This window comes from Malus sylvestris, chromosome 8, assembly GCF_916048215.2.
Source record: "Malus sylvestris chromosome 8, drMalSylv7.2, whole genome shotgun sequence".
NCBI classification, from domain to species: Eukaryota; Viridiplantae; Streptophyta; class Magnoliopsida; order Rosales; family Rosaceae; genus Malus; species Malus sylvestris.
The window spans coordinates 11,985,695-12,114,299 of NC_062267.1; the positions used below are offsets into that span (position 1 = coordinate 11,985,695).

Genomic DNA, 128,605 nt, shown 5'->3' on the forward strand with positions numbered 1-128,605 from the left:
ACTGAAATTTCTATGAAAGATTATGTGAAATATACAAAAGATTGTGTTATAAAAGAATTAAGGGTAAAGTACAAAAAACTACATCAACTATTGGTGTCACGACACTTTCATAGCTCATCTTTTAAAATTGACAATGTCATACCTCATCTTACGAATTTGTGCCAATGTCATACATCCGTCAGTTTTTCTATTAATTTCTCAGTTAATTGCTGACGTGGCTTGATCGGGGACCTATTTTCTATTAAAAAATTATTAAAAAATAAAAAAATCATTTAATATTTTTTAAATATTAAAATAATAAAGAAAAGTTAAAAACAAAAAAACAAAAAAAAAAAACCCAACATCAATTCGTCCCCTTCCCCCTTCTCTCTCTTCTCCCTATCTTCTTCTACTTCAACCTTCCTGCAACTTCAACCCAGAAAAAAAAAAAATTCAATTTGTCTTCCCCACTCCCCACCCCCTCTTCTCCCCGCACCCACTATCCGCACCCAACCTACCCACCTTCCCACCCACCCTCTGCACCCAACCTTGCACCCAATACCTGCAACCCAAAAAATAAAAAATAAAAAAACCCATATCTCGTTGAGAACTTGGGCGCAGAGAAAATGGGGGGAATGGATGTGGAAGGAAAAGGGTGGGCACGCGGGGGGATGGACGAACTGGGTATCCTTCCTTTTTTTTTTTTTTCCTTCTCTCTCTTTTTCTTCTTCTTCTGCAGGTTGGGTGGGGGGGGGGGCAGGGACCTTTTTTTTTCTTTTCCTTCTCTCTCTTCTTCTTTTGCAGGTTGGGGGGGGGGAGTTTTGTTTTGTTTTTTTTTTCTTTTTTCTGGGTTGCAGCAAGGGACCTTTTTTTTTTTTCCTTCTCTCTCATCTTCTTCTGCAAGTTGGGCGGGGGGGGGGGAGTTTGTTTGTTTGTTTTTTTTTTCTTTTTTCTGGGTTGCAGCAAATAGGGGGAAGAAGAGGAAAGAAGATGAAGAAGGGAGAGAAGAGAGAGGGTGCCGGGGGGGAAGGGAGTTTTGTTTGTTTGTTTTTTTTTTTTTCTGTCTGGGTTGCAGCAAATAGGGGGAAGAAAAGGAAAGAAGATGAAGATGGGGGAGAAGAGAGAGGGCACCTGGGGGGTAAGGGACAAATTTTGTTTTGTTTTTTTTTTCTTTTTTATGGGTTGCAGTAGGTAGGAAGAAGATGAAGGGAGATGAAGATGGGGGAGAAGAGAGAGGACGCAGGGGGAAATTTTGTTTGGTTTTTTTTTTTTTAATAACCTTCTTTATTATTTTAATATTTAAAAAATATTAAATGATTTTTTTTAGTTTTTAATAATTTTTTAATAGAAAATGGGTCCCGAATCAAGCCAAGTCAGCAATTAACTGAAAAATTAACAGAAAAATTGACAGAGGTATGACATTGTCACAAATTCGTAAGATGAGGTATGACATTGTCAATTTTAAAAGATGAAATATGAAAGTGTCGTGACACCAATAGTTGAGGTAATTTTTTGTACTTTACCCAAGAATTAATGTTATTTACATTGAAAACGTTGGGTAGATATTTATATACTAAAGATTTAACCAGAGGCAATCCATGTGACTTTGGATTGTTCTGCAGTGTCCTGATTTCGGTGCCAAGTCCATGGTATCGTTTGGTATGCAGATGAGATAGGATGGAACAGAATGGGACAGGACAGGACGGGACGGAACAGAGAGAGAGCAAAGATGCCCTCAGATGGAAACAAGGAGGAAGAAGAAGGAGACAGAGATGTTATAATTTTGTATTCCACGGATGTGGAACGAGTTGTTCCAGGGGGTGAGGTGAAACGAAAATTCACCCAAAATTCGTCTCGTGGAACAGCGCGTTCCACCCGTTTTAGGCACACCAAACGTGGGACGAAACGCCTCGTCTCACTCTGTTCCGTCCCGTCCCACGTACCAAACGGTACCTAAAGTACGAGTCTTATTTTTCACCTGCAAGTCGCATAGGAATTCGAATTTAATTAATGAACTTTAGAAATGAGGTCGTGTTAGGACACATTCAACTATAATCTAACTGATAATGTTACTCAAATCACAACATATATAGGTGCATTACTAATGATTAGTGTTTAAATTTTTTTTGATACGGTCAATATTTTCATAGAAATAACCAAAAAAATTAGAGGAAAATATGAAAATGGAGGTGACTTCACCTCATATCGGAGAAACTCTTAAAAAGTTTTGTCTAAAATCGACATATATAATCGATATTTCTGACACATCTGTTATATTTTCATGTAAACACATTCATCACTAGGGCTCTCTTCAAAATCATATGATGAAACCAATGTTTGACAACACTCAAAGTTTCATTTTAAATTTTCATCATTTCCATCGAAAACAACCATATCGATATCGACATTCACATTCGATATACCCGTCGATATTTTCACAAATTTGCATACCAATATTTCCACCAATATCGATATTTTAGGCATTGCTACTAGGTACGATGCAAGAATTCTAAGAACTTCATTAACTCTATGACTAATGAATGTAGATTTAATAGTTTAATTCTAATGGTACAAAATTGTTCTCTATGCCAAGAGAAATTTTCAAAAGCATAAAAATAGACAATTAAGAAGTAGCTGTAAACACGAAAATTCTACGACAAACGAGAAAAGAACACGTGTACAAAATAAATTTGTTGTTAATGAATTTGTAGGTTACAATCTCTTTACAACTTGATCCTCTGATTTGATCTCCATAAGGTGTAGATGTGTGATGTTGTTGATCTAAGGGTCACGATGACTTGATCTTGGATGAATAGTTGCCTCAAGGGTTTAGCTTGCGGCGAAGGAAGAACCAACCCGTGTAGCGGTGCTTGTTGATTCTTCAAAGGTTGTTGATCCAAGAATTGCGATGACTTGATCTTGGACGAATGGTTGCCTCAAGGATTTGGCTTGCAACGAAGGAAGAATTGACACGTGTGGTGGTGCTTGTTGATTCTTCAAAGGTGTTGGCGAAGAACAAAGAGTGCATTCTCGATTCTTCGGAAATCTTGGGAATTTGGGAGGTTGGATGCTTGAGAGCTTTAGAGTTTCCAAGCTTTAAGGTTTTTGGGTGTGTGGAGTGAATTCTTTTCCAATTTGGGTGTGGAGACAATGAACGAGTGAATTGGTCCCCTAAAATGAATGCCTCCCCCTTCTATTTATAAACTTTCCAAGTCTTGATCTTGGATTTAATTAAAATCAAATCAAATAAATCCTTTCTGCCAAGTGTTGACACGTGTCCTTCTTGATGACTCGTCCGATTTTATTGAGTCACACACCATATTTACAATTTATGCTACACGTGGCGCATGCCATGTGCCCTAACACATCGAAACTTTAATGCATTGGTCCACATTTATTTCACCGAAATTTCGATGCTTACAAATGCCCCCACTTCAAGGCGCGTCGTATACATGTGTTTGTCACGTGTAGAAGATGTGTTTTGAAGTCCCTTGCTTATTGAATGCATTTGACCACAATGCTTTGAAGTCCCTTAACGTAAATGCTGATTCAAGGGCCGTCGAGGCTTGATTCTTGAATTGGGCTGAAAGTTTCTTCAAGGGCCATAGAGGCTTGGTCTTGAATTGGGCTGGAAGTTTCTTCAAGAGCCATAGAGACTTGGTCTTGAATTGGGCTAGCATTTTTTTCAAGGGCCTTTAAGGCTTAATTTGGAATGAAATGGGACCACGAGGAGCTTCACGTGGTGAGTGGTCTTCGATTTTGTTGGGGACGAATTGGCACGTGTATTTGTTATGCTTGTTAATTCTCCGTGAGCTTGGTGAAGAACATGAGTGTTTTCTTTGGCCATAGAGCTTTCTTGTTTCCTCCAAAGGTTTGGATTTACTTCATTTCTTTGGATTTTAATTTGATCCAAGGGTGGTTGACACTTAATCTTAAATCAAACTTATCATTTCTTCAAAGGTCGTCGATGCTTGATCTTGAATGAAATGGGACCATGAGCGGTTTCACTTGGTGGGTGATCTTCGGCTTTGTTGGGGACGAATCGGCATGTGTATTTGTTATTCTTGTTGATTCTCCACGAGCTTGATGAAGAATACGATTGTTTGGATGTTTGAGAAAGTTTTGGATGTCCGGAGTTTCGACTTGCTTTCTTTTGCTCCTCCCCTTGATTATCCTTTAGGCTGATACGTGTCAACGCAATACTTGAATTTTTTGTGGGCTCATCATTGATCCTTCTGCTTCAGTGTTTTGCATAGCAGAAGTGGTGATGTTCCTTTACTCTTGTCGGTAATAATGGTGTAGTTGGAACTACAAAATTCACACGTTTCAACTTTGTCAGAGATCTTTGACAAAGTTACCCTTGATATCCCAAAAGCTGAGATTGCATCTGAAAAGTGCCAACAAACTTTATTCAGGAAAGGCTTTTGAAATTCAAAGAGCGGTGCCTCTTTGATTTCTAAATAAGTGGTCATGTTGCATCTTCTTTTATAGAGGCATCAATTGTGTTCAGAAAACACACTGAGACAATTGCTGTGTGTAGAAATTTTTTTTTTTTTTTTTCTTGCACTTCTGAGATTTATCTGACCTATTTTTTTCTTTATTATTTCTGAAAATGACTTGCCCATCTGACCGTCGTTTTGATTTGAATGTTGTGGAAGATGCAAACATGTCTCCTCAAGACAACATATGGCACCCATGTCAAAGCAGTTTAATCAAATTTGCCAATTTAAAAAAGGACAAATGTTTAGCCTAAAAGATATAAAAAAAATTGTAAAGGATTCTAATTTCCTCAAAAAAAAAAAAAAAAAAAAAAAAAGAAAAAAAAAAAGCAAATTACCACAAGCGTCAGCGTGCAAGTTAATGATAAGCGTAGGGATCAAAAGAAATTTATCCACTAACGTTAGAACTTCTAACTTAGAAGTTTATTAGACCGGGTTTAACATTGTAATGCAAAAGATTGAACCGGTCCGTTATGTGTCTTTCCCCTACATAATTATCTTCTCCTCCGCTCCGTTACACGAAGACAATAAGAGAGAGCGACGGCGGTGACCAATCCAGATTTCCGTTTGTTTCCCCCCAAAAAACAATCGCTCGCAATTCTTCTTCAGGAAACACCTTCTTCCTCGTCTGTTTTTGTTTCTCCTCGATTTAGATCCGTTAATTTTCGGATCTAGGGTTTCGAAGGGGGGCGAGATGTACAACGGAATAGGGTTACAGACTCCGAGGGGGTCGGGGACCAATGGCTACATCCAGACCAACAAGTTCTTCATCAAATCGAGGACCGGGAAGGTCGCCGACTCCTCCCGTGGCTTCGACGACGACCAGGGTACCGGCGGCGTCACCAAGAAGCCCAACAGAGACATCCTCGAGCACGATCGAAAGCGCCAGATTGAACTCAAGCTCGTCGTCCTAGAAGATAAGCTCATCGATCAGGGTTTCACCGATGCTGAGATCGCCGAGAAGCTCGATGAGGCTCGGAAGACTCTCGAAGCCGCCGCCGCGGCTTCGGAAGAGGGTGGCGGACCCGGCGCCGTTGTGGTTTCCGATAAGAAGTAAGTTTGCTATCTCCTTTTTTTGGTTAAAAGTATGAAAACTTGAGACAAAGATTTCAATTTTGAATAATATTTAGTCTCTTATATTTATGATTAGTGTCATTTGGATGCGAATGCGACTTTGCTATGTAACAGTGTGATTAAAAGTTGATTAACCCGAAGAATATTGAACAACTTTGTATTTTGTTACTTAAATAGGGTTTCAGATACACAGACCCACCAAATTGCTGCTAGGAAGGAGAAGCAAATGGAAACATTAAGAGCTGCTCTTGGGCTAGCTGCGCCCGAATCAGCTGACAAGAATACTGATGAGATCGAAGAGGGACAGATAAGTAGTCGAAAGAAAGGTCCAGAAGATGATGGCAAGTTTCAAGAGAGAAGTGAGCATGCATTTTTGGACAGGGACTACGTGCGGAACAAACATGGGGAGGAAAAGCAGAAATCTGAAAAGGATGATAAGAAAAAGAGTGTTAAAGAATCTAGGCGGAACAAGAAGGAGGAAAGCAGGAAGAGAAGGCATAAGTATGATTCTTCCGATACCGAAAGCAGCGGTAGTCCTCCTCCCAAGGCTGATAAAAAGAAGAGTCGTGGAAGTAGCAGCAGTGGCGAAGATGATTCTGAAGTTGAACTTGACAAGAAGCACAAGGTTGCGAAGAAGCATGAGAAGAGAAGAAGTAAGAGCTCTGATGATTCTGATTCTGCTTCAAGTGATGATGATGCTAGGAGGAACGGTGCAAGAAAGAAAGTTGAAAATTTCAAAAAGCCTCAAAGGAGGCAAGATTTAGATGAAGATGATTCTGAAGCTGATGTTGGAAAGAGGCAGAAGGTTGTTAAGAAACATAGTAGGAGCAGAAGGGATGGCACTGATGATTCTGATTCTGCTTCGAGTGACGATGATGCCAGGAGCGGCGGTGCAAGAAAGAAAGTTGAGAAATTCAAAAAACCTCAAAGGAGGCACGATTCAGGTGAAGATGATTCTGAAGCTGATGTTGGCAGGAAGCAGAAGGTCGTTAAGAAACATAGTAGGACCAGAAAGGATGACACTGATGATTCTGATTCTGCTACCAGCGATGAGGATGCTAGGAGGGACAGTTCGAGAAAGCAAGTAGAGATATTTAAAAAACCTCAAAGGAGGCATGACGCAGATGAAGATGATTCTGAAGCTGATGTTGGCAAAAAGCAGAAGGTTGATAAGAAGCATATTAAAAGTAGAAGGTATGAGACTGATGATTCTGATTCTGCTAGCAGTGATGATGGTGCCAAGGACAGATCCAGAAGGGAAGTAGAGAAATCCAAACTATCTCGTAGGAGGCATGATTCAGATGAAGATTCTGATTCTGAAGAGAAGGGGTTAAGATCTAATGCAGTTGAAGGTTATGAAATAAGTCGTCAAATTGATGATGACAGGTATTGTCCAAACAGGGATGATCAGAAATATTCAGGATTGGAAAGACCTAGAGGAGGGCGCGAGGACAAAATTTACAGCAAAGATGTTGAACCAGAAGGGGGTAGTACAAGAGTCAATCAGGATTATGAAGAGAGAGGAGTTAAAACCTACACCAAGGATGATCAGGAACACAAAGCGAGAAAGCATGGAAGGTATGAAGAGGATGATGTAGGGCATGGAAGGCACAGCAAGGATGAAGAGCACAGGGGAAGGAAGCATGGAAGAGACGAAGAGGATCGTGGAGGGCGTGGAAGGCACAACAAGGATGAAGAATACAAGCGAAGGAAGCATGGGATAAATGAAGAGGAAACTGAGTACAGAAAGGTGGAGGATAACAAAGAGGAGCTTGGAAATAGAAAACCTAGAAAAATGGAGGAAGAACGGGGAAATAAGGATATGGATAGAGACATGGATTACATGAGAGCAAAATATGATGATTCTCGATCAATTGAGAGGAGGCGCGAAAGTGAAAAACGTAATGGAAGAGATGGAGAGGATCGTGGAGGGCGTGGAGGGCGTGGAAGGCATGATAAGGATGAAGAGTATAAGGGAAGGAAGCATGGAAGAGATGAAGAGGAAAACGAGTACAGAAAGGTGGAGGATAACAAGGAGGAGCTTGGAAATAGAAAACCTGGAAAAATGGAGGAAGAACAGGGAAATAAGGATGTGGATAGAGACATGGATTACAGGAGAGCGAAGTATGATGATTCTAAATCAATTGAGAGGAGGAATGGAGAGGATGTTGAAGAGGAGCGTGGGAATAGAAGGCCGGGAAAAGTAGAAGAAAGAGGAAGTAAAGAGACTGAAAGGGATAGACACCTTGATTACAAGAGAGCAAGATATGATGATTCTAGATCAAGCGAGAGAAGGAGATATGGAAGTGACAAACATAATGATGGTCGTTCCAGGCATCGAGACTGATATGGTGGTAAGGTATATACTATCCTCTATTGAACTTTACATTCACTGATATTGTGGCATCGGGAGTACATTTGGTTGTCATTCTCTGCGAAATCTGGAAAACCATTTGTTTTGTTACTGAAAAACCTACTGTGCATAGATTGCCATGCTTTTATCTCCACGTTTATACTGTTTTAATAGCTGTGTTGTACGCTAGCTTCCTTTTTGCAAAGCAGAGAATCCTGTAATGAGAGTAGTAAACCTCTGATCAAACGTACTGGTTTATAACTTTATCTGCAAGAAAGTATGCCTTTATATATTATGGCAGCGGCACGCTCGTAGTGTCCACATGGTATTTCTATTAAGTCAGTTTTGGCTCTTTGCAACTCATCTTCTACCCATGGTTTTCCGAATCAAGTGTTTAACGTTAGCAATATACGTTTCTAATATTGGTGGTTCTAATCCTGACATTAGTTATGTTGCAGGTTTTTATCGTGCCTAAGGCCTGTCAATGCTTGCTAAGACAATGGAGTCATTGACTACTGGGAGCTGAATGGAGATGGAATATTAGCTTGATAAGTTCACTGCATCGCACTTTGAGTTGTAATGTTTTGGTTGGATCTGTATGAAGATCGTGCAACTTATTTGTAGTATGGTTTAGTAACGCAGTTTATGTTATGCGGCAACATTTTAGCATTTTTGTTGGCCATCAGATCGAATGGTGTGATTTTATTTTGATATTTTCGCGAGTCTTATACTCGCCTCATTACAGGCATGCACGGAATACTTGGAGTTTGTTATCTGTAAGAAAATGAAATCTGGTGGTGTTGGCCTTATTAGCATCTGGATGCCATGGAAAAATGGAACCGTTGTGACCGTTGTTGACGAAAAGCTAGCCTCGCTTAATCCTTTTCTGTTTCTTTTGTAACAAGCATCATATGCATAATTGGTAAAACCTTGAGCATGTCAACCGTACAATCTTCACTTGTAGGGATGGGTCACCATTAAGTCCATAATTATTAGGGATTTGATGCAAATATGAGGTGTCACAAAATATAAGCCAACTATATTCGGAATTGGCTACAATGCTTACACGTATTTAATACGATCACCATCTGATTGTTGGACCTCCGCGAAAATTTCCTGAAGAGCGTGTAGGTTACTCTCAAGTCCAGCACCGGGCATCTAAACATAATTTCAGACATGAAAATGGTCCGAAGAATAGAAGTTTGACTTTTGTATGCACAAAATGTACACTTCCTTCCACCCTCCTTCCTTCTTCCCAGTAAGCTGGGGACCTTTGTTAGGCTCCGGCGGTCGTCCATTTCTAAGGAAGAAAGGCAGGGCATTATTCTTCCCTTCCCTTCCCTTTTCCTTATGATGCACTTGAATAAGTAGTTTGGCTTCAAATTGATAGGGACTTGATTCGAGCAATTCAAACTAGATGAATGAAATTGAGTTCAAAGTATAACTACACGAGCAAAATTGTCGTTTCATCTTCTTTTCAAAACGCAGTTGAAATATGGTCATGTACAGATCCCTGGAATCCCTTGGTGAACTGATACACTTGAGATATCTTGATTTATCTTGTAATCCCTTGGAGGGTTTGCTGAACAATGTGCCCAGGTTACGCAATCTGCAAACACGTGCCCTCGCTCGTTGCAATCGGCTTTAAATTAGATGGCAAGGTCACCTACTGAAAAAAGGGGAATACGAACTGTCAAGCACAGATAAGGCTGCATTATCAGTTGTGATTTTTAACATAATTTCGGACACGAAAAATGGTCGGAGGGATAGAAAATCTACCTCTCTCTATGCATGAATGGACCACTTTTTGAGACATCCTGTAACTGTTCATCAATCCATTTTCCATAATCTTGTAGTAGTTGCTGCAGAAGCAATGGCACCAGCCGATCTACCAACGCTTGCATCATTCTGCATTGTCATCACACTTCCACAGTTAGCAACAAAGATGCATTCTCAACATATAAATACCTAATTTGCAAGTATTTTCTCTATTTTCGGTTATTAAATCGGTGTCTAAACCTTGAATCTCTACCCTCACCACGCAAGTTGCATATGCCATGCTATTTGAGATAAGGCTTGTGGGTTGGGACAAGGAAATTCTCATTCGCAACAAAATGGCACGAAGAACCCTAAGTGCTAACCAAGGAACCATCAAAATGTCTCTTCCGGAAAGCTCAACTGAGCCACAGGGCCTTGTATATCTGAATGAAGTTTATTTAATGAAGTGCTTACAGATTTCCAGGACGCTCAACAGCTGATACCGGCATCATATTAAAAGGGCGTGTATATATCTGCACAAAAAACATGATGATGTTTTTAACCATCGGCTATTGAGCGAAAAGAAAAAAAAAATCAAAGGGAAAATTAACAACCTCAAGTGTGAGTTGCAACTTCACATCAACCTCCAAAAACGATTCAGAGTTGTTCGTGTCCCACGACATGTGATTAGTCATGAATGCTGTACAAAGAAACCACAGATTAAAAGAAAATTTTATACTGAGAAGTTAACAGTTTTCTTGTAAAATTCTCTATTCCCATGGATTAAATCCTAGTCCTCCAGAAGTTACGAGATTCTCACCGAATTATTATTCACCTGAAAAATGGCTGTTTTGGCGTTCCAAAGCTTCCGAACCCTCAAACTGCAAACCATGATAGGTAAATACTTCAGTGAATAACTTGATACAAAAATTAGTTCTCCAAAGGAGCTTCTGCAACAAACGGATGATATGAAACTTACCCTGCAAGAAAGCATCTCAACTATACAATCTTCATTTGTTGGGGTTACTCTCAAGTCCAGAACTGGAGCAGCTTCATAATTCAAAAGCTTAAGTTTTGGCAGAGTGCACCTGCACAAACAACCACGGACATGCATTTTATGAAACAGAAACTTGGCTCGCGTACTTTCACTTTGATTTCAACTTCATCCATGTAGTTTCAATTGTCCAAATCAAGCCCTCCATAACTAACAGTGAGTCGCTCGCAATCTTGTCCAAAATTACAGTTAATCAATTTGAAACAAGCAAAAGAACTTACTTCGTCCAAGTTTTTCAAATGAACACAACAAATAAAGGCTCCTTGAAAACAAAAATTAATGCATATGGAGGAAGTCAAGCATGCGAAAACTAGAAACTAAAAACGATATGGTTATCAAACGGGTCCTAAACAAGCAAGAGGAAGAGAATGCTGACCTATAAGTATCAGCATCAAGGGATTGAAAACTTTCCAAGGCTCTGGTGTTGAGCATGGCTTCAATGCCTGATTGGTGGCTCAAAAACTCACTGATGTGAAAACTCTTGCTTCCGACATCGTAACTTGGCAGCTTAATTCTTTCCTTCTTTGTAGCACACAAATTTGCTACTTTATTTCCATTTGACTCTGAACTTATAAACTTCGTTGCTTTTGAAGTTGGCTTTATCACCTCAATTTTCTTCCTGCAACAAAATTAACAACTTTCTCAAATTATAAGCAAATACTATACTTCCTACACTCCCTGGTTACTTTCATACAAAACAATGCAAGGAGCTTGTAGCTCAAAGCGGTTAAGAGCATTTACCCCGCATTCGGGATTCTGGGTTCGAATTTCCCCTCCCAATATCACTTGTATCAAAACTAATGATTGAAAGAAATAGCGGACTTTGACTCGGCCAAGTTGGCTACAACAACATGCGCTCTCCCTCTTTTTACCAAAGTTCGGATCTCCCTCCCCGTATTTTAAATTAATTAAGTGTAGATTATGGCTAGAATTAGAAAAGGGAAAAATTGAAGAGCATAAGAACCTGGTGTTGAAGATAGGAATAGCAGAGGATGGGAATGAGGCACAGCCATGCAGTACTCCTTCATGCCACTTGATTGTTTGTGTCATCATATACTCAGAAGAATAAAAGAAATTGTAGCAAAATTATTATTATTATTTTAATTTCTGTTTGGTTGACGAGAAAAAATGGAGAGAAAGCTCGCCAGTTTGTAAGCTGGAAGAAGGAAGAGCTAAGCAGTGCATTCTTGTGTTGTGTTGAAAATTACGGAAATGCCACTGGAGTGCATGAGGCCATTCAGATTTCAGATAAGGTAGGAGCAGTGGGAGTAGGATGATGAAAAGGAAAGCCATTGACAACTCAGCGCAAAATAATTCATACGCTACAGAACTTTACAATTTTGCTAGTGAAAAAAAAATTGAAGTTTTACCGTAAATTAATTAACAATATGAAGAGTAGTTTAACTTCTTCTAAGTATTGCTCTAAAAATCTCAGCTAGCTCCACCTAGGCGTTAGGTAGGCTGGCCACTGCTCTGATGATTCCCTAAGGTATCATTTGGTACATGGAATGGGATGGAACTGAGTGGGACGAGGCATTTCATCCCACGTTTGGTGCGCCTAAAATGAGTGGAACGCGTTGTTCCATGGGACGAATTTTGAGTGAATTTTTGTTCCGCCTCACCCCTTGGAACCATGGAAGAAAATATCAATAATATCGGCGAAATATCGTCGATATTATCGGTTTTTCAGGTAATGGATATTTAAATAGGTATCCAAATGGTTTTCGGCAAAATATCGCGATATTTTTTTAACCGTGCTACTCGGAGAAGAACGCCGGAGCTTCTACAGCTCCGGCCGACCACAAACAAGGGTTCTAGACCCCGATCTAGGTATCAAACAAAAGCACGAGACGAGAGGAGTGCGTTTATACCTTCCATTTGCCGTGAAACGACCCGTGGTGGTCGGAAAACCTCTCGACACCCACGGTCTCGCCGGAGATGGGTGTGCCTATTCCCGGGCTGATTCCGTGCTAAATCCTTGGTAAAAAGGACAGAATAACCTCAATAATCACATCCAAGCAACAAACCAACACGGAAAGAGAGGTTCGAGGCTTACCTAACCATAACCCATGAAGAACTCGCCGGAGGTTCTTGGGGTTTCGTCGAGTTGCGCAGCGACGGGAGAGAGAGAAAGAGAGAGAGAGAGACGACGGCGTGTAGAAGGTGATGACGATGCCGTCGACGGAGTACCACGAAGGGTGTGCGTGGGTGCTCTCGGGTGTGGGTCAAAGGGTGAAAGAGTGAGGGTCTTCGAGAGAGGGAGAGTGAGTGCAGAGAAGAAAGAAGGAGAAAGAGGTCACGGGGTGGGGAGAGAGAGAGATACGTGAGGGTGCTAGGGTGCTGCCATGTGGTAGCTTGAGAGAATTTGGAAATCAAGATGAATGGTCCAGATTTGGTTAAGATATGGGACTAAAACGATAATTTCATAATTATTTGGGGAACCACGAAAATATATAAAAATTTGGGGTTGGGTTGTTACAGTGTGTCTGTGCGTGTGTGTGTAGAAGTGGGGTGCACTTTGAAGTGTCTGTGTGTAGAAGTGGGGTGTGTGTGTGTGTTATCCGAGAGAAGAAAAAAAAAATCCAAACCTGCTTTCAAAATATCCAGGCTATGTGTCAGTCTGTGTGTGTTATCTGAGAGAAAAAAATGCAATATATAAAGTGTAAAATATTGTACTAATTCATTATATATAATAATTGTGGTGTCTTTAAACTTTTTTCATTAATTACTACATATTTTTTACACTCACAATGTTTGCCAGCTCGCTATATAATCAATTTAAATCAGTTAAATCCATCATGCAATGCATTTCTATCCAATTTTTTGTGATAAACTAATAGATAATTGACTAAATAAACATCTTGCAAAGTTTCAATTAAAATTTCCAAGTTTTTCTTACAATTTTCGTGGTTTCCATGTAATTTTTATCGATATCGATATTTTACCGATATTTCCATCGATATTTCCGTGTTTTCAGACTACCGATATTTCCGATATTACCGATATTTAATACCTTGCCTGGAACTACTCGTTCCACATCCGTATAACACAAAATTATAACATCTCTGTCTCCTTCTTCCTCCTTGTTTCCATCCGAGAGCATCTTTGCTCCCTCTCCGTTCCGTCCCATCCCGTCCCGTCCCATTATGTTCCGTCCCGTCTCGTCTGCATACCAAACGATACCTAAGTATTAGGTGGCTTGTAGAATTTGGTCCCTCCCTGATGTAGGTCTCACATATTATTCACCATTTTGCAATCTTCTCGTTAGTTATATCAATGTATGAATAGTGGTGTTAGGTCAATTAACTAAAACAATATGCTTGCTCTCTTGCACCTATGTTCGAATATTCCTTTTTTAAGTTAAAATAATTTAGAAAGTCAATGGATCGCTATTTCTTGGGCATTCACTTAATTAACACGATGAGAACTCCTTTTTTTTCGGAGTTTTAATGAAAAGGGTCTGGCACTGTTTATTCTTAATCAAAAGGACATTTTGTGTATAAAAAGTGTATAATGGATCAGGCTCTTTTCTTTATTTACTCTTATGCCATTACAGCGGGGTCCACAATAATGTTGACATTTCTGTCTGGGAATACATTATTTTACATTATGTTATTAAACTTATGCTAATTTACAGCCAGCTCTTCATGTTTCCATCATGTTGTCGATGTTATGTAGCTCTTCTTCTGTCAAATTATTCCAGTACTATTCATCACCTTCTACTAGCTCTGCATCTCTTTCTCTATCTTCTTTCACCTTGTAGTACATTTCTACTGTTTCTTCTTTGAAATTTTAAGGCTTCCAATAAGGCTGATGACTGATTCTTAACTTGCTGTAAATATACATCTCTTCTTCCTCTACTACTAATACCATATCATACCTAAAGTCTTCAAACTCATCTAAGGCAAACATTTGGATCCCTCTAAATTTTAAAATATCTTTGTATGAAGGAGCCTATGTGAGGAGATAGGGAATAGTCTAAAAGACTCTTCACTAATCATGGTTATATGACTAGCTTTCTCCTTATGCATATGTACATACCAATATGGAGGACTACTAATAAAGCTTATGCAAATTTCTTTCCACCTTTCCAGATAATCTTCTGCTACTTTTATAAGTTTTTCAGGAAATGATTCTACTTGAGAAATACGGTTAATGAATATTTTATCAAGATAACCAAACTCTAATAGTAAGGCAGGGGTAACTTCTATCACATTATGCTTTTTCTGATGCTCATAACTAAAATGTCATGGTTTAAAATCTCTCATGTTAATCCTGACCACAGTTATGCTAACCTCTAGTTTACAAATACAATTATATGTACTATCACAAAGATATGGTAGATACATCTTTGTAATAATATTCATCCCTAATTTTGGATCAAAGATGGACTGATACAAGGCACATTGTAATTGTAATTGTAATTCTTTCATTGACTGTGATGCTCTGCTCAGGATCTCATTTTGCATATCTGTTGATATTATTCTTAATTTTTCTTTTGAAATTTCTTCTGATAAAATATCATCTAATATTAATTCTGTTGATGCACAAAATCAGCGAAGACTTTGGTACAACAGAAAGTGTCAGGTTTTGTGACCTTCGCTTGGTTGCTTCGGTCACTAGTGAGGATAAGTACGTAAATGAATAGAGACAGAGAAGCAAACACAGGATGTACGTGGTTCACCCAGATTGGCTACGTCCACGGAGTAGAGGAGTTCTTATTAGTAGTGAAGGGCTTACACAAGTACAAAGGATCAAGCTCTCAATTTAGTGAGTTCTTGTGAATGATTTAATCCAAAATGGCATTAGGCAATATTGTGGGGGAATGACCCCTATTTATAGAAAAACTTGTAGCTTTGTCACATTGACATGTGTCATGTTATGATTGGTTCTTGATGTTGACACGTGCTGCGCTCTGATTGGCTTCTAATCTTGACACGTGTCGAGTAGTGATTGGCCTCCTGGTCGGAGGGGAACTCTTCTGGGTCCTTGACAGTATAGCGTTGGCCGGTGCTCGGTAGTTTCGGGATTGGTCAAGTATGGTACAAACAGTGCTCCCCTAAGTTCCCGAGTGAGGGAAACTCCTCGGTTGGGGACTTGCAAGATCCAATCCCTTGAGTAATCACGAAACTTCTAAGTACCGAAGTGTGGTCTGATCTTCATCTGCCCTTCTCTGGAAGTACCTTTCCTCCATCCGGAAATGGTGTATTTAGCTGATGTTGACGCACAAGGTAATGTATCAATTTCACTTGAAGCTTAGTTGTAGTTTCGGGCTTAGTCAAGTGTGATTCAAACCCTATAGTAGGAGTCCCCCAAGTCGCCGAGCTAGGAGATCTGCCGAAAGAGGTGACAGACAAGGTAAGCAGTCAAACTTCCAAGTAAGCAACCCAGGATCAGAGGTTTGACTTCGGCTTCCGGTTGATTGTTCTCCTTCTCCTTGTCTCTCATTCAACTGCCAGGATAAGGAGAAGCAAATGGATAAAAGATGATATGAGATACTTTTGCTTTTGAAGAAGTAACTTTCCACAGGCTTATTCATGAACTGTGCTGGAGGGTTTTCTGGTGCCCTTCAGAGTATAAGGCCGATTCAAAAATTTGAGGGTCAAAACAAGTCCATCAAATCTAGAGTACGTTCGACCTTGATGATATGGGATACTTTTGCTGTTGACGGAATAATGAATGTGGTATGGAAAGGTGTCGTGCTGTAGTGATCTGTTTCAGCTCACCGTTGAACCTTCTGCTTCAATCTTTTGCATGGCAGAAGTGGTGTGCAACCTTTGCATTTAAATGGTCCTTCAGAACATTCCTTCATAGTGACTCATCCACGCTTGGCAGCTTCAGTGTAAAGAGCCAATATCTGATCAACTGTCATGAGGTATTTGCCGGTGGAATTCGTGACCTTGACAGCAGTTGAGGATGAGTACTCGAGAGCAATGCTAAGTAAGCAACCAGGCAAAGGCTCCAGGCAGTCAGTTCCAAATTGGAGGTTTGATTTCAGGTTCCGACTGACTGCTCTCTTTCTCCTTGTCCTGCAGGTGTGGACAAGGACAAAGACAAAGACAGGGAGAAAGCATGATATGGGATACTCTTGCTTTCGATCCTGATGATATGAGATACTCTTGTTCTTGGTGTGGCTTATTTGCTGAGGTATTATAGGGGGGAAATAAAGCTGAGTATTTCGAGAGGTTATGTTGAGGGTGCCTTTTCGAATGCGAGAAAGGGTTGAGCATTTTTGCAGGTTTGCCTGTCCGTTGAGGAGGGAGGTTAATGTATATAGGGATTTCCCAATAACAAGTAGTAATGCTATTCCTTTACCCTTCTTGGTCACAGCAATGTAATGGAAGCTGCCAGCTTCACGTGTTTTAATTTTGTCAGAGCACTTTGAAAAAGTGGTATGTGGTATCTGGAAAGCTGATGTTACGTGTGAAGATTACAGACAAGCTTTATCTAAGGAAATCTGGCTCTCGAAGTTCTGAGAGTTGTGCCTCTTCAGTTTTCGAACAAGCAATCCCGTCGAGGATCTGACTCTCGAGATTCGGAAAGCGGTGCTACTCCGGTTTTTTAGAAAGTAATTATGTTGGGAGTCTTTTCTCGAATGTGAGTAAAGGTTGGACGTTCTTGCCAACCTGTCTTGCCGCAAAACACGGAGGTCGACACACATAGGGACTTTCCAGTTGTCAAGTAGTGGTGCTGTTCCTTTACCCTTATGGGTAATAGTAGGGTAGCTGGAACTTCGAAATTCTCGTGCCTAAACTTTGTCAGAGATCTTTGACAAAGTTATATGTGGTACCCGAGGAGTTGATGGTGCATATGGAGAGCGGTGATTGAACAGTAAGATTCACGTGCTTTCTACTTCACCAGAAATCTTCGACAGAGTGCCCGTAATTTCCGCAAAGCTGATTGTGCATGTGATAGGTGCTGACGAGGCTGAAAAAGCAGGTGCTTCTTCGATTTCTGAGATCGGCCCTCGTGGTCTCTGAGCAGCCCAGCTTTTGAGAAAGCAAACGCCTCTTCGATTTCTGAGATCGGCCCTCGTGGTCTCTGAGCAGCCCAGCTTTTGAGAAAGCAAACGCCTCTTCGATTTCTGAAGCTCCGTCGAGTGCAGATTTTTATAGAGGCTGGCATTAAGTTCCACAGCACACTTGAATCTCTACCAGTAGAAGCTCATTTCTTGCACTTCTAAGATCTTGATTTGTCTGACCTCTTCCTTCTTCAACATATTTGAAAATGTCTGGACCCTCCGACCGTCGCTTTGACTTGAACCTTGGAGAAGAGACAGCCACGCCTTCTCCAGACAACATATGGCGCCCATCCTTCATATCCCCTACTGGTCCTCTTACCGTTGGGGATTCTATGATGAAGAATGATATGACCGCTGCAGTGGTGGCCAGGAACCTTCTCACTCCCAAAGATAACAGACTACTTTTCAAACGGTCTGATGAGTTGGCTGTTAAGGACTCTCTGGCTCTTAGTGTTCAATGTGCAGGTTCTGTGTCTAATATGGCCCAACGCCTATTTGCTAGAACCCGCCAAGTTGAATCATTGGCTGCTGAAGTGATGAGTCTCAAACAGGAGATTAGAGAGCTCAAGCATGAGAATAAGCAGTTGCACCGGCTCGCCCATGACTATGCTACAAACATGAAGAGGAAGCTTGACCAGATGAAGGAATCTGATGGTAAGGTTTTACTTGATCATCAGCGGTTTGTGGGTTTGTTCCAAAGGCATTTATTGCCTTCGTCCTCTGGGGCTGTACCTGGTAATGAAGCTTCAAATGATGAACCTCCAATGCCTCCTCCTTCTGGGGTTTTGTCAAGTACTGAGGCTCCGGATAACCACCCTCCGGTGCTTTCTCTTTCTGGGGCTCTACCGACTGCTGAGACTTCCCCTAAGCAACCTTTGTGAAGGCTCCCTTTTGTTTGTTTATTTTGACTCATGTATATGTACATATTTGTGGCTTATCGAAAATATTAATAAATAAGCTTTGCTTCATTTCAACATATTGTGTTAAATACACCAAAGCCTTCTTCATAAAGTTCTTTGAATTTTTGCTTTTGTTGAAACCTGTATTGTTGAAGCTTTGTGAGTGAAGCATGTAGTTTGAGGTAGTGTTCCCTTAATTTCCCGAGTGAGGAAAACTTCTCGGTTGGAGACTTGAAAAATCCAAGTCACTGAGTGGTTGTGAGACTGCCGAGTATCAAGGTGCAGTAGCATATGGTGGGAGTCCCCCAAGTCTTCAGGCGAAGAGAGTTGCCGAATGAGGTGTCTCGCGTGTTACTAATTTGTCAAAGTAACGAATCCTTGTTTCGATGTCACACATTCGTATATGCTTTATCTAAAAATATTTCCAACTTTTGTGTGTTTGATGCTGCATGCTATTGACTAGACAAGATCAAGTGCAATTAGTAGCTTTTCTCTCTTTTTCATCTTTTCTTTGGTGGAATTGCTTTTCGTTTCCACTAATCAGCCTGAGTGGATGCAAGATAACACCTTTCTCTATAGCTCAGATTGCAAAGTCGTCTTCATGAAAGTTTTTCCTTATCTTGTGAACTACAACATATCCAAATTTGAGATCCATCGGAGTAGTACAACTTCAGAAATTCAAGTATGATGAGTAACTGTTCATCAATGTTCTGTTAATCCGTCAGACTTGTTGTGAGCTTCGAAACTCCATTTTCTCTTTTTCAGATCAACATACTTTATTCATAGAAGTTGTTCCTCAGCTTGTGAACTACAACATATCCAAATTTGAGATCCATCGGAGCAGTATAACTCCAGAAATCCAGGTATGATGAATGACTGCTTATTATTTTTCTGTCAACCCGTCAGATTTGTTGTGAGCTTCGAAACTCCATTTTCTCTTGTTCAGATCGGTATGCTTTCTTCATTGAAGTTGTTCCTCAGCTCGTGAACTACAACATATCCAAATTTGAGATCTCTCGGAGCAGTATAACTCCAGAAATCCAGGTATGATGAATGACTGGTTATTATTTTTCTGTCAACCCGTCAGATTTGTTGTGAGCTTCGAAACTCCATTTTCTCTTGTTCAGATCGGTATGCTTTCTTCATTGAAGTTGTTCCTCAGCTCGTGAACTACAACATATCCAAATTTGAGATCCCTCGGAGCAGTATAACCCCAGAAATCCAGGTATGATGAATGACTGGTTATTATTTTTCTGTCAACCCGTCAGATTTGTTGTGAGCTTCGAAACTCCATTTTCTATTGTTCAGATCGGCATGCTTTCTTCATTGAAGTTGTTCCTCAGCTCGTGAACTACAACATATCCAAATTTGAGATCCCTCGGAGCAGTATAACTCCAGAAATCCAGGTATGATGAATGACTGGTTATTATTTTTCTGTCAACCCGTCAGATTTGTTGTGAGCTTCGAAACTCCATTTTCTATTGTTCAGATCGGCATGCTTTCTTCATTGAAGTTGTTCCTCAGCTCGTGAACTACAACATATCCAAATTTGAGATCCCTCGGAGCAGTATAACTCCAGAAATCCAGGTATGATGAATGACTGGTTATTATTTTTCTGTCAACCCGTCAGATTTGTTGTGAGCTTCGAAACTCCATTTTCTATTGTTCAGATCGGCATGCTTTCTTCATTGAAGTTGTTCCTCATCGTCTCTTTCATAACATATCAAAAATTCAGAATGAACTAATGGTTAAATATTTCCAGATCTTCGAAACATCACAGCAGCTTCGAAATCTGCAAGAATCCGACTGTCATGTTTGGAGCTTCAACACTTTAATTTCCGTCGCTCAAACAGAAATGGTTCCTTCTTGAAAGTTGTTCATATGCTCAAGAACTATAGGGTGTCCAAAATTCAGCTCCATTGGAGAAGAGCAGAGGTTGCAGAAATTTGATAGATGAAAGGAGGCGGAAGAGGGAGAGAGAGAAAAAGTCTCTTGGGTTGGATTTCTATTTTGGGGCAGATTCCAATTTTTGTAGCACCTTCATTATTGATGAATTGCTTGTACTTTTGTCCATTATGAAACTTGGGACTTTGGCTTGTTGTTGGATCTATTATAATATGTTTGGGAATATATATAAGTGAATAAATAAGAAGGAAAATTTTGGGCCCTTGTGGGTGTAAAACAAAAAATGTTTATGTTTACCCAAGTGTTTTTGTACAAGTTCAAGGACATCTTGGGTTTTGTGAACAAAATTTGTTTATTTGGAGCAAGGTTTTGTGTTGAAGCTTTGTAGGTGAAGCTTTGGTGTTGAAGCTTTCTAGGTGAAGCTTTGATGGTGAAGCTTTGTAGATGAAGCTTTGTAGATGAAGCTTTCTAGGTGAAGCTTTTTTAGGTGAAGCTTTGTAGGTGAAGCTTTTTTAAGTGAAGCTTTTCGGGTGAAGTTTTTTTTTTTTGGGTGAAGCTTTGTGGGTGAAGCTTTTTAGGTGAAGCTTTGTGGGTGAAGCTTTGTGGGTGAAGCTTTGGAGGTGAAGCTTTTCGGGTGAAGCTTTTTGGGTGAAGCTTTTTAGGTGAAGCTTTGTGGGTGAAGCTTTGGAGGTGAAGCTTTTCGGGTGAAGCTTTTTGGATGAAGCTGTTTTTTTTTTTTTTTTTTTTTTTTTTTTTGGCGCTTGACACGGTCTTCATTTGCTTGTTTTGTAGTGACTGTGGAAGACGGATTGCTTTCTGATTGAGAAGGGTTCCGGCATCGCTTGCTATGAATGTAAAAGAGTGAGGGCTGAGTTGGCTAAATTACCTCTTTATTGAATTCATTGCCAAATGGCCTTCATTACATAGGATGCCGAACGGCTATAGCTCAACACTTGTACATCGTGAGTCTATTTGTAGTAGTACTTCAAGTGATCAGCGTTCCATGGATGGCCAAGGGTCTTGCCATCGGAGCTTCTAAGTGTGTAAGAGCCAGGGCGACTGATGCCAATGACTTCATACGGTCCATCCCAGTTTGGACTAAGTGTGCCTTCACTCGGGACTCTGTCGCAGAGTAATCTTTTCTTTAAGACCCAGTCTCCTATTTTGAAAGAACGAGGCTTGACCCTAGAGTCATAATAGTTGGAGATGCGCTGCTTGTAGGCGACATTCCTCAAGTGAGCTTGGTTTCTGTGTTCCTCGACTAAATCCAAGTTGAGGGTGAGTTGTTTGTCATTTTCACTTTGAATGTAGTTCTGGACTCGGAATGTTGCTTGCTCGAGCTCAACAGGGACAACCGCCTCTGTGCCAAAGGCAAGTGAGAATGGAGTTTCTCCTGTTGAAGTCCGATATGAAGTGCGATATGACCAAAGAACTTGGGGTACAAATTCTGGCCAACAGCCTTTAGCTTTGTCCAAGCTGGTTTTCAAAGTGCGCTTGATTATTTTGTTGATGGCCTCAACTTGTCCATTAGACTGGGGATGAGCTGGAGAGGCAAAGCATAAGTTGATGTTGAACTTAGAGCAGAACAACCTGAACTTCTTGTTGTCAAACTGTCGCCCATTGTCAGTGACTATCGCATTGGGAATGCCGAATCTACAAAGGATGTTCTTCCACACGAAGTCTTCTATCTTTGCCTCAGTAATGGTTGCCAAGGGTTCTACTTCGGCCCACTTTGTGAAGTAGTCCACTGCAACGACTGCGTAACAGACTTTGCCCTTCCCTGCCGGCATTGGGCCGATCAAATCAAGTCCCCACTGGGCGAAGGGCCAAGGGCTGATCATAGGAGTAAGAGGCTCTGGAGGGGAATGAGGAATAGTTGCATATCGTTGACATTTGTCACATGAGCGGGATACTTTGATGGCATCCTGGTGGAGTGTTGGCCAGTAATATCCTTGGCGAAAAGTCTTGTGTGCTAGGGACCGAGATCCAGCATGATCTCCACAGACTCCCTCATGTATTTCCCGAAGGACGATTTCCGCCTCGGCAGGCGTAAGACACTTTAAGTATGGCAGGCTAAAACCTCGCTTATAGAGTTGATCATTGATGATCAGGTAACGGGTAGACTTGTATCGAATTTGCTTAGCCTGGACTTTATCATTTGGGAGGGTGCCATGAGCAAGGAAATTATAGATCGGGGTGATCCAACTATCCCCCTGTTGTAAGTTGCATACTTCTGCGGCCATGGTGCTTGGTGTTGCCAACAGTTCGACATGAATTTTTCTTCCAATCTTGTCTTCCACAGCTGAGGCGAGGCGAGCCAGGGCGTCTGCATGACTGTTTGCCGCTCGAGGAACTTGGGTGATCTGGTAGTGGAAGTGCTTGAGCAAAAGTTGTGTTTGCGCAAGATATGCTGCCATGGAGCTGTCCTTAGCATCAAAGTTGTTGGTAACCTGGTTGACCACTAATTGGGAGTCACTGAAAATATCAATTTGTTTAACCCCGAGGTGTTTGGCCAAACGTAATCCTGCTAGAAGGGCTTCATACTCGGCCTCATTGTTTGATGCCTTGAATTTGAAACGAAGAGCATACTCCATTGCTACTTTGTCGGGCGTAGTCAAGACTAGTCCCACTCCACAGCCCTGTTGGTTGGATGAGCCATCAACATACAGACTCCATGCTGAGGTCGTTGATTCTACTTTCTGAGCTTCCGATGGTAATGAAGCTACTGCTTCAGGTGTAGAAGCAATGTCAACAGGATATGTGAAGTCGGCGATGAAATCTGCTACTGCTTGACCTTTTTCGGCTGGTTTTGGTTGGTAGGAGATGTCAAACTCACCCAATGCTATCGCCCATTTGATCATTCGCCCTGAAGTGTCAGGACTTTGGAGTATCTGTCGAAGAGGATAATTGGTAAGCACGATGATGGAGTGCGCTTGGAAGTAAGGGCGGAGTTTTCGAGCAGACATAACCAATGCCAGAGCCAATTTCTCAATGTTAGAGTACCGTGTCTCCGCATCTTGTAAGGCTTTGCTAGCGTAGTAGACAGGTCGCTCAATATTCCCATCCTTTCGAATGAGAACGGAACTTACGGCTGAAGCTGATACCGATAGGTAGATAATGAGAATGTCTCCTACCTCGGGCTTGGAGAGTAGAGGGGCTTTACTCATGTACTCCTTGAGGTTTTTGAATGCCTCGGCACATTCATCAGTCCATGTAATGTACTTCCTACTTCCCTTAAGTGCTTTAAAAAAGGGAGCACATTTGTCTGTGGCCTTAGAAATGAACCTGGTTAAGGCTGCCACCTTGCCAGTAAGGCTCTGGATGTCCTTTGAAGTTACCGGTTCCTTCATGTCGAGGATTGCTTTGATCTTCTCGGGATTAGCTTCAATGCCTCGTTGGCTAATCATGAAACCTAAGAATTTGCCAGAGCCTACGCCGAAGGCACATTTGTTGGGGTTTAACCTCATTCGATACCTCTTCAAAATAGTGAAAGTTTCAGATAGGTTGGTGATGTGTTGGTCAGCATGTTTGCTCTTGACTAACATATCATCAACGTAAACTTCCATGTTCTTCCTAATCTGCTCGGCGAACATTGAGTTGACTAGTCTCTGATAAGTCGCTCCTGCATTCTTTAGGCCGAAAGGCATGACTTTATAGCAGTATAGTCCTCTGTCGGTAGTGAAGGCTGTGTGTTCTTGATCCGAAGGGTTCATGAGGATTTGGTTGTATCCTGAGTAAGCATCCATGAAGCTCAGGAGTTCACACCCGGCCGTAGAGTCTATAAGTCTGTCAATAAGAGGAAGAGGGAAGCTATCTTTCGGACACCCTTTGTTTAGGTCGGTGTAGTCAACACACATTCTCCACAAGACCTTTTGAAGCAAAAGACTTTCTTTGGTCGGATTTTTCTTAACAAGGACCACATTTGCTACCCATGTCGGGTAATTGACTTCGCGGACAAAGCCTATGCCTTTGAGTTTTTCAACTTCTGCTTTCATTGCCTCGTATCGTTCAGCGTCATAAGATCTTCGCTTCTGTCTCACCGGCTTGATCTTGGGGTCAATACTCAAACGATGACAGATGACATCGGGAGAAATGCCTGGCATGTCCTCGTATGACCAGGCGAAGACTTCAGTATTCTCTTTCAAAAAAGATATCAATGCTAACCGAATGGGTGGTGACAATGTGGTGCCAATCTTCACCATGCGATCTGGATAATCTCTTGAGATAGGTACCTTCTCCAACTCTTCAGCAGGTTGGGCTTGCTGGGTGAAAGAGTCATCTCGAGGATCATCGGGTTGATTGTTGCTATCAGGAAGATCCAAGTTCGCTTCATCTAGGCTGGTCTTTGTGACTTGGTCATGTACAGACAGGGTTTCCTTGGGTCCGGGCAAGTGTTGTTGCTTAACTGAAGTGTTGTAACATGATCGTGCACTAAGCTGATCTCCTCTGATGTAGCCGTTGCCATGGGGGGTTGGAAATTTCATCAACAGCATATGCGTGGATACCATAGCCTTGAGATCATTGATGCTTGTGCGCCCAAAGATGACATTGTATGCCGTTGGGCAGTCAACCACTAGGAAGTTAGTGGTAATGGTAGCCGTGTAAGGGCCTGTACCAATAGTAAAGGGTAAATGTATGCTCCCTAAGGGTTGCACGATATCACCGGAGAAGCTTATCAGAGGAGAAATCGAGCGATCGAGCAAGTGTTCAGCTACACTGAGTGCCCTGAAAGCTTCGGCAAACATGATATTGACCGAAGCCCCTGTGTCTACGAGGATTCGTCGAACATCAAAGTTGGCTATGTGAGCCTCCACGATCAATGGGTCGTTATGAGGGTAGATGATGCCTCTTTCTTCCTCAGGGTAGAAACATATCGGATCCCAGTTAGGCTTTTGATACTTCCCTCCCCTGATGTCTTCCACGTGAAACACTTGGTGACCAGGCCTCAGAATTCGTTCACTGTTTTTCATGGCCCTATTGGAAGATTCAGATATGGGTGTGCCGCCGCTTATGGAATATATGACATTCACCTGGCGTTGGTTACGGTTATCCCTTTGAGGGTGAAGGAGGAATTGATCAATTTTTCCTTCTCGTGCCAAAGCTTCAATACGATCACGGAGGATGATACATTTCTCGCTATCATGGCCGTTATGCTCATGGTAGCAACAAAACATGCCCGCGTTATTCGGGGGCGTGTAATCTGGGTGCCTCGGCTTTGGCTTTGGTATCAGGTGAGCTATGCTGGGGTAAATGGCCGCGCATGTGGCATTCAAGGGCGTGTATGTCTCATATCTTGGGGTAGGGGGTATCTTGACGCGGGTTTGACCCACTGCATTGACTGCCTGGGGGCGAGCGTTATTGTGGCGATACCCTTGGTTATCGGGATAGTGTCCCTTACTCTTTTTACTGAAATGAGAGTGGTGAGGATGGAAATCCTTCCTCTTGCCTTGAAATTGATATGTCTGTTGATTCGGCGAAGCATTATGCAAGGCATGGGGAGGTGCCACTGCTGTTTGGAAAGTCGAGGTCTTCTCATTTAGGTGAGTCTGGCTTCCACCTCCCACTTGTTGATAAAGGATGGTTGTAGGGGGTTTCTCCTGATATGTCTTTGCCTCGGCGGAGGCATGGTTATAAGCCTGCGCCATCACCTCAGAGTAAGTCTTCCAAGTATTGGCATTGATCATGTATTTAAAGAAACAATCACGTAGGCCTGCCGTGAAGGCTTTGAGGGCAGTCTTGTCGTCTGCCTCGGCACATCGGGAGTATTCATGGCTGAAGCGGCCAGCATACATACGTAATGACTCGTCTGGCTTCTGGCGGATAGTGTACAAGTCATCTGCAGAGTGCAAGCGATCGGTTTGGAAAATGTGTTGGGAAACAAATAGTTTCCTCAATTCCTCAAATGAGTCTACCGTCTCAGGTGTAAGACGACAATACCAATTTAGAGCTCCACCAGAGAGGGTGGAGGGGAAGAGAAGACATCGCTCTTCGTCGGTGTGCATCCGGTATGCCATGGTGGACTCAAAGAGGTTAAGGTGCTCAATCGGGTCCTCTTTTCCAGTATAAAGTTGCAAGCCAAGCTTTTGCTTTGTCTTTGCTTGAAGGGGGGTGTTGAGGATCCTCCTTGTAAGAGGGCCAGGCCTGGGTTGGTTCCAGTCAGGTATTTCAGCCTGACGTTCAGCCTTCAACTTGTTTACTTCCTCAAGAAGTTGTAGGACAAGGGGGTCCTGAGCGGAGTTATGTGCCACTGGAGCTTTCTTTCGTAAATCTCCATCTCCTCTTGGAATTAGGAAGGTTTGATCAAGGGCATGTGATTTTTCCCTGGACTCGCTGTACTGGCTTCCAGGGTATGTCTGTCGGAACACCTCTGAGTCCCCTGTACCCTCATGTTTCTCTAGGACTTGTTGCCCCTTCCCCAAATTGGTGGCCGGCTCGGGCCGTGGCAGGGGACCGAGTCTCTCAGAAATCCTTGGGGTCATTGATCTTTGAGCTTATATGGATGGAATTCTCTCGACGTTGCTTCAGGAAATCCCGACAATCGCGAAAGACGGCTTTCGATCCTTCTGCCCCTTCAGCAAAGAGGTGTCTCCCTCCACTTCTCATGGTTCGGGTCGAAGCAACTGGGTTAAGAGAAGCCTCATGTTGATTATCAAGTCGATGGGTAATCTGTTCCCTATCAGGGATATCTATGTCGAATGCATGTGACCCTCCATGTTGGAGGGCACCCAGTTGATGGTTGACTTCCACGGGGGCAACAAGCTCGCGTGTCTGAGCTTGCCTAGCTTCGTGGAGTGTCTCGAAGAGCTTCTCATATTGCTCCTAGAGGACCTCATTCCTCATTGCTATCTTGTTGTTCTGAGCTTCCAACTCATCGACTTTAGCTTGAAGAAGAACTCGTTTTCCTTCCTTCTTTCGTTGTTTCGCACTATGTGCAAGGGGGTGTCATTCTGTGTGCTGTGGCTTCCTTCGCTTCCCATGTTGGAGAGGGATGCCTGATCAAAAGAAAGTGTACGAATGATAGAAACCAGCTTGACACAGCTGAAGAGAGTAGGAATAAGTGTCGTTTCCCACAGACGGCGCCAAATGTTGATGCACAAAATCAGCGAAGACTTTGGTACAACAGAAAGTGTCAGGTTTTGTGACCTTCGCTTGGTTGCTTCGATCACTAGTGAGGATAAGTACGTAAATGAATAGAGACAGAGAAGCAAACACAGGATGTACGTGGTTCACCCAGATTGGCTACGTCCACGGAGTAGAGGAGTTCTTATTAGTAGTGAAGGGCTTACACAAGTACAAAGGATCAAGCTTTCAATTTAGTGAGTTCTTGTGAATGATTTAATCCAAAATGGCATTAGGCAATATTGTGGGGGAATGACCCCTATTTATAGAAAAACTTGTAGCTTTGTCACATTGACATGTGTCATGTTATGATTGGTTCTTGATGTTGACACGTGCTGCGCTCTGATTGGCTTCTAATCTTGACACGTGTCGAGTAGTGATTGGCCTCCTGGTCGGAGGGGAACTCTTCTGGGTCCTTGACAGTATAGCGTTGGCCGGTGCTCGGTAGTTTCGGGATTGGTCAAGTATGGTACAAACAAATTCTAAATATATATTCCTAAGAAAACTTTCATATTTTTCTTTTTTTGTATTTGTCACTCAGATGCTGATGCTGCTCATTATTTTAATGCTGCTCCATTTCAAAGTCTTCTTCTAAGAGCTTAATCTTAATCTCTTCTATGGGCTCATTAGCCTATTATTCTATGGGTTCAATAATCTCTTTTCCTTTATTCTTATGCTGATCAATTTCTAAACCTATCTTCAATTCTCTTTTTAGGGTGTCACTTGCCTTCTGCTGCATTCTAAGAGCTTGGAGTTCTTGGTTCATTTTGGTAAACTTACTAAATAAAGACTTGTGTTCTCTAGAGATGACTTGAATGTTGTGCTCAAGAGAATGAATATGATGCTGGCTTTGATGGAAATTAAAACTAAAACTATCAAACTCTTGTTCCAAGGCTCTAATTAATTTTTCATGACCTAACCTCATGTTTGGCTACTTGATTTGGATATTCCAAAAATTATCTAAGAGAACATGTTGCCTATCAAAAAGTCCTGGTACTCTTGGCCTATATCTTAGAGTTGGATTTCTGATTCCTTCAACAATATTGCCATTAAAGTTGAAAGTGGGTGCTGGTGGTGATGTTGGTCTGCTTATGCTATTTTGAAATCCACTGAATGGTGGAGGTTGATGGTGCATCATTATGCTATTGAAAAAAGTTCTTCTGCCTTGTGGCCTTGTGCTATTTGCTGATGATGGTCCATGATATTCCATACATGTTCAACAAATTAATCTTGATAAGATATTGACTAATGTATTGTCATTACCTTTTATATGTTCAAAAATTGGTTTAAAACCATTTCCTGTAATTGAATCAACAAAATTAACTCATCTTCGGGTTGCCTGTTTATTAGCATGTATCTTATTATAATGAGAAACTATGTTTTGACAATCTGTTCTAATTGTAAATACTTCATTATGTAAAAATAAATAAAATGCTTCAAGTGAATTAATTATCCCTAAAATTTCTAAATCTGTTGATGGTAATCTTGATTGTACATCACTAAATTTTCCTGATGAATATCTACAAACTTGTTCATCAGATTTTGGTGACTCCTTATGCTTTTTCTGGTATAATATATCTGCACATCCTAATGATGAAGCATCTGTTTCAACTATTTTGTAACTATCATCTAATGGTAAGGTTAATGGCTTAAGTTTAGTAATTTCTTCCTTTATATTTTGTACTAATTTTATATCTTCACTATTAAAATATTTTTGTCCTGTTTTGCTAGTTTTACTATGTAATACTGTTATTTTCCTTCCTAAATCAGGGATAAAATTTCTTACATAATTTAACAATCCTAAAAATACTTGTAATTGTTTTTTGTCTTCTAACTTATCTAGAAATTCTAAGACCTTTTTAGCTATATAATTTTGTAATTGTATTGTACCTGACTTGATATACATTCTTAAAAATTATATATCTTGTTTTTCTAATGCTATTTTATTTTTGCTAATCACAATTCCATTATAATAAATTCTTGTAAAACTATCTTTAAATGTTTCATATGTTCATTTCTATTTTTACTATGTACTAAGCTATCGTCTACATAAACAATACAAAAATTATCATATTTCTTGAAAATTTGGTCCATCTTTCTTTGAAAGATCGATGGAGTATTTTTAAGTCTAAATGGTATAACAAGCCACTCATAATGTTCTTCTGGACAAGTAAAAATTGTCCACTCAATTGATTCTTCTGCTAATCGTATTTGCCAAAAACCTGATTTACAATCAAATTTACTAAAATATTTACTCTCTTGAATTTTATTTATAAGCTCATCCTCATTTGGTAACTTATAACTATCTTCATATGTATTATCATTTAATCTCTTGTAATGATAAACTATTCTAGCCTTACCTCTCTTTAGTTCTGAATGTTTTCTTACAATAAATGCTGCTGATCGATGTCTAGACTTAGAGGGTCTAATTACTTTTAAATTTAAACTTTTATTTGTTGCTCAAACTCTTGTTTATCTATTAAACTACAAGGCATATCAGCCGTCTTAATGGTTAAATATGGGTTAATTATATCTCATTTTGCTAGTATTTTATTTTTACTCCAATGTAACTGTGGGTCTTCACCTATAATTCTAGTTTGTTCTACTAATTGTAATAATTCTTCTAAACGTCTTGGTTTACTTAATTGTAATATTTATATATGGTTTCCTTCTTTTAAAATCGGATATTCATGTTCAAATATGTCTTCATCAAACTCTTTTACGTTATTATGCTCATCATTTTCTTTTGAGTTTTCTAAATGATAACTATCTTGGCCACTAGACTCTTCTATACTTATGCTTTTGTATGCTTCTACAACATTACTTTGGTCAGTTATTATAATGCCTCTTTTGAAAAATGTTATGTTAGGGTTCATAAATAAAAAACCTTGTAAACTTTTCAAAAAGTTTAAACCTAAAATGAATGGATATGATCCTACTGGTGAAACAAATGTTAATGGTAAATTAAATTGTTGTTTTTCTACTTTAATAAACTCATTATTTATACAATGTGTTAAGTAAACTGATCTATCATCAAATTGTGTTATTCTCACTAGTTTTGCTAATTTTTGTCTATATTTTTCTGGTAGTAACTCTTCTCTTATGACACTCTTTGTACTCCTTGTATCTATCATAGCTGTTGTTTGTATCTTATGTTTTTTTGCTAATTCTATTTCACAATTTATGGTAATAAAAGAATTATTTTTTGGTTTTTTTATACTATGAACAATATTTCCTAATATTTCAGTATTTTCTTGTGATTCTACTGAATTAACTTCTAATAACCTATTACTATAACACTTTTCACACTTTTTCTGGTCAACCTAAATTAATGTATTTATATTATTCTTCATGTTGCCCTTCTATGAATGCACACATATACTCTTCTAGATCACTATTTGTGCTACTTGAATCTTCCGAGTTTGAATCTATCATGTTAATACTCTCTATACTCTCTATACTATAAATACTCTCATTATCACTTAAATCATCTAAATTGTATATTGACTGAATATCCTCATCTTCTTCTAACTTAAACAACTTCATCAAATGTATTTTTTCTTTCGACTGTTTACCTTATTTTGGACATTTAGGTCTAATATGTCCAGCTTCTCCACATGAATAACATTTACAACTACTCTTATCTTTTGGTGTTTTATATTTTCTAATCCAAGGTTTGCCACTTCTTTTTCTAAATTGTTTTGGAATATATTTTCTCTTCCTATATGTTCTTGAAGGTTTTATACAGAAATTCTTATGTTGTTTGTAGAGTTTATACAACTTATATTTCTTTTTGTATATTTTCTTATGCTTATTTTTCTTATGGCAACCATACTGTTGTGGTAAATCTATATTTTTACAACTCATGTAAAATTGTTTTCTAATTTGTCTCTTTGCTTTTATTTGACTACACTCTTGTCTAAGTATATCATATACATGTTGAATTCTAGGTCCTATTGCAATATCATTCTTCTTTGGATGCTTTTGCCATTCATTCCAAATCTTTTCACCTATTGGTCCTTTTATTTTTGTCATATAAGTATCTAATAAATTAATATTACTAATTCTAATTGTTCTAAATTTCTAATTGCTCTTATTTGTTCTTGTTCGCTTCTGCCATCAATTCTAACCTATTATGGTCTAAAAACTATTGTTTAATCAAAGTAACAAAATCATCAATATTAAAATGTGTTTTAGCTGCCTGATGCTGTTCTGGATTTGGGACTTTCCATGATTGGAACTAATAAAAAACTAAACCATCCAAAGTATGCTCAAAGTAATCTAACATATTTTGTGAATTACTAAAATCTAACATTAATGCTGCATGTACGCAGCCTTTTTCCCATCTCTCAATCGTTCTTTCCTAATCTTGTGGATCTACATTATCTAAATTTAATATAATATATTACCAGCTGTATTAATTTGTTCTAACCCTCTCAAATATGGAATCCTATTTTTTCTAGGTTTTATCATACTTTCTTCTATATAATCTACTTTTGCTTTTTCATTATATTGTTCATTTGTTGGTCTCAAAAATTGTTAATTAGTTCTACTTGCGTGTTCTGGATTTTCTACTCCTGATGTACTACTTTCTTCTGCTGGATTACATTCTGCTTTCAATTTTAATAAATTATTATATTATTTTGATCCTAAAATATGTTCTACACCTAATTCTAAGATTAATTTTTTAATCTCTTCGTCTGAAATTCTATGTAGTCCTAAATTATATGTCTTATATTTTTCCAAATATAGTTCTTTATCTAAATGATCAATATCTTCTATAAGCTTATTTACAAAATGATTAAAGTTTTGCTCAACTAAATTAATATCTAAATTATCAAAAGCCATATGTATACTCTCATTTTCGATTTCACTTTCATCTTCTTCTATTTTTTTTATAGTTGCTAATAATTACTAAACCTAATTGTTGCTTGAGCTATACTAGTTTCATATATTTGTACTTTATCTAGTTGTCTATTTGTTGCTACTTGTAAATTAGGAAATGTCCACTAAGTTCTTTTTAAAAAGCTATTATCTACGGGTTTTGCTTCTATCATATTTACATGTTTACTATCAAATGTTTGAACTAAATTTTGAAACTCTAAATTAAACTTATGATAATATCTATCAGACACTTTACCTATATACATTAAGCTAATACACAAATTTTTATACTCTCATTTCATATTATAATTTTTTGTTCTTATGCTCACTTTAATATATTTACTAAATTCATTAATCGTCATAACATAATTTGGAATACAACATATGACTGCTAAGTTTGAACTTAAGTCTACTTCAGCTGTTGCTATTGCTGCTTGTTGGTGATTATCCCATCTATTATCATATATGTATACTAATACTTTTGTGTCTACTTGTGCTCTGGTTAATCCTGCTATTCCAATTAATATTGTTCATATATGAATATGACTAAAATGTGATTTTCTCAAATGAGTAACTGCTTCTTTACTAATTAGATTAAGTGTGACTTCTTTATCAATACAGTTAACTTCATGTTGACTGATGCTATTACAATTCTACTTATGTTTTCAAATAAACCTAATTGATACAAGTTATATTTATTTTTCTGTGTTCTCTCAAAACCTCTTCTAATAAATTCTTGTGCTTCTTCTTCATTTGGATAGATATCTTCAGCTCTAACTACTTTTTTTCCTTCTTTTCCTAAAGAGTTCCATTTTCTATTATCAAAAGGATTTAGCTTAGGTCTTCTGATATGATTATTTGCACTTAAAGTTAAATTTTCTAATTTATCTAGTAAAGATGGTGGAAGTAATGAAGATGTGTTATGTAAAACTTGGTTTATTTCTGCTATTTGTTCTTCAACTTGATTTAATTTTTCAACTAAACTTAAGACTAATTGAATAATTAAATTATTTGCCTACTGGGAATATTACTACTGGATACTTGTGTTGAAAAATCTGTTAAACCTACTGGTTCTTTATCTAACTTACTAATTTCTTTCAAAACTTGGATATATTTTCTGCTAGTTCTAGAATCGGTCATTAAACTAATAATTTATGTATTTTATTATGCAACTTATCTATTTATTCACTCAACTCTTTTTGCACTAATTGAATTTTTTGAATTTCTAATTTTAACTGCTCAACTATTTCTAGTAATCTAAGTTCTGCTTGCTTCGGCTTACTATTTATGAGATCAACAAACTCTTTTATCTCTTTTTTGCTAGGAAACCTTTGAATATTTTTATTATTATCTTCTAACTAAGATGTAATATAATCTAAATTTTGTCTAATTATTTTTATGGAATTTTTCTGAACATGCTCTAACAACTGGTTTAACAAATGATTATGTTTATTATTTTCTAAGTTTATATTTTCTACTTGACTAATAATAAGATTTACAATACTATTGACTTGTGAATTTTCTTCACTATGCAAAATATGATTATGCTTTTTCAACGGAAAATAACAAACTAAACTATTTTGGTCTAAGGTTATTTTTCTTTTTTGAGGTTCACTAATTTCTAAATTAAGATAATCTATCATAAACTATAGTCTACCTTTTTCTAAAGTTACTGCTAACTGGTTTCTTAGAAACTCTCTTTCTTCTCTAAAGGTCTCTAAAACTTGATCTGTTGCTCTTTTTACTTCTATGTTATTATATTTATGAATAAATGAAGGATGTTCAAGATAACCAAGATAAAACTTTTGCTTCTTCAAAGTCCTGCTTATTCTTTTGGATATATATGCTAATCTTCTCTTTATGCTATTTATAGTTAAGTGTATGGGACAATATATATCTGGTGATTGTGGTTGACAAGGTCTACAAGGACAATAATATCTGTTGTTCATACAAAATAAACAAGTGTGATATCAGTTGTATCAATGACTTCCGTCCTCAAGGTACTTTACTATTATAATTATACTATTAAAATGCTAAACTTGACTCTGATACCAAATTCGCATAGCAAGGCCCAGTTAAATAGTCAGATGACCATTATAACAACTAGATATAGAACCTTGCACATGGAACTCGACATGTTTCAGCATGACGGCCACTCACAGTACAAGTATAAGGCCTTAACGGCTGAACTTAAATGTACGAAGAACTCAAAGGTACCCTGGTTAATGTCTAGTTATTTGTATGGCAAGCATTCAACTATAACAGAGTGCTCGAGCAAAGATGATCATCAGTTTAGCAGGTTAATAATATAACTATAATAGTGTTTTCCTGTTTTTGACTAAAAGTCTAATTAAACAAACACACTAAAGAAAGAAAAAAAAGCTTACTTAAGACTTAGAGATTGTTTGAATATGTACACTTGAACTTTTATTTATATATAGAATGTTTACAAAAAGAAGTGTTTACAAATGATGCTAGGAAAGTTTTGGATGCTTGAGTGTATGAGGATTGAAGGATGGTGTGTGTATGGTGTGTCTCTGCTATGTTGAGGTGTTGCGAGATGTTGAGCTAAAGGTGTATTCTGTATGGGAGGAAAAGCTTCATTATATACAAAATCAAATTCCTAAACGACAAACAACTTTTTGAATAGTGCACTGTTTCTGAAATTGTTGATACTGTTTTTGCATCTGCCACACTGTTTCTGAAATTGCTGATACTGTTTCTACATCTGCCAAACTTGTCTTTTCCTTTTGCTTTTTAATGAAGGCCATGTGAATTCACGTGAAACTTTCTGCATACTGTCCTAGCTACTGCATGTTTTGTCTCCTTATTCAATTGTGTCTGAAGGCTTTCAAGGGTAACCTTGGTATTTTCAAAATTGAATGTCCTTATGGTTAAACGAAACTTTTTTAGGATGTTTTGGATAGTTTTCCCTTTTTTTTTTCCTTAATTCAACGAGACATCAAACTAACGTTCATGAAATTTAAACTAAGGAAATCTCCTCAAATGTCCATTGGAAATGTTGCTAGATCAAATACTGAGAATCCATTAACCAGGAAGCGCTTTGCCAACTCCGCGAAAAGGAAACTTCCCTGAGAAATTATGTAAATAACCACGAGGAGACTTCGTGGCCGGAGATTCAAATGCAACAAATCAAATGAACTATCAAGGCCTTCAGATATATCATATTTGTGGAATGTTACGTTTCATAACAGCAACAATTGTAATTTGTATGTCAGCTCTAAGCTTCAACTTAAATAAAACGTGAATCAAAACATGGAAAAACACCAATGACGCCGATACATATGGGGAAACACTTGTACACGTCTAATCTAATCTCCAGCTGTTATCAAAGGATTAAAGCTTCTGAAGAACCCTGAGCTTGGCACTTCTAGCCCGGCTGTTCAGGCTCTCTTCCGCTTCAGACGGTGTAATTGGTCTCTTAGTGAGAATTATGCCTCTTAAGCCTTGTACCGTTTGTTTGATCCATGCTTCGTTCTCATCAATGTCACTCATGATCTTTCTCACTTCTTTCTTCCGTGGTTCTTCTTCATTCATGTCAACGTCACCATCTCTGTCTTTGACGTTGATGATGTCCAGAAATGTTTGTTTCACAATTCTGTCCTCCAAACTATGGAAAGAGATGACTGCCAACCTGCCACGAGGTGCAAGGCAGTCAAAGGAAGCATAAAGAGAATCCTCAAGAGTCTTCAGTTCATCGTTCACGGCTATCCTCAGAGCTTGAAACACCCTTGTAGCTGTCTTAATCCAACCTTGCCGTCCTTCTGTTGCAGTTGAATTCAACCTTAGTAATTAAAGCATTTTTGCATATCCATTAATACAACAATCAATTGAACTACGGTTCTGATAGAAATATACTATGCAAGTTCAAAGTACAAGAACAATAGAGAACATGAGGATGCCTACCTCGACTCAGCGGAGTTGCACTCTTTATAAGATCTACTAAATCACCAGTGGTATGCAATCCACCCTGTGAACGGGCTCTAACAATTCTATTTTGAAGAGAGTACCAGTTACTTTCTTCCCCATAGTCCCGCAGGATGCGCCCTACCTCATTATCTGGCCAAGAGTTCAAAATGTCTTCAGCTTTCAGACTTGCCTGTCAAAGCCCTACTCCAATCAATTATATGAAACAAACATTTACAATGATGATGCAGTCAGTAAATCATAGTAATCATGCATGTCATTTTTCTTAGAAAGTATTCATTCACCCTACAAACTATCACCTCGGACTTCCATGAATCACAGTCAGTACCGGCAGAGAACATTAGTTTGGAAAAGGAAAAATATAACTGAGCTTAGTTACAGAAGACGGGAATCATGAGTGCATATGACGAGGGGATCATAATTGGGTGATTCAGATCTTTACATCCCTACATGAGCTACACGATCCACACACTGCTGCAAGCACATATATGTAAAATGGTCACCACACCAATTTTCCACATGTGCACACATGTGGCGTAACTGTAACCTACCCATTAGTACACCATTCTTACACATGATAAAAGGGGCATTATTATAGGCATCCTATTTGAGCAATCACTCACATGAACACCCTCAAACTGGTCTTTGGACTTGGGAACACATGTAAAAATAAAATGGCATCAGAGCCTCCCCGATGAGTCTTCAGATAAAAATGTTTAACTATTACCATGAAAATTGCAAGAAAGCGATTGACTCAATCAGTTCATAACAACACTCCACCCGCTAAAAAACTCGAAATCACAAATGCGCTCTTAAGTTTCTTACATACATACTTGGAACATAAAAAAGCAAATAACTTTTTCCTAGTCTTTATCTCATTCAACTAAATTGGATACAAAAATGCCATAACAATTCTTACCTGAGGATCCATCCTCATATCAAGAGGTCCATTAGCAAGCACACTAAACCCTCTTTGTGGATCATTCACTTGCATCGACGACATTCCCAAATCCATCAACATCCCATCAATCCCAGTTTCAACCAGTGTCTCATCCACATCACAAAGCAGAGACTTCACATATCTGAAATTCTCCAAAAAGGTGTAAGCTTTGAGGCTCGAACTAGTCGGGTCATGCAAAACAGAGTTGATCCGAGCTCGAGCCTTCTCAAGCGCCGTAGGATCAACATCAAGCCCAACATACACTTCCATTTCCGGATGCCCTTCAATTATCTGCTAGTAATCAAACAATTAAGCCAAAACCCAACTCGTAATTACATCAAATTAAGGGTCTGTTCAGCATTGCTTCTTGTAGAGCAACCAAAAAGTTTCAAAGTGCACTTGGCAAACAAACTTAGTAGTGCTTCTAGCTCCTTGAAGCGCTTTTTCAAGAAGCACTTCTTCACGAAGCACTCGCAAGTGCTTCTTGCATAACTTGGATTGGATTAGACGTTTAATACAAAATTCAACTTGTTTATATTATCACTTCTATCAGAAGCAGAAGCAGAAGCGATTATGACCACAAGTGCTTTCTGTAGAAGCAAAGATAGAAGAGTGATTACTGACCGCAGAGGAATGCCCAGCAGCTCCGACAGTGCAGTCGACGAAGTACCGTAGCTGTTTGGACGCGGGGAAAACGTCCAGAACCTCGCCGAGCATGACGGGAATGTGGGTGGCGGTGCCTCCATAGCGCTTGATTGTTTCCAACTGGAATTCTCTGTCGGAACGCGTTCTCCTCTTCTCCTTTACCACCACTATCTGCCTCAGTTCCTGCTTCTCCTTCTTCTTCTTGGCGGCGCTGCAGTTGCTTCTGGCGCTGCGCGCGGTGGTTGTGAGGCTTCTCAGGCGGAGTGATAACGAGGAAAAAGAGAAGAGCTTTGAGGTTGATGACGATATTGTTGATGCTATTGCCATTCCTTTGTTCAAAAAAAAAATTGTAGCCACATTCACGTTGATGTCGTTTTAATTTTAAATCTTGTAACCCTAAGGTGCGATTGGGATTACGCTGGATTGGCCCAAATCCAAATTCCTAAAACCCCAATTAGAACTTCAATTTTCAGGGTTGGGTCGTTGGAGTTTGCATTTTTTTTGGGTTTAGGCTTTTGAGTAGGAGTCCGAATCCTTTTCGGATCCTCTTTGTGAGAAACTCGGGGATCCGTGAATCGTGTATGTTTATCATATATTGTACAGTCAGTTTTCGTTAGGTGCTGTGTGTATTCAATTTTAAATAAAAAATTAAAATGATTTCTAATCACACGATGTACAATGAACGGATACGATTCACAAATTCTCAAGATCCTCATTCTTTGACTAGGAGTCTAGGACTATGGACTTTGGTTAGTCTACGGTTTGGTTTGGTCGGTTTTCTGGAATTTCTAGTATTCGAGACATTTAGGCAGGACTTGGGTGTTTTGAAGTGTGCTATTTGGAGAATGCTTTAGATGGAACCATTTCATAGTTATATTGTCGTTCTTAACAACTAATATAAGACTAATAAATTGACTTTGTACTAATAGTCCGGAAAGTCACTGTGGCTTTGAAATTGTTTCATAAAAGGATTTTTATCATAAATGGTTCTTGAAATTTACCCTAACCATCAAGATGGTCCTTGAAATTGAAAATTAATCAATGTAGATTTGAAAATATGTGTCGCAAATCAACGTGGTCATTCCGTCATAATTATGTTAAAAAATTCATTAAGTGCTGATGTGGCACTTAATGGGTCCCATAGGATTTCAGGACCATTTGTGACACACCCCGTCCCGAAGGAGGGCATGCTGGCCGTCACGTGAGAGTGACGTAACCATTTGCACAGTACGGAAGCTTTAAGATACAATTTATAAGTTGATACACCCGAAGGTGAGTCCTAATTTTGTCCAATCTGTCAGAACACCGTCGAATTCCTCGTAGTCACCACACCTTTGTGATTCCTGAACCTGGAGGGGCGCAAAACCAAAATTGAGTGGGTCAGTAAAACAATTCTTTTTCCAAATCCAAACATTTCTCAAAACGTTGTAACCCCTCTCCGTAAAACCTGTATACTTTCCCAGAAATGTAAAATATAAATATACATATATATTCTCAAGACTTCAAGTCGTTAACTCAACATTTTCATAACAATTATGCCATGCCACATCATCTCAACATTTCTCATATTAATTATGCCATGCCACATCATCTCAACAGTAATAAGGTATGAATGCATCAACATAATCATATCAGGTGCAAGAAAGTAATCAACCGTAGGCCCTCTAATAGCCCTGTACGGTTGAACCTAGAGCTCAAAATCTATCATTATCACTCTACCGGAGTCACCTCTGTGACCCGTCCGGCCTTCTGCACGCAAGTTACGCTCTAGTGCTTCTCATAAATCATCTGTGCACATAATCTAAGGTCACCCACCAGTCGGAATCTCACTAACACTCTCGCGACTGGTCTGTCGTACCCACTCCGCGTGGACTGTACGACTAGCATCTACTTGGATCCAAGGCGAGCGTGCGATGCGGTGAATACTATAAGCACTAAACCATGGTGCAGGATTTGAGCTCAATATATATCATCATCATCATAACAGTAATTAAATACTCATCTGTGCGTCCACCGCACCATTTCATACATATGCATCATAAATCAATTCTTACCTGTGCGTCCACCGCACCAATTCATACATATGCATCATAAATCAATTCTTACATGTGCGTCCACCGCACCAATTCATACATATGCATCATATATTAATTCATGCATGGCATTTCAACTCACATTTCTATATACTTTTCATATCAATTCTATGCATGGTATTTCACTTCCCGTTTTTCCAAATAACTCATATGCATTTCATTTTAAACATATTTTCATTTCAATTCAATTTCTGGGAAACGTCAAGTATATATATATATACGGAAAACAAAACTGCCCACTCACCTGGAGTTCGTCCAACAACTCCCTAGCACCACACATCAAGGCGTCATGACGATCGCCGCCTAGAATAGTAATCAAATCCAGGCTCAGAATTCATATCGATAGAATACATAACTTATATAAAATACGTCACTACGTTGATCGATCCAGAAGATCTGCCACTCAGATTTTAAATCCATAACTTCCAGAGGTCCACATTATACCTCTAGGACAACATCCTAAAATTTCATTACCATCCAACGGTCGGATCTCCGTCAATTTCCAAAACTAAGTGACGGTTAACATTTTATATTATGGACTTACAATTCCAATTCCGGAAGATCCGTAACTCGGATTCCCAATCCGTAAGTTCCAATAATCCTCAAATATTACGTATTACAACGTATCAAATTTTGGTGACGATCCAACGGTCGGATCATCAATTCACATTTTCACCTAAATGTGAAAACTATAAAACGTTATTTGAACACCTAACCAACAATCCTCAATAACTTTCTCATACGGTGTTCAATTTAGGTATATGAATATACCACAGTGATCTACTCGACGTCACGGACGTCGACATATTTTTAAAATAATTTTATTTTTATTTTTTATTTTTACTGTAGCACCTTCTTCTTCCTTGGGTCGCCGGACTGGTTTTTCCGGCGGCCGTTTTCCGGGCAGTTTTTCAAATTGCCATAACTTTGTCATTTCTCAACGAAATCAAGTGATTCAAAAACGAAAGTTGTAGCCCTTGAAGAGACAAAGAGAATGGTACCTTGCACAACACCTAGTTCGCCGTGGTTTGGCCGGAAACGTCCTCGAAAGCCTCGGAGGTCGCCGGAAACTGGGTATTTTTCAAATGAGTATAACTTCTTCAATACTCAACGAAATTGAGTGAAACAAAAAGGAAAGTTGTATTACTTGACGAGACGAAGAGATTGATACCTACCTCGACTCCTAACTCGCCGGGGATTCGCCGGAAAACGCCTCGAAAGCTCCGGCCAAACTTTGAACTTGTCGATCTCCGTGTTCTTACGTCCAAAAACTTCCAACGAAGCACTCCGAGCTTCCTTGGGACCTTACTAAACTCGCTTTGATCTTGTTTTAGCCTAAAACGTAACCAATTCAAAGCTCATGAACAGTGTCATCTCACGGCAACTTTAGAACTAGGGTTTTCGAAGTGAAACTCACCTGAAATTGGTATCCCCGTGCTCGTGAAGTCCCCAGGATCACGATGGTGGTCTTAAATGGAACGTTGGTACAAGATTGTGGTGGTTCTTGGTGGTTGCCGTGAGTTCGAGAGTAAGAGAGAGAATGAGAGAGTTTTCAGAAAAGAATAAGAGAGAGAGAGAGTCTGGAATGAAAGAAGAAGAGAGAAGAAAGGTTACGGGTTTTAGGGAGGGAATTCAGGGTAGGAGGCCCTACCTAAGTCCAAGCACAAATTAACACATACAAATATAAATCTAACCCTAGTTTAGGATCTTAAAGTAAAACAAATGTCATACATTTACACACCTTAATCCCGTTTAAGGTCACATTGGTCATCTCACGTCCTCGGAATTAATAATTCCGGGACGGGCTGTGACAATCTCCCCTCCTTATAGAATTTCGTCCCCGAAATTCCAATCACCAACCAGAACATCAAAACTCATAAAATAGTCTCGGATACATAACTCTCATCCGTTCTTCTGTCTCCCATGTAATTTTCTACTGAATGATTTCCTTCACAAAGCTTTTACTACTTACTCTGTCTTAATTCTTAGGACCTTCTTTTTCCAATCCAAAGTCGACATTAGTTCCTCACCAATCAGATCCGGCTTAATTCTCAATAGTTGCACCAAAGTCCCATGTAACGACTCTGCCACTTAGTGACAACGCATCGAACACAAAATACATTATGTGCCTTAGCCAATTCTGAAGGCATCACAAACTTGTATGCAACTTTATTGATTCCTTTAGTAAAAAAAAAAAAAAAAAAAAAAAATGGTCTGATGTGTCTAAATCTTATCTTGTCTCTTTTCCAATTCTCGTCATTTCTGTTCGCGGTGAATTTTCCAAAAATATCAAACCATTTACCTTACACACTCGATTAGTGGCATATCCATCTGTTGATCTCTTTTGCCATTCCTGGTTACTTCAGGTTAACTTAATCACCTGAATACTTTGAGGAGACTCATCCATAGTCTCAGGGTCTACTAAAACTCTTTCTTGATCGAATCTTTCTCTACCCAGAAACATTCCATTCACAAGTCATCAAAAACCGACTCACATGACACATTTCATGATCCTTATGGCGTTACTTCGGAAACTGCACAACCAACATACTTAAGAAACTCAGCAGTTCCTTAAACCAATTCTCTTTTCCATAAAACAAATAAGTAATGTTGCACTGTCTGGGAAAGGTTGTTACTCAACACTGGAGTAAATGTACTAACTTGTTACTTAACAAGTATAACTTCTTCTCGATCTTCCATTCTTAACTTTACTTTAGTTGATTTCCAATCCACAAGAAGATAATCTTGGCAAACGTGCCAGACATTAATCTTACTGTAGTCTTCTCGCCAAGTGCTTGAGCTAGAACAAACTTTACGATCACCCTGATCGTACAATCATGTTCATTAAGCAATACAATTCACTTTCGCTGCCTCATATCAAAATCCTTCCAAGTAATGGATATTGAAGACTTTTTGGATTCGTAAAAATCTTGCATTCTTACCAAATATAATGCCTTCATAACTTCACAGCAAGAATGGTAATCATGACTTCCAAGTCACCCGTAGGGTAATTCATCTCATGAGGTTCCATTTATCGTGAAACGTATGCAATCACCCTAACATTTGCATCAACATGCATCCAATACCATTCAAGAAACATCACTAAAAATTTATGATTACCATTATTCTCTGGGATTACTAAAATACGTGCATGAGTGAGGAAATACTTCAGTTGTTGAATCCTTTGCTCACAATTTCCTTCCCACTCATACATAACCTCCTTTCTCAACAGTCTCATCAATGACAAAACAATGACTAAAAATTCTTTCACAACCATCCAAAATAGCCTGATAAGTTAAGAATTTCCGAATCTCAATTATGGCTTGTGGTTGTTCCAATTTCTCAATTCTGCTGCCTTTTAAGAATTCATTTGAATACCTTAAGCAGATATAACCAATCTCAGAATGCCACTTGATTCATCCAACATTCGCATTTGCTAAACTTAGCATACAACCAACGTTCTCTTAATCTTTGCTTCACCGACTTAATACGTTTACATGCTCTGCTCTAGGCTTAGAGTATACCAGAATATCTTCAATGAAAATGATATCTATTTATCAAGGCATTATTGGAATACTTCATCCAATAACTCATAAAACAGCATGAGTATCCATATAGCATCACCAAACTTCATAAAGACTATAACGAGTCCAGAAAACCATCTTATGATCAATGTCACTTATAATATTCAATTGGTAGTAACCAGATCTCAATTCAATCTTTGAATCTTCGCAATTACTTTTGAGCTGGTTAAATAAACATCAGTACATCACCATGGATAACGGTTCTCAATCGTTACCCGACTCCATTATCTATAATCAAGGAATAGTCTTTAAAGTCCATTTTCTTTCTCACCAACAAACTGGTGCTCCTCAACAGTGTTGTACTAGGTTGAATAAAACTTTTATCAACCAATTCTCTCAACTGAATTTCCAATTCCCTTAACTCATCCTGAACCAATCTCCAATATAAATTTATACCTGGCAACAAATCAATAATGAACCTCATATTTCTGCCTGAAGGCAATCCAGGTATACTTTCAAGGAAGACATCAAGAAAAGTCTAACTCTTTCGACATTATTCACACTACTCCAAACAACATCATTTAGCACCACATGAGCTAAGTATTTTTGACAGCCTTTCGAAAACAATCTCTTTGCTCTCACAGCATAAATAACAGCCTGACTCAATCCATTTTGCATACTTACAAAAGTAATCTCTGTTCATCCAGATCGATGGAAAGTACTGGTTTCCCATAACATTTCGTCTTGTCACAATTATAACCAACCAATCTAATGGAACAGAATTAACTGATACAATATATATTCTAGTATTATTAAGCATTCCAAATAAGTACAATACTAACATAAAATAATCTACCGGTTTGCTTGCTTAACGAATCCACGAATGAGTTATTAATATTACGGTCTGCAGCCCGCAATACTGATAAATCATCGTTGTCTCGATAAGTAGGCAACCACTCACAAAGATATAACATTACTATTTTGTCACTCAATGCAAAATACATACACTCGTCTCAACTACATTTATTTACTACTCTCTAGGTAATAACATACATAATAAGAAATATATCAGCCGAAGTCAACTAGAATGACCAATACGGTTGATTCAACTCTTATCTCAATAATACGTCGGCCGGATCCACTCCGCGTGGTCGGCACGGCCGAGCCTATAACTCACCAATTTCTCATGTGTCAGTCGAATCCACTTCTCATGGTCTGTACAGCTGAACATATAACTCATCAAATCTCTTTGTACTCACGGTCAATCCGACCAAACTACTAAGTCCATAACTCTGCTGAATCGACACTATGATATCATGGAAAATTGTTGAGTACAACTGATTCTAGGGACGATTCACAATTCTGTGTCCCCTCTGTTCACATAAACACATTCATTAATTTCACACTTCCCAAAGTGTTAATTTTGTACCTGCTGCACAAGGTACATTTCCTTTACTCGAGACACCTTGTCTCAAATATCGGGGATTACCAGTATATCCATCACTTTTATTCTGACCAGCGACATTAAAACCTCAGCTGGAAAAATTAACTCTAGCTTCACTTCTTTCGAAGCTCTGAATCTTTCTATATCCTTGATATGACGAATCATTAACTTTATCGTCTTCTTTTAATTCCTATTCTTTTCTTATTCTTCTTTATTCTCGTTGCTCATGTTCTCAGAGTCCTCAAGGCTCAACAACATCTTGTATACTCCTGGTAAGAAGTACAATGGATAGTGGTCACCCAAAATACCACTTCCCTTTTTGCCACCCAGCTTAAAACAACATAACACCTCCACCAAATTAACAACAATATCTGGATGGAACGAGGCAAGTCTGAAAACTTTCTATAATATCCCTCGATCATCACCTTCCTTGTCTCATATTTGTAAACTCTTGTTTACTACCATCAATAAATGCCGGAGGGATAAACTTTTCCTTAAAAAATTTTAAATCGGCTGATTCCTCTGGTGACAACAATTAACATTCCTGTTTCCACCAGGATGCAAATTCATACCCAAAACCAGGTAGTCGTCTCGACCCACCTGTCAGAAGGAAATTTCCTTTGACTTGCATAATCTGAAACATCTTTTCCAAATGGTTAAACCGTTACTTCGCTCCCTCAAGTTCATCATTTCATAAGGTGATTCAAATTCGACTCATATCCCGTCTTAAAATGTCCATTTTGATAATATACCGAATCACCATAATAATAGTTTCCCCCAACCCGCTAAATCGGGGAGACTAAGTTCCTCTAACTACGTGGTTTGCTACGAGGCGGTGTAGTTCTGACATAATTCACTAGAACTTCTCAAAATGTCCAAGATTGCAACCATGCTCTGATACCAACTGACACACCCCGTCCCGAAGGAGGGCATGCTGGCCGTCACGTGAGAGTGACGTAACCATTTGCACAGTACGGAAGCTTTAAGATACAATTTATAAGTTGATACACCCGAAGGTGAGTCCTAATTTTGTCCAATCTGTCAGAACACCGTCGAATTCCTCGTAGTCACCACACCTTTGTGATTCCTGAACCTGGAGGGGCGCAAAACCAAAATTGAGTGGGTCAGTAAAACAATTCTTTTTCCAAATCCAAACATTTCTCAAAACGTTGTAACCCCTCTCCGTAAAACCTGTATACTTTCCCAGAAATGTAAAATATAAATATACATATATATTCTCAAGACTTCAAGTCGTTAACTCAACATTTTCATAACAATTATGCCATGCCACATCATCTCAACATTTCTCATATTAATTATGCCATGCCACATCATCTCAACAGTAATAAGGTATGAATGCATCAACATAATCATATCAGGTGCAAGAAAGTAATCAACCGTAGGCCCTCTAATAGCCCTGTACGGTTGAACCTAGAGCTCAAAATCTATCATTATCACTCTACCGGAGTCACCTCTGTGACCCGTCCGGCCTTCTGCACGCAAGTTACGCTCTAGTGCTTCTCATAAATCATCTGTGCACATAATCTAAGGTCACCCACCAGTCGGAATCTCACTAACACTCTCGCGACTGGTCTGTCGTACCCACTCCGCGTGGACTGTACGACTAGCATCTACTTGGATCCAAGGCGAGCGTGCGATGCGGTGAATATTATAAGCACTAAACCATGGTGCAGGATTTGAGCTCAATATATATCATCATCATCATAACAGTAATTAAATACTCATCTGTGCGTCCACCGCACCATTTCATACATATGCATCATAAATCAATTCTTACCTGTGCGTCCACCGCACCAATTCATACATATGCATCATAAATCAATTCTTACCTGTGCGTCCACCGCACCAATTCATACATATGCATCATAAATCAATTCTTACATGTGCGTCCACCGCACCAATTCATACATATGCATCATATATTAATTCATGCATGGCATTTCAACTCACATTTCTATATACTTTTCATATCAATTCTATGCATGGTATTTCACTTCCCGTTTTTCCACATAACTCATATGCATTTCATTTTAAACATATTTTCATTTCAATTCAATTTCTGGGAAACGTCAAGTATATATATATACGGAAAACAAAACTGCCCACTCACCTGGAGTTCGTCCAACAACTCCCTAGCACCACACATCAAGGCGTCATGACGATCGCCGCCTAGAATAGTAATCAAATCCAGGCTCAGAATTCATATCGATAGAATACATAACTTATATAAAATACGTCACTACGTTGATCGATCCAGAAGATCTGCCACTCAGATTTTAAATCCATAACTTCCAGAGGTCCACATTATACCTCTAGGACAACATCCTAAAATTTCATTACCATCCAACGGTCGGATCTCCGTCAATTTCCAAAACTAAGTGACGGTTAACATTTTATATTATGGACTTACAATTCCAATTCCGGAAGATCCGTAACTCGGATTCCCAATCCGTAAGTTCCAATAATCCTCAAATATTACGTATTACAACGTATCAAATTTTGGTGACGATCCAACGGTCGGATCATCAATTCACATTTTCACCTAAATGTGAAAACTATAAAACGTTATTTGAACACCTAACCAACAATCCTCAATAACTTTCTCATACGGTGTTCAATTTAGGTATATGAATATACCACAGTGATCTACTCGACGTCACGGACGTCGACATATTTTTAAAATAATTTTATTTTTATTTTTTATTTTTACTGTAGCACCTTCTTCTTCCTTGGGTCGCCGGACTGGTTTTTCCGGCGGCCGTTTTCCGGGCAGTTTTTCAAATTGCCATAACTTTGTCATTTCTCAACGAAATCAAGTGATTCAAAAACGAAAGTTGTAGCCCTTGAAGAGACAAAGAGAATGGTACCTTGCACAACACCTAGTTCGCCGTGGTTTGGCCGGAAACTTCCTTGAAAGCCTCGGAGGTCGCCGGAAACTGGGTATTTTTCAAATGAGTATAACTTCTTCAATACTCAACGAAATTGAGTGAAACAAAAAGGAAAGTTGTATTACTTGACGAGACGAAGAGATTGATACCTACCTCGACTCCTAACTCGCCGGGGATTCGCCGGAAAACGCCTCGAAAGCTCCGGCCAAACTTTGAACTTGTCGATCTCCGTGTTCTTACGTCCAAAAACTTCCAACGAAGCACTCCGAGCTTCCTTGGGACCTTACTAAACTCGCTGTGATCTTGTTTTAGCCTAAAACGTAACCAATTCAAAGCTCATGAACAGTGTCATCTCACGGCAACTTTAGAACTAGGGTTTTCGAAGTGAAACTCACCTGAAATTGGTATCCCCGTGCTCGTGAAGTCCCCAGGATCACGATGGTGGTCTTAAATGGAACGTTGGTACAAGATTGTGGTGGTTCTTGGTGGTTGCCGTGAGTTCGAGAGTAAGAGAGAGAATGAGAGAGTTTTCAGAAAAGAATAAGAGAGAGAGAGAGTCTGGAATGAAAGAAGAAGAGAGAAGAAAGGTTACGGGTTTTAGGGAGGGAATTCAGGGTAGGAGGCCCTACCTAAGTCCAAGCACAAATTAACACATACAAATATAAATCTAACCCTAGTTTAGGATCTTAAAGTAAAACAAATGTCATACATTTACACACCTTAATCCCGTTTAAGGTCACATTGGTCATCTCACGTCCTCGGAATTAATAATTCCGGGACGGGCTGTGACAATTTGTGATAAAACCTTTCATAAAATTCTCTCAAGCATTTTGGGATTTTTGTTTTGAGTTTGAAATTTAGTTTTAGGCGTTTTCAAGTTGTCAATCTGAAAATTTTCTTTGGTAAACATATTGGAATTTCAAGTAGGAATGTTGGCCCTTGAAATTTTATATGCCCAAATTCATACTCCAAACTTGAAAATGTTTAAAATCAAAACTTGAAACTCTAAAATCGAAGAATGAACACCTAAACTCCAAAAGTGCACATCCCAAACTGAAAATCCAAAACGTCAAAATCCAAAATCCAAAAGCAAATATTAAAAAAGAATTCCGAGAGCCGTATTTTTCTTTCATTACAAGAAATCCCTCCGTTTTTTTTTTTTTTTTTAAAGCAACGATAGCAGATTTTATAAAAGAGAACGGTTACAAAACGAGAAAGAAGGCGAAGAAGCCCTTTCAATTACATTCAGCAGAAATTAAATGAACAATAAAATGTGGAGGCTTTTCAAACCAAAGAATGTCACAACCTTCATAGCACTCAAGGGTAGGGAAAGACTTAAAACTTTCAAACTTATTGCTGATAGAAATTGTTGAAAAATCCATCACAGTTTGAATGGGTCTGATCAAGCAGATATGTCAACTGTCAAACTAAACCGCCAAAAGTAGTTGTGTGTTTATTTTGACTTGTTGCTACCTTTGGCTTTGGGTATGTTACTCATTCGTCCCTTATTTTTTACCATACTCATTCAAAACAACGACAAAAATTTCATTAGTATTGTCTTATTTGAATTAGTTAATGCTGGATGGTACTAGAAAAGGAGATTATTTTCTTATGTTCTGTGAAGGATATCTTCCGAATCACGTGGTATGAGAGAGTCCCGCACAAGTTTTTCTCTAAAACTTTGTATAAATTAATTGATCAATAATTTGAGGATAGATGGATGGAGGGAAATATGTGGTCTAGTTGTTGGCATGTTGCCCTATCTGCTGCTCTGCTCATAATTCATGGTGTATTCACCATGGCAGTCCATTTTTTAGAGACCGAGAGATGCGCAAAAGCGTTTTAACGTCTCTCGAGTTATTATCGTGCGATTCATCAACGCCAATAATCAATTGTTAACTTAACTAAATAAGTTATAGAACGTGATCATTCACACCACATCCCCTTTCTATATTTCCCTAAATAAATTCATCACTTTTTATAATCTAATTGCTTTTTATTTATTTTTTGTTTATTCCATGTCCACTCCTCAGTGCTTTTTAATCATGAACAAAACATAGGTCCCCATTCTCTCTCTCTCTCTCTCTCTCTCTCTCTCTAAACAATATAATCAGTCTCTCTCTCTCTCTCTTTAAACAATATAATCAGTTCTAGGTGTAAAGACAGAGAGAGGCTTTGGTTGGAATTTGTGAATGGATAAGCAAGTAGAAGAAGCAAACCCATCATCTTCTCCGGCAAGAGGAAGAGAAGATGAAGGAGAAGGAGGTGGAGGAGGAGGAGGAGGAGGAATGGCTCTGCCACTTTATTTCGAAGACAGAGCAAGAGCTGGCCAATTTCCCACTTTCATTGGCAAGCATAAGCTCGCAGCTTCCATTTCCCATCTCCAAAACCAAATCGACATCATCCAGGTCCATCTTTTTCCCTCACAATTATCTCCATCATTTTTCTTTTATGATACGACATTCTAAACTAGTCTAACCTTTAGAGCGGAACTTTGACTTGGATGTGGGAGCGGACATACTGTCTTAGTTAACTGGCCTAACTCATATCTGCGCACAAGAAGAATTTATGAAAACTGAAAAAGGTTTTGTGATTCATATGCAGAAAGAGCTGGACCAACTTGAGACAATAGGTGAATCCTCCATTGTATGCAAAGAGTAAGCAAATAAAATCCCAACTGTTCATATGTTTTTGTTCACATTTCAATCCAACGGCTCCAACCCCCATCTTTCTTTCTTTTTTTTGGTAATATTGATCATATACAGCCTCATTGCAAGCGTTGAATCAACATCTGATCCATTGCTTCCATGGTAAGACATAATTCCAATTTCCAGCCCCTTTTTTTTAATATCGTTGTAGCTCAGTTAGTTAAGAGCATTCACCCTACACCCTAAGTCCGTTTTCAACGGGTGATCTAATTCGTGTACACAGGACTAAAGGACCAGGTGAAGTAGGGTGGGATAGGTGGTTCCGAGGAGCCAACAACTCCAGAAACCACAGCCGCTGGATCTAAAATTATAAACTTTTTCCATCCTCAAATGTTTTCCCTTCCTTTTTTTGTATGCATATTATGAGGCAGAGCAAAAACAGAGGAGGTTTCATTTCCTGCATTGTCTTTGAATAAATCACGGGGAAGAAGAAGAATAATGCATTGGCATGCAGGAACATGTGATATTTCCTCAAAACTCATGGGAGATGTGCCCTATGTCATGTATTTTATTACGAGAAATTAGCTGAAATAATCCTTTTTAAAATTCTAGACGATGCATTGTTTTAAAAATCACGACTCACTTAAACAGAAAATAAATAACTTTTATTTTGCATTTTATTTTTTAATAAATTGTAAAAAACTTGTTAAATGTTTCCAAGGCCAAGCCCTTGCCTAAACGCCGCCTAGGCTAAATAACTTTTATTTTGCATTTTATTTTTTAATAAATTGTAAAAAACTTGTTAAATGTTTCCAAGGCCAAGCCCTTGCCTAGGCGCCGCCTAGAAGCCTAGGCGTTAGATCTCTGCCCTGCCATCCAACTTAAATCTCGAATCGATGAAATGATCAGTTTTTAGTATGCATATCATCAACATAAAATTCTGATCAATTTAGCAAAGGGAATTTGATTAACCAATTCCCCTTTTATTATCACATCTTCTTTTGGATTTATTTATTGGAAATTTTATACAAACATAATTTCAATTCATTTTCTTGCTCCTCCAATCCGAGAATACGAACGCATGACTCATGATAGGAATGAACCCAGAAACTGAAACAGAGGAACTAACACATGAAACTCTTCTTAACTAATACACTTTATAAAACTTACTTGTACAGTGACCACCGGCGGAAGCTATTAGCTATGAGATAAAACGTCACCCCACACACCCGAAAAAAACATGTACATTCGACAATATACACCATTGTCATCAGCATCGTTCGACACATAAAAGTTGCGGTAACATCTTTATCAACAGAAAAATTACCACGGCAGTGGTTAGACCCAAAACATTCCGACCAGGAAACAGCGCATATCACATTTCCTTTTCACATGTGTCAGCGAGCAATGGCAGCATACTGTAATCTGTCTCCGCAGGCAAGGGATGGGTGACCTGAATTATACATGCACTGGACAACTGCTGCTGCCAAAGGAGCGAGAACGGTCAATAATCAAAACTGATGTCCCCAAAAATCCAGCAAACCACAAGGGAGCATTCATGCATTTTCGCAACTAACCTCAACAATGCAGGTCATCAAAACGCCCAGAAAACTTCAAGTCACCTCCCCTCTATCAATATCTACAAAAACATGGGTACTACATTCAAATATTAACCAGCAAAAAGCATGCTTCTAAACAACTTGGGACGAAACATTTGTTGTCAACAGCGTCCCGCGAAACCCCTCTTCAGTGTGCTGCGCATCCATTTTCTGGTCAGATAGCTCATCTGTGGAACAATTGTCAAAATGCATGTTTAAGGTTATTGAAGATAATCAATGCAGTAAAAGTTTTCAATCACATCAACTACAAACACTTCCTACGACTTTAAGCATTATATAACAGCATAAAATTACCAGCAATATCTCGGTTCTCATGGATTTCTGAATCATTCACCCAAAGTCTATCACCAGGGAAGATATTCATGTCCGCAAGAGTAGCAGATTCGTCCTCAATTATCCGAGTACCTTTGTGAAGTCCCTGGTTTTCCTTAACAATCTGCATAATTTAAAACAGTAATCAGATGCCACAGGAACAAAACAATTTGGACAAATAATTAACTCATGCATTGGTGAGTATGCTCGCATCTACGTGTTAGCTTCAAGAAGCATACCCCAAAAGATTCCCATATCATCATTTTCAACTGGTATATGGTTGTGGAACCAGAGACTTTTAAGCTTATTTGATCCCCAGTTTTTGTCCTCCGAGAGCGCTTGGAAACTCGGCGATCTGGATCGAAATTTGTTTGAGATGGTTTTAGAATCGACTTTGGAGCTTCCTTGCCATGTACAAAGTATACATATATGTCCTCGTTGCAATAATCAAGCTTCCGCATTAATTCCCTGCTTTCTCTTTCTCCAATGCAGTCCTCACATATCTAGGAAAATTGAGGCACCTAATCAGACGAACAACTTTAAAACTGCTTCTCGTAACTATGAATTCTAAATATATGACTCGAAATTTATACAATTTTTGTGCAAAATCGATGTTGCTGCCACTTTTTGAGGTTTTATACAAGTTAACTGGAGTCACTAATGATCTGCCAGAAGACTATGCAACCGAAAGGTTCCAGATATTGGAGCATCTACTCTAGCATAAGACATTCTTAAATTTAAAAAGAAGCAAGAGAAACATGATATATAACAAGTGTCCTCCACTATGCATGGCAAGAAAACACAACTTAAAATGGTAAGCCTTTACCTCAGGACAAGTCTTAATCATAAGTCGTCTACACTCAACTTCACCATTTACGTGATTTGGAGTACTGAGGTCCTCCTCGCCCATTGGCATCTCTTCGCAAGACCCTGCCAAATTATTTTCTTCAGTACTACTTAACTCTATTTCAGCAGATATTCCTTTCTCTTCAATACCGCCCCATTCCTCACAGAAGGACTTCCAGTCATTCTCAGTAATGAGTATTAACCCATCCACCTATAATCCACAAAGAGAGAGAAAAGAAGCAAGAGTTCCCACATTAGAGCATTCTCACAAGTACAAATTTGATCCGCACAATCCCGTGAAAATTAAAAGAACCAGAAAAGGTTTCTTTTATAAGAAACAATAATTTTACAAATGAGAAAAACAAAAACAAAAAAAGACAAGGGAAAGACAAAAAGGACCAACAAGTTCAATCAACAAATATACACAAACTCGCATTTATTCATATGCTTACAGGAGACTTCTGGGAAATCAGACCACGTTTCTGGACCAGATCAACAGGCCTTTCTAGAAGCTGTGAATGCTGAAACAAAGCATCAGGGAAGTTAGAATAATTGCATAACACTAATAACTGAAGAAAAATAAGGCAGACTGAACTGCATGGACCAGGATAGTTTTATTTTTAGAGAAGAGATGAACCAGAATAGTTCTTAAATGCACTACACAATTTCTAGTTCCAGTAAATAGTACATAACTTGATGCCGGGTTTACTCAGCTTATTGAATTTGGACCAATAGTAAGTGTTGTCCAGCCCAAAGTAAAACTACATATGCATTCAGCTTTCAATTACATAAAGACTGCATTTATGAGACTGATGAACATGATTAAGGTCAAAAGCGTGCAAACAAAAAATTACAGTCTACTAGAGGTGCCGGATTTCAATAGAAGCACATCCAGAAACGTTCTAAGTTACCTTTTCACACTTTAGCAAATCCATGATGCCGTCTAATGTTTCGGGTTTCTCCACTGAGGAAATATTCTTTCCATTTGCAGTAATGTAGTTTTTCCACTTTGAAAGCCAAGAATTGGGTATCAAGTAATACTTGCAATGCAGAGAAAGTGGCACACTTTTTCCCGTAAGTAGTTTCTCATGAGTCTGGCGCTGTTTGAGCCTCACCAATCTGCAGCAAAAATACCAGTCAACACAATTACACATGCTTAACAGCTCTCCGCTACAAGTAAAAGTTTAAATTACCTTAAAGAATCCTCCATGCATGCAACTTCAGATAGCTCATCACTGCATTGGGAACACTGTGCAGAGTCAGAAGGAAATGGAAAACAACCCAAATGATCATCAGGCTTCACTGTTAAAGCATCTTCATAAAGGAAGAGCCAGAGATTCTCAGGAACAAGCAATCTCTTAGCACCAGTGGCGTGTTCAGGCATAAGTTCCCCATGAGGACACCTAATTGAAGCTGTAGGTCCGGCATCGGCTTCAGCTGGAGCATCAAGAATTTTTCTTTTAAGCCACTGTTGTAACCTACAAATAAAAATGAATTAGAATCATTAGAGAAAACGAAATATAATGTAGCAGAAGCTATGAGAAGCACAAAAGTATTGAAAAAAAGCATAGTAGCTTTATCTTCTGTAATGCACTATAATTAATTAATTTATCCATCGATTGTGTGTTCGTATGAGAAAATCCCTAGTAAAAAAAGTCATAGCAAAGTCTCTAGCATAAGAATGAAGAGATCTGAAGGAAGGATAAAAAGCAACAAAACAGTTTGCAGTCATACCATGATTTAGAAACATAATATATTCCACCTGAACACTTCGCTGCAAGTGCATCCTCTGCAACTTGCTTCATTATTATTCTTCTATCCCTATAACTGTCAGCACAGACTACATTTCGAGCACCATCAATAAGGCAAACCATGCAGTAGTCATCATTGGCCAGTTCTGGCCCCCCTTTATACTGAAACAGCATTCAGTTAGACGAGAAAAATCATCAGTAACTAGTATACATTTCATCGGAAGTAAAACTAAAACATGGGAAAGAAAAGCCCAATAAAAAAACAAGAGAGGCAAAAGCGAAAAAAGAACATTTGATAATGCCATTATGCCAACACATGAAAAACCAGAAAAAGATGAGCCAAAGTACTAATCTGGAGTGAGAAGGTATGAAGTTGACAGTAAGTAGGGTTCATCACATAAGCATTATGATACAAATTGGTGTAAGTATTTATAAACAACAGATAGAGTTACACACAATATTAAGCAAGTCCAATAACACATACAAATACCTTAGAGAACAGTTTGGTCCATGCTTTGACTGACAACCTTTTCATGTGGCCAACCTTTGAAACTGGAACTTTTCCATGCGAACATTGGATGGATGTGTTGTCAAGAGCACTGCAAGTGATTACTATGTAAGCCCAAAAAGAAATTGGGAACCAAAAACCCTGACATTGTAGTTCCAGCAGAAATCAAGTTAAGAACTAAAGCAAAGACACCAAGCATATGCTTACGGTGAAATCATGTTATCAGCCCACTGACGAAGCCAGTCTGTTGATATCCAAAAAAAGGTTTCCTCAAGTTGTTGAACAGGAGCTTCCGACAGAATCGAGCGCACTTCCTGTCTTCGTTCTGTGATATTATTCATCTCTTCTTCTTTCTTAAATTTGTATTGCTCACAAGCATCAAGATATGATGCATTAAAACTTTCAATCTCATCACAAAGATGAGATGGAAGAGAACTACAAACAGTATCACCTTGTATCTTCCTATTATTGGCATTACATTCCACATGCACTTTCTCTTCACCCTTCCGGGAACGACTGAGACTATACATCAGCATATATGCATCAGCACATGAAAATGTCTCTACATGACTGGTAATAGATTCTGAAGGTTGTTGGTGAATGACATCCACATTATCACCATTTGAAATAGCATTCTTTTGTTCCATGCAAGATCGATCAACAGGTTCCGGTTTAACAGGCTTGGTATCGGAATTTGAAGTCCCTTCTCCAAACGGATGAGAACCCAAGTTTGAGACCTGCTCATCGTCAAATTCCCACCATTGCCCTGTCTTCTCATCCTTGACATGCGCTACATAGTGGCCACTGTTAACTGCAGTTCCCTTGTGAATCAGCACAGCTGACAAGTCATATACTGATTCACCCTGAGACGGGTCAGATAGCCTCTTCCTCATATCAAGTACTCCAGGAAAACTAAATGCAGAAGTAATTTTCTTCTTGGTTGTAGTCTATTGACACAAATCAATATAGAATAAAATATTAAAAAGAATAAAATAACTATTAACCACAAATCAATGACTATGTCAACAATAAACCATATAACAAACAAGAATACAACCTCTACTCTGCATCAATATCAAGCATGTGTGGTATATAAAAGAGAGCTTACATGACTTTTTTGTGATCATTCGCGATTTCAACAATTGATAATTATAACTACAAAATGAAAACTATGCATTACCAAGGATCTCATAACTACCTTTGGAAGAAAAACATATCGCTTAAGCTGAAAGTTCAGAACATCAGGCAAAGTGCGCAACTTGATGCTTCGAGTAGCATCGACTCTTGATTTACAAGACTCACAAAAATATTGATTCTCTCCATGGAGCTCTTCAACACTAAGGTAATCATCTAAACTCTCACCCAAACTTTTCAAACCCTTCACATTCAACTCCAACTCATAGAAGTCTTCCATGTTTGAAGAAGCTTCAGAGTCTTTTCCACATTGTGAGCACCTAAGTACATGCAAGTGGAAATAACATAAAGATAAGGAGAGATTTCAGAAACAATACAAGCACAAAGTAAAAGGCCATAATACGAAGAAGTATAATTCTACTCCAATCAGGTTCAGTCTTTACCTAGTAACATGTGATACACTTCCACGGAAAAGATCTTGAACAATAGATTTTGCCCTTGAAACTTTAGAGTTGCTCAGACAACGTTCAAGCAAAGAAAGAAGTAAGGTCAGAAACTCATGACTGTCCTGTTGAACTCCATTATCTAACTCCAGTGTTTTTACAAATGGAGATGAGTCTATAAAAGCCAATTTACTGGCATGCAACTGAGCAAAAAGCCGAGAAAGCTGATTCAACACTGGCTGCTGTTCCAAAACCTCAGGTTCAACCAAGAAGATACCTTCACGGAAGGACTTGTTCATGTACAAACATTGGAGTATGCTATTAGCATAGCATGTTGCACCCAGATTTGTGAGGCCTGCAGGAGAATCGGCAGAAGGACGAAGGTCCTGAGAAGGATCTGGGCCCAGAGTTTGCAGAATCTCTGATGTCTTCTGCCATAGGCCTGATTTCCTACTTCCATTCGGAGGTGGAATTAGCCCACAAAAGCAGTTTGGGTTATCTTTAGAATTCACACGGCAGCCTTGACAAACTGGCTTTGAAATTTGGTATAGCGTATATATATCCTCATTTGTAATTTCACCTGTTGCATGTATTTTCCTACACAATACCAACCATAATATGAGCCCCATAACAAGGGTGCATATCAAGCAACCGATAACTCTTCTTAACATAAAACGGCAAATGTTTCTACCTCAATATTTCGGAAGTGTTGTCAACATTATCTCCTTGTCTGTTTCGTTTATTTTTACTGCGCGTACTTGGTCGGCTCATTTTAACAACCGACCAACCCTGCAATGGACATGTGCTCAAAACATGAATTCTTAGGAATACTAAGAAGTAAACATGGGCTTGCACGCACACACTCCCACGCACGCACACACGCACACAATTGGAATGAAGATCACAAATTATACGCTCTATAATATTCGGCAATCATCTTTTATACAATAGGATGTAGTCAAAGTGTACAAAGAGTACCATTGCAAAACTGGCATTCACGAAAAGGGTGCCCAAAAACTCGCATACTAAACCAAACATGTTCGATATCTTCAATGTGGGATGTGGGATGTAGGAATCCTAACACGGTTTAAAGGCCACCCGAAAAAAACTAATTTTCAAGTGTTCCTAGCGTTATGTATATTTATTTTTATTTTTTTAAATTGAAGCTTTGAAATATACACTTTTCGATACTCCCAAATAAGAACATGTTCTTGTTTGCCACAAACATAAGCTTGCATTCTGATAAATTCCAGATGCAATGACTTCCACCATGCACTTTCAAAGCATATGAAAAATAAAACGAGTTCCTACGAATGATCTTCAAGCAGCAGTATCTATAAGAAATAAAAATAAAAATAACCCTAGAAACCACAAGAACGAGAAAAAAACAGGATGATCGAAACAAACAAACAAAAAAAAGCAATCAAATCAAAATTCAAGCATGTTAAAGCAACAGAAAATAGAAAGAAATTAAACCCAAAAAAATAGAGGGAAAAAGCTCAAAAGGGTACCTGGGTTCAGAGGCTGAGGAAGCAGAAGAAGAGGAAAGCTTGGACCTTTGGAGCTGAAACTTGACGAATTAATAATTTTTTAAATTAACAAAAAAATAAATTGAGAATTTGGGATTCTATTTAGGTCAGCGTGCGAGGGAGGGAGGAATGGCTTCGATTTTTGGTAAACCAAACAGCTCGGTTTTGTTTGTAATTTTGCTAATTTGTAAATTAAAATAAATATGGATGGAAAAGAAGGTCGAGAATCTTACTCCGGAAGAAACAGTGAGAGCTCTCGTCGGAGACAGAGGAACACAAGTTTTTCACTTTTCAGTTGTGAAATTTGGGAACTTTTGGTCAAAAGATCCAGTCAGAATCTATGGAGATTTTTTACAGTGGGTAGGGGACCGGTCTTTTACGTCTGTTAAATTAGCACTCGGTTGCCCCCATCAACTTTTGGTACAAGTCTCATCAAGGAATGCGTCGGAATTGGTTGGGATAAGATTTTATAGGTTAAAAAGTAAAAAATAATGAAAACTACAGTAATCGACTTTAAAATCTCTTAGTTACTAACTTACTAGCATAGATAAATAATTAATACATTTATATCGTAATACTAAATGACAGTGGTATGTACAATTTTTAGTATAATGCCTGTTTTAAGGAAGGATGGGTTGAGAAGGATTATGAGATTATTTTCTTCTTTTTTTGGGCAATATATGAGATTATATTTCTCCGCAAACTTTTTAGAATTAATGGTTGATTTGTAAGAACATGACTTGTGAATGAATTTAATATATTTCCAAGCTTGTTATATTCATATTATAGAAATACGTTAACTTTATACGAAAATGAGATAACCATGAAGAGCTAATTTGAAAACCTATATGCCCCTTTTCTTTTTTCAAACGATACATTATGTTAGATTAGATATTAGATTAACCACCAATGAGATTTGAACATACGTTATCATGCAAGAGCTCAACATTTTTTCATCATCGTTGCAAAAGGCCATTTGCAAAACCTATATGCCCGTTAGATTTGTCATTCACATTCAATGTATTAAAAGCGTGAGGCGTGGGCAAGGTGTCTGAGGGATAACCTAGCTTAGGCGTGAGGCGAAGTCTCACATGATCTAAATTTTTTAATATATACACTGAGCGTACACATATATTATAAATATATATACACACATATATTATATTATATTATATTATATTATATTATATATATATATAATAGAGGATGAAAAGCACAATGAGCACACATATAACAATGCATGAGACAGCACACACATCCATTATATAAAAAAACAAAAATCAGAAGAAGAAAAAAAGTCAGAGAAATGATAGTGCAAAGAAGAGGTATGAAATGGTTAAAACCCTACCCAAATTTTGGGTTTGGGATAAAAAAAAAAATAATAATTCCCAGAGGCACACCTAGGCGGCTACAATGACGCCTTCCATCCACTCCCTCAAAACAAAGGCGACAACCCTCAAGCCCAACCTCACATGGCACCTAGACGCGCCCTAAGGCAAGCCTTTTAAAACATTGTTCACATTTCCTGGAAATGCATTGATTATATGCACATTAAGTTGCACCAATATAAACACAGGACAATGAGACAATTACAAATCAAAATAATGTCGGTTAACACATAAATTTGGTAAGGCTAATAAGGAGGTGGATTGTCTGCCCTCCCATTTCCATACTCTTCTCATCCCCTCCTGTTTGTGTGGTCACGGTTAAGCCACGTCAATATTTTATATTCTTATTACTTTTTGTTTTATTATTTTTATAAAAAAAATCAATATAAAATATTGACGTAGCTTAACCGTGACCATACAAACAGAAATGAATGAGAAAAGTATGAAAATGGGAGGGAAGACAATCCAGCTATTAAAGGTTGTTCTTAGGGGATTTATGGTGCTTGCAGGGTATAAATACTAGAGAGTTTAGGGTTATAGCCTGGTATCTATTGGAGGCTTTTGACATAGACTGATAATAGAATAAACAAGAGAAAAGATAGTGGTTCATCCATGACTGAGCTACATCAACAATAGGATATGACAAGTTTTTTTAGATGAAATGGTCATTGAAAGTTGCATAATTCTTCATTTTGGTTTCCAAAATTTGAAATCAATAAAAGTAATCATTGAGTTTGTCTACCATCAATCATTTTGGTCATTCCATGAAAATTTTCTATTAAATAAGGCTCAAATGACAAAAATATCCTCAAACTTTATCAAATCATTTGGCCTATTATTTATTAAATTAAGAGTATTTTTGTCATTTTGGTTCTTATTTAATATAATTTTTCATGAAATGATCAAAATGATTTATAGTAGACAAACTCAGGGATCACTTTTAACGATTTCAAATCTCAATAATCAAAATGATAAGTTATACAAATTTTAAAGACTATTTTGACTAAAAAACATATATGATATATATGTTTGTATATGGATCTTACATACGAAGGAGAGAAGCCTTGGGCTTATTATGACATACACAGGAGAAATTGCGATCCTAGGGGTACTTTCTTTTTCTTCCTTTTCTTTTTCTTCCTTTTCTTTTTCTTTTCAGATTAACCTCCTTCCTTTATATAGAGGTCCTCGGATGGGGTGACGAACTCCCCCGGGTCATGTTGCTAAGTCATGTTCAGCAAGTAACTGTTTTACATCTTTGAGCGTGCATAAAGCCTTGGATTATGTCTCAGACAAAAATCTAATTGTTGTGAATAACGTATCAAAGCAACTTCGTTTATTTGTCAGTATTATTAGTTTCGTGTAAAGCCTGGGGTCTCACTCACTATAAATAAAACAGAAGCAGTGAATCTTATATGGTAAATTGAAAACTACTGTTTGAGCAAACAAAAAGGGGCAAGGCAAAGCAGTTTTATTTCTTAATGCTCAAACATCATATAATCCCCTTGTGACATTATATGCACACTCATCAGCCAGTGTATAAAGCATCAGATCTAACACTAGAAGGGGAAAATATGAATAAGGAAACAGTGTGTGAGCAATAGTATTCCATTATTAGCGTGAACTTGGATCACTTTGAACTCTTGAAAATTGTTATACTAATCAAATAAGATAGCAACCTGAATTCACATAATATTGTTATACGTGTTATGGGTACGAATCTCATATTATCAATTAATTTTATGATGAACTTTTACTCTCAATCATGAGGGTGACAAGTCTTTCAATAAGTAAGAAAGGTACAGACAAAATATATCTCGTTGCAGGGAAATTTATTTTTCCGTATAGATTATTTATGAAACTAATAGCTATATAATGAGTAACTCAATTATTTATAAACACATGTAAGACCTCTCACGTGCAGTGATAGAACTCATATTGTCAATTAGTTTTATGATGAACTTTTACGCTCAATCATGAGGGTGGTAAGTCTTTCAATAAGTAAGAAAGGTAGAGACAAAATATATCTCGTTGCAGGGAAATTTATTTTTCCGTATAAATTATTTATGAAACAACAATTGGTGATTGAAGAATTTAAGGTTTCACCATAAAACTAATAGCTATATAATGAGTAACTCAATTATTTATAAGCACATGTAAGACCTCTCACGTGCAGTGACAGAACTCATATTGTCAATTAGTTTTATGGTGAACTTTTACGCTCAATCATGAGGGTGGTAAGTCTTTCAATAAGTAAGAAAGGTAGAGACAAAATATATCTCGTTGCAGGAAAAATTTTCCGTATAGATTATTTATGAAACAACAATTGGTGATTGAAGAATTTAAGGTTTTACCATAAAACTAATTAGCTATATAATGAGTAACTCAATTATTTATAAGCACATATAAGACCTCTCACGTGCAGTGACGGAACTGCAGGCAATGAAGTCCCTTGACACCAACATCATGTTTCTTTGTTCCATTAAACTGCTAATTTGACCACATGATCTTAGTAAAGTGACCCCAATGTTAAGCAAAACAATGCTAGTTTAATCTAAAAAGCCAATCAATATTTAATTCTCCAATATCATGACCTCACAACGAAAATTTTCCAGCTCCACTGCTGCTCAAGTGTGGTGCTTTTTTTGAGTCTAGTGCGTAAACAACACAAATCTAGTGACTTGAAATATGTGCGGTCATTGAGCTTCACATATGGAACAACATGCTTTAATATCATGAAGAAGTTGAGGTTCCACCGTAAAACAATTGGTTATGTGAGGAGTAGATCAATACTTATAAGCACATGCAAGATCCCTTGTAACTCAGATGTAGGACTCATACAACAATATATTTTTTTTTCACTCTAGATCAATTTCTTTGGTCTCTTGAGCAATGTAACCAATTAGCACGTATATATCTTTTGTATTGTTTAATGAAATATCACTATATCACTTCTTGTCACTATTCTAAAATCTCAGCTTAACGTCGCCTAGGAGCTAGGCGGTTGACCACATCCCAGTTAATTCCTAAGCGTTTGAAAACTAATAAAGAGCGTTTAGACCTACTTAGGTGCTCGCCTATACTCACCTAGGTTGTGACTCTCATTTAGACAGAAAATCAATAACTTTCATTTTGCATTTTATTTTTTAGTTTTTCAATAAATTGTAAGAGACTTACTGAATACTTGAATGGACACTCATTATATGTTTGTTCCTCATGTTTTCAATACGTTCTAATGTTTTATAATCTATATGACATTTTATATGTATTTCAATACAATTATGTACTTTTTTAAATATAAGAATGCACTTATTTATACGATTTATAAATAAATTTACTTAAATCTACCCAGTCCGCCTTAAGCGCTAGGCCCCAGCCTGCCGCCCAACTAGCACCTAACGTCTTTTAAAACCTCGCTTCTTGTAAAAAGAAAAAAAAACATGTGATGAGGGAGAAAAAGAGATATAAGAATAAGATATATCCTAAGGCAATTATTTTCCTTTACAAATTTCATGTACAACACATTAACCAAATCAGAAGTTAATTAGTTATTCATTTTGTTTTGAGTTTTTATCACAAATGATCCTTGAGATTGATCAAACTCATCATTTTGGTCCCTTACTTTCAAAATCAATCAATATCGTCCCTTACATTCATTATCGCACATCAATTTAGTCATTCTATTAAGATTCCGTCAACTATTCTGTTAGTTTGTATGTAAGATTCACAAATCCAATGAAATGGTGACATGTGGATTACACAAAATAAGGGGTTTTTTATCGCAAATGATTCCTTACATTGATCCAACTCCTCATTTTGGTCATTAAGTTTCAAAAATCGATAAATTTAGTCCTTCACTTTCACTACTGCACATCAATTTAGTCTATTCGTTAAAATTTTATCAATATTTTTCATTTGTGTGTTGATGTGGTCCCACTAATCCAATCATATGGTTCCACATGAATCAACTATAAAAAAAATAAAAAATAAAACTTTGTTTTTTAAGAGTGAACCAACGGACTAGTATTTCGTGCTGACATTTTTCTCGCATCCCACAACCCCAATTGGAAAAAAAATTCAATCTAAATTCGATAAAATCACAATCCAAATTCAATTCAAACTTGATAGGATGATAACCAACTAGAGAGAAATGAGGAATGAGTTCAGGAGGTCAAGTATTTTAGTGGTGTCATGATGCCTTCCTTTTCTTTTTTAGCATACCTTGATGAAGCCGACGATGATTTTTTTTTTTTCTCTTAGTTTTGGGTTTTAGTTTCTTATTTTACTTTTAGTTTTAAATCTTAAAAAAAATAGTTTCTTGTAGTTAATCCACATGGCCCATATGATTGGATTAGTGAGACAAAAAATATTGACGAAACTTTAACGAAAAGATTAAATTGATGTGTGGTATTGAAAGTTAGGGACCAAATTTATCGATTTTTGAAACTTAGGGACCAAAATGAGGAGTTGGATCAATGTTAGATAGGGGTGGGCACGGTTTGGTTCGGTGTGGTTTTGAGTGAAATCGAAACCAAAACTGAAACTTTTTGAGGTTGGGTTCGATGCGGTTTTGAAGCCAAATCAAAATGAAACCAAACTGTTTGGTTTGGTTTGGTTCAGTTCGGTGCAGTTTCAGTTCGATTTTTAAGAAATAAATGTACATTTAAATATACACCTATCTACGCATAAGACAGTCTCATTTTCTACACAATACATGACACACCCCGATCCTAGAATCAAGGTGTGCTGGCCGTCACGTGGGCGTGACGTAACCAAAAGTGCGACGCGAAAGCAAAAAGGTAAAGGAAATACGAAGGAATAAAAACCAGCTACTAGCAATAATATCCTACTAACATGCTAGAGTGAGTTTAAGTGTGAAACACACATATTCAGAGCATAAGTACCAAGTGCAGTCAAGTAGGACCATTACTAAATTACAACACCCGAAGGTGAGTCCTACATTTAAGTAGTCTTTCAAAACACCGTGGGAATCCTCGTGAGCCACCAACACTGCTAACTAGAACCTGGAGGGGCGCAGAACAAGATTGAGTGGGTCAGTAAAACAAAGCTTTTTGAAAATAATTTCATTTAACAACACTTCTAACCCCTCACTGTAAAACCTGTATACTTTCCCAGAAAAATAGTATATATATAACCATATATAACATCAAATAACCCAAATCACAAGTCCTTAACACTTTTCAAGAAATATGCCATGCTATGCTTCAAACATAATAAGGATGCATCAATATAACAGGTGAAATAAGGAATCAACCGGAGACCCTGCAGCTGTCCTGTACGGTTAATTCTATAGCTCAATATCCAACCCAACCGGAGTCACCACTGTGACTTGTACGGCACTACTCTGCACATAAATCAGAACTACCTGAAGTAGTCTGTACGACAAGAATGGTGTAAGAATACGCTCTAGTGCTTCTCTCATCAACAACTGTATAATAATCTAAAGTCACCTACAAGTCGGAACCACCTCTAATGGTCTGTACGACATGTCAGAACCACCTCTAGTAATCTGTACAACATGCACATACTTGGATCCAAGGTAAGCGTGTGGTGCAGGATGAATAATATAAGCACTAACACCAGGGGTGCAGGTTATGAGCTCTCAACACAATTTACATCATCAATAAATCACATGAACAACATAAAACTCACCTGATACTCACATGTGCGTCCACAGCACCATTTCACATATATGCATCAAGTACTAACTCATATATTTCATATAATATGTATGCATGGCATTTTAAAACATACTATCATTTAAATTCAATTTCTGGGAAAAGTCAATAGTATATAGGTATATACAGAAAATAACTGCACACTCACTGGTATGTCGAAGGGTTGTAACCCCCGTGACGCCCTTGAATGCGCTCGTCCTCGTGATAGGTCTCACCTATATGCAAAACAACTATAAAAACGTTATTTTAAAGTACATAACCAACAATACGTAATAACTTCTCATACGATGCTCAATTTGGGTATATGAATATACCATAGTGACCTATTCGACGTCACAGACGTCGAGATATTTTTAGAAAAAAATTTCAACGCTCACGCGCCCCCACGCGCCAGGATAGGCACGATGCTACGCGCCCCCACATGCGTCATCCCCTACCTCCAGAGGCCGGAAAACTGGGCAGACCTTCAACTCCCCTTTTCTCGCTCGATTTCGCACCATTTTTCACAAAATTTTCACCAAAATGTCACAAATCACGAGAGGAAGAAGGCTATACCTTTTAAAACTTCCAAATCCTTCGAAAACTCGGTGGGATAATTTCACCAAAACCGGCCACCTTCGAGCTAGGGCTTCCCAACGTCCAAAACTTCCAAACGAACGTCCCCAAGCTTCGTGGGAACCTCTTTAAGCTCACTGTGAGCTTGGATTGTCCTAAAAACCAACCATTACAAAGTTCATGAACAGATATTAAACGGGGTTACGGTTTCGACGTGATTTCGAGGGTTTCCAGTTCTAAAAGTAGTACTAATCAACTCAGGAGGTTGTAAGGATGAAGGAACTCACATTTTTTACGTCGATCTGTGAACTTTTGAGGGGTTGGTTCCTTGTTCGTACAAGTTCGAAAGGGAGAGAGAGAGAGTGAACTGAGATGGAGGAGAGATACGGGATAGGAGAGAGAGAGTAGGGTTGGCTTTGTGTGTGTGTGTCCTCCTAAGTCCCTAGCCACACAATTGCAAACAATTTTAATCCACTTAATTTATTTTCCAAGAACTTAGGAGAGTATGCAATATTCAAATAAACATGTCACACATACCTTAGCAACCTTTAAGGGCAATTCCGTCATTTCACATCCACGATAAATGAAATTTTGGGACAGGCTGTGACAATACATTAATTAATGAACGTATGTTAACAATGAGTACATTGAGTGAGATGTTTTGATAATCTATTTTCGTCTAAAATTAGGACAATATATGCACAAACCAACTTGCAGCAACTATATAATAAGCAATCAAACATGCATCAAATGATGAATGATGATATTCTAGTGTGGTTGAGTAGATACTAAACGTATGGAACTCTAACAAACAACCAATTAAAACATGACATCTCATATGGACATCTAATTAAATGTTTATTAGTATTTGTGGTGCAGTTTTCAAAAGACAAAAACAAAACCAAACCGTTCCCTGCAATGCAGTTCGGTTTCAAAACTGAAACCGTTTCAAAACCGCAAAACCAAACTATTCAGTGTTGTAATACCTTGAAAAATTTAAATATATAAATATATGAATTGAATGTCAAAAGTATGATTATGTGAAAAAATTGAGAATTTATATTAATTCACTTGAGTTTAGTTTAAAATTAAACTAGTTACGAAGTTTAAAGTTTGGAAATTAATAAATTAAAAAACCATAGACCTTTTGAGGTCACAATTTATATATGTGGATAGAGCTCGATCTCACGAACTCATAAGTGCAAACCGTTCGTGAAACGGAGTTATACCAAAATAGTTATTAACGTTTAAAGTCAAGAACATTTTTGTAATTTTGGCTATAATAGAAGGCTCTAGATTTCTGAAGCCATTATTGTAATGCCACGTGTGTGGTTGAGATGAAAAGGAAAGGATAGAAAAGAAGGGAGATGGGCGAATCAGGGGGGAGGAGAAAAAAAGGAACGAATGGGGGAAAAGCATGAGGAGGGAAAGGAGAGAAAGAGAGAAGCATGGGGAAACCGGGGTTTTCCCCAACCTGTGACCCGACCCGGCCACCTTTTGAATTTCTGGCCACCTTTGACGCCAGAAAAGGTGCCAAAATGACCCTTATGCCATTTCCATTCGATCTCCCTCCTAATTTCTCTCTAAAACCGTTAAATTGGGGTTCGATTTTATGTAAAACCCTCAAAGAAGGGTGCGGCAATTTGGGTGGTGTTTCACCAATTATGAAGCTAGCTCCTCCAATTACTACTACCAAAACACTCTCCTCAAATCCAGGAACAAATCCCATGTATTGGTTGGGACGTCGGAGTTGGTTTGGAGTCGAATCAAGAACACCAAAAAATAAGGGTTTTCGGCAATTCGTGGCAAATTTGAGGTGTTTTCCTACCAAATTGGACTTGGCCGCAAGTATGAAACTTGCTTTACTCATTGAGATATACAACCCTGTAAAATTTGAGAATTTTTAAAAATAGTTGATTTTTCCAGCAAGTCGGGACGATCGACCGCCACCTGTGGCGGCGCGTGCGGCAGCGCATGGCCAGTGGACCGACATTGCCTTTTTCATTCAAATTTTTGTATTCTAAACCCATAATTGATAACTGTTTAATGTGAATTGATTGTGAAAAGTTAATGATGATTGTGGTGATTACTAGAATACCTTTGGAAATTCATAAAAGAACGAATTGTGAACTACGAGTGGCTTGATCCCTGTTAGGGTACGTAGGCAGTCTAACGAGATGTTAGATGCAGCCATATGATAAGTAAGGTTAAATAACTGTGAATTAACCTTTGGTTAAGAAGTGTTTTTAAAGTGAAGAGAATTTAGAGATTAAAAAAAAAATCTAAGCATATATGCCTTATAAATTAAAATTATGGTTATGTTTAGTTGAAGGAATTAAGGAATTTGAATAAAGTTTTTTAATTTGGGATTTGATAATTAAAGTAGAGTTTAATTTGGGCCTATCAATATTAATAATAATATTATTTCTCAAATTAAAGGATTAATTCGGGGCGGAGCGTTACAAATGGTATCAAAGCAAATGATCCTACTCAATGAGATGCACTATTCTTGAGTCTTGTTGGTGTGAATTATGACATGCATTGTGGTTGCATTAATTCACACTTTTAGGAAATAGGTGGCATACATGTGTTATATGTGAAATACATATATAAATCGTATTATGATTGTGGTGCAATTTCCTTGGTTAAAATGGAAGTTTCGTTAATGTGAATTGTGAGTTGCGTTTATAATGCATTATGTCTAAGTTCTTTGAGTAATGAGAAAGTATGTGAGATATATATATTGAGAATCATCATGAAGTGAAATGAATTGGATTGACATTATGTTTTGTATTATTGAGTAGTGAGTGGATTATGAATTGTATTGATATTGCATTATTTCATAAGTTCTGTGAGTATGACGGAAATTATGTGAAATGCATATGTTGTAAATTATGATGCTTTGAATGGAATTGAATGTTAAAATGATTGGGTAATGGTAACAAGTAGATGGAAGAATGGTATTATACTTGTGCCAGTGAGAAATATTGTTATGGGCAAAGATCCAGTGGATGTGTATTGGGCACAATGACCCGTGGATGTGAATCAGGCACAATGACCCGTGGATGTAAATTGGGCATAATGCCCATGGATGTGAATTGGACACAATGACATGTGAATGTGAAATTGGGCGAAAATGGCCCGTGGATGTGTGAATTGGGAAAAAAAAAAGGCCCGTGGATATGTAAATGGAAAAAAAAAAAAAGGAGAAAAGAAAAAGAAAGTGTGATGTGTATTGACCATGTATATTACAATCTTTTTCAGCCTACGAGTCACTGTTGTTGGAGATAAAAGAAAATGGTGGTGGAATCCTTGTGTTGACAATGATAATTGTGGTTGGAAATTTGGTATTCATGAAGTCATGACAATTTATCGAATGGAAATAAGATTATATGTTGTGGTCACGGATGAACATGAATGAAAATATGGAATGAGATCTTGAGTACATTTAATATAAACGTCTTTCAGTGAGTTTTTGAGCTTGGTGAGGGGAATTGACGTGGAAGGTTATAGATTCCAAATTTGATTGGTTTGGTTTGCCATTAATGAATTAGGGCGTGAAATTCTAGTATTTTGTTAGCCACGATAGTTATGGCTTGAAATTTGATATTTGATTGTGCCAACATCGTTTAGGGTCAAAATCTCTGGTATTTGCGTTGCCAAAAGTAATGGGAAGCGGGATTACCAATAATTACAATGTAAATTTCCAAATAGCTTAAATGGAATTTCGTATGAAAATTTATTGAGTGAGAATGGAATCATAAACTGAGGTTATGATTTGGTTATTATAAATTAAAATGGTGGAAAGACCATGAAGTTTTCTTCATTTATTATTGGTGGATATGAGTAAGATTATGAACTAAAATTGTGAGTTCGTTTAATATGAATAAATTGTCAGTTGTGTGAGACATGAAATTTTTATGAATTATGGAAAGAATTGATAGAGAAAGTGTATAATTATAAATGTGTTGTTTTGGCTGCTAAAAAAAAAGAGAGAGAGAGATTTAAAAGGGTTTAAATTTACTATGAACAACTTAGTAAATTGAGGAGGTAAAGGAAATCATAGAGTGAGATTTTGATTTCATTCCATGTTAACAGTACTGCGGAACTGGTTTTAAACTTATTTCTATTATCCGGTGAGTGTGATTGGAAATTTCCATGGTTTGTTTGGAATTCTTGATATGTGATTTGCCAATTCGTTTGGGTTGGTTTGAAATTTTGATGATTACTTAACCACTGATGATTTTGGCTTGAAAAGTCTTATGTTAATTTGGCTGAAATTTATTATATTGTGGACATGATGTTAATAATTATTTAGCCAATAGGAGATTTTGTTCAATAATTTAAGAATTATTTAGCCAATATTGGGTGGAGGCGTAATGCTTAATGTTTAATTTTCCAATGAGTATGGTTAAAATTTTGGATATTTTGTCCTACCAGTAAATGTTGCTGAGAAAATGTGTATATGGTGCGAATCATTATGATTTTGTCCCGTACAAATGGAACGATGGGATTAGTTCTAAATCCCTTTTCGTTATTCAATGGTTAAATCTCGGGGACGAGATTTATTCTAATGAGGGGGGTGAATGTAATACCCTGAAAAATTTAAATATATAAATATATGAATTGAATTTCAAAAGTATGATTATGTGAAAAATTTGAGAATTTATATTAATTCACTTGAGTTTAGTTTAAAATTAAACTAGTTACGAAGTTTAAAGTTTGGAAATTAATAAATTAAAAACCATAGACCTTTTGAGGTCACAATTTATATATGTGGATAGAGATCGATCTCACGAATGCGTAGGCGCAAACCGTTTGTGAAACGGCGTTATAACGAAAGAGTTATTAACGTTTAAAGTCAATGACATTTTTGTAATTTTGGCTATAATTAGAAGGCTCTAGATTTCTGAAGCCATTATTGTAATGCCACGTGTGTGGCTGAGATGAAAAGGAAAGGATAGAAAAGAAGGGAGATGGACGAATCAGGGGGGAGGAGAAAAAAAGGAACGAATGGGGGAAAAGAATGAGGAGGGAAAGGAGAGAAAGAGAGAAGCGTGGGGAAACCAGGTTTTTCCCCAACTCGTGACCCGACCTGGCCACCTTTTGAATTTCCGACCACCTTTGACGCTGGAAAAGGTGCCAAAATGACCCCCATGTCATTTCCATTCGATCTCCCTCCTAATTTCTCTCTAAAACCGTTAAATTGGGGTTCAATTTTATGTAAAACCCTCAAAGAAGGGTGCGGCGGTTTGGATGGTGTTTCACCAATTATGAAGCTAACTCCTCCAATTACAACTACCAAAACACTCTCCTTAAATCCAGGAACAAAGCCCATGCATTGGTTGGGGCGTTGGAGTTGGTTTGGAGTCGAATCAAGAACACCAAAAAACAAGGGTTTCCGGCAATTCGTGAAAAATTTGAGGTGTTTTCCGGCCAAATTGGACTTGGCTATAGGTATGAAACTTGCTCTACTGATTGAGATATACAACCCTGTAAAATTTGAGAATTTTTAAAAATAGTTGATTTTTCCAGCAAGTCGGGACGGCCGACCACCACCTGTGGCGGCGCGTGGCCAGTGGACAGACATTGCCTTTTTCATTCAAATTTTTGTATTCTGAACCCATAATTGATAACTGTCTAATGTGAATTGATTGTGAAAAGTTAATGATGATTGTGGTGGTTACTAGAATACCTTTGGAAATTCATAAAAGAACGAATTGTGAATTACGAGTGGCTTGATCCCTGTTAGAGTACGTAGGCAGTCTAACGAGACGTTAGATGCAGCCATACGATAAGTAAGGTTAAATAACTTTGAATTAACCTTTGGTTCAGAAGTATTTTAAGTGAAGAGAATTTAGAGATTAAAAAAAATCTAAGCATATGCCTTATAAATTAAAATTATGGTTATGTTTAGTTGAAGGAATTAAGGAATTTGAATAAAGTTTTGTAATTTGGGATTTGATAATTAAAGTAGAGTTTAGTTTGGGCCTATCGATAATAATAATAATATTATTTCTTGAATTAAATGATTAATTCGGGGTGGGGCGTTACAAGTGTGGTCTGAATTTGTGTTTCGATTTCGATTTTCGGTTCCAAGTGCTCATCCCTAATGCCAAAGACCATTTGCGATAAAAACTCTTATTTTGTATAATTCATGTGTCACTATTTCATTACATTTGTGGATCCCACATACAAACTAACAAAATAGTTGACGGAATCTTAACGAAATGGCCAAATTGATGTGCGGTAGTGAATATCAGGGACGGCATTGATTGATTTTGAAAGTGAGAGACCAAAATAATGAATTTGATCAATTTTAGAAACCATTTGTGATAAAAATCCTTTTGTTTTTGTCCACTATATTTATTTGTTAATTCCAACTCTATCATATCCCTCCCTTTTAAAGGATGCTATTTTTAACCCTCCTAGGAAAAAAAAACAGTAACATGCCTTTATAAATAAGACAAATCTCATATCCTATTTGTATCAACACCCATCAACCCTCTCAAGTCTCTATCCACAGTATCTAAGACCTTAAACAAAATAGGATACAACTGCAAACTGATGTTGTGCATTTGCTCCGTGGCATTAATCTTAGCTCGCGTCTCCTCAGCCACTTCTAGAAGAGATATCAGAGGCTTCATCGATGAACACAACAAAGCTCGAGCGGCGGTCGGTGTCGGTCCAATCAAATGTAACGAGGCCATAGCAAGGTATGCACTATGCCAATGTAAGATCTAGGGACTACGCAATAGAGCACTCGATGAAGCCTTATGGTGAGAGCATAACCTCAGGTGAAGGCATGACGGGTGCAGCTGCTGTCAAGTATTGGGTTACCGAGAATGAGTTCTATGACTACAACCAAAACAAATGTGTTATCGATGAATGTGGTCACTACCTTGCTGTGAATTGGAGCAAATCAACCTATGTTGGTTGTGCCACATCGTTGTGCACGAATGGACAAACCTTTGTCGTTTGCGATCAGTGGCGAAGCCAGGATTTCTCGGGGGGAAAGGCGAACTTAAAAGAATGCAAGGTTAAATAAAAATAGCAACAACTAAATCTTTTTATATAGTAATGTCTTCCATAATTAATCAATACAAACAAATTACAATTGTTGCCGGCAAGGTTTCATGTCATGAAAACGTCGCATAATAGGCTCATTATCAATAAAAGAAAATACATCTTTCTCAATGTAAACAAGCATGCTATCACTCAACCATTGATCTCCCATTTTGTTGCAATGGTGTTTTCACAATCTTCATAGCAGAAAAAGCTCTCCACCGAAGCGGTTGCAACCGGTAACACCAAAGCCAATGTAAAAAGTTTATACACTAACATATAGCTTTCACACCTCCCGGTCTTCACTAACTCTTTTGCAAGATCACTAATTCCTCTCAATGATGAAAACTCACTATGCATCTTCATATCATGAATGTAATTGTCAAGTTGAATTGGAAGATTCTTGAGTTCTATACGATCAAAATCTTGAGGATAAAGTTGGGCTAAATGAACAATTTTTGCTTTGTCAAAAGATGCAAAATTATTCACCGGACTCAAACATGTCATACAAAGAAGTAACTCGGTGTTTACCTCATTGAAGAGATCATTCAACTCCTTTAGTTGCATATCAAGGACTTGAAAATAGAGGTCCACACGATAGTAATGGAAGTTTGTGATTTTTGGAGCTTTACGCCTTGATTTTCCAGGTACGAAATGCAAATCCTCCATGTTATGAACGATAATATCATGCTCCTCACAAAACTTTTCTACATCATGAAGCAAGTCCCCAAAGTCATCATCTCTCAAGGATTGTAGTCTTTGCTTGCATACTTCCACTAACGCCATCACATTCACAATATCTTGATCTTTCTTTTGCAATGCTTGTGATAACTCATTTTTAATTCCCAATATAAGTCTCATCAAGAAAAGGTGAAATGCAAAATCAAAAGTTTGTATGTCTTTGAATAACCTAGTTGCTTCACCTAGATTATCTTGGTTGCGATCACTTTTAATCCATTCAACCACCTCTACCACGGCTTCAAACATAACAATAATACTAACTATAGTACCATAATGCGAGTTCCACCATGTATCACATGGACGCATGAGACTCATTTCTTGATTTAACCCTTTACCCATTTCAAGATTACCAAGATCAAGAGCTTTATGAATTTGTTCTTGTTGTTTCTCTCTAAATACATCACGACGCTTACACGATGATCCAATAAGATTCACCAAACTACTAGTGTTGATGAAGAAATTGACAACATCCTCATTTTCCTTTGTCACGAATACAAGAGCTAGTTGGAGTTGGTGTGCAAAACAATGAATATGAAAATGCTTGGAGGTATTTGTTCAAAATCTTTGTTTTAAGACCATTTAACTCACCTTTCATATTGCTAGCTCCATCATAGCATTGTCCTCGTAACTTGGACATACTCAAATTTGTTGTAGCAAACAATCTTTCAATGGCCTCTTCAAGCGAGTTACTAGTTGTAGCAAACAATCTCTCAATGGCCTCTTGGGAGCATTCTCAAACACAACCTTCCTAACTTGTTCATTATGCTTGGAAAGAAATTACATAAGCTCCAAATAATTGCCCCTATTGCTTGATTTCAACGATTCATCAGGACCACGAAAAGGCAAACCTTGTCCCAACAACCATCTTGCGCACTCAAGTGAGACACTCAATAAAGTACAATAATTAATGCGAGCTTTATCGGTTTGCTTAATCACAAATGTTTCAATGTGTTTTTTTTGTGTCATCAAATCTCTAGCTTGTTGTACAGCTTTATTATGAAGACTTCCAACACCTCCCTCATGGACTCTAAGATTTTCGGGTCCTTTCTTCCAATTTGTAAACCCTATCTTAGTAAAGACATCACTTCTAGTGCTACCCATTTGATCAAAATCACATTTGAAAAGATAACAATAACAGCAAAATGCAGCATTTTTTGATATACTATACTCCAACCACTTAAACTTATCAAACCAACGAATGATAAAACATCGATTGTCGCTAACCTTTCTTGGCATGATGTGGTCTCTAGGTTGACAAAGATCAACTTGGAGATAGTGTCTACGAATTACTTCACGATAATTCGGTGGATAATCAAGCATTCGACGTCTATGTGCAGGGTCTGCAAGAAGATTAGCCAATATTTCATCCAACTCAGTGGCTTCACTTTGTTGTGACCTACTTGGAATATTTGAAGGATGACTTCTTGGAATATTTGAAGGAGCTGAAGGACTACTCGGAATATTTGAAGGAGAAGGACTACCCGAAATGTTTGAAGGAGGATTTAAGCATTGTTTCTTATAGTATCGTTCCATTATGTAACTGTAAAATGGAAAGAAATAAAAATTCTTAGACTCTTAATCCTAAAGTAGACTATACTATTATTATAGTATGTATAATAACTAATCCAACCAACCAACAATTCAATTAATCAAAAGTACTAATATTAGTTAAAGATGGCTCATTGCGTCCATCCTGGTGGCTTATTACCAATAATTTTAGTTAAAGATGGCTTTTGACATGCCAATTTATCTATATGTACAATTATACAAACATATGATAAGAGTAAGAAGCAAATTAAAAGCACGATTCTTTTAATTCCCAATTCGTATCAATAATTTCACCCTAAAAAATAATTTCATAATTTCATATCAATGATCATAGAAGCATATGATTCACATCAATAATCAATAACCAATAACCAATAACCATATTAATGCATTACCATATGATTCTATACCAATTAAATGAAATTTGTATTAAATAATTAATTAGGGTTGGGGATTATACATTTAAGAATTAAAAAATTTACCTTAAAATGGTGATTGGTGGAAGTCGACGGCTCAAGCTCAAGGTGGAGAGGAGAGTGGCTTGTGAACTGTGAAGGCTCAACAGAAATTAAAGGGGACTCACTTGGCGTTGGCTTGGCTACTGGGATTTTGGGGAGCAGCTTGGCTCTCTTTCTCTGTGTTGATTGGTGAACAAACGGCACGAGATAAGCAAAGTAAATGGGAACAGGGTCGAGAGGGGGGGGACATATAGGGCTTTGGGGCGACACGCGGAAGGGAAGCGGTCCCCCTTTATAATTTTTTTTAAAATTCAAATATACAAAATGGCACCGTTTTGTTTTACAATTTTTAAATTTTTTTTATCTGGCCCAAAACGACGTCGTTTTGGTCTGGTTTTTTTTTTTAAAAATTAACAGCAATCTGCGCAGAATAGATTGCAGATTGCCCAAAAAAAAACAAAGGAGATGAACCAGGGTTTTCCGACGAGGCGCGCGCAAGGGGAGTGGTGAAGAGCTGGGTCCAATAGTGTTTTCCGGCGAGGGGAGTGGCGGCCCTCACGTGGCTTCGCCACTGTTTGCTATTATGATCCTTCTGAACCAGATGGCAAGCACTCTTACTAAATGAGTAATAAAACTTACATTATAGCCTTGTACCTTTAGCACTTGTTCACTCGTTCCATGATAGGTCATGTTACAAGTGTGATTTTCTCATGCATACTAGACACGACCATGTTTTGGTTGGGTCTTCTGTTTTCTTCTTTTGGATAAGAAATTGGAAAAGAAAAGGGAATGAGAGTTACATGTAATTGGTGTACACCCTAAAAAGAATAAAAATCATTTCAATTTTTCTTCCTCAAATCAAATCTCTCCCATTTGTTTCCTCTCCATATCACTAAATTGTGAAAATTTCTTCCATATTACCCTTTACACATTTACGAAAGGGAATTGTTATTAGCACTATTTTTATTATACATTTCTCACAATTGATTTTTTTTTAAATATAGAAAATTTAGAGTACAAAATAAAAATTTAGAATGCTAATAATAATTTCCTTACAAGACTGCTATTAGAGTTCTATTTTTTATTTATTTTTTCCTTCTCCATGAAGGAGCATATGATGACTTTCATGGAACTGCACTTTTAAATTGTATTAGGGCTTGTTTGGATGTGCTTTTAAAATGACTAAAAAAGCTTTTGATGAAAATGTTTTTTATACCAATCCTTAGTAAAAATCCAAGTGAATCCTAGAAAAACACTTAAAGTACTTCCTGCAAGAAGCACATATCTGGTGCTTCTTCCAAAAAGCACTTAAACGTGCTTTTGGAACTCAAAATCAATTTAACCAAAAGTGTTTTTAGACATTTTAAAAACCCATTCAAACGAACCCTTAATCAATATATGAACTGCACTTTTAAATTGTCTATTGTATTTTAATAATCCAAAACGTTTAATTTTAGGTCTCTCTTCAAGTTCATTCTTATAGAAGCTCACTCAATTCTGAGTTCATTTAACCACTTAAATAAGCGACAATCATTGGAACGTTATCTTGAAATACGTATACCATGTATGTTGGTTTATCTTTTTTTTACACATAACTTGTAATACTACAGCAGTAAGTTTTAATTTGTACAAGGTATTTGAACCCTAACTGTATACCAGCTCCAACAATTGAACCTGATAAGAAAATAGTAAAACAAAAGCTCAAAGACGCACAAAATTACAATCAACCCGCGTATTCTATGATCATAAAGCCCCGAAATTACAACCAATCTGCATATTCCATCACCATTAAGCCCGGAAAGTTTCTCGGTAAGGCATCTGTAACATTTTCTTGTACACTGAGTAACACGACCAAGCATATATAGGCAAACACACAAATCCATCCAGCAGAATATGAGCCCCATACCTACAAGCAAGGGGAATCGAAGAAACGAACATCTTAACCCTACTCACGTTTTTCTTCACTAATTGTATCGGCCAACGCAGGCCGTTCAGTTGCTTCCTCAATCTCTGAACCAGCTCTGACCGGGCTGGCACTTGAGATTGCACTGTCGTCCAGAGAATCACTGGCTTGCTTTGTTGGCCCACTGCTGACCCCTGTTCTTGAATTGTCCAAACTAGGGGTCATAGGGGTGTTAGAACCAGAAGTATGCCCTTCCAAATGTTTTGGCTGATTTAAGGCGTGGCAGTGCGGGCAAAAATAAGTGATGTAAGGGAAATCTTCCTTCTTAGCAAGCCCTGCAAAGAGAAACAAATGAGATCGTTAGATTCAAGCAAAAGAACGAAAGAAAACTAACACTGAGGAGAGTACTATAATATTCGGATGTTGATAACCTACCGTTGTGCATATGACAGTTGCCGCATATGAGCGCATAAGACTGTGTTGGATCCTCACCCACAAGTAATGCTGCAATCCGAGCAATCCATCCTCCATCCTGTGGAGATGGTCCTTGAGGATTATGATGACTAACGACTAGCTGATTATACTCAGAAGTCTGACCATCAGACCTTGCAGAACGAGGTGTCTCTTCTTCAAGAGGATTCAGCGGGACACTCCCGGTACTATTCGATCTGGTGTGTACTGGTTTACGGTTTCGAAGTTCACCAGAGTGGACAAGATCAACATCATGGCTTTTCCCTGCTGAGGCATTACCCTTAGATTCATCACCCACATAAAATTTCATACCTGAATCCATACTCAACTTAGATGCCAGGACAGTTGCAGCAGCTGCCTTTGCTGCTGGGTCAGGATCATATCTCTGCATAAATGACATAACTTAAGCGCAAACCAAGGAACATCTTCATATATACCATTCTTCAAACACAAACCAGTGAGGATTTCCGTAAAGTTATAAATAAATAGCATAAAACCCAGCAAAGGGGTATACAAGAGCCAAGTCTGGCACAGTGCTCACAAACCAAACACTTCACTTCAGCCCACAAGAATGGTTTCTTCGGTTCACTTTACATGAGCTCCTGGAGTTCTTTCAACCAAAATTAGTAAATAACATCTAAGAAACTCTATAAAACCATTCAAACAGTCAACTCAGGTAACTCAGATGAAACTAGGGTCTTGGAAATCCCCGTTCTCAACCACCTTGTTTGGATAACATTTAAAAGGAATCTGCAAAACACGGGTTTACTAAAACATAAAAAAGCCAACTAAACCTACCTCTAGAGATGGGTTTTTGCAATCGTCTCTAGAGTCCCAAACCTCCCCGTCGTCGATCTCACATCCTCCACTCCTCTCCAAATCCAAGCTCATTGATCTCACGTCTCCTCTTCTCCTCCATCAAACCCCACCTCTCTGAACCCACCGTCGAGTGCTTCCTCTCTGACAACTTCGAGTGCACAGTCAAACCCCTTGATGTCTGCAACTCCATTCACAACATATCAACGTCATCATCCAATTCTTCATCTTCCAATTCTTGACCGAGATCATCATCCCAATCTTCATCTTCTCCAGCGTTAATTCATCTTCTCTGGGGTCGTCTTCTCCAGCTTTCAATCCTTGTTTTTCTTTTCATGCTATTTTTATTGAAACAAAATTATTTATTATATTTTTATTTAACAAGCATTTATCATGATTAGGACTGTTGGATAATCTTTTACCGGACTTCTTTATTCCTTTTTCCAGTTTTGATTTATGCATTTTTTTTAATGAATTTGAATTTATCCTTTTCCATTTTTTTTAATATTTAATTTTATCATGCTTGTTGAATTTGAATTTATTGTATTTCAATTTTACGTTTGTTGTGTACAATCTGGATTATGTTCCAGATTTCTTCTTTTTTCCAATCATGATTTCTATATTATTTTTTCAAATGGCTGACAAATAAAAATTAAGCAGATCTCAAAACCCAAGTTTTTCAATCCCACCATTGCTTGATCCCCTCATATCCAAACAAGAAACTTCAAAACCCAGCATCCTTAATCCCTTCACTCCTTACTCCCATCATTGACAAATCCCTTGGAGCCAACAAAACCCCCATCCAAAACAGGCCCATAAGGGGAAAATGATGCATCAAAACCTACCCTATTCACCCGATAAAAGTTCAACAAACTAACAGAAATACCAAAAAGAAATCAATAATGAGACATAAAGACGTACAATGTTTACAATATAGCAACAAAACTCTTCCTAATCATTACCTGAATAAGTTGTTGAGTAGTGTAATAGTTTGTCCTCTCTTTAAGTTCATCAATTTTTGCTTGCCTTTCAGCTCGAAGCCTTTCCAGGGTTTTGGTGTCCTTGCGATCACCTATACATTGAAACATATGGATATCAGATTGCTGATGCATGTCAACGCATAACATTAGACAAATACCTTTCGGTTAGTGGCGGCATCCTGTTTGGAAATTGAGTCAAAGAAAAAGATGGGTTCATATACATATGATCAAAAGCATTCAATAAACATTTTAAATCAACAGTAATTAACTAATGAAAACATCCTAGCTCTAGTTTCTAGCCTTTTGTCAATGATCCATTACAACGCCAACATGGAGCTAGGCTCCTAATCCCATATGTTTGATGCTTCAATATGGACTTCATAAGATACAGACATGCATGAAAGCTGATAAGCAGACTCACAACATACATAATTTACAAAAAATAAGATGTCAAGAAAGGCATGATATACGTACACATTGAAACAATATTGAACTTTGAAAATTGTGAATAAAGCTTTCCTGCCCTAAATGCCATATGATGAGAAATACACACCATGTACACTAAAAACATACAACGAGGCTTAAAAAACTCAATAAAAACCAAGTCAGAAGCCACCAACGCAAGGATTAACCAATAAGTCTAAATGCCGCTTAAGTCCTATCTAATGCACAACCGAAATGCTATCACAAACACAGAAACCAGATGCCTTTGCAAAACAAATGTTCCAGATATGATCACATGAACATAACAAAAATAAGCAAGCTGTAAAGTTTTAGACACTCACGCATCTTTGTGAAGCTGGCAAATGCTGAATACGAAACAGAAGATATAGCAGGCAAAAGAAACATGGGCAGAATACGAAATGTCCTCATCTTCCAATCTAAATCCGTCGCTCTCGTCGTTACTATAGCATAAAAAATTGCAATAACCTGAAATTGACAAAATTAAGCAAAACCCAGCATTCTTCTCCGATACTATCACACTTCAAAACTCCATTTCAAGAAGCTTAACAACTGTTGTGGTGCATTCCTAAACCTTTAATGGACATTAGCACGAAAAATGGGAATCCTCAACAAAACCCTAATTAATGGGTTTTACAAATTTGCTGCGATGAATTAAGCAAAGCAAGAGATTTTCAATAACCTCAAAGAAGACGGAGAAGAGAATGAGATGTCTGGTCATGCGCCTCCAAGTAATGGTCCGCCTCTGCATTCTAGCGAGGACAGTGGCTTCCTCTTTCGAAATGTACTGAAGCCGCTTCTCGAAATCGTCGCGGTGTAATCGGAAGATCCCACTGAACATTCTGGAGAAAATTCCCTGGCGCTTCTTCTTCGCAACCGCAGGCGCTGCCGCCGCCGCGGCGTCCTTCTTGTCGCCTTCTCCTCCTACGGCTTTATCCTCCGCCATTACACCAATTTTGCGGTTCTCTATCTCTTTCTATAATATAATAGACAAAATGAAAGCAGAAAGTAAAGCAAACATCGATTAATCAAAATACAGAGACGAAATAAGATCCGGAAGATTGAGAAAGTCGTGGGAGAGAGAGAGAGAGAGAAAGAGAGGACCTTGAAAATGGCGATGGCGGATCGAGAGAAGGTTGAATCGATTCGAACTTTCTGGATGTTGGGGGTGATGATGGAAATCGACAAAAAGAAGAGAAGTCCGTCAGGGCAACGCAGAGCTCTGATCGATGAAGAGAGAGACGGAGAGAGGGAGAGGAGAGAGGGAGTATCGGCGATGGAGTGAGAGTGTCGAGGGAAAAAGGAGGAAAGGGGGTCTTCAAAAAATCGGGGTTTTCTTTTATTTCTTTTATTTCGTTGTGTTTTTTTCACGCGTATGCAATTTAGCCGCACCGCAACAACAACAACGCGGAGCCGGAGCACACGGTGAGTGGGACCCACATCGGACCGCAGGGACCCTGTTCGTTGGAGTGCACGTCGACGGTCGACCAACCCCCGCCGGCTCTCCAACCACGCTGTGCTGGACCTTATTAAAATCCCCCCCGCCAAAAAGTCTATTTTGCTAACTACTCAACCACCTTTCTGCATAATTAACTAATTTTAATTTGTTTGCTCTTTTAAACATGAATTAATAAATACAAAAACATCATCCTTACTACATATTTGTACAAATAATAAGACTCACATGTGTGTGTGAGTTTTATGTCTAAAGATGGTACGAATATGTGGTAAGTATAACATTAGTTTTAATAATAATATCTAAAAATTGTAGAAGATGGTATGCAATTCAATTGTTTCTTGATTCAAATCGGTCTAGTAAGTTTAACTAATTGTTTCTAATGTTCAAAGATATCCGATGTTAGAATTTCGATGCACTTGATAAAATGGTGTAACGTTTTTAAGCGTTTCAAATATAATAATTTTCCATATTTTGGTAAATACATGCTCCTAAGAGCAAGTCCACCCCTAAAAAAAATGCGTCACATAGCTTGGCAAGTCCTGGTCCAGTGGCGAGCAAACTTGTCGCCGAAAGCAGTCTCGATCCTGGTCCACTACATCGGGTAGGAGCGCAGATGGTTGGATTCCAAGATGAAATTCCAAAAGTGAAAGTCGTTGGGGTGGCATGGATGGGTGTGTGTATGATCTGGGTTGTTTGGGTGTCGTTCCTGGAGGTACACGTTTGGTTTCTTATTTTGGGGTGAGAATTGAGTGCGTCAAGGTGATGGATGAAGGGTGTTATTAGGGTTTCTTATTTTGGTGGTGAACGCCCCCACAGTCAACACCGTCGCGGCCACTGAGCACGGGATTGCTCACGTCAGATGGCCAGACATGTGGGTCTGTCGATTCTGGGCCGGTCTCTTGCCTGGTTTGGGCTGGGTGCCAGCCTATTAGGTTGGGGGTGGAGTGATTTGGCTGGAGGCCTGCCTGTTTTAGGTGCTGGGTGCCGAGCAATCCACTACTAGTGGACTTGCTCTAAAGGGGATCAAAATTTTCATTTTCTTGAAATTCGAATTTAGGCAAAATTTCCTTTATTAACTTGCTTGTAACAGAGAAGTTATGAATAAAAATAATACCTTTGGTACTCATTTTTATTTCTTATGTGTTAGTGAACGTATGATTTGTCAGCAGGAGATTAATGCCCCTACCTACCTATTCTAAACATGTCATAGTAACTTGTAGGGGTGGGCGTGGTGGGCCAAAACTGACACCAAATCAACCTAGTCGGTTGGGCCAAAATTGCAAACCGAAATCGACCAAGCTAGGTCTAAAATTGATGAGGTTGGTTAACCGACAGTGACGGGTTGGTTTGGGTCCATTCTCTGTTCTCTGTGCTTTGTGAAGATGAAAACACATAACAAATTTTTGTCCAAAAGCTACAAAATGTAACATCAATATGAGTGACTGCTCAAAGTAAAACACAAACAAAGCAGCCCAAAGAGAGCACCAAAGCAGCAACTGATGCCTTCTCCAAATGGTCCACCTGTTCTTCTCTAAAAGGACTCTTAAGGTTGGTGATATTCAGTTTAACCACCGAAAATTAAAAAAAAAAAAGTAAAAAAAAAAAAAAAAAAAACCAAACCAAAGTCATCCGCGCGGTTCTGGCGTTTTACTCGGTTTTTTTCTTTAAATGCCCAGCCCTAGTAAATTGTGAAGAAGGAAAAGAAAAGAATCTTATTCTGTAGAACTGGCTGAAAGTTTAGCATAAAGGGTCTTTTCTTGTATCCTTTTCCTCTCATAGCTGCAAAACGCTTTGTTAATAGTTTTACCAACGAATAAACGAATGCGTCGTCTACGATGGGAGAGACTGCTGATTCCCATTTCACCCATCTGATCGCCTCTTGGTTTTCCAGAAAATGAACATTTGCGCTAGGATTAAAGGCCGAATTCTGTAGTTCCTATACAGAATTATGCAAGGATGACTCGGAAGCTAATGGTTATGGATACTACCAGCCTTTATGGACACTGGAAACCAATGTGTTACATTCTCTACTACGAAGAACGAAAAGTTTAAAGCAAAATTTAATACTTTGTGGTAACTTTCCAACCTGCAAATTTCTTTCACAAGCAGAAAACTGCCATTATCAGAAGGGATTCTATGGAATCTATATCCTCCGAAACTGGAGGAATTACATGTTGAATCATGATGAATTGAAAATGAAAGACGTGTGGAGCATGCATATATGCAATCAATCCCGTATCATCTCTGCTGTATAGCGGTATAAACATCTGCACACGAGAATAAAGCATTCAAAAGGAAGATCTTGTTCTCATTACGTGTGCGAGTTCACTCTTGTTACCTTTAATTTTTAAACACAAAAACAAACCCCAAAAAACTGCACAGAGTGACAAATTCAGAAACATATTGTCTCAATAAAACTGCACATATATCCCTAAACAATGTAAAGCATTACAAGAAGTATGATAAATATGAGTTGGCAGGATATTGATTGAATAAACCAACCTGAACAACTATAGGGGAAGCATGCTTGGCAAAGTCCTGCTGAATATACTCCGTCACGACAGGATTTGTTCCTTAAAATGGTGGTCAAGTATGTAGGATGTTGGGCCCAATGCCCCCCATCCAATCTTCACAAGTATATGAAAGCATTCCGCTTCCATGAAAGGAATAATCAGATCTGATCGCAGTTTAAGGAGCAGGATCATCAATCCGAAGACTGAAAGCCACCTGTCAACTGCTTGATCCTGTAAGAGTTTTGCAAGGAACAATCAGTGACCATTTAACTAAATATGAACCCAATAGTTTGAAGCCCTAAGTTGACAAGGACTAGACTTGACCAAAAACTATCTTATCCATCCCAACATAAGCTATCAAGTTCAAACATAACACACCCAACTAGACAAACGTCTTCGGATGTTAGTAGTCTAGTAGTTTGAGCTTTCCATTGACCAGAATTACCAAACAGTCATTAATACACAAATACCAACAAAAAAAAAATCACTCAAGTTGTAATGGAACATTTGTGGAAACACATACCTTCCTTAAAATCATATAAAGGGTTCCCGTTTGCCACAAGCAGAAAACTGCCAATCAGAATGGATTCTATGGACTTTAATCCAAGTATTTTGACTTCCATGCCAAAATGACAATGTTCGAACACGCTCTATGCGTGGTCTGAGTTTACTGACGAGGACAACTCACTTCCCCTTCTCAGCCACTTCTGGTAAACACCAAATGCCATGTCAGGCTCCTTAATTTTGCATTACTTCTTGAAAAGTATCTGATATGGAACATGATCAATGGGTAAACCAGATTCCCGCATCTTTGTAAAAAGCTCTTCTGCCTCCTTCATGTTTCCTCTCATGCAGTGCCCTCTGATTAGTGCAGCATACGTAAATATATCCGGATCAAATCCTATTCTCAGCATTTCATCATATAGCCGGAATGCAAAATAAATGTGCCCTAACTTACAAGCAGCACCTATCAACAAATTATAAGTGACCACATCAGGACAAAGACCAGACATAAGCATTTCCTTTTTGAGAACAAGAGCACGATCAATGTTTCCTCCTTTTACTTGTGCGTGGATCAACGCATTGTAAGTATACACATTTGGTTGAACACTAGAAGAGAACATACGATCCTTGACCGAGAGTGCAGTACTAAGATCCCCATATCTTCCATAACAATCGATAATACAATTCCATAGTAGAGGCTCAGGCACCATTGACTTCTCTAACATACAAAGAAGAAACTTGTTAGCTCTGAACACATCTCCTTTAATACACAGGCCCTGAATGATTATTTTGTATGAAATTTGATCTGGAGTAACTCCCATTTTTGACATACTTTCATGGACGTAGCAAGCCTCCTCTAATTTTCCTTCTTTGCAAAGACCACTTATAAGTGTATTAAAAGTAATAACATTAGGAAGTAATCCTCTTTTGATCATTTCACAAAGGGAACCATAAGCAAGGTTCATGTCTCGACTCAAACAAAATCCATGGATGAGAACATTATAAGCAACAACATCTATTTGGGTATTCATTTGGACCATGTCATCCCAAATACGAAGTGCCTGAACTGTATTCCCGTTTTTAAGATAACCATCCATAAGTGTAGTTGAAATGATTAGATCTGATGCTGTCTTGTTATTATCAACTTCCAATATCTTGTTAAGAAGCTTCTTTGCATTCTCCATAAGACCTTTCTTGCACAATGCATGTACAAGTATGTTGCAAGTGACTCTATTTGGACTAATACCACTGTTACCCATCGTGGAGAAAAGATAAAGAGCTTTGTCCACATCATCAAGAAGGCAATAACCCTTAATAAACGTGTTGTATGTGGCGCAGTTGGGAGATGGGCCAATTTCTAACATCTCTCTAAGAAGCCAATCTGCCTTCTCCAAGTCACCAGTTTTACATAGTCCATTTAGAAGATAATTGTGCGTCAAAACATCAGGAACAAAGCCTTTCTTTATCATTTTTCTCCGAAGCCAAAAAGCTGTTCCCAACTTACCATCCATGCATAAAACCCTTATGATGCCCATGTGATCCATGTAGTTAACTTTCGAAGTGCAACTTATAAATCCTATCTCTGTCATTGATATGCTTTCCCTGCAATTTTTCATATAATCAACAAAAGCATGTAATGAAATATTAACTACGAAATATGTATCAATCCTTGAGCACTAGTCCCTATCTATCAAACAAGATTGCGAATTTGACCCTAAATATTACAAAGACAGAAAACTGACCTCATTGTTTTCAGACGTTCCAAACTGTCCTTCAACATTGCATCCAACGCATTGAAAACTGCATGTGGATCTTGTTCACCGTTGGAATTATTTTTCTTTGAAAACCAATGTTGAGCACTCAAATGGTAATTCTCATTCCAATTTTTCATGAAATCCTCAAAAGTAGTTGGAAGTAGATCCTTACCCCTACATTTCCCACATTTGAGAGCACCATAAGGTTTCTAGCAATAACTAATACCCACTGCAAACTGTTAGTTTTCTTTTTCCTCTTTTCTACCTAGTTTTTTCTCAGCAACCAAACAGAAAATTAAGAGTATAACTAGAAAAGACAAGTAATAATATCATATTTCCATTAAGGCTTAGGTTTCTTCTTCCTCTTTTCTGCTCAATTTTCTCGGAAACCAAACAGAAAATTAGAAAATGACAATTAATAATATCACATCTCCATTAAAGCTTAGGGTTTTTCATCCTCTTTTCTACTCAATTTTCTCGGAAACCAAACAGAAAATTAGAAAATGACAAGTAATAATACCATATCTCCATTAAAGCTTAGGTTTTTTTCCTTCCTCTTTTCTACTCAATTTTCTCGGCATTCAAACAGCAGAGTAAGATTAAGATACGATAACAAGTTACCTGGCGTTGGCATCAGAGTCAGCTTGGCAGCACAAAATGTTGACAAAAATGCGAGCAATGTTGTGCTTGATGGAGTCGAGGGTTCGATTCAAACATCTCAGAAGGGCAATGTGGGACGGCGACGATTCTCCGCACGCGATTACAAGCTGCAAATCCCACACCAAACAATCAAATAAACAATCGATACAAAAACATATATATATATATATATATATACACATTTATATTAGGGATTTTGGACTGACTGCCATTGTAGGCGTTCTGTGAAGAACTTGAAGGATTTTCAGAAAGAAGAAGAAGACGATATGGGGAGTATTTGTTCTGCTGCTGCTGCTTCTTCTTCTTCTTCCTTGACTCCGTTACTAACGGTTTGAGATTGAGGCTGGCTTTGCCTCGGATTGGTTTTTCTCCTGTGGGAGGTTAGCTCCCGACGGCGCGAGTTTTCGGAAGTGGATCCAAGTGGATCATATTCTGTTGAAGATTGAGGAACCCGAATGTACAAATTGGGGCGGGTCGGAGGGCCAACCAGACTCGAATAATATGGGTCTCAAAGCAGTAAATGGCCCAATAGTTCAAGGCCCATATCCCTTTAGATTATACATTATTTAGATTTGTATGCAAGCCAGAACCCCCTAGCAGCATTTTTTTTTAAATTTATTATTATTCGAACTATTATAATAATTCAGCGAATTGGGAGTTTTGAACTCGGAACGTATGGGTGGAAACCTAACATTCTATCCCGATTATAACTAAAGATCTTCGATTCAAATACCCGTTCTCAATCATTGTTCTAAAAATCCCCGCCTATTGCCGCATAGGTGCTAGACGGCTAACCACTGCCCCAATTAATGCCTAGGCGTTTGAAAATTAAGAAATGGCGCCTAGACTTGCTGAGGCACCCGCCTAGCCCATCTAGACCCGTCTATACACTTGACTAGGTTACGACTCACTTATATAGAAAATAGATAACTTTCCTTTTACATTTTATTATTTCCAATATATTGTAAGAGACTTATTGAACACTTAAATAAACACACATTATATGTTTGCTCTCCATGTATTCATTATGTTCCAATACTTAATAATATATATGTCATTCTATTTTATAGTTTATAATGAAATTATATATATATATATATATATATATATATATATATATATATATATTAAGCATAAACAGACATTTATTTACACGAAATACGATAGATTTACTTAAGTTCGCCTAGGCGCTAGGCTTCAGTCCGCTGTCCGACTAGCGCCTAGCATCTTTTAAAACCTTGTTCCCGATCATAACTTTATAAAAATAAAATTAAAATATTGGTTGAAAACAATCACCTAAACTTAATTCGGATTTGATCAAGTTGGTAATTTCACAATCCAAGATTATGAGCAACTTATACTTCCTTCGGCTCAGTTTCAATTTCGTATTAGGTCTTAGGTAAAATTCGGATTAGGTCCGGGAAAATTCAAGTTGACTATGCCCAAGTTGGACAGTTCAGGGACATTTAAGATACAGCAACACTTGGACAGCAATGGCCCAATCAAAGGAAAATCAAATGTGGGAAATAGTCATTAATGTTTATGGTAAAAAGACCAAAATAGTTACCTTGCACTCGGCTCTTTATTTTTGTCACGGTAGAGGAATTTTGAGTGTCAATCGCAACTCCGCATTGCACCTCACTAGACTAATTTGCAGTGTATACTTGGCTGTTTTCCTCCAAAATTTGCGCCTCTAGCAGCCGAGATCTTGTCCTGGTTTTGGTGCTTATTGGGATTTCCAAACTTGAGAGGTACAACCGGCTTCATATATACCATTCCGAGGAAGTTCCGTTTATCTTTGGGAAGCGATCGTAGTTGTGGAAGCATAATTCTGCACCTAAAAAGGTAACGAAAACATCTTAGGTACCATAAGTTTTTTAAGCTCATGCAGAGCTCCAAACATAGTTCATATAAAATTTGTGAAGAAATATGCACTACGCATTTACCGTTCAGAATCGGGTTTTATTGTAAGAAGATAACATGGACCAATGAGGACAATTTGGTTAGTAGACCTTACATGAAAAGGCATTACTTTAGTCTAAAGTAAGGATTCCAATTGCACTGTGCAAATGAATAGTATTTAGGTCCGAATTTCTTTTTATGTACGACCATTCCATTGCTTTAAAGAATGGGCATTGTAGCTCAGTTTCAAATATCTATGAAAAATAATCTGAAATCTATTTGTTTTCTTTTTTCTTTGTGCAGCGGACATCATCAACATGGAAGATGGCAAGCTAGGAATGGAAGGGTTGCTAGAAATAAGAATTTTATCTTGGGACATTCAGTGAGTGATTTTTCAAACCTTCACTTTTACAAGACAAAATATCTATTTCTGTGTGTATTCTTCAAGCATGTTATCATTATTTAGATTGTAGGAAAAAAAGAGAGTGACTTGAGGTGTTTTCATATATTTTGTGTGTATTCTTCAAGCATGTTACCATAGTATTTGCAACTAAAAAAAATAATATACTTTTATACCTCTGTTTCTCTTTTCTTTGTTTTCATGAGAAATTAATTGTCATTGGCAGTAGCACTATAGAAAGCCATCTTTCTGCATTATTCTGCTTCATACATAATTACAATATCAAATTTCTTATTTTTTCATGTTTTTACTTTTGACATTCTGATATTTATTTTTGAATGTGGAATTATATCTAATATTTGTTAATTTCCTGACTGTCTTAATCCCTCACCGTCTCTAGATTTTAAATTTTTGTAAGAACCATGAAAATGACTAAAAAACGTGATGTTGTTTTCGAAATATACATTAGCATCCCCCTCCCCCTCTCACCCAAATGCCAAAATCAGGTGGCTTGACTTCACATTCCCCTACAATTCTACAAACACATCTCTCTTTCTCCTCTCCTTGCCTCCGGCCCTCTCTCTCCTTGTCAGATAAAACAGACCACAACATGTTATCAGCACGCTCCTATCGTTGTGCTTAGAAATATGACGTTAGAGAATTTTTCTGCATCAAACCAATTCATTCATATCATCATGCAATCAAGTTCTTTCAAAACAACGGTTTTTAACTCGATATTTTTGCAGCCGTGATAGCATAAACATTCACCATGATGCATGACCCAACTGTATGTTTTACGAATTTTAGATTCTACATCAATTGTGTATGCCTCATAATCATAATTGTTAAATTATGTGAATTTGATATTTGCTTTGATCAAATATATTTGTATATGCATCACATTGAATTAAATTAACATACTATTGTTTTGAATATGTTTTTTTTAATTGAATTATATATCAAAAATTGAATTGAAAAAATATTAAATTTTTTTTTTTGGAACCTAGGGTTCTTTTGAACCCGTGACCACCATCCTGCATATGGGTTTCCCCAAGCCAAGCCGAGAGCCTGTAGCTCTCTTTCTCCCTAAAAAAACCCACGGAGCCAGAAGTTCCGAGTCTCAAAACCAACAAAACCCGACACCTTTCATGGTGTCCTCGACCACAGTATGGCCTGCAGCTATTGCCTTGAACCTTTGGTTCATGTCATTAACGACTAGAAGTCGTCCCATGTAAAAAAAATTGAACTGAGATTCGCCGGAATATCGTTGGAATTTTTTTTAAATTCCGATTCAAATTTTCTAGGGTTTGATTGAAATGATTGAGATTTTAATATCTCCATGTTGTAATCATAGTCAAAAACAGCCCAGAAAGGTACCTCGACTCTTCCTGTCCAAGATTTGGCCACTTGCAGTGGCGGCGCCGATCACTTTCTCTGGCAGAATCACCTAGCCTCGCTAAGATTTCTTGGATCAAGCCTGACCCCAAATTTTTTGGGCCTGGCCTCGACTCAGGCTAAAAAAAAAAAAAGTTTGTTTTCTTTTGGGCTCACCACTCAAGCCCAATTCGAACCCCTTATTTTTCGACCCAACGTTGCATCACACCAGCCCAAATGGGCTCTGGTGTTCTCCCATGCCCCGTGCTGCAGTGGAACCCAGCCCGTGTGGCTGCTGTGCTTTCCCTGCATCGTGATACACACGATTGAGGCCTTCTTTGGGCCTCTGCCACTTGGGCCTGCGTCTGCATCCTAACCTTATGCATACGGGCTTATTGCCATGTCTTGGCCCGACTTATTTCCAGCCCATATTGGGCCTGGACCCCTCGGCACCCATTTTATTAAGCCACCTCGTGGGCTTATGTATTCTTTTTGGGCCCCGAATTTTATTTGCCTAATTATTTTAGGCCTAACGGGTTTTATATTTTTTTTCACCCACACTTTAATTTGGCCTGAAGTCTAAATAATTAAAATTCAATTATAATTATAAACCTAAAATTATACTTTTGCATATTCTTGTTGCATATTTGTTTGCATATATATTTGTGTTTGCCTGCAGTAATATATGAACCTGAAGTTCATAATTATTTTGAAACCTGAAGTTCCTTGTAAACATGTCTTGTTTGAAAGCCTGAAGTTTTCACTTTAAAACATCACCCATGAAAACCCAAAGTTTTTCATGTAAAATTAAACCAAATCATGTCTAATAGAACTTGTATGTTATAATCCTATGTGAATGGATTGATTTTTCTCCATTACACTAAACACATCTTGTCCATCTATTTTGTGATAGGAACATGTCGAATTTGAACAAACTCGTCTTCACCGCTTTGGAGGTCTCTGGAAGGCACTACCTCAAGTGGGTTCAACATGTGAAGCTCCACCTCATTGTAAAGAACTTGTGTCCTGCCATTGAAAAACCAACAGGTGAGCCTGTTGGCAAAGCTGAAAAAGCCACTGCTATGATCTTCATTCGAAGACATATCTATTATGCTCTGCAAACTAAGTATCTTGCTGAGGAGGATCCACGTGCATTATGGGTCGCTTTGACTAATCGTTTTGATCACCAAAATGACACATTCTTGCCTGAAGCAAGACACGACTGGAAACATTTGCGCTTCCAAGACTTTAAGTTTGTGAATGAATATAACTCTGAAATTTGTCGAATCCGATCACTTCTCAAGTTTTGCAATGAAACTTTGACTGAATAGGATCTCTTGGAGAAGACATATTCGACCTTCTCTACTTCTAATATTGTCTTGCAGTAACAATATATAGCTCAAAACTTTACTAAGTTCTCGGATTTGATCTCTGTTTTACTTCTTGCTAAAATGCAGAACCAGCTGTTGATGAAGAATCATCAAGCTTGACCTACTAGGGCACTGATGTGCCTGAATCACATTATAACAATAACCAACGCCCAAAACGCCAAATGAGGTGTGGTAAGGGCGGCCAGAAGCCATCCCATCAAGGTCAACAGAGTCAAGGCCTATCCAAGGGAGGAAACAAAGCCTAGAAGCGCCCAAACCTCGCTCCCAAGATCCCGAACTTCAAGAATAAGGGCAAAACACCTGAAACCATGGATGCGGACATGTGTTATCACTGTGTTCAAAGGACCATTGGTCCCATGTTTGCCAAGCTCCCAAGGTTGTAGATGAATATCATTCTCGTCGTAAGAAGTTTGAATCAAACTTCATGTAAGTAGACGAACCGGAGACTACAAAGATGGAGGTTTTTGATTTTCAGGCAGATATCACCCCTATGGAAGATTAGAATCTTAGACATAGACTTATTTTTAGTTGAAATAAGACAATTGGGGCCGAATTCCACCTAGTGGTTGAACCCCTCCTTTGTTTTTTTATTGATTTTTGAACAATTTTCCTTTATGTTTAGATTATTAGTTGGTGATTTGTTTTGGATATTAAATTTTTAATCCTTGAATAAATGAAATTATTTTGAATTGATATTTGTTTTTATAAACTTTTATGCATGTGACCGATTCAAATTAATTCTTCATTCTAGATATGACTAGTGGGAAAGTTAGTTGTCTGGCAGATAGTGTAACCACGCACACATTTTTGCGTAAACACATCTATTTCACTAATTTCATACCTAATAATGCACCTCTGACAACCCTCTCAGGCCCATCCAACCTAATAGAAGGATATGGTAAGGCACATATAATGTTGTCTAATGGTACAACTTTAACCATTGCTAAGGCACTCTATTCTCCAATTTCTGGAAGAATGTTGTTAAGTTTCAAGGATGTTAGAGATAACAATTACCACGTTGAAACCCACGTAGAAAACAAAGTTGAATTTTTGTGCATAACTTCCTACGAATATGGCCAAATGCGTATTCTAGAGAAGATTAAGCGTATTCCGAGTGGTCTGTATACTACGACCATACACCCCATTGAATGCTACTATATGACCGACCCTACTACTGGGACCGCGCACAAAAGTATACTTTGGCATGATCGTTTGGGACATCTTGGATGAATAGCAATGCTCCATATCCTCAAATCTTCACACGGACATCCTTTAACCCGAAGTTTAGGTTTGATCCAAGGAATCGCATGTCAAACATATTCGATAGGAAAGCTTATTACTAAGCCTTCTTATGACAAGATTCGTTTGAATCATCCTATTTTTCTACAACGGATTCAAGGAGACATTTGTGGACCGATTCACCCTCCTAGCGGACCATTTAGATACTTTATGGTTTTGGTTGACATTTCCACAGGTTGGTCACATGTGTGTTTGTTGTCCACAAGGAATGCTGCATTCTTCGAACTGTTAGCATAGGTTATCAAGCTCAGGGTTAACCACCCTGATTATCTGATTAAATTTATTCAATTGGATAATGCTGGAGAATTCACATCTAAAACTTTTGATGACTATTGCATGTCAGTTGGGGTTGAAGTTGAACATCATGTACCCCAAGTTCACACCCAGAATGGCCTGGCAAAGGCTTTCATTACGCACTTACAAATGATTGCTCGATCATTGGTCATACGTACCAAGTTCCCGATCGCTGCTTGGGGCCATGCAATATTGCACGCAGCAAAGTTGATCCGCCTGAGGCCTGTTGCGACATAACCATTTAGTGCCCTTCAGTTGGTTATTGGATACGAACCCGACATATCGCATATGCGCGTTTTTTGTTATGCAGTATATGTGCCGATCTCGCCGCCCTTATGTACAAAAATTGGGCCTTAACGAAAAATGGGAATCTATGTCGGATATGATTCTTCTTTGATTATTCGTTACTTAGAACCTTTGATAGGCAATCTATTTACCGATCGTTTTACAAATTGTCACTTCTATGAGACAGTCTTCCCGTTGTTAGAGGGAGATAAGGACACGCCTCGATCCCAATATTCTCCAAATACCAGGATAAGCAAGTGCTGGCCGACACCCAAGGGTGACGAAAGCCATTTATTGAATGCAAATACTGGGAACAAGGAATATATAAGGTTTATAAATATAAAAGAATAAAGAATATGCATTTAAGAAACGTGTTCAGAGCATACAACTAACTAGAATACTAAAGGAAATAATATAAAATTAGAATGAAACAAATGATGGATCCTACACCGAGAGGACTCGAAGATACCGATGCGGAAGTGTCTGGATGCCGGGATTGTATGCCTCGATTCTAAGTCCTGAAGGGGGCGCAAAACAAACATGAGTGAACCAATTTGATATAGATATAATAAAACAGTTATCAATGTACTAACCCCCAGATTTTATGAAAACACATATATAATGATAAACATAGGTTTTCCGAAACCTAGCATGTCGTGCAATGTCTCAAATCATAACTTGTATATATAATAATCACTAGTGAATTGTCCGATAACCCCCAGGCCCCATGCCGGCTCCTCGTTTCTGAGCAAACAGTCAGAGGAAAATACACTTCAAGCCCCATGCCGGCTCCCCATCCATGTGCTAAATATCCAGAGGAAACACACTCCAGACCCTATGCCAACATCAAACCGTTGCCCGGGACGGATCGGAATCTATCCCTACGTCCCGTAGCGAAAAGGACCACTAGGTAAGTACAAAACCACTGAACATATATATCTTGAAAAGCAACTTCATAGTATAAAGTCATCCATCATCTATATTATAAAGAGGTGTTCGAAACATATTCTAAATATCATATCGTCATCCGTCGGATATTCTATAAGAACATGGGTTATAGGAAAAATAGTAACAATTCAAAATAGCCTCAATAAGCATCTTATCTCAAAGCGTCTCATAAAACATAATTGTTAAATCATGCTTTTCATGTATGCATTTTTACTTTCAAAACATGCATTTTTAAAAGGGGTCCACTCACAGTACTTTGCTGCCGAAAAGCCACGCAACTGACGAAGACAGAAACGCCACTATAATTGCCCCTAAGCACATAAATGGTACATTTAGTCAAACTCTACTCAAACAATTGAATTTGGGAAAACAAACTTCAAACACGGGTCTAGGACGTCGAAATTAGCATAGGAAGGGTCTTAGACGAAAACCTGAAAAGTCAACGTTGACCGTTGACCGGTCAAAGTCAAAGTCAACAGGCCAAAGTCAATAGGTCAATCGGTTTGGTCAAACTTAGTTGGCTGGTTTAGGGTTAGGGTTTAGGTTTAGGGCTTTAGGGTTTAGGTTTAACAATGAATTAAACCAAAACAATTAATAAATAAAAGAAAAGGACTTGGGCTTGGGTCTGAAACGGGCCTAAGGCCCGATGGTCTCTGAGGTGGCCTAAAAGGCCTGTGCTTGATGGGTCGCTGGACCCAAGGAAGAAGAAGGCCGGAATTCGGCCGGAAATCTGAACGAAATTTAAACCCTCATAACTTTGTCAATACTTAACGAAATCAAGTGATTCAAAAACGGAAATTGTAGCCCTCGAAGAGACGAAGAGAATGGTATCTCACACGATGTCTAACTCACCATGGTTTGGCCATAAATTTCCTCGAAAGACGTCGGACTCGCCAGAAACTGGGTAAGATTCAAATGAGTATAACTTCTTCAATACTCAACGAAATTGGGTGAAACAAAAAGGAAAGTTGTAGTACTCAGCGAGACGAAGAGATTGATACCTTGCATGCTGGCCAACTCGCCGTGGTTTGGCGGGAAAGTGCTTCGAAGATGGCGGTGCTCGCTGGAAAATTTGGAAAAGCTTTCCCGAGCTATTTTCTGTGATTCAAACGTATACACAACTTAAAACAAACTTCAATCTAACCCTAAAACACATCCTAAGGGTTCTTAGATCCTTACCAACGTTGAAGAATCAAGAAACTCATCGGGAAAGACGATGAACAGTACCGGCTGAATGGAAGAGAGGGGCTTAGGTATTCTTTCTTCGAAACTTAGTTCACAGAGGTGATGATGGTGGTGTTTGATGATGAGTGAGATGAGGGTGTGTGCAGGGATGGAGAACACGGGTGAGAAGGAGAGAGTTGCAGAGGGAGGTGCACGGAAGCGAGAGGGAAAAGTGAGAGAAAGAGAGAGAGAGACTTTTTAGAAAAAATAAAAGAAAATTGAAAGGAAACCGGGGAACAAAACAGGAGGTGGGCCCCTTGGGCACACCATTTAAGACCCAAAAACCATTTTAAAAGCAAGATAATCTTCAACTTAATGAAAATACGATTTAAATTAGGGGTGGGTGTAACAATCTACCCCCCTTAAAAGAATTTCATCCTCTAAATTTAAAATCACTTACTAAACTAAAATACTCGAAAATAGGAAGAAGAATATATGTATAAAGAGAAGTCAAGTCAGAGTGGGTGCATCAAAGAGAATATGCCACACCGTCGCGAGTGGGTTGCAAAATCCTCTATCATGCCTCCAAGCTCTTACTTTCTTCCCCATCATTGTAAAAGTAGAAAACATACTTTATAAATATATAAAGTTGAAAACATATATTGACGTAAGGTTAAAAATAAGTACGCAAAATACTATAGCGTCAAAAATAGATATGTACTAACATATAGGTCGAAAACTCGTGCTGAACTTAAAACTGAAAACAGAAAATACTTCCCCCAAAACATTTGTAACGCCAAAAACAAATAACTAAAGTAAATGAAGTTAAAATACTTATACTGAAAACCAAAACTGAAAAATGAGAGTGGGTCTCGCCTACACATACGAAACGTCACGCACTTCGAGAACATGAATCTTTGGTTAGAGTCTCAAGAATAACAATTCCGCACAACTACTAAAGACGGGTCATCTTGCCCATTTGCTTAACGAACCAACGAATAAGTTATTGATACAACGGTCTGCAGCCCGTAATACCAACAACACATTGTTGTCTCACTAAGCAAGCAGTAATTTCCTGAGGGTGCACAATTTCCCACGTCGTAAATTCGATCCTCTGAATACCAGTTCACAATACTCCCCTGCCAACTAGTGTTGCCTGTAGAAACCTTCGTACCATGTCGCAAAAAGTGCCATACTCAAACCGAACAAAATAGAAACTGTCTTCGTAAAATTCTATCCAACATCAAGCATCTAATCCTCCTCAGTTCTTCCAAATGTGACCAATTACTCCCAAGTTTTGCCAACGAAGAACCCAATTGAAAAATGTACCTTGGGATTCAAGAGAAGTGGCTACTATGTTAGTAGTAGACCCAAAAGCTCGAACCATGCAAACAGAAAACGATAAGTCACCTTCCCCAACAAGCAATATCTCTAAGGAGCTGTTGTAGTGCTCAATCCACCTCTTCATTTTTGCTTAGTTGCATGATTCTATTCAACCAAGGTCAAAGTTGGTGAAAAAAAAGACTAGCAAATGATCAACCTAAAAACAAAAGGGAGTACACACCTTTTGAGAGAAGTGTAAAGATTATCCAATTCTCGCCTCGACCATGCTGTAGTGCCATCCCAGAATGCACCAAACAGATCTGCTAGAAGTGTTTCGACAACCACGTACTCACAACAATAAGGTTCAGAAGTGAAGCAGTGGAAATATGTGTTGAGACGAACACATATCGTTGGAAAATAACCGATGTGATGCCTATGAATTCTAGTAAGATGGTGATACAATTTGCTGACCTTCTGTACTGAAACCTTCATCCAACTCTTACTAAAAGACAACTCAAACCTCACGCCTACGTGCTCGCGAACTGAAGGATCCTGGTGCGAGGTAGTGGAAAGTTGCGTTGAGACGAACACATCACATCATCGAAAAGGTTTACCAGAGTATGATATTATGGTTATGAATTGTAGCAAGATAATGAATGGTGACCATTCAATTCAGCGTGAAGATAGTGATGCAATCTGCTAATCATCTGCACCATAATCTTCACCGGTCTCTTACCAAAAGATGACTTAAACGTCACACCCATGAGGAACTCTTTCTGGTAAGTCTGGTAAGCTTGTGAAAAAGTTATGCTTCTATCGTTCCTGTCCGAATCGACACGAACTGGGTGCACACTTTCGTGGAAACGATCAATCGTGAATTTCTCACTGATTGAGCGAGAAACCATGTCGAGAAAGCTGAAAGAACACTCAAGAAATTAAGGCCAAAACAAGTCCATTAAATCCAAAGTACAAGATATCGGGATTTGAACTAGAAACCATGCCGAGAACAAACATTTTTTTTTTACACCCTCTGTGTAATGTTTCGACATGATCCAATTCACATTGAGAAACAAACAAGTGAAGGAAGGTAAAGATGCAGAAATAGAAGTCACTGTTTCTGATTATTTGGTAAATCATCATAGTAAGGTCAACTGATTTCTTAGCTTAAAAGGAAATAGGTCTAAGCTCAAGAATAGTTCAGAATTGTTAATAAGATTTGATAAAACCAAAGACATCTCGAAATTCACAATATTTGTGAGAGCTGTTTCAAAGTTCAAAAATTAAACATAAAACCTCTGAATCAACAGAATGATGAAAAAGAAAGATATGAAGCAGCCTGCGTATGCATGCAGTGACACGATTGGCTATCTTAAAGTGATGCTCTTGAGTAAACCAAGGCTCAATAAGTCCAGAGAAGTTTAGAGCAAAGCTCGATCTTCATACAATGATGAATATGGTAGAGTCTCAAGCCATTACACTGAAAATTACAAGGTTGAACAGTTAATGGACAAGAACATTAATCAGTTGGGCTACAAGCAAGATGCTAAGTTCACCTCTACCAAAAAGTACGAGGAAAATGAGCTAGGGTTTACGACCAAGTACCAGACCCAGGTGAAATTCAAGAAGTTTGTTTATCCTAACGAGACTGGATTTTCATCATCTGAGTCCAACTACAACAACAACGAGAATCGCAACTCCATTTTGGGAAATTTATGAGAATAGCGTCAGCTACCGAGGAGTTTCCCAAGAAAAGTGTAATCTCTAGACGAAGTCAACGCTTGACGGATTTGATGTGAATTTAAGGGTCAAAGGTTAAGGGACTTGACTTCACCATTGGGGTAATAAAAAAGGTTATCGATAGAAGAATCGCTGAGAATTGTTCTAAAGATCCACACGAATTTCTTCAGTGGTAATGAGTCCGAGAACATTGATTTGCTCCCACCAACTACCACTTACTAACCATCATCACAATTAGCACTTACTCGTTTTCTCTAACACGCACTTAAAAAATTTCGAGCAATTTCCAAGAGATATGACTCTGCCCACCATTCCTAGGGAACGCATGTTGCAGAGTGATATCATCGCTTCAATTCTCCAGTTAGTCTTAACCAATTTGTACCACCACGATTTTTCCGTTTCCCAAGATTTCGATGTAGAGCCGACTCCGCCCGCAATTCCTAGGGAACGCATGTTGCAGAGTGGTACCGCCATTTCGGATCTACAGTTTGTCTTGATCAAACTTCCTCAAACTGAGATTTCTAAAACACGCCGTTTCCAAGTAACACCGACTTTGCCTGTCATTCCTAGGTAATGCACGTCGCAGAATATCGATCTGAAGTTGAAAGTCATCCAACAAATCAAACATGTCACCGATGAGGCACAATCCCGACACGAGTTCTTGTATTTCAACCAGAAAGTGACAATTCAAACAGAGAAGATTTGCACAACTACGCCAAATGGCACCAAATCTGGAAGTCGTGACATCCAAATGATGTCAAAACCAACACACTACTAGAGTAAGAGAAGATCCTAAGTATGCTCTGAACAAACCACGCTCTGATACCAATCTGACACACCCCGATCCGATATTCCCCAAATATCAAGATAAGCATGTGCTAGCCGACACCCAAGGGTGACGAAAGCCATTTATTGAATGCAAATGCTAGAAACAAGGAATAGATAAGGTTTATAAATATAAAAGAATAAAGAATATGCATTTAAGGAACGTGTTCAAAGCATACAACTAACTAGAACACTAAAGGAAATAATATTAAATTAGAATGAAACAAATGATGGATCCTACACCGAGAGGACTCGAAGATACCGATGCGGAAGTGCCTGGATGCCGGGATTGTATGCCTCGATTCTAAGTCCTGAAGGGGGCGCAAAACAAACATGAGTGGACCAATTTGATATAGATATAATAAAACAGTTATCAACGTACTAACCTCCAGGTTTTATGAAAACACATATATAATGATAAACATAGGTTTTCCGAAACCTAGCATGCTGTGCAATGTCTCAAATCATAACTTGTATATATAATAATCACTAGTGAATTGTCCGATAACCCCCAGGCCCCATGCTGGCTCCCCGTCTCTGAGCAGACAGTCAGAGGAATATACACTTCAGGCCCCATGCCAGCTCCCCATCCCTGTGCTAAATAGCCAGAGGAAACACACTTCAGGCCCTATGCCAACATCAAACCGTCGTCCGGGACGGACCGGAATCTATCCCTACCTCCCGTAGCGGAAAGGACCACTAGGTAAGTACAAAACCACTGAACATATATATCTTGAAAAGTAACTTCATAGTATAGAGTCATCCATCATCTATACTATAAAGAGGTGTTCGAAACATATTCTAAATATCATATCGTCATCCATCGGATATTCTATAAGAACATGGTTTATAGAAAAAATAGTAATAATTCAAAATAGCCTTAATAAGCATCTTATCTCAAAGCGTCTCATAAAACATAATTGTTAAATCATGCTTTTCATGTATGCATTTCTACTATCAAAACATGCAACTGGCGAAAACAAAAGCGCCACTATAATTGCCCCTAAGCACATAAATGGTACATTTAGTCAAACTCTACTCAAACGATTGAATTTGTGAAAACAGACTTCAAACACGGGTCTAGGATGTCGAAATTAGCCTAGGAAGGGTCTTGGACGAAAACCTGAAAAGTCAACGTTAACCGTTGACCGGTCAAAGTCAAAGTCAACTGGCCAAAGTCAATAGGTCAATCGGTTTGGTCAAACTTAGTTGGCTGGTTTAGGGTTAGGGTTTAGGTTTAGGGCTTTAGGGTTTAGGGTTTATGGGAAATGGGTTTAAGGGAAAAATAGGGAGAAGGGTTTAGAATTTGGGTTTTAGAATTAGAGTTTAGGGTTTAGGAAAAATAGGTGGGCTGGGTTAGGGTTTAAACTACAAGGGCACAAAGGCCCAATCTCCTCACGGCCCAAAGGCCTAATTTGGAAATGGTTTTGGGTTTACAGATAAGGCCCAAAGGCCTTTAACAATGAATTAAACCAAAACAATTAATAAATAAAATAAAAGGACTTGGGCTTGGGTCTGAAACGAGCCTAAGGCCCGATGGTCTCTGAGGTGGCCTAAAAGGCTTGTGCTTGATGGGTCGCCGGACCCAAGGAAGAAGAAGGCCGGAATCCGGCCGGAAATCCGAACGAACTTTAAACCCTCATAACTTTGTCAATACTTAACGAAATCAAGTGATTCAAAAACAGAAATTGTAACCCTCGAAGAGACGAAGAGAATGGTACCTCACACGATGTCTAACTCACCATGGTTTGGCCAGATTTTCCTCGAAAGCCGTCGAACTCGCCAGAAACTGGGTAAGATTCAAATGAGTATAACTTCTTGAATACTCATCGAAATTGGGTGAAACAAAAAGGAAAGTTGTAGTACTCAGCGAGACGAAGAGATTGATACCTTGCACGTTGGCCAACTCGCCATGGTTTGGCGGGAAAGTGCTTCGAAGATGGCGGTGCTCGCTGGAAAATTTGGAAAAGCTTTCCCGAGCTATTTTCTGTGATTCAAACGTATACACAACTTAAAACAAACTTCAATCTAACCCTAAAACACATCCCAAGGGTTTTTAGATCCTTACCAACATTGAAAAATCAAGAAACTCATTGGGGAAGATGATGAACAGTATCGGCCGAATGGAAGAGAGGGGCTTGGGTATTCTTTCTTTGAAACTTAGTTCACAGAGGTGATGATGGTGGTGTTTGATGATGAGTGAGATGAGGGTGTGTGCAGGGATGGAGAACACGGGTGAGAGGGAGAGAGTTGCAGAGGGAGGTGCACGGAAGTGAGAGGGAAAAGTGAGAGAAAGAGAGAGATAGAGAAAGAGAAAGACTTTTTAGAAAAAATAAAAGAAAATGGAAAGGAAACCGGGGGACAAAACAGGAGGTGGGCCCCTTGGGCACACCATTTAAGACCCAAAAACCATTTTAAAAGCAAGATAATCTTCAACTTAGTGAAAATACAATTTAAATTAGGGGTGGGTGTAACAGATAAGAACGTCAATGTTCCTGAAGAACAACTCGAATTATCGTGGACGACTCCCACTTTGTCTCATTTAGATCCCTGCACCGCTCAGTTTGAAACTGAAGTGCAACACATATTAGATCTTCAAAGCATAACTCAGAGCATACCAGATGCTTTCACAGATCTAGCGCACGTGACAAGATTACATATTTTAGCTGCGAATACGCCTGCAAAGATTGATGTACCAAATGTACGACGAACTGCCCTCCTGGAAGCCCGAGACGCCAATCTTGGTGATCCACGTACATTAGTAGCTAGCCAATCATCTACCCCTACACAAAAATGTGGCAAACCCCTTGATTCAAAGAATTCACACCTCCGAAAGAGGAAAACCACGGCACAAGGTCCTGAAGAGCCTACCGTGAATCTGACTATCGCTTACTCATTCTACCCAACTCATGAGGAAATTCTAGATTATGGAAGCGTCCTTGAAGAGATGAATCATCATCCCGATAATTGTGAGATTTCGGTTTATTATGTTAGCTTAGATGATGTGTGGTGTAGAAATGAGATGATTATTGACGATGCATTAACATTTGCAGTAGCTACCGAGATCATGTTTCGCATTCCGTTGATGAATGTCGATGTAGAACTGATTGGTCAAACTGGAAACAAGCAATCCAAGTCGAACTCGATTCGCTTGCGAAACGTAAGGTGTTTGAACCTGTAGCTCATATTCCTCCACATGTGAAGCTCGTTGGCTACAAGTGGGTTTTTGTTCGGAAGCGTAATGAGAAGAACGAAATTGTGTGTTACAAGGCTCGTCTTGTTGTACAAGGCTTCTCACAACACCCCGAGATTGACTATGACGAAACTTATTCACCCGTTATGGATGTGATTACTTTTCGCTACCTTATTAGTTTGGTAATTTTCGAAAAATTGGATATGCAGCTGATGGACGTAGTAATCGCATATCTCTATAGGGATCTTGAAATGGAAATCTATATGAGAGTTCTCGAATGGCTTACATTTACTAGTTCAAATATTTCTTAAATGACTTATATGAGCTCTCAATTCGGCTGAGGTATTCACTCTACGATTTGAAACAATCAAGAAGAATGTGGTATAACCGTCTGAGTGAGTATTTGACTAGTCAGGGATATGTGAACAACGAACTATGCCTTTGTGTGTTCATTAAGAAGTCACATTCCAGATTTACGATTGTTGCAGTATATGTCGATGACATGAACCTTATCGGAACTCTTGAAAAGCTTGCGAGAACTATCGCGCACCTGAAGTCAGAATTTGAGATGAAAGATCTAGGTAAGACTCAATACTGTCTTAGTCTCGAGATAGAGCATTGTTCGGATGGAATCCTAGTACATCAATCGAACTACACCCAGAAGGTGTTACGCCGCTTTAATGAGGATAAAGCGAAGTCTTCGAGTACTCCTATGGTCGTTCGTTCGCTAGATGCAAAACGAGATCCCTTCCGTCCGAATAAAGATGATGAAGAGATTTTAGAGCCTGAAGTTCCTTATCTAAGTGTGATAGGCGCTTTATTGTACTTAGCTCAATGCACTAGACCCGACATCTTCTTCACTGTTAATCTTTTGGCAAGATACAGTAATGCACCAACACGCAGACACTGGATTGGCATGAAAGACATCTTTCGTTACCTTAAGGGTACTACGGATTTGGGCATGTTATATCCCTACGAATCCTTGAATGATGCCACACCCTATGCTCCTCGAGTTGATAATCGCCTTGTTAGTTATGCCGACTTAAGATACTTATCTGATCTACACAAGGCGCGTTCTCAAATGAGTTATGTCTTTACCGTTGAAGGCACCGCAATATCTTGGGGGTCAACTAAACAGACCTTAGTTGCCACTTCGTCTAACCATGCTGAAATTCTCGCCTTACATGAAGCAACTCGGGAATGCTTTTGGTTAAAAGAAGTAGTGGGACATATTCGAAGCTCCTGCAATCTTTATCTTGTCGTTAATGTCCCGACGACAATCTTTGAAGACAACGCAGCTTGCATCGAGTAGCTCAAGAAGGGTTACATCAAAGGAGACAACACTAAGCACATTGCGCCGAAGTTTTTCTTTTCACATCAACAACAAGAGCATCAGAATATTGAAGTCACGCAAATTCGTTCACAAGACAATTTGGCCGACCTCTTCACCAAATCACTGCCGAAGATGACGTTTCAGAAGCTTGTTCATGGAATTGGTATGCGTAAACTTTCTGAGTTGTAACTTTGCTATTTCTCTTTGGAATTATGTCAAACTCAGGGGGAGTATCATGTAGATATTTGATTGATCTTAATGTACTTTTTTTCCCTACGATTAGGAGCATTTTTCCCACTGGGTTTTTGCTACCTAACTAGGTTTTAACGAGGCACCCACCTTGGGTTGGTCATATCCCTGATGACATCCTGTAGACATTTCTTTTGACTTTGCATTTCTCACGCATTTTTCCTTAGACTATGGATTTTGTCCCTCCTCAGGTTTTTGCCATAGCCTTAGGGTTTTTTTAGTGAGACTTACTACTTATGCAAGTTCCTACCTTATTGAGAATAAGCATTGTTCCTTAGAATCAGTGCCGATGAGTCGACTTTCTCAACTTCTGCATGATGCTAAATCTATCTTGAGTATTTACACACTCAAGGGGGAGTGTTGTAAACATTCCCAGTTTAAGTGTGATTGTGTAAATCCTAGATTAGATTTGATTCTAGTTATCCTTTCCTATTGTATCTTGTATTCCTTGGGGATGAAAAAATATCTTCTCTCCTTATATTACTATAAATAAAGGCACAATGTAGGAGGGATAACAACACACATTTCCTTACAATTCTACAAACACATCTCTCTTTCTCTTGTCCTTGCCGCCAGCCCTCTCTCTCATTGTCAGATAAAATAGACCACAACAATAACTACATTTTTAAGAGATAAGTACTATTTTGTCTTTGGTAGCTGTCAATAGATTTGTGGTTGAGTCAATAACATGCTCTAAGTCTAGAATCTTTGCTCCTCTTTTGCATTCCTTAAATTTGTTTCATGTAGCTTGGCAAGAAAATTTTGAGCATGGGTGCAAGATCATTTACATGTAAGACCGTTTGCTCATGCAATTTGGGATGCTCATTTTGCAATCCAACAATAGAAAAAATGTTTAAAGTCTTAATTGAAAACGTTAATTCCCAACCATTTATAAAAGGATAGCTTTTTAAGTGTGAATAATCATATTCTTTGCTACACATTGTTGTATAACCATTTATGTGGTAGACAGATCAACTGTTTTTAATCATATCGTTTGTTACACATTGTCGTATAACCATTTGTATGGCAGACAGGATCAACTATTTTTTCTAGCTATTATAATTTCTTTGACTTACTAATTTTTCTTTAATTGGTTGATTTGCTTTGTAACAGGAACCAAAGAGAAAAAAGAATGAGCTCAAGAGTGCAATATCATTGAAGATTAGCACTAAACAAGTTATGTAAATAGGAGCGGAGGCAGATTCTCTGCCCTCCCACTTTTTGTGCCCTCTCGTACCCTCTTGTTTTGTGTGGTCACGATTAAGCCACGTCAACATTTTATATTTTTTTTATAGAGATAATAAGACAAAAAGGAATAGTAATATAAAATGTTGACGTGGTTTAATCGTAACCACACAAACAGGAGGGCACGAAAGGGCATGAGAAATGGGAGGGCAGAGAATCTACCTCCAATAGGAGCAACTATATTTTGGGCGTCTCTTAATATGTATATAATATCAGTGTACATAGTCAAGCTATAAACTACTACTATATACTTTATATAAATAATTTGTACATGTTCTATATAAATAGTTTTTACATATCTATGCAACATGCTTATAATACATTTAGGCCCTTATCTTAACACTTATATACAATACTTATAATTCGTTTGACAAACGAAATTCTCACAGCAACGCGCGGGCTCATTATCTAGTTTTAGCTAAAATTGTCTCTGAGATTGGCAAAACTTCTCACATTGGTCCATGTAATTTGAAATCGATAGAAGTGATCCCTAAAGTTTTCCACCATCAATCATTTTGTTCCTTCTATAAAAATCTATGTTAAATAAGAACCAAACTGACAAAAAATATCCTTAATTTAAAACAATGATCCAAAATGATTTGACAAAAGTTGAAGGTATTTTTGTCATTTCTCTTTATTTAAAGTAGATTTTTCACGGAATAATAAAATGATTGATGACGAATAAACTCAGAGACCAGTTACATTGATTTTAATTCTCATGCACCAAGAGACTAGTTATATTTATTTTAATTCTCAATTACCAAAATAAGGAGTTATGTCAAACTCAGAGATCATTTTTGTCTAAAAAGCCACATGAAAATTACACTGAATTGTTGAATGTACACTTCCAAATATTATATTACTAGCCTGAACTTAATTAGTTTGCATATTAGCAGTTATGTTTAAGAGAATTCTTTGTTACTAGCTTATAGAATCCTGCGTGACGTCCTAAAAAATCCATATCCTCCGCTTAGTAGCACAGCTTATCCGACGTCAGTCAATGCCCATGTCACGAGCGAGAAAGGAACATACAATCTGTGGAATAGTGGATGTTAGCTATCCTCAGATTACCTGCCAAACAACAACATTTTTCAATATTCTGTATTTACAAAGTTTTGTCAAAATTAGATCATACAACACATAAATATCTTAGAAATTTGGAGGTACACAAAATTATATTGTCATATTGAAAACATCCAAAAAAAATTCAAGCCTCAATGTAGCGCACAAGCTAAAATTTCTAAAATGTTGAGAGATTTTTTAGTGAGACATTCACACACAAGGACACGTGATGTTACTAATCAACGTGTTAGTATATCGAGGACAATATTATTTCATGGACTTAGACTAGTTATTTGTAAATAGATATACTTCGTATAACATAAGTGGATTGGTAACAACTAATGACACATGTCCCCTAAGATTTTGAAATTATATCAATTTGCATCTTTTGTACATTTGAACGTCCAGTAACCAGTTAGCTATTAAAATGATGAGTTTTTAGGGGCTTTTAGCCAAAATGGTTCCTGAGATTAGCATAACTCATCACTTTGATCCCTGAGATTTAAAATCAATAGAAGTGGTCCCTGAGTTTGATCAATGTCAATCATTTTGGTCATTCAGTAAAAAAATCTCAATTAAATAAGACCAAAATGACAAAAGTACCCTCAAATTTTGTCAAATCATTTTGGCCCATTATTTATTATATTAAAGGTATTTTTGTCATTTTGGTCCTTATTTAACCGAGAATTTTATGGAATAACCAGAATGATTGATGGTGGACAAACTCAGAGACCATTTTTATCGATTTCAAATCTCATGGACCAAAGTGAGGAGTTATGTCAATCTCATAGACCATTTTGGTTCAAATGCATTTTTAGGCTATGTGGTGTAAATGTGACTTAAATGTCAACTTAGTTACGGATTTCATGCTCACGGTGTCATCAATTTAATGAAGATCCAAATAATTCAATAAAAAAAAGTGTAAATTGACACAATTTCAAATTTTAGAGGATAATATGAGAAAATTGAAACCTTGTGATGCATTTTGAAAACCAACCCAAATCTGAAGGGTCCAAAGATAATTAACACAAAAAAAGGAAATAGCACTCCCTTTAAAAACTATTCACACTCTCTTTGCAAGTGACTCTCTACTACAGTGGTGGAAAGGTGTTATGTCATTGCAGGACGACGTGAGTTTGAACTTCTTCGGTGGTTAATCTAACATCTAACTTACTAATGATATCGCTCAACTAAAAAAAAAAAAAACCCATTCACTCTCACGAGAGAGAAAAATGTTCCTAACGAACATGGTTGTTGTAGAAATTTGTGTGCATGGTTGTATAATAGAACTATTGTTTTATTCCATTTTTGGGTAAATTATATTTTACCCTCTTAAGTTTGGATGTATTTACAACCTCATACAACATCTTTAAAACATTTCAATCTTAAACATTAGTTATTATTCATACAACCGTTAAAAAATCTGTTAAATTAGTTGTTAAGTGATGACGTAATTATGGTGGGTTCTACAATTTTGCTGATGTGGCTGCCAGCTTGTGCCACATGGCAAAACAAATAAAATATAATTAATTAATAAAGTATCTTTTTAAAAAAAATTGTATAATAAAAAAAAAGAAAAAAAAAGCCAAACCCTCCCTAGTCCCACGCCGTTCTTCCTCTCCTTCTTCATTTTTTGTGTATCTAGTTTTCTTTTCCAATTCTTCCCAGAGATTAAATCCACAAAATGCTAACAGAAATGGCAGCCATCACCACCTCAATCCAAGAAATCCAAACCCACAACGGAATCAATCCGTTGGTGACATTCTGGCAAAAGCTAGAAACCTCGGCGAGGGTCATGAGGGAGAGTGGCGAATGCGCCGTGCAAGGTGACACAGCGACAGGTGAGGAAGACGAAGAGTATGGCGAGGTGGTTGCTGGAGAAGAGGATATCGCTGGGGAAGAAGATGAGGTAGTGCAGAAAACCGGTGACGAAGTAGGCGACGCTGTAATCGGGTACAGAGTTCCCGAAATTAGGTGTTGCAAACGGCGAATACAGTCGGGGTTGGAGAGAATGGCGAAGTGGAGAGGATGACGGCGGGGGTGCCGTGGGCGTGGAGAACCGGCGGGGGGGGGGGGGGGGGGGAGGGGGGCGTGGGACTGGGTAGGATTTAGGGTTTTCCTTTTTCTTCTTTCTATTTTTTAAGTTTTTTATTATACAAAAGGGAGAGGATGAACGGCCTGGGAGTGGGGAGGGTTTGGTTTTTCCATTTTTTTTAACAAAAATTTAACAAAAATATTGATATATATTTTGTTAGTTGTTTTGCCACGTGCCACAGGCTGGCAGCCACGTCAGAAAAATTGTAAAATTCACTATTAACATGTTATCATGTTAATTTAATAAATTTTTTAACGGTTGTATGAAATTGAAATAAAATAATAACTAATGTATAAGATTTAAGTGTTTTAAAGGTATTGTATGATGTTGTAATTACCCCAAATCTAAGAGTGTAAAATGTAATTTACCATATTTTTTTGTTGAAATTTAACTTAGAACAACGCCTACGAGAAACTTCAAAAAAATGTTGAAATTTAACTGGCTCCTCCCCCACCTAACTCCTCATTTTTATTTGACTTCTTTGGTGTCGGTTTCTTTCTCTTCATTTACTTGAATTTTTTTTTCAGTATCTACATGCATTTCGTGTCAACACATATTTGATTGTTATAGGTGATTCGAGAATTTAGACTTAGGGTGTGTTTGATTGCCCTTCTTAGCTCTCACTGGACTGGACAAGATTACCTTTTAGTCTAATCCCGTGTTTGTTAACGGAATGGCCTAACTTTAATGGGACTCACCCCGACTAAATTGGACTAAACACTTCGCTAAAGGGGCTTAGCGAGACCCCTCGAAATCAGGCGGACTGCTAAGACCTTAGCTTCCCCCTCCCGTTTCGCACATCCATCTACTTCGTCCTCGCTTCCCAAAACCATCTTCAAGACAAAATCCAGCAAAACCGAAACAAAATAGAAGAAAAATCTACAAACGTTCTATTTTCAAAACCACATTGAACACGCAAAATCTCATAAAACCTAAAAAAAATCTGAAAGTGAGATGAGCTTGAAATTTTCAATCACACAACATCGAGAAAACCAGAAACCTAAAATATATGCAGTGAGGTGAGCTTGAAATTTTCAATCACAGCACCCAGAAAACGCAAATCAGATCAAACCCCCATCTTCTATCTTCGGGCCAATCGCACATGCAACCCACTCCCAACTCCTAAATTTTCAATCTCTTTGTTGCTTTGTGGTTTGATTGTGAAGATTTGCAGTCGAGTGAAGTTGGGAGATGAACAACTTCTGGGTTTAATCTTGATGTTAATTTCTTTCATCAAAAGAGGGATGAACAGAGAACAAAAGGAAAAAAAGGGAGAAGGGAGAGAGACTAAGAAAAATTAGGAAGAAAACAGAGGGAGAAGGGCGGAGAAAATTAAGGAGGAAAGAGGGGATGAACGGGAAGGTTTATAGAATGAGAAAATAGACAAAAGTAATAATAAAATATTACTAAATATTTATTAAATAATGTGAAATATTAATAAATATGGATTAAATAATATAATATTGGAATTTGTTATTAGTATGTTCCTTAGTCCTGACACTGCATCAAACGCTTCACTAAGCTAGTCCAACTTAATATAATCTAAGTCAGTCCAGCTTAGTCGATGCAGCTAGTCCAGTTTGAAACAGTCCGGTGCAACAAATGCACTCTTAGTGAATAAGGGTGATGTCAAATATGTGTCACACCAAATGCATGTCAGTAATGAAAGTATTCCTTCTTTTTTTGTTTTGTTTTTTTTTTTTTTTTTTTGTGGGGTGGGAGTGTGGGAGCTTTAAGTTTAAATACCAAATCCAAAAAAAAAAAAAAAACTTTCAGCAAAAATACCATACCATACTCATACTAATCGAAAAGTCAAACTAATTTGCTAGTTAAAATGACAATAATGCACAACCCTATCATCATGAGACCATGTAAGTCATTAACCTTCTTCTCAATGAATAGTGAGTAACATGCATACGTAATACTTTTTACAGAGCATTCACCATGTTAATTGCTTAGGGCATAGGGTGCAATTCCTGAATTTCGAGCTCCGTTCAAAACTCGAGACTGCGCTCTAAGTCCCAAGCTCCTTCCAAAGACAATCTAAAAATCTAAACCCATAATGATCAACCCCAGACAATAACGAACCATTTAAAACCCTAAACCCCTAAGTGAGTTCTAAGGCACCTTACAAAATTATAAAAGAAATAAACTAAATGACAAGATGGTAATCTCACATGTCTTTATTGAGCCACAACTCATTAAATTTGGTATTTTTTCCTAAAGTATTTAGTTGGACTTGGTACTTCCTTTTAAATATGTATTTTTCCTTAACATATGCCCAACTTGGTTTTTAATATGAATTTACCATTGTTTTTTGGCAATGTCTATTGAATCCGGATTCTTGCTGGATACTCTTTATGAGGATTTCAAAAATTCGTGAATCATATTCGCTTATTGTACATTGTGCAATTAGAAATTATTTTGAATATTTTTATTTAAAATTAAATACAAAACGGTACCTAACAAAAAATGACTGCACCATTTACATCATTATCTAAAGGATCGGGAGAGAATCCTGTTGGATGTCTAATTCCTTCCAATTAAATTCCCTTACACGGTGTCAGCCGTGTGGGGTGAGATGTGAGTGTGACTAACTAAAGACTTGGGTCTTTGCTTTTCTTTTTTTTTTCTTTTTTGGTCGAATAAAGACTTGTAGCCCGAGTCAATGTGATTATAAAGAACACTATATCTGTCTCTAAGTTTTGCTCATGATCTGCGCATTTCGAGAGTGTTTTTTCTTTCAGTTTCAGATATTTACAAATTACTTTACACTACTTGTTGGAAATCCGTAGCAGCAAAAATGGTTGGAGCTTTTATCAGCGATGAGGCTTCTCTCTCTTATTCGGTCCAGCTGCTTTGCAAAAGGATTGAATCGTCTGAATTCGGGGACTTGTTCGGGCCAAACAAACTTGATAAGTCACTTGTGAAGAAACTCCAGCTGGCGCTGCTGACCCTCGATGCAGTGCTGGACGAAGCACATGAGAAGGAATTTCGGGACGCTTCTGCAGCAAACTGGCTTAGACATAGTTTGGGAGTAAGGTGCTTAAAAAAAAAACACCCATGAAAAAAAGCTGTGAAGGTTTTAGGTGTTTGGTAAACTGAAAAAAAAAGGCTTATTTTGGAAGCTGCTGTGAGAATAAGCTGAAATCAAAGAAAAAAGCTGAAGCTGCTATTTGTAGCTTTGGAAAACTGGCTTTTTTTTCAAAACACATGAAGCTACAGTGCTTCTTTAATGAAAAGACCCACTATTAGACTGCTTTTTTTTTTCAAAAGCACTTTTACAAAAAAGTTTACCAAACACTCTACTGATTTATTTCACAGCCGCTTATTCTCACAGCAGCTTTTTTTCAAAGTACAGCAATACCAAACCAGCCCTTAATGAGTTCAGAAAAGCAGCCTTTGATGCGGAGGCCCTACTGGATGAGATCGATACGCAAGCTTCCCGGATTAAGATGGAAGCAGAAGATGAGTCCACTAATACAACCCAGGTGAACGTCCTCTCTGATCCGTTTCTTCGTATCCGTGAACGCATGAATAGTAAGATAGCCGAGTTATCTGGGAGACTAGGATTCCTTGCAAAAGAAAAGGATGTGCTTGGTCTTGGAAAAGGTCTTCGCAAAGTTTCACAAGCACCAACAACTTCCTTGGTTAATGAATCACGTATATATGGTAGAGAACAAGATAAAGAAAAGTTAATTAATCTATTGTTATCTTACGACTATGTAAGCGGTAATAATGTATCTGTCATCACCATCGAAGGAATGGTCGGGATTGGCAAGACGACACTTGCTCAACTAATTTACAATGATGACAAAGTGGCACAGCACTTTGAGCTTCTAGTTTGGGTTTATGTTTCTGAAGATTTCGATGCTACGAGGGTCACTAAAACCATTCTTGAGTCGGTCACTGCAACTGTTTGTGATATTAACGATCTAAATTTCATGCAAGCCAAACTCAGAGACCGAGTGAAGGGAAAGAGATTTTTATTTGTATTGGATAACCTTTGCAATGAGAATTATCATGACTGGAATCTCCTGCAAGCTCCCTTTCAGTATGGGGCGGGGGGAAGCAAGGTCGTGATAACAACACGGAACACAACAGTCGCATCAATTGTCCGCAATCTTCCTACTTACTGTTTACAACCGCTATCTGGTGAAGCTACTTGGCTTTTAATTCTAGAACATGCTTTGGGAAACAGAGACCCTATTTCAGTCCGAAACGTTGAAGAACTTGACAAGGAAACTGCAGTGCGTAAGTGCCATGGTTTGCCTTTAATTGCAAAAGCACTTGGGGGTCTCTTAAGGCACACTGTTTTTTAGGAATGGCATCACATAATAAATAGCAACTTTTGGGAGCTACCCTCGATTGCTCGTGATCTCCCAACTTGCTTACTACAATACTTGAGGCAAAAGGGACGCGAATCACATAACGTTGGCCACTCTACTAGGACAAAGGCAATCCAAATTCACAAGTCATTAGCCTTTGTTTTGCATAATTCTCTACGTATCTTAGTTGTTGATCAAACTTATTACTACTTTGTTTTGCAGGCCAATTCAGCAGAATGGATCTTTTTAGTCATCAGCCTCTGCGTAGAAATTGTATCAACGGCTTGTGATAGAAGAGAATGCTTTGAATAATGATATATTCTTCTCAATAAGAGGAACTTATAAGAGTACAACCCTAACATAAAAGAAAAGAAAACTAATTACAAGTGATTACATGAGAATACACAGCATTACATATCAATTAGGGATCCTACCTAAACTACAAAAGTCAACACTCCTCCTCAAGTTGGTGCATATATGTTGCTCGTGCTCAACTTGTGTAAGAAACTTGAAAACTTGTGACTCGAAACAGCTTTTGTGAGGATATCTGCCAACTGATCTTCTGTTCTTATCGCCGGTACTTCAATTATTTTCCCTTCCAATTTTTCTTTGATGAAGAACCGATCAACTTCAACATGTTTTGTTCTATCATGTTGTATCGAATTATGTGCAATGTCACGAGCAACTTTATTATAACAAAATAATTTCATGGGCTGATCATGTTGTATACCCAAATCGCTTAACAGAAGCTTAAGCCACGAAATTTCACAAATCCCCAAAGCCATACCTCTGTATTCTGCTTCTGCACTGGAACGGGCAACCACATTCTGTTTCTTACTTTTCCATGTAACCAAGTTACCCCCAACAAACGTAAAGTAACCTGATGTTGAGCGTCTATCATCAATGGAACCTGCCCAGTCTGCATCAGTATAACCCTCAACACTAAAGTGATTATTCCTCTTAAACAAAATTCCTTTGCCCGGACTTCCCTTCAAATATCGCAATATTCTCATCATGGCATTCATATGTTGTTCTCCAGGATCATGCATGTATTGACTCACTACACTCAAGGCATAAGCAAGGTCCGGTCTTGTGTGTGCCAAATACATCAAACGGCCTACTAACCTTTGGTATCTTCCTTTGTCAACTGGTACTTGATTAGGATCAATACTAAGCTTCAATCCTTCTTCTAATGGTGTAGCTACTGGCTGACAAGCTGACATGCCAGTTTCGTGCAACAAATCAATAATATACTTCCTCTAAGATAAGAAAATTCCAGAACTGCTTCTTGACAACTCAATCCCTAAAAAATATTTCACGGATCCAAGGTCCTTCATTTCAAATTCTGTAGACATGTATCTTTGCAAGGCCGCACGTTTTTCCGGATCATTACCTGTTACCACCATATCGTCTACATACACAATAAGTGCAGTAAGCTTCCCATTCTGTCTTTTCAGGAACAAAGTATGATCAGAGTTACTTTGTCTGTAACCAAATGCTCTCATAGATTTTGTGAATCTTCCAAACCATGCTCGAGGGGACTGCTTCAAACCATACAAGGATTTCTTCATCCTGCACACTTTTCTTTTGTATTTATCTGGAGCATTACATCCCGGTGGAAGATCCATATAAATCTCTTCTGTCAAGTCCCCATGCAAGAAGGCATTCTCCACATCGAACTGCTGTAATGGCCAATTAAGATTTGCAGCCAAGGATAACAAAACACGGATTATATTGATCTTGGCTACAGGGGCAAATGTATCCGTATAGTCAATTCCATATTTTTGAGTGTATCATTTTGCTACTAATCTTGTCTTAAAGCGATCCACCATCCCATTAGCTTTGTACTTCACCGTATAGACCCATTTGCATCCCACAGGTTTCTTGCCGGTTGGCAAGTCTATGATCTCCCAGGTAGCATTCTTCTTCAAAGACTTCAATTCTTCATTCATTGTTGCTTGCCAACGTGGATCAGCTAAAGCCTCCTGCACACTGTTAGGAATAGATACAATAGATAATTGATGCACAAATGACTTATTTGATTCTGACAGGTGATTGGTAGACACATAACTACTTAACGGGTATAACATATTAGACTCAGGGTTGGCCTTACTCATCGGATACTGAGTTTTGCAATTAGGTCGGCTTCATAAGTAAGTTTAGGAATACCTCGGTTGACGCGATCAGGGAGACGACGTGGTGGTGGTGGTGCATCCAAGATCAAAGATGATTGATTATGGTTATTGGGACTCAAGATCGACTGTGAAATAGCTGGCGACATAGGACTGTCCGGTGGTAAGGAAACTGGCAGTGAGCCATCAGGCAATGAGTTATCTGGCCATGTCGACTAGTCCCTTTCACGGTTTTCAACATTGTTTCCATGTGAATGATCACCACTTGTCTCCACGACATCACCACTTAGTTCCAATTCATTCACATCATTGCTTTCGTGTGAGTGATCACCACTTGTCTCCAAGACATACCACTTAAATCCAAATCATTCACACTATCTATATTTGGAATAGTATAATCAAGAGTTTGAACTTCTGTCTGATTCTCCCCCTGAAGTGAAGAGTCGAGATAGGCAAAGTACATATCATTCTCATGAAACGCAACATCCATAGTGACAAACAATTTTTTCGTCAGAGAATGATAACAACGATACCCCTTTTGATTTGAGGCATACCCCACAAACACACACCGTAAGGCCCGAGGCTCAAGCTTACTTCTCTGCTGTTTATGAAGATGAACGAAGGCTACACATCCAAACACGTGAGGCGGAAGATTATAAGCTGTAGGAGCATCAACATATGAAGAAAGAGTCTGGAGCGGTGTCTAAAAGTTGACAGATCGGGATGGAACATTATTCATGAGATAGGCAGCTGAGGTGAGAGCTTCTCCCCAAAAAGATAACGGGAGACGCGCCTCAATCAAAGAAGCACGAACAACCTCTAGAAGCTGACGATTCTTGCATTCTGCAACACCATTTTGTTGTGGAGTAGATGGACATGTAGTCTGATGAATAATACCATGATGATCAAGAAAGGCACGAAGTTCAAAGTTTACATATTCGCCGCCATTGTCACTCCTGAGAACCTGTATTTGTGACTTATATTGTACTTGTACCATTTTATAAAATCACTTAAACAAAGAAGTAACTTCACTTTTGGACTTCATCAAACAAACCTAAGTCATACGTGTGCAGTCATCAATAAAAGTAACAAACCAATGAGCACCACCAAGTGTAGCAGTTTTAGATGGTCCCCAAACATCAGAATGAATGATCATAAACGGGATTGAACTTCTATTCAAACTAGGTGGAAACGAAGTACGATGACTTTTAGCCATTTCACAAACACCACATTTAAAGTTAGAAATATCATGCTTACCAAACATGTTAGGAAACAACCTCCGCAGATAGCCGAACGAAGCATGTCCAAGCCGACGATGCCACAACCAAATCTCCGAAGCTTTATTCCTATCCCCCAAATTTCCTTCCACTGCAAGAGCTTGAGTCAACATTCGGGAACTGCTTGATGTCAGCTCCAAGTAGTAGAGATTCCCTTTCCTAATGCCATAACCAATCGTCTTACGAGTCCGAATGTCCTTAAAAACACAAAAAGAAGGCCAAAAAATCACAAGACAATGCAGGAAGACAGTTATTTGAGCAACGGATAATAAATTATAGTCAAGAGAAGGAACAACAAGTACGGTATCAAGACTAAGGGTATCTGAAAGGGAGACGGTTCCTTCCCCAATAACAGGGGCAGAATTACCGTTAGCAACACTGACGACAGTTTTGGTGGATGGTTTTAGGGTTTCTACCTGTCTAGAATCACAAGTCATATGTTCAGTAGCACCAGAATCAATTATCCACGTATTATTCGTGTTGATGCACAAAATCAGCGAAGACTTTGGTACAACAGAAAGTGTCAGGTTTTGTGACCTTCGCTTGGTTGCTTCGGTCACTAGTGAGGATAAGTACGTAAATGAATAGAGACAGAGAAGCAAACACAGGATGTACGTGGTTCACCCAGATTGGCTACGTCCACGGAGTAGAGGAGTTCTTATTAGTAGTGAAGGGCTTACACAAGTACAAAGGATCAAGCTCTCAATTTAGTGAGTTCTTGTGAATGATTTAACACAAAATGGCATTAGGCAATATTGTGGGGGAATGACCCCTATTTATAGAAAAACTTGTAGCTTTGTCACATTGACATGTGTCATGTTGTGATTGGTTCTTGATGTCGACACGTGCTGCGCTCTGATTGGCTTCTAATCTTGACACGTGTCGAGTAGTGATTGGCCTCCTGGTCGGAGGGGAACTCTTCTGGGTCCTTGACAGTATAGCGTTGGCCGGTGCTCGGTAGTTTCGGGATTGGTCAAGTATGGTACAAACAGTGCTCCCCTAAGTTCCCGAGTGAGGGAAACTCCTCGGTTGGGGACTTGCAAGATCCAATCCCTTGAGTAATCACGAAACTTCTAAGTACCGAAGTGTGGTCTGATCTTCATCTGCCCTTCTCTGGAAGTACCTTTCCTCCATCCGGGAATGGTGTACTTAGCTGATGTTGACGCACAAGGTAATGTATCAATTTCACTTGAAGCTTAGTTGTAGTTTCGGGCTTAGTCAAGTGTGATACAAACCCTATAGTAGGAGTCCCCCAAGTCGCCGAGCTAGGAGATCTGCCGAAAGAGGTGACAGACAAGGTAAGCAGTCAAACTTCCAAGTAAGCAACCCAGGATCAGAGGTTTGACGTCGGCTTCCGGTTGATTGTTCTCATTCTCCTTGTCTCTCATTCAACTGCCAGGATAAGGAGAAGCAAATGGATAAGAGATGATATGAGATACTTTTGCTTTTGAAGAAGTAACTTTCCACAGGCTTATTCTTGAACTGTGCTGGAGGGTTTTCTGGTGCCCTTCAGAGTATAAGGCCGACTCAAAAATTTGAGGGTCAAAACAAGTCCATCAAATCTAGAGTACGTTCGACCTTGATGATATGGGATACTTTTGTTGTTGACGGAATAATGAATGTGGTATGGAAAGGTGTCGTGCTGTAGTGATCTGTTTCAGCTCACCGTTGAACCTTCTGCTTCAATCTTTTGCATGGCAGAAGTGGTGTGCAACCTTTGCATTTAAATGGTCCTTCAGAACATTCCTTCATAGTGACTCATCCACGCTTGGCAGCTTCAGTGTAAAGAGCCAATATCTGATCAACTGTCATGAGGTATTTGCCGGTGGAATTCGTGACCTTGACAGCAGTTGAGGATGAGTACTCGAGAGCAATGCTAAGTAAGCAACCAGACAAAGGCTCCAGGCAGTCAGTTCCAAATTGGAGGTTTGATTTCAGGTTCCGACTGACTGCTCTCTTTCTCCTTGTCCTGCAAGTGTGGACAAGGACAAAGACAAAGACAGGGAGAAAGCATGATATGGGATACTCTTGCTTTCGACCCTGATGATATGAGATACTCTTGTTCTTGGTGTGGCTTATTTGCTGAGGTATTATCGGGGGGAAATAAAGCTGAGTATTTCGAGAGGTTATGTTGAGGGTGCCTTTTCGAATGTGAGAAAGGGTTGAGCATTTTTGCAGGTTTGCCTGTCCGTTGAGGAGGGAGGTCAATGTATATAGGGATTTCCCAATAACAAGTAGTAATGATATTCCTTTACCCTTCTTGGTCACAACAATGTAGTGGGAGCTGCCAGCTTCACGTGTTTTAATTTTGTCAGAGCACTTTGAAAAAGTGGTATGTGGTATCTGGAAAGCTGATATTACGTGTGGAGATTACAGACAAGCTTTATCTAAGGAAATCTGGCTCTCGAAGTTCTGAGAGTTGTGCCTCTTCGGTTTTTGAGAAAGTAATTATGTTGGGAGTCTTTTCTCGAATGTGAGTAAAGGTTGGTCGTTCTTGCCAACCTGTCTTGCCACAAAACACGGAGGTCGACACACATAGGGACTTTCCAGTTGTCAAGCAGTGGTGCTGTTCCTTTACCCTTATGGGTAATAGTAGGGTAGCTGGCACTTCGAAATTCTCGTGCCTAAACTTTGTCAGAGATCTTTGACAAAGTTATATGTGGTACCCGAGAAGTTGATGGTGCATATGGAGAGCGGTGATTGATCAGTAAGATTCACGTGCTTTCTACTTCACCAGAAATCTTCGACAGATTGCCCGTAATTTCCGCAAAGCTGATTGTGCATGTGACAGGTGCTGACGAGGCTGCAAAAGCAGGTGCTTCTTCGATTTCTGAGATCGGCCCTCGTGGTCTCTGAGCAGCCCAGCTTTTGAGAAAGCATTCGCCTCTTCGATTTCTGAGATCGGCCCTCGTGGTCTCTGAGCAGCCCAGCTTTTGAGAAAGCAAACGCCTCTTCGATTTCTGAAGCTCCGTCGAGTGCAGATTTTTATAGAGGCTGGCATTAAGTTCCACAGCACACTTGAATCTCTACCAGTAGAAGCTCATTTCTTGCACTTCTAAGATCTTGATTTGTCTGACCTCTTCCTTCTTCAACACATTTGAAAATGTCTGGACCCTCCGACCGTCGTTTTGACTTGAACCTTGGAGAAGAGACAGCCACGCCTTCTCCAGACAACATATGGCGCCCATCCTTCATATCCCCTACTGGTCCTCTTACCGTTGGGGATTCTGTGATGAAGAATGATATGACCGCTGCAGTGGTGGCCAGGAACCTTCTCACTCCCAAAGATAACAGACTACTTTCCAAACGGTCTGATGAGTTGGCTGTTAAGGACTCTCTGGCTCTTAGTGTTCAGTGTGCAGGTTCTGTGTCTAATATGGCCCAACGCCTATTTGCTAGAACCCGCCAAGTTGAATCATTGGCTGCTGAAGTGATGAGTCTCAAACAGGAGATTAGAGGGCTCAAGCATGAGAATAAGCAGTTGCACCGGCTCGCCCATGACTATGCTACAAACATGAAGAGGAAGCTTGACCAGATGAAGGAATCTGATGGTAAGGTTTTACTTGATCATCAGCGGTTTGTGGGTTTGTTCCAAAGGCATTTATTGCCTTCGTCCTCTGGGGCTGTACCTGGTAATGAAGCTTCAAATGATGAACCTCCAATGCCTCCTCCTTCTGGGGTTTTGTCAAGTACTGAGGCTCCGGATAACCACCCTCCGGTGCTTTCTCTTTCTGGGGCTCTACCGACTGCTGAAACTTCCCCTAAGCAACCTTTGTGAAGGCTCCCTTTTGTTTGTTTATTTTGACTCATGTATATGTACATATTTGTGGCTTATCGAAAATATTAATAAATAAGCTTTGCTTCATTTCAACATATTGTGTTAAATACACCAAAGCCTTCTTCATAAAGTTCTTTGAATTTTTGCTTTTGTTGAAACCTGTATTGTTGAAGCTTTGTGAGTGAAGCATGTAGTTTGAGGTAGTGTTCCCTTAATTTCCCGAGTGAGGAAAACTTCTCGGTTGGAGACTTGAAAAATCCAAGTCACTGAGTAGTCACGAACTTTTGAGTACCAAGGCGTAGTAGCATATGGTGGGAGTCCCCCAAGTCTCTAGTCGAGGGAGTTGACGAATGAGGTGTCTTGCTAATAGTCCATGTCGTAAGTACCAAAACTTCATTCTTTTGTTTTCTAAGTGGTAGCCCCGGACTTTTTCTTCATAGATTTTGTTGATGAAGGTTGCTAGGCCCGAATAAGTGGAATTGCAGAAGGTGTAACCGTTGGTGCATTAACATCATAATGGAAGCATCACAATGATGGAAGCATCACAATGATGAAAGCATCATAATGATGAAAACACCATAATGATGAAACATCATAATGATGTTTCTTTGGTGGAATTGTTTTTCATTTCCCCTAACAACCGGAATTGTTTTTCAACATAACACCATCATCTGTAGGTCGAATCACAAAGTTGTCTTCATGAAAGTTGTTCGTTAATTCCTTAACTACAACATATCCAAATTGGAGAGCCATCGGAGCAGTACAACTCCAGAAATCCAGGTATGATGAGTGACTGTTTATCATTTGTCTGTCAACCCGTCAGATTTGTTGTGAGCTTTGAAACTCTATTTTCTCTTGCTCAGATCAGCATGCTTTCTTCATTGAAGTTGTTCCTCAGCTTGTGAACTACAACATATCCAAATTTGAGATCCCTCGGAGCTGTATAACTCAAGAAACTCAGGTATGATGAATGACTGGTTATTATTTTTCTGTCAACCCGTCAGATTTGTTGTGAGCTTCGAAACTCCATTTTCTCTTGTTCAGATCGGTATGCTTTCTTCATCGAAGTTGTTCCCTAACTTGTGAACTACAACATATCCAAATTTGAGGTCCCTCGGAGCAGTATAACTCCAGAAATCCAGGTATGATGAGTGACTGTTTATTATTTTTCTGTCAACCCGTCAGATTTGTTATGAGCTTCGAAACTCCATTTTCTCTTGTTCAGATCGGTATGCTTTCTTCATTGAAGTTGTTCCTCATCGACTCTTTCATAACATATCAAAAATTCAGGATGAACTAACGGTTAAATATTTCCAGATCTTCGAAACATCACAACAGCTTCGAAATCTGCAAGAAGCCGACTATCATGTTTGGAGCTTCAACACTTTAATTTCCGTCGCTCAAACAGAAATGGTTCCTTCTTGAAAGTTGTTCATATGCTCAAGAACTATAGGGTGTCCAAAATTCAGCTCCATTGGAGAAGAGCAGAGGTTGCAGAAATTTGATAGATGAAAGGAGGCGGAAGAGGGAGAGAGAGAAAAAGTCTCTTGGGTTGGATTTCTATTTTGGGGCAGATTCCAATTTTTGTAGCACCTTCATTATTGATGAATTGCTTGTACTTTTGTCCATTATGAAATTTGGGACTTTGGCTTGTTGTTGGATCTATTATAATATGTTTGGGAACATATATAAGTGAATAAATAAGAAGGAAAATTTTGGGCCCTTGTGGGTGTAAAACAAAAAATGTTTATGTTTACCCAAGTGTTTTTGTACAAGTTCAAGGGCATCTTGGGTTTTGTGAACAAAATTTGTTTATTTGGAGCAAGGTTTTGTGTTGAAGCTTTGTAGGTGAAGCTTTGGTGTTGAAGCTTTGTGGGTGAAGCTTTGGAGGTGAAGCTTTTCGGGTGAAGCTTGTTGGGTGAAGCTTTTTAGGTGAAGCTTTGTGGGTGAAGCTTTTTAGGTGAAGCTTTTCGGGTGAAGCTTTTTGGGTGAAACTTTTTAGGTGAAGCTTTTCGGGTGAAGCTTTTTGGGTGAAGCTTTTTTAGGTGAAGCTTTGATGGTGAAGCTTTTTGGGTGAAGCTTTTTAGGTGAAGCTTTTTGGGTGAAGCTTTTTAGGTGAAGCTTTGATGGTGAAGCTTTTTGGGTGAAGCTTTTTAGGTGAAGCTTTGTGGGTGAAGCTTTGGAGGTGAAGCTTTTCGGGTGAAGCTTTTTGGATGAAGTTGTTTTTTTTTTTTTTTTTTTTTTTTTTTTTGGCGCTTGACACGGTCTTCATTTGCTTGTTTTGTAGTGACTGTGGAAGACAGATTGCTTTCTGATTGAGAAGGGTTCCGGCATCGCTTGCTATGAATGTAAAAGAGTGAGGGCTGAGTTGGCTAAATTACCTCTTTATTGAATTCATTGCCAAATGGCCTTCATTACATAGGATGCCGAACGGCTATAGCTCAACACTTGTACATCGTGAGTCTATTTGTAGTAGTACTTCAAGTGATCAGCGTTCCATGGATGGCCAAGGGTCTTGCCATCGGAGCTTCTAAGTGTGTAAGAGCCAGGGCGACTGATGCCAATGACTTCATACGGTCCATCCCAGTTTGGACTAAGTGTGCCTTCACTCGGGACTCTGTCGCAGAGTAATCTTTTCTTTAAGACCCAGTCTCCTATTTTGAAAGAACGAGGCTTGACCCTAGAGTCATAATAGTTGGAGATGCGCTGCTTGTAGGCGACATTCCTCAAGTGAGCTTGGTTTCTGTGTTCCTCGACTAAATCCAAGTTGAGGGTGAGTTGTTTGTCATTTTCACTTTGAATGTAGTTCTGGACTCGGAATGTTGCTTGCTCGAGCTCAACAGGGACAACCGCCTCTGTGCCAAAGGCAAGTGAGAATGGAGTTTCTCCTGTTGAAGTCCGATATGAAGTGCGATATGACCAAAGAACTTGGGGTACAAATTCTGGCCAACAGCCTTTAGCTTTGTCCAAGCTGGTTTTCAAAGTGCGCTTGTTTATTTTGTTGATGGCCTCAACTTGTCCATTAGACTGGGGATGAGCTGGAGAGGCAAAGCATAAGTTGATGTTGAACTTAGAGCAGAACAACCTGAACTTCTTGTTGTCAAACTGTCGCCCATTGTCAGTGACTATCGCATTGGGAATGCCGAATCTACAAAGGATGTTCTTCCACACGAAGTCTTCTATCTTTGCCTCAGTAATGGTTGCCAAGGGTTCTACTTCGGCCCACTTTGTGAAGTAGTCCACTGCAACGACTGCGTAACAGACTTTGCCCTTCCCTGCCGGCATTGGGCCGATCAAATCAAGTCCCCACTGGGCGAAGGGCCAAGGGCTGATCATAGGAGTAAGAGGCTCTGGAGGGGAATGAGGAATAGTTGCATATCGTTGACATTTGTCACATGAGCGGGATACTTTGATGGCATCCTGGTGGAGTGTTGGCCAGTAATATCCTTGGCGAAAAGTCTTGTGTGCTAGGGACCGAGATCCAGCATGATCTCCACAGACTCCCTCATGTATTTCCCGAAGGACGATTTCCGCCTCGGCAGGCGTAAGACACCTTAAGTATGGCAGGCTAAAACCTCGCTATTGTGGCGATACCCTTGACGCGGGTTTGACCCACTGCATTGACTGCCTGGGGGCGAGCGCTATTGTGGCGATACCCTTGGTTATCGGGATAGTGTCCCTTACTCTTTTTACTGAAATGAGAGCGGTGAGGATGGAAATCCTTCCTCTTGCCTTGAAATTGATATGTCTGTTGATTCGGCGAAGCATTATGCAAGGCATGGGGAGGTGCCACTGCTGTTTGGAAAGTCGAGGTCTTCTCATTTAGGTGAGTCTGGCTTCCACCTCCCACTTGTTGATAAAGGATGGTTGTAGGGGGTTTCTCCTGATATGTCTTTGCCTCGGCGGAGGCATGGTTATAAGCCTGCGCCATCACCTCAGAGTAAGTCTTCCAAGTATTGGCATTGATCATGTATTTAAAGAAACAATCACGTAGGCCTGCCGTGAAGGCTTTGAGGGCAGTCTTGTCGTCTGCCTCGGCACACCGGGAGTATTCATGGCTGAAGCGGCCAGCATACATACGTAATGACTCGTCTGGCTTCTGGCGGATAGTGTACAGATCATCTGCAGAGTGCAAGCGATCGGTTTGGAAAATGTGTTGGGAAACAAATAGTTTCCTCAATTCCTCAAATGAGTCTACCGTCTCAGGTGTAAGACGACAATACCAATTTAGAGCTCCGCCAGAGAGGGTGGAGGGGAAGAGAAGACATCGTTCTTCGTCGGTGTGCATCCGGTATGCCATGGTGGACTCAAAGAGGTTAAGGTGCTCAATCGGGTCCTCTTTTCCATTATAAAGTTGCAAGCCAAGCTTTTGCTTTGTCTTTGCTTGAAGGGGGGTGTTGAGGATCCTCCTTGTAAGAGGGCCAGGCCTGGGTTGGTTCCAGTCAGGTATTTTAGCCTGACGTTCAGCCTTCAACTTGTTTACTTCCTCAATAAGTTGTAGGACAAGGGGGTCCTGAGCGGAGTTATGTGCCACTGGAGCTTTCTTTCGTAAATCTCCATCTCCTCTTGGAATTAGGAAGGTTTGATCAAGGGCATGTGATTTTTCCCTGGACTCGTTGTACTGGCTTCTAGGGTATGTCTGTCGGAACACCTCTGAGTCCCCTGTACCCTCATGTCTCTCTAGGACTTGTTGCCCCTTCCCCAAATTGGTGGCCGGCTCGGGCCGTGGCAGGGGACCGAGTCTCTCAGAAATCCTTGGGTCATTGATCTTTGAGCTTATATGGATGGAATTCTCTCGACGTTGCTTCAGGAAATCCCGACAATCGCGAAAGACGGCTTTCGATCCTTCTGCCCCTTCAGCAAAGAGGTGTCTCCCTCCACTTCTCATGGTTCGGGTCGAAGCAACTGGGTTAAGAGAAGCCTCATGTTGATTATCAAGTCGAGGGGTAATCTGTTCCCTATCAGGGATATCTATGTCGAATGCATGTGACCCTCCATGTTGGAGGGCACCCAGTTGATGGTTGACTTCCACGGGGGCAACAAGCTCGCGTGTCTGAGCTTGCCTAGCTTCGTGGAGTGTCTCGAAGAGCTTCTCATATTGCTCCTGGAGGACCTCATTCCTCATTGCTATCTTGTTGTTCTGAGCTTCCAACTCATCGACTTTAGCTTGAAGAAAAACTCGTTTTCCTTCCTTCTTTCGTTGTTTCGCACTATATGCAAGGGGGGTGTCATTCTGTGTGCTGTGGCTTCCTTCGCTTCCCATGTTGGAGAGGGATGCCTGATCAAAAGAAAGTGTACGAATGATAGAAACCAGCTTGACACAGCTGAAGAGAGTAGGAATAAGTGTCGTTTCCCACAGACGGCGCCAAATGTTGATGCACAAAATCAGCGAAGACTTTGGTACAACAGAAAGTGTCAGGTTTTGTGACCTTCGCTTGGTTGCTTCGGTCACTAGTGAGGATAAGTACGTAAATGAATAGAGACAGAGAAGCAAACACAGGATGTACGTGGTTCACCCAGATTGGCTACGTCCACGGAGTAGAGGAGTTCTTATTAGTAGTGAAGGGCTTACACAAGTACAAAGGATCAAGCTCTCAATTTAGTGAGTTCTTGTGAATGATTTAACACAAAATGGCATTAGGCAATATTGTGGGGGAATGACCCCTATTTATAGAAAAACTTGTAGCTTTGTCACATTGACATGTGTCATGTTGTGATTGGTTCTTGATGTCGACACGTGCTGCGCTCTGATTGGCTTCTAATCTTGACACGTGTCGAGTAGTGATTGGCCTCCTGGTCGGAGGGGAACTCTTCTGGGTCCTTGACAGTATAGCGTTGGCCGGTGCTCGGTAGTTTCGGGATTGGTCAAGTATGGTACAAACAATTCGTAACAGAGGCAGAAACCTTTAAAGCCTTACCATTGTTACCTGTATTAGTAGAGGCAGACACTTCCGCAACTATATTTTTAGAATCTACCTTCACTTCACTGGCCACGGTACTCAAGGCCGATGCTTTGTCATTTATACAATCTAATTTACTTTTGGATTTAGCAACAAATTCATATGCTCCAACTTCCATAGGTGTGGGCTGGGTTATGTCAGAGTCACCCTTTGTGGGAAAATAAAATATAAAATAAATAAATTTGTTGACAATTCTGGGCAGCAAGTTTGAGCAGCCACACCACAGTAGGATATTCGCTGCTTGAGAATCAGGACACTGCAGCAACAACACAAACGTGGCTGATCACGAATCAGGACGGTGCACCAAAGCCCTCAGCGGTGGTGCCGATCAAGGGAACACAGGGACAAAGGAACAAGGGAACACGGGGATGCACATAATTCTGGGCTGCGGGAATGTCTGCACAGGTTCCTGAACAGCAACGATGGAGTAATCGCTCGCTGTGATTCGAGGACAGCAATGACAATTCGTCGCTCGCTGTGGTTTTCTTCTGAAGGACAGCAACGGTACGAAGCACCCCTCGCTGATCAAAGACCGTGCTACGGTCGGGCACGACGTTGGGTTTGGACGGCGCACTAAATACTCAGCACTCCAAGGTTTCTTCTTAATTTTTTCCTTGTTTCGACTTGGCTCTGGTACCAAGAAGAGAATGCTTTGAATAATGATATATTCTTCTCAATAAGAGGAACTTATAGGAGTACAACCCTAACATAAAAGGAAAGAAAACTAATTACAAGTGATTACATGAGAATACACGGGATTACATATCAATTAGGGATCCTACCTAAACTACAAAAGTCAACAGTGATCAGGCTTCCTAGCCAAGCAAGCCCGGCTATGCACGGTATGCTCTTGGCTATTGCGGCTGTATTCATTTGCATATGGGAGCTCATTCAAAGAGGGAGAGAAGAAAACTTTGTGCGGAGGAAGCAGCAGGGAATACGGTCATGGATTTACTACATGCTTTTGGGTTCTCTCCCTAATATTTACGGCTTACTTGGTGGTATCACTCAGTTTGTTTTTTCAACAGTTCAATATGCTTACATCATCCGGCGTGCTGAAACTCCAATCAAACTGTCCCTTTTGCCTACTGTCTTTCTTATATGTTTGATTGCTACGAGATTAAGCAGGAATCGAATGCAGCCCAAATTCAAGACTGGTGAACATAGAGCATAGGCAAAAGACTGGCTGTGAGTATA

The 128,605-nt window shown here is 38.8% G+C and overlaps 8 protein-coding genes, 3 long non-coding RNA genes and 1 pseudogene across 28 annotated transcripts; 6 read left to right on the plus strand and 6 right to left on the minus strand.

Moving 5' to 3' along the window:
• The first annotated feature begins 4,966 nt into the window (after positions 1-4,966).
• LOC126632773 (uncharacterized) lies at positions 4,967-8,714 on the plus strand. Of its 5 annotated transcripts, XM_050303257.1 has the most exons (4): positions 4,967-5,531; positions 5,730-7,339; positions 7,610-7,911; positions 8,364-8,714. In XM_050303257.1, the coding sequence occupies exons 1-3, from the start codon at positions 5,173-5,175 to the stop codon at positions 7,897-7,899; spliced, it is 2,259 nt and encodes a 752-aa protein (XP_050159214.1). In that variant the 5' UTR covers positions 4,967-5,172; the 3' UTR covers positions 7,900-7,911; positions 8,364-8,714. The 5 variants fall into 5 exon arrangements, with proteins under 5 accessions (XP_050159214.1, XP_050159211.1, XP_050159213.1 ...); XM_050303254.1 differs by having other exon boundaries at positions 4,968-5,531; positions 5,730-7,911; positions 8,353-8,714; XM_050303256.1 differs by having other exon boundaries at positions 4,968-5,531; positions 5,730-7,906; positions 8,353-8,714.
• A 589-nt stretch (positions 8,715-9,303) lies between these two features.
• Positions 9,304-11,963, minus strand: LOC126632775 (uncharacterized). Of its 5 annotated transcripts, none has more exons than XR_007626822.1 (9): positions 11,682-11,962; positions 11,094-11,336; positions 10,643-10,751; positions 10,499-10,544; positions 10,278-10,363; positions 10,138-10,196; positions 9,685-9,813; positions 9,441-9,571; positions 9,304-9,409 (listed from the first exon to the last, which is right to left on the minus strand). XR_007626822.1 is itself a non-coding variant. In XM_050303258.1 (8 exons), the coding sequence occupies exons 1-8, from the start codon at positions 11,768-11,770 to the stop codon at positions 9,568-9,570; spliced, it is 789 nt and encodes a 262-aa protein (XP_050159215.1). In that variant the 5' UTR covers positions 11,771-11,963; the 3' UTR covers positions 9,304-9,567. The 5 variants fall into 5 exon arrangements, 3 of the variants coding, with proteins under 3 accessions (XP_050159215.1, XP_050159218.1, XP_050159216.1); XR_007626821.1 differs by having other exon boundaries at positions 9,441-9,574; positions 11,682-11,960; XM_050303258.1 differs by having other exon boundaries at positions 9,304-9,595; positions 11,682-11,963.
• Positions 11,964-19,109: 7,146 nt separating this feature from the next.
• Positions 19,110-20,804, plus strand: LOC126632776 (uncharacterized). 3 transcript variants are annotated; one of them, XR_007626823.1, is made up of 4 exons: positions 19,110-19,500; positions 19,946-20,043; positions 20,127-20,224; positions 20,400-20,804. It is a non-coding gene; the product is annotated as an uncharacterized LOC126632776 (long non-coding RNA). The 3 variants fall into 3 exon arrangements; XR_007626824.1 differs by lacking the exon at positions 20,127-20,224; XR_007626825.1 differs by lacking the exon at positions 19,946-20,043.
• A 14,899-nt stretch (positions 20,805-35,703) lies between these two features.
• On the minus strand, positions 35,704-38,534 carry LOC126632780 (uncharacterized). The gene is made up of 4 exons (XM_050303268.1): positions 38,058-38,534; positions 37,413-37,724; positions 36,473-36,665; positions 35,704-36,330 (listed from the first exon to the last, which is right to left on the minus strand). The coding sequence occupies exons 1-4, from the start codon at positions 38,403-38,405 to the stop codon at positions 35,903-35,905; spliced, it is 1,281 nt and encodes a 426-aa protein (XP_050159225.1). The 5' UTR covers positions 38,406-38,534; the 3' UTR covers positions 35,704-35,902.
• Positions 38,535-39,232: 698 nt separating this feature from the next.
• LOC126632783 (uncharacterized) lies at positions 39,233-48,827 on the minus strand. Of its 4 annotated transcripts, XR_007626829.1 has the most exons (9): positions 48,444-48,827; positions 48,202-48,361; positions 48,028-48,096; positions 47,271-47,329; positions 41,589-46,232; positions 41,347-41,506; positions 41,173-41,241; positions 40,416-40,474; positions 39,233-39,427 (listed from the first exon to the last, which is right to left on the minus strand). It is a non-coding gene; the product is annotated as an uncharacterized LOC126632783 (long non-coding RNA). The 4 variants fall into 4 exon arrangements; XR_007626828.1 differs by lacking the exon at positions 39,233-39,427 and having other exon boundaries at positions 40,066-40,474; XR_007626826.1 differs by lacking the exons at positions 39,233-39,427; positions 40,416-40,474 and having other exon boundaries at positions 40,587-41,241.
• A 1,280-nt stretch (positions 48,828-50,107) lies between these two features.
• Positions 50,108-51,302, plus strand: LOC126632782 (guanine nucleotide-binding protein subunit gamma 1-like). The gene is made up of 4 exons (XM_050303271.1): positions 50,108-50,456; positions 50,653-50,705; positions 50,814-50,858; positions 50,980-51,302. The coding sequence occupies exons 1-4, from the start codon at positions 50,241-50,243 to the stop codon at positions 51,059-51,061; spliced, it is 396 nt and encodes a 131-aa protein (XP_050159228.1). The 5' UTR covers positions 50,108-50,240; the 3' UTR covers positions 51,062-51,302.
• Positions 51,303-51,821: 519 nt separating this feature from the next.
• LOC126632777 (ubiquitin carboxyl-terminal hydrolase 26-like) lies at positions 51,822-59,222 on the minus strand. Of its 5 annotated transcripts, none has more exons than XM_050303262.1 (16): positions 59,072-59,222; positions 58,821-58,873; positions 58,001-58,098; positions 57,310-57,906; positions 56,931-57,186; positions 55,940-56,679; positions 55,715-55,823; positions 55,208-55,386; positions 54,667-54,951; positions 54,385-54,592; positions 53,926-53,994; positions 53,454-53,684; positions 52,867-53,130; positions 52,610-52,751; positions 52,274-52,482; positions 51,822-52,179 (listed from the first exon to the last, which is right to left on the minus strand). In XM_050303262.1, exons 3-15 carry the CDS (start codon positions 58,078-58,080, stop codon positions 52,388-52,390), a joined length of 3,255 nt encoding a protein of 1,084 aa, XP_050159219.1. In that variant the 5' UTR covers positions 58,081-58,098; positions 58,821-58,873; positions 59,072-59,222; the 3' UTR covers positions 51,822-52,179; positions 52,274-52,387. The 5 variants fall into 5 exon arrangements, with proteins under 5 accessions (XP_050159219.1, XP_050159221.1, XP_050159222.1 ...); XM_050303264.1 differs by having other exon boundaries at positions 58,821-58,879; positions 59,072-59,199; XM_050303265.1 differs by having other exon boundaries at positions 51,822-52,173; positions 58,821-59,181.
• A 12,271-nt stretch (positions 59,223-71,493) lies between these two features.
• LOC126631361 (pathogenesis-related protein 1-like) lies at positions 71,494-76,913 on the plus strand (annotated as a pseudogene).
• Positions 76,914-77,833: 920 nt separating this feature from the next.
• Positions 77,834-82,302, minus strand: LOC126632781 (uncharacterized protein At2g24330-like). The gene is made up of 6 exons (XM_050303269.1): positions 82,029-82,302; positions 81,607-81,900; positions 81,248-81,392; positions 80,445-80,554; positions 78,631-79,051; positions 77,834-78,530 (listed from the first exon to the last, which is right to left on the minus strand). Exons 2-6 carry the CDS (start codon positions 81,868-81,870, stop codon positions 78,238-78,240), a joined length of 1,233 nt encoding a protein of 410 aa, XP_050159226.1. The 5' UTR covers positions 81,871-81,900; positions 82,029-82,302; the 3' UTR covers positions 77,834-78,237.
• Positions 82,303-84,450: 2,148 nt separating this feature from the next.
• On the minus strand, positions 84,451-88,269 carry LOC126632779 (pentatricopeptide repeat-containing protein At5g24830-like). The gene is made up of 6 exons (XM_050303267.1): positions 88,021-88,269; positions 87,776-87,921; positions 87,143-87,328; positions 85,420-87,002; positions 84,886-85,127; positions 84,451-84,650 (listed from the first exon to the last, which is right to left on the minus strand). The coding sequence occupies exons 1-4, from the start codon at positions 88,024-88,026 to the stop codon at positions 85,646-85,648; spliced, it is 1,695 nt and encodes a 564-aa protein (XP_050159224.1). The 5' UTR covers positions 88,027-88,269; the 3' UTR covers positions 84,451-84,650; positions 84,886-85,127; positions 85,420-85,645.
• Positions 88,270-113,315: 25,046 nt separating this feature from the next.
• LOC126630980 (putative disease resistance RPP13-like protein 1) lies at positions 113,316-114,560 on the plus strand. The gene is made up of 2 exons (XM_050301139.1): positions 113,316-114,390; positions 114,484-114,560. The coding sequence occupies exon 1, from the start codon at positions 113,389-113,391 to the stop codon at positions 114,253-114,255; it is 867 nt and encodes a 288-aa protein (XP_050157096.1). The 5' UTR covers positions 113,316-113,388; the 3' UTR covers positions 114,256-114,390; positions 114,484-114,560.
• Positions 114,561-122,122: 7,562 nt separating this feature from the next.
• Positions 122,123-123,110, plus strand: LOC126633232 (uncharacterized). The gene is made up of 3 exons (XR_007626991.1): positions 122,123-122,228; positions 122,312-122,409; positions 122,766-123,110. It is a non-coding gene; the product is annotated as an uncharacterized LOC126633232 (long non-coding RNA).
• The last annotated feature ends 5,495 nt before the right edge of the window (positions 123,111-128,605 follow it).

Bases quoted from the DNA above. Each gene is read 5' to 3' on its own strand.
- LOC126630980 (XM_050301139.1), top strand. From the start codon at position 113,389: ATGGAAGCAGAAGATGAGTCCACTAATACAACCCAGGTGAACGTCCTC.
- LOC126632777 (XM_050303262.1), bottom strand. From the start codon at position 58,080: ATGAGCCGACCAAGTACGCGCAGTAAAAATAAACGAAACAGACAAGGA. The intron at 57,187-57,309 runs GTAAAGACTGAA...GCATGTACTTAG, and splicing joins AGTGTATCACATGTTACTAG to GTGCTCACAATGTGGAAAAG. The intron at 54,952-55,207 runs GTATGACTGCAA...TTTTATTTGTAG, and splicing joins TATTATGTTTCTAAATCATG to GTTACAACAGTGGCTTAAAA.
- LOC126632773 (XM_050303254.1), top strand. From the start codon at position 5,173: ATGTACAACGGAATAGGGTTACAGACTCCGAGGGGGTCGGGGACCAAT. The intron at 5,532-5,729 runs GTAAGTTTGCTA...TTACTTAAATAG, and splicing joins GTTGTGGTTTCCGATAAGAA to GGTTTCAGATACACAGACCC.
- LOC126632780 (XM_050303268.1), bottom strand. From the start codon at position 38,405: ATGGCAATAGCATCAACAATATCGTCATCAACCTCAAAGCTCTTCTCT. The intron at 36,666-37,412 runs GTAAGAATTGTT...GGGCTTTGACAG, and splicing joins ATATGAGGATGGATCCTCAG to GCAAGTCTGAAAGCTGAAGA. The intron at 36,331-36,472 runs GTAGGCATCCTC...CAACTGCAACAG, and splicing joins TGCAACTCCGCTGAGTCGAG to AAGGACGGCAAGGTTGGATT.
- LOC126632775 (XM_050303258.1), bottom strand. From the start codon at position 11,770: ATGATGACACAAACAATCAAGTGGCATGAAGGAGTACTGCATGGCTGT. The intron at 10,364-10,498 runs GTGAATAATAAT...TTCTTTGTACAG, and splicing joins CCAAAACAGCCATTTTTCAG to CATTCATGACTAATCACATG. The intron at 10,197-10,277 runs GTTGTTAATTTT...TTTTTTGTGCAG, and splicing joins AGTTGCAACTCACACTTGAG to ATATATACACGCCCTTTTAA.
- LOC126632782 (XM_050303271.1), top strand. From the start codon at position 50,241: ATGGATAAGCAAGTAGAAGAAGCAAACCCATCATCTTCTCCGGCAAGA. The intron at 50,457-50,652 runs GTCCATCTTTTT...ATTCATATGCAG, and splicing joins ACCAAATCGACATCATCCAG to AAAGAGCTGGACCAACTTGA. The intron at 50,706-50,813 runs GTAAGCAAATAA...GATCATATACAG, and splicing joins TCCTCCATTGTATGCAAAGA to CCTCATTGCAAGCGTTGAAT.
- LOC126632779 (XM_050303267.1), bottom strand. The intron at 87,329-87,775 runs GTAACTTGTTAT...TGGGAAATGTAG, and splicing joins GACTCTGATGCCAACGCCAG to GGGTAAGGATCTACTTCCAA. The intron at 87,003-87,142 runs GTCAGTTTTCTG...GAAAAATTGCAG, and splicing joins GAACGTCTGAAAACAATGAG to GGAAAGCATATCAATGACAG.
- LOC126632781 (XM_050303269.1), bottom strand. From the start codon at position 81,870: ATGGCGGAGGATAAAGCCGTAGGAGGAGAAGGCGACAAGAAGGACGCC. The intron at 79,052-80,444 runs GTAATGATTAGG...TCATTTATGCAG, and splicing joins CTACTCAACAACTTATTCAG to AGATATGATCCTGACCCAGC. The intron at 78,531-78,630 runs GTAGGTTATCAA...TTCTCTTTGCAG, and splicing joins CAACTGTCATATGCACAACG to GGCTTGCTAAGAAGGAAGAT.